The following is a 137,397-nucleotide window of genomic DNA, read 5'->3' as shown; positions in this document are numbered from 1 at the left end:
ACTCAGGGCAGAAGGAAGCAACACCTGGAATGGGTCTTAGAGAATGCATAGAAGTTATCTAGACCAGAGGAATGTAAGAGGGCATTCTAGGCAGGGATGAAAACATGCAAAGCCATGAAGTTTAGTTGGGATAAAGATAAGCTATTTTGAATTCAAAAAGTCATTGTTGGCCGGGCACGGTGGCTCACGCCTATAATCCTAGCACTTTGGGAGGCCAAGGCGGGCAGATCACGAGGTCAAGAGATCAAGATCATCCTGGCCAACATGGTGAAATCCCATATCTACTAAAAATACAAAAATTAGCTGGGCATGGTGGCAGGCACCTGTAGTCCCAGCTACTCAAGAGGCTGAGGCAGGAGAATCACTTGAACTCATGAGGCAGAGGTTGCAGTGAGCTGAGATCACCCCACTGTGCTCCAGCCTGGTGACAGAGTGAGACTCCATCTCAAAAAAAAAAAAAAAAAAAAGTCATTGCTCCATCAAAGGACGCAATCAACAGAGTAAAAAGGCAATCCACAGAATGGAAGAAAATATTTGCAAATTACATATCTGATAAGGGGTTAATGTCCAGAATATATAAAAAATTCCTGCAATTCAACAACAACAAAAGCCCCAAACAATTCAATTAAAAATGAGTAAAGGACTTAAATAGACATTTCTCCAAAGAAGATATACAAATGACCAATAAGCACATGAAAAGATGGTCAACATCACTAATCATTAGGGAGATCCAAATCAAAACCACAATATCACCTCATACCAATTAGGGTGGCTACCATTAAAAAAAAAAAAGGGGGGGCCAGGTATGGTGGCTGAGGCCTGTAATACCAGCACTTTGGGAGGCCACAGTGGGTGGGTTGCCTGAGGTCAGGAGTTCAAGACCAGCCTGGCCAATGCAGTGAAACCCCGTCTCTACTAAAAATACAAAAAATTAGCTGGGCATGGTGGCAGGCACCTGTAGTCCCAGCTACTCGGGAGGCTGAGGTAGGAGAATTACTCGAACCAGGGAGGCGGAGGTTGCAGTGAGCCGAAATCACACCATTGCACTCTAGCCTGAGCAACAAGAGCAAAACTCTGTATTAAAAAAAACAAAAACAAAAAAAAACCAAGGCCAGGCACAGTGGCTCATGCCTGTAATTCCAGCACTTTGGGAGGCCAAGGTGGGTGGATCACCTGAGGTCAGGAGTTTGAGACAAGCCTGACCAATATGGTGAAACTCTGTCTCTACTAAAAATACAAAAATTAGCTGGGCATGGTGGCGTGCGCCTGTAGTCCCAGCTACTCGGGAGGCTGAGACAGGAGAATTGCTTGAACCCGGGAGGCCGAGGTTGCAGTGAGCCAAGATCATGCCACTGCACACCAGCCTGGGCAACAAGAGCGAGACTCCAGCTCAAAAAATAAATAAATAAATAATAATAGTAATAATAATTAATAGATGGCATAGATGTGGAGAAAGTGGAATCCTTGTGAAGTCTTAATGAGAACGTAAGATGGTATAGCCATTATGGAAAACACTATGACAGTTCCTCAAAACACTAAAAATAGCATTAAAATATAATCTAGAAATTCCACTTCTGTGTGTATACCCAAAATAACTGAGAGCTGAGTCTCATGTTGATAGCAACAGTATTCACAATACCAAAAGATGGAAGCAATCCAGGTGTCCATCAACGGATAAATGGAAAAACAAAATATGGTATAACCATACAATGGAATATTATTCAGCCTTAAAAAGGAAGGAAATTCTGACACATACTACAATATGGATGAATCTGGACATTATGCTAAGTAAAATAAATCAGGCACAAAAGACAAAAACTGTATGATTCCACTTATATAAGGCACCTCGAATAGTCAAATTCACAGAGACAGAAAGTAGTATGGTGGTTTATAAGGACCAGAGGGACAGGTGAATGGGGAGTTGTTGTGTAATGGGTACAGAGCTCCAGTTTTTCAGAATGAAAAGAGCTCTGGAGGTTAGTTGCACAATAATGTCAACATACTTGTCACCACTGAACTGCACATTAAACATGATTAAGATGGTAAATTTTATGTTTTGTGTGTTTAACCACAATTTTAAAAAACATTCTGAGAAAATTAGAGAAATTTGATATGGACAGGATTTTACTGCTAATTTTTTAGGTATGACAATGGCACTGTGGTTATATTGAACAATGCCCTTATTCCTAGGAGATGTGTGCTGAAACTCAAGGTTGAAGTATAACTTATTTTGAAATGCTTGGATGGAAGAATGAGTGCTTGCATAATAACATAAAGGCAAACTGGCAAAATGGCAACAATGGATGTCAGGCAGTGGATGTATAGTGTTCATTGTACTATTGTTTCCATATTGAGAAAACTTTAATATTGAAATTTTATAAAATATAAATTTTATATAATTTTATAGAATATATTAACTAATTTCAATATTGAAATTTTCTCAATATTGAGAAAATAAAACCAAACCACCATATGTGCCAAAAAAAAAAAAAAAAGATGTTTCAATATGAGTCAACTCTGGGTGTCTGCCCCCTCCAAAAAAAGTTAGCAAAACAAAACATGAAAGTAACCATGGGCTGTATTACTAGAAATATAATGTTTTATTTTTTATTTTTTAATTTTTTTTTTGAGACAGAGTCTCACTCTGTTGCCTCAGCTGGAGTGTAGTGGTGCAATCTCGGCTCACTGTAACCTGTGCCTCCCAGGTTTAAACGATTCTCATGCCTCAGCTTCCTGAGTAGCTGGGATTACAGGTGCATGCCATAGCACCCGGCTAATTTTTGTATTTTTAGTAGAGATGAGGTTTCATCATGTTGGCCAGGCTGGTGTCGAACTCCTGACCTCAAGTGATCCACCCGCCTCAGCCTCCCAAAGTGTGGAATTACAGGTGTGAGCCACTGAGCCCAACCGCTAGAGATATAATATTTTAGTATGAGCATGGACAGGTTACTTATCCTCTGTAAGTGTCAATTCTTTTGGATGTAAATGGGTATTATAATAATACTTTGCTTCTTGGGGTTATGGCAAAAAGTAAATATGGTTAGCCTTGTCATTTAAATCTTGAAGATCTTTACTTTATCTGAAGAGAGAAAACAAAAAAAGTGAATAGATTTGCTGTATCTGTCAGCTATAATATCATACTATCTATGCGAAGTGTTGGATCTGTCTCATCTTTACCGTCATATTCATTCATTTATCTTTTCAACAGTTCATATATACTTACAAGATATAATTTTCCTAGATACTAAGGATACAGAAACGAATAGATGTATAAACAGGTGAAAACAGCAACGTGCTATGTGCCCAGCAGTGGGCTGACCATGGCACAGGGAGAGCAAACAAGGAGAGAGTTTCACTCTGTCTAGGTATAGCGGGGAAGGCTTCTGCAAGAAAGTGACATTTGAACTGCATCTGGGATGATAAAGATTTTCTAGACAGAGAATGAGTAGAAGATCATTCGGACAAATGAAAGGACTTATTAAAAATCAAGACAGAAAGAGTGCCACTTTTGTTTTTGTTGTTTTGTTTTTGAGACAGAATCTTGCTCTGTCACCCAAGCTGGAGTGCAGTGGCGCAATCTCAGCCCACTGCAAGTTCTACCTCCCAGGTTCAAGTGATTCTCCTGCCTTAGCCTCCCGAGTAACTGGGATTACACGTGCATGCCACCACACCCGGCTAATTTTTCTATTTTTAGTAGAGACGGGGTTTCACCATGTTGACCAGGCTGGTCTTGAACTCCTGACCTCAGGGGATCCGCCTGCCTCGGCCTCCCAAAGTGCTGGGATTACAGGTGTGAGCCACCGTGTCTGGCCAAGAGTGCCGTGTTTTAGAGGGACAAGTAACCAGGTAAGACTGAATCTCAAGGAAATATGAAAAGCCAGAAACATTAGGAACATGTGTCACAGTTCTTAAAGGAGAGAATTACTTAAGCACCAACCTTCTATTTATCTTCTTTTTCCCATTTTCAGAGCCTGTCTCCTAAAACCCAGTATCTTTTTGTTCTTAGAATTTTCTCTCCTCGCAGGTATCCTTGCATTTTAAGAGGATTTGTAGATTTCAGATTTTTTGACCCCACACAGTACGTCCTACCTGCCCACTCTGCCCTTTAATAGGCTTATCTTGGCTCTCTCGCCATGACACTCCCTGAAAGCTTGTCATGTGTGGAGAGCTCTCGGTTTCCTCTGATATCGCCTCCAGCTAATTGAAATTCCGTGGGCCTCCATTTCTGTAGCTAACAATCAGGGCTGATGATGGGAGAGGCGAAAGTGAAAGTGCAGGAGACTCATGAGGCTTTAACTTGGTCTTATAAAAAGAAACTGTAAATCCCACCCCACCCCCTTATACTCTCACTGTCGTCTAATGATTTTTACTGATTCTCGGCAAAAATTGATATTCCCCTTGGTCAGGGGGCTGAGTGACTATCTGCAAAGTAAGTGAAATATTGCAGATTTGGAGTCCCTTAGCTTGTGAAAATTACCAAGACCCATTATTTCAGCCTGGTTGTCTCCAGGCCGGCTCCAACACATGAAAAAAGAACTGGTAAGGTGCCTGGATCCTGCCTCCCCATAAACTATTTAATCTGTTTGACACCTCTTGCTGGTAAAAGCTCAGGTAAAGACATACTGAAGTTGGACGAGAGCTAGGATCTCTAAATATGTTGAAAATGTTATCTGTTCTTTCTCAAATATGTCGCTCCCATTCAGGTATTTGCTCTGTGATAGCCTTTTACCTTGGGAGCCACTGAGGCTCTGTGCCTTGTATTTCAAAACTGATAAGGAAAGGCAAGATCCTCCCACGTTGTTTCCTCAGAGCACTTGATGAGGATGGGCCATATGTGATGTGGACCGCGTGGCCTCACTACCAGTGGCTCACCCACCTCCCCCTTCTTGTGCATGCCTTGCTCATCCAGAGAGCAGAAGGTAATGGGAAGGAGAAAATAAATGGGCTTTCTCCGAGGGTCTCACACAGGCACTCCAGTGATCTCCTTATCTGCAGACTTGGCAAATTCTTTACAACATCTGATCAAGGAAGGGCTTTTTTGATGTTTCTGCATGTTCTCGATTTACTGCCCTGCTACTGGGATATGACGAGATGCCCGTATCAGGAGCCCCTCAGAGCTTTACAGATAGGCTGCAAAGTCTGCATATTTTTAAATAAACAGCAAGCTAGTCTGGGAATGTGGCTTCTTTGGGGCTAAAGCAACATTTGCATAAAGCAGAAGAGCAGATGCCAGACCCAAGTGATCTACTGCCCCTAATCTGGCTCTGTGTCCCTTTCCTCTCCCCTGCCTGCCTCTCCCCACCATGTTAATTCTGCTGTCAGGACCCTCTACAGATTCCCCAGAACCTGGGCTGAGTTATAGGATGGGAAGCTGCTTGTGGTCTCCAGGTTTCTGCCTTCCATCTGCCTTGCAGCTGGCTCTGCAGTCCGATGGGAGATGCACAGGTGAAAGGAGTTGGAGATTTGGACTTTTGATCTGCTTATTCCCCAAAGTCTTCAAAGCTCTGACCCATGTGTCTACCATGATGGGGTTTTTAACAAGGTAGGGGAGGAAGCGATGTGCAGGGAGGCTGATTTATGTGAGGGCAGGAAACTGGGCAATGCTGTGGTCTCTAATCATGACTTCCACTATCTGTATAGTCATAGCATTCCATGCCCATCGGAAGGATTTAGAAAGAGATGTCCTTAAAGAAAATGCTTCTCAGCCGGGCACGGTGGTTCATGCCTGTAATCCCAGCACTTCGGGAGGCCATGGCGGGCAGATCACGAGGTCAGGAGATAGAGACCATCCTGGCTAACAAGGTGAAACCCCGTCTCTACTAAAAACGCAAAAAGTAGCCGGGCATGGTGGCGGGCGCCTGTAATCCTAGCTACTCAGGAGGCTGAGGCAGGAGAATGGCGTGAACCCAGGAGGCGGAGCTTGCAGTGAGTCGAGATCCTGCCACTGCACTCCAACCTGGGCAACAGAGCGAGACTCCATCTCAAAAAAAAAACAAAAAACAAAAAAGAAAATGCTTCTCAAATTAATTTTAATAACCCCCTTCTCATTTTCCCAGGCTTGCTGTAGTATACAAACTGGAGCGCTTCAACTGCAAGATCAGTCACGTTCAAACAATATATTTCCAAACATGGAGAAGACCACCCCAAGCAGAAGATCCCTAAAGCAAAACTACCCATCACAGCCAAGCCATAGACCATTAGAGGTTTTCGCAAAATCTGTGAGTCAGTGTCTGACTTGGACCCTATTTGCAGTGATTCTAATTCTTTTTTTTTTTTTTTTTTTTTTTTTTTGAGACGGAGTCTTGCTGTGTCCCCCAGGCTGGAGTGCAGGATCTCGGCTCACTGCAAGCTCCGCCTCCCGGATTCACGCCATTCTCCTGCCTCAGCCTCCTGAGTAGCTGGGACTACAGGCGCCCACTACGGCGCCCGGCTAATTTTTTGTATTTTTAGTAGAGACGGTGTTTCACCGTGGTCTCGATCTCCTGACCTTGTGATCCGCCCGCCTCGGCCTCCCAAAGTGCTAGGGGTTACACAGACAGGGGTATTCTCTTGCTGAACCTAATGGTCTTGGCTATTTGGGTAGTCTGCTTGATTTTTCTTTTCCAAAAGGAAAAAGAGGAGAGAGTGACCTAAGACCCTAAACAAGGCTTGATGATCTGATACTTAAGGGTGGTGTTGAGGAGTAGGAAGAAAGAGAGGCCATCATCCTAAATGTACTGCATATTCAACATATGTAAATTTATATAAATTCTTGAGGACCAGAGGCAGAAAAAGAAAATTATATGTTGCTTTTCAGATATATGATCTTGAATACATTACTTATTTTCTCCAAGCCTTGGGCTCTTCATATGTAAAGTGAGAATAATGATCATACTAACCTCCCAGAGATGTAGTGAGAAATAAGGGCTAATAGCAAAGTGCTAGATAAATGTCAATAACAATAATGACAACAAAGCTAATAACAGCTGCCACCAAGGAGGAAGGTGGGGATACAGTATCATGAAAGAAATAGTCAGGCATCATAACTCATGTCTGTAATTCCAGTGACTCAGGAGGCTGCGGCTGGAGGATCGCTTGAGCTGAGGAGTTCCAGACCAGCCTGGGCAACTTAGTGAGGCTCTGTCTCTAAAAAAAATGAAATAAATTCATCAACCATGGTGATGCACACCTGTAGTCCCAGCTACTTGGGAGGCTGACTTGTGAGGATCTCTTGAGATCTCTTGAGCCCAGGAGTTTGAGGCTGCAGTGAGCTATGATGGCATCACCACACCCCAGCATGGGCAAAAGAGAGAGACCCTGTCTCTAAAAAAGAAAAGAAAAGAGACAGAGAAGAAAGAAAGAGAGAGAGGAAGAAGGAAGGAAGGGAGGAAGGAAGGAAGGAAGGAAGGAAGGAAGGAAGGAAGGAAGGAAGGAAGGAAGGAAGGAAGGGCCGGCAGGAGGGAGGAAAGGAGAGAGAGAGGGAGGAAGGAAGGAAGGAATTACCTGAACAGCAATGATAAAGAGGAATGGAAATGGTTAGCTTCCCTAGCCTAGGTCATCTGCACTTCCTTCCCTTGAGATAACAGGGCCTCTCCTTCTCACCTATCCACATTGTTTCTCTGCACTAACGCTCCTTTCCCTCCTCATAAATTACAGATTCTGCTCAGCAAATATTTGCTCCCCACAAATGGCTGCTGATGTGGCAGCTCCCTTCCTGAGCTTGGAGATTTGTATGGATTAAGGTATCAGTGACTGATGCAGCCCCAGAGGTCAAGTAGATGGACACAATTTGCAGGAGAAAGAGAATTCCTCTCATTTCTCACTCCCAGTCTGCGCCATAGTCCTTCCCTGCCCAGGCTATCCTGCTTATGTCAATAGAAATACAGTGCTAGCTCAAGGGATATGGTATTTCCATTGTATTAGAATTTATCTGATTATACAATATTTTCTGTTCCGTTCTGGATACCTCATTTTATAGAATATATTAACTAAGGAAGGAAAAACAGTGGGGAAAGATCTGGAAATCAGGTCTCAGGAGGAACAAATGAAGAAATCGAGAATACATATTGCTCAACAGAGGGAAAGACCTATGGGCACACATGACAGCTCTCTTCAAATATTTGGAGGGGTAGCCTATGGAAGAGGAATTAAGAGTTATTGTGTTGGCTCCAGAGGGCAACAAAGAAGTAGAATCAATGGGTGTAAGTGCCAAGAAGGTAAACTCCCATTCCATATAAAGAACCATTTTATATCATTTACAGCAGCCTAGCATTATGGGAGTCTTCCTTATAAATAGTGATCTTGGTCAGGCACAGTGGCTCACGCTTGTAATCCCAGCACTTTGGGAGGCTAAGGAGGGTGGATCACTTGAGGTCAGGAGTTCGAGACCAGCCTGGCCAACATGATGAAATCCCGTCTCTACTAAGAAATATAAAAATTAGCCAGGCATGGTGGCGGGTGCCTGTAATCTCAGCTACTTGGGAGGCTGAGGCAGGGAGAATTGCTTGAACCCAGGAGGCGGAGGTTGCAGTGAGTTGAGATTGTGCCACTGCACTCCAGCGTGAGTAACAGAGCGAGACTCCGTCTCAAAAAAAAGAAAACAAACAAACAAACAAAAAAACAAAAATCCACCATCTCAGTCTTTTTGTTTTTTGAGACAAGGTCTCACTCTGTTGCCCAGGCTGGAGTGCAGTGGCGCTATCTTGGCTCACTGCAGACTGCCTCCTGGGCTCAAGCGATAGTCCACATCAGCCTCCTGAGGAGTTGAGCTACAGGTATGCACTACCGTGCCTGGCTAATTTGGTTAATTTTTTTAATAGAGGCAGTCTCCCTATGTTGCTCAGGCTGGTCTTGAGCTCCTGGGCTCAAGGGATCCTCCCACCTCGGCTTCCAAAAGTGTTGGGTTTACAAGTGTGAGCCACCGCAACCAGCCTCCGTCTGAGTTTTAAAGCCTGCCTCAATTGAAAGGAGAGGATGGAAGAGGGCTCCTCTAGGTTTCCACATGACCTATGACAAGAATCTGAGTTATTTCTCAGGGACTGGGCAAACATTTACACTTGTCACCAAAAACAAAACTGAGAATTAAACTTAAAGGTTCTGGGAAGGATAAAAAGAGGGAACTGGGTATTTTCTTGTTTACTAAGGGAGGAATCTGACATTGACAGGAACTCAGCACCTGCCCAATGCAGAGGATGTACTGAACAAGAGGTTTATGGTATCCATTAAATTAAATGGAAACCTAGGGCACTGTTTTTGTCCGGAGATTTGTGTACAAGAGGACTAGAGGAAGAGAAAGAATAAAGGAAAATCTGCATTGAATTTTTTTCCAGTCTCCCATATTCCTTTGATTTTGAAAAAATAAAGAGGTCAGATGTGGCTCATGTCTGTAATGCCAGCACTTGGGGAGGCCAAAACGGGAGGATCACTTGAGCCCAGGAGTTCAAGACCAGCCTAAGCAACATAGTGAGAGCCCATGTCCAAAAAAAGTAGAAAAAAATTACCCGAATGTGGTGGTGCATGCCTGTAGTCCCAGCAACTTGGGAGGCTGAGGTAGGAGGATTAGCTTGAGCCCAGGAGGTCAAGGCTGAGGTTGAGGCTCAAATAGAAACTCCAGAGAGTGAAAGAGAAAGAGACTGTTTTCTCATAAGTACAATACTTGTCTCCCTCACCAGCTTTCTCTGGCTATGCGGAAACCAGGTCTGCAAAGCTGTGTACAAGGTCAATTTGTTTTCTGGCTGAGAACACAAGGAATAATGCTTGTGTTTTGTTTGTTTGTTTGTTTGTTTGTTTGTTTGTTTGTTTTTGAGATGGAGTCTCGCTCTGTTGCCCATGCTGGAGTGCAGGGGTGTGATCTCAGCTCATGGCAACTTTCGCCTCCCAGGTTAAAGCAACTCTCCCTGCCTCAGCCTCCCAAGTAGCTGGGATTACAGGTGTGCACCACCACGCTCAGCTAAGTTTTGTATTTTTAGTAGAGACAGGGTTTCACCATGTTAGCCAGGCTGGTCTCAAACTCCTGACCTCAGATGATCCACCTACCTCGGCCTCCCAAACTGCTGGGATTACAAGCATGAGCCACTGTGCCTGGCAACAATGCTTATTTACAGATAGGTCTGCAAATGTGTAAGGGAGGCCAGCAAGTCTGCAGCAATGTGTCCAGGTGTGGATTTCAATGGTTTTTCAATGAGTTTAAAATGTTTGCACTGTAGGTGGGAACCTGCAAGCACTCAGAGTCTTTCAAATTCTTTTTTTGCAATTCCCCATTTCCAACATCCAGATTACTGGATTTGAGTGTTCTGAATGGGGACCCCATGCTGGATTCAGGCCTTGCCCCATCCCAGCCCACCCATCCTCCAGGGGCGCCTTCCTGCTTTGCTCAGACTCTTTCTAGTCTAGGGTCTCTCCTGCCCTGCTCAAGTGTGGAGATTGAAAATTGAGTTTTGGGGCTGGGCACAGTGGCTCATGCCTGTAATCCCAGCACTTTGGGAGGCTGAGACAGGTGGATCACTTGAGGCCAGGAGCTCGAGACTAGCCTGGACATCATGGTGAAACCCTGTCTCTACTAAAAAATTACAAAAATTTGCCAGGTGTGGTAGCTCACAACTGTGGTCCCAGCTACTCAGGAAGCTGAGGCAAGAGAATCTCCTGGACCCAGGAGGCGGAGGTTGCGGTGAGATGGGATGGTGCCACTGCACTCCAGCCTGGGAGACAGAGCAAGATTCTGTCTCAAAAAAAAAAAAAAAAAAAAGCTGGGCACAGTGTCTCACGCCTGTAATCCCAGCATTTTGGAAGGCCGAGGCAGGTGGATCACAAGGCCAGGAGTTCAAGACTAGCCAGACCAAGATGGCGAAACCCCATCTCTACTAAAAATACAAAAATTAGTTGGCCGTGGTGGTGGGCGCCTGTAATCCCAGCTACTCAGGAGGCTGAGGCAGAGAATCGCTTGAACCCGGGAAGTGGAGGTTGCAGTGAGCTGATATCGCACCACTGCACTCCAGCCTGGGCGACACAGCGGGGCTCCATATAAAAAAAAAAAAAAAAAAAAAAAAGGGAGTTTTGGAAGAAGACTGAGTGTGAATAGGAGAGATAGTGGAGTAACTGGAGGTGATAGAAGAGAGGAAGTTCCAGGCCTGAGAACATGAGGTAGCTCTTCCTGCCATCTATCTGCCAGCTGTGCTTCCAGGAAGATACACCTCAAAGGCGTGCCCCTGCAAAGCTTGTTGTATACATTTTGCTTCTTCAGACTTTCCGGTCTGAAATGAGGAATCAAAGAACTCTGGCCAAAATTGTTAGATCCATGCCCTGGACTCTTGAACTTTCATTTTCCTCCAAGTGCTGCTGAGAAATTCCCTCTCCTAGCTTCGTTCTCCCTAGGGAGGGTCCTAATGTAGAAATCTAACCCCAGGGTGGAACAGGCAGGTGATCTTTGTTTTCTTTTTTTTTTTGAGACAGAGTTTCACTCTTGTTGCCCAGGGTGGAGTGCAATGAATGGCACGATCTTGGCTCACCACAACCTCTGCCTCCTGGATTCAAGCGATTCTCCTGCCTCAGCCTCCTGAGTATGCGCCGCCACGTCCGGCTAATTTTTGTATTTTAATTAGAGGTGGGGTTTCTCCATGTTGGTCAGGCTGGTCTTGAACTCCCAACCTCAGGTGATCTGCCCGCCTCAGCCTTCCAAAGTGTTGGGATTACAGGCATGAGCTACCACGCCCAACCAGGTGACCTTCTTTTTTCTCCTGTTCCTTGCCAGTTTTCTCTTTCCCTCTGCCTGACTCAAGTCAGGTTCCAGATCCTGTTCCTGTGGCATCAGGATGCATGTGTGTAGATCCATGTGTGGAGGAAGGAAGCAAGAAGACATCATCAATTCCCAAGAAGTTCCACTGATGGTAACCGACCATGCCAGACTGATCTTCCCAAGGGCTCTGTGAAGCTTCCAACAGGTGGCCATCCTTGCCCTTGAGTTCCAGTAATGCTGTCCCCTTTCTGATCCCAAAAAACCTGAACCCACACCCCTGTGTGAATTCACCTTACTCGCCCTAGAAGGGAGAAGACAACCCAAATGCTTTTGGAAAAGATGAAACCAAATCTTGGTACAGTGGTGCAGAAGGGAATCTGACACTAGCTTCTGTGGGAAGTTGGAAGATGGGAAGTAAGGTTTGAGACAGGCCCACTTCTCTTGGGTGTCCCTGCAGGAGGTCTTCTCTGTCCATTTTCTACCAATAGAAACATCCAGCTGGTCCTTCAAATCCTTTACATTTCCAAAGTTGAGTCTTTTCTTGGGTTTACACTTGCTAAAGTAAAGGAAGCCCAAACAAAACAAAAGAACAAACAAAAACTCTGTGGGAGAACCCTTAGATCAGACTCGCCCTAAAGCTATCCTGTGAATGCTTTGTCATTTGCCTGAGATAAATACCTCCAACAGAAGGGAGGGAGAAAGAAAATGCCTCCCAAATCCTCATCCATCTCTAATCCTGTCTGAAATATCTTCATATTAACATATACACTATGATAGTACTATTAGACTAATCAAACATCTAAAGCTAACATAATTTCTTCACTTATTTTTTATTTATTTATTTTTTTTGAGACGGAGTCTCACTCTGTCACCCAGGCTGGAGTGCAGTGATCTCGGCTCACTGCAACCTCCACCTTGCTGGTTCAAGTAATTCCTCTGCCTCAGCCTCGTGAGTAACTGGGATTACAGGCGCATGCCATCATGTCCAGCTAATTTTTTTTTTTTTTTTTTGTATTTGTAGTAGAGACGGGGTTTCACCATGTTGGCTAGACAGGTCTCAAACTCCTGACCTCAAGCAATTCGCCCGCCTTGGCCTCCCAGAGTGCTGGGATTACAGGCGTGAGCCACTGTGCCCAGCATAACATCATTTCAGAACACCATTTTTGGGGTGCCTGTCTTCTAGGCAGAATAATTTTGCTTCAATATTCGTTTATTTAACAGATATTTACTGAGCATCTACTATATTCCAGGCATTGTTATAGGCACTAGAAATGGAACAAGGAAGAAAACAGACAGAAATCCCTGCTTAACCAGGTGCAGTAGGCACACACCTATACAGTCCCAGCTACTCAGGAGGCTGAGGCCAGAGGATGGCTTGAGCCCAGGAGTTCAAGTCCAGCCTGGACAATATAGCAAGACTTTGTTTCTAAGGAAAAAAAAAAAAAAGCCCTGTCTTCATGGATCTTACATTCTAGAATGTTAGGAGGTAAGAGATCAGTTTTCGTATGTGTTGCTGAGAACACAAGTGTCACTTCTTTATTGTATTGGCTCTTTTAGTGTCTTTGGAAAGAGTTCAGACTGTTACAAATTTACCGAGTTCCTCTACCATAAACCATGGTTTATAATATTGCACTAATGACACACAGCTATGTGAAGCCTTTATACTCCTGGATCATGTCCCCAACCCGACAGTTCCATTTTAGCCAATCTCCATGCACTCTTCCCCCAAAAGATAATCATTTGCGAGCCTTCTCTTCTTCTAGAGGCCCAGGCTGCTGGTCCAGTAAGGGTGGAGAGACCAGGGCATGACCCCACAACTGACTAGTACCCTTCCCCCGCGCTTCTGGCCTCAGCAGTCCCCAGGATAGGCGGCTCTGTCAGGGCTGGGGAGTGGGGGGCTGCAAGCCATTGCAGGGCTGAACTCTCCATGAACCAGGAAGGGAGGGGGTGGGGGCAACAGAGCAGAGCCAACGGGAGTAGGCTGGGGAGGCAGGCTTCTGGACAAACCTCTCTGGCTGAGTAAATATTGAGCTGCCTCATCTCCAAGGTGGGGGTTGAAATGGAGCTGTCAGGCCAGAGTAAACTGAAGGGAGCTTCAGGCCACTAAGGAGCAGAGGGCGCATGTTTGGTGCAGCTCCCTCCCTGCTCGGTTCCCCTCCAGGCAGAAAGGGCTGCAGGGCTCGAAACTGTCTGGACTCAGGCCAGCGATCTGGAGCGGCAGAAGGAAAGGGGTGATTTTAATTAGCTCTAACTAGGCCAGTAAAATATATCCAACAGGGTGCTTCTCCACCCAACCCTCCCACTCCCATCTCCCACCAAGTTTACACTCTTTCTTACCTAAGTCTTCATCCACCCTCAAAGGAAAGAATGAGTCCAGCTGCGTGGGATAATTTAACTTATATTAAAAACTGGGAAAATAGGCCCAGAGAGGTTAAGTGACTTACCCAAGGACACAAGGAAGGGTCTTAGTAGACTAAACTCAGGTCTCCTGACTTCCTACAAAAGTCTTTCTTCTCTGAAGCATCTGATCCAGTCCTTTCCTGATGAAGAGAATAACAGTGGATGAGGGCCAGGAGGTCAGCCTTGGAGCTGAATCCTGCAGCTACTTGAGCCTCCATGTTCTCCCAGGAATGGACATTAAGTATTTTACATCTCCAACTTTTGTCCCACCCAGGATACACTCTGATTATAGGAAGCATTTTGAGAGCCACGGAAATAGCAAAAGCTGAAGCCTCTGGAATACTCTGGTTGAGTCATGCAAGGAAGTCAGAACCAGGACTGAGTCACAGAGGAAAAAATCTGGTACAACTGCAGGGGCCACCAATCTCGTGGACTACAATGAGAATATCCTCCCCAAGTTATTCAATGAGGCTGTCCTGTCAAGGACATCCCTCGTTATAATACTGTACTTAACTGTAAGCCTGTAAAGCCTGTATTCCATGGACTCTTCTGAACCCTTTGGTTCATAATTCTTTTACTGTCTAGAAGCAAATCCCAAGCTTATGGTGCTGGCTGGGTCTGCTGGTGCAGTGCAGGGGCGCCAAGGCTGGACAACATCTGCTTTCATCATGCCAAGACCAAGAATAACTCAGTGTAAGAAAGTAATAGGAAAATGTCCTATGTGACTATGTAAAACAGGAAGCCTCCACTGAACACTCACCATACACCAGGCTGTGTTCTAAGCATCTCTCACGTCTCTCACATATATCGTTTATTATTCAATATCTTTCATTATATATCTGAAGAAACTGAAGCACAGGGAAACTGAATAACTCACATGAAGGGACCATTTTGAACACTAAGTTATACTCCAGAACCCTTGCTCTCCACCGCTCTAAGTCAGGGAATTGAAGTTCCTGCCTTCCAGACTTCTTATCCATCTTCCATAATGGAGAAGAGAGGGACTAAGTGTGAGAGGCCAGGATAACTTTCCTCTTTGACAGGTGGGTAGGCTGAGAACAGAACAAAAAGGTGTCTCAGCCAAATGCACCTTCAGTGTTCTCAGCTGCTAAGAAGGGAATCCCTTCAATTTGTCTCTAGCTCCATACACCTATCAGGGATCAAATAAGCTATGAATGTGAGAAGTGGGCATAGTCAAGATAATCTCTGGAATACATTGGGGACTACAGAAGGGAAGATCACAGTCCCTTTTAATATGATAATACTTTGTTATTGCTCACATTTGTTTATGTGGGACCATTCCAAGCGTTTTACACATATTAACTCATTAAATCCCAACATCAACCCCACGAAACAGGTACTGTCATTATCCCTATTTTGTAGATAATGAAACTGGGCACAGGGAATTAGGCAACTTGCCCAAGGCCACAGGGCTAGTGAGAGGCAGGGCTTGGATTTGAACCCAGATATCCTAGGCATTTCCCCCAACTCTTTGGTGCTGCTCTCTGGCTCATTTTGATCTCCCTTGTGTCATCTGGAGAGATTCCTCCAAGCCTCCCATCCACACTCTCTTCTAAACACCATCCCCACCAACTCCTTCCCAGCAGCCCAGTGCTATCTGCACAAGGAATGCTCACAACAAAGAAACCTGCATTGGCCGGGCAGGCACAGTGGCTCACACCTGTAATCCCAGCACTTTGGGAGGCGGAGGCGGGCAGATCACCTGAGGTCAGGAGTTCGAGACCAGCCTGACCAACATGGAGAAACCCCATCTCTACTAAAAATACAAAATTAGCCGGTCGTGGTGGCGCATGCCTGTAATCCCAGCTATTCCTACTCGGGAGATTGAGGCAGGAGAATCGCTTGAACCCGGGAGGCCAAGGTTGCAATGAGACAAGATCACACAGCCTGGTCCATAAGAGGCAAACTCCATCTCAAAAAAAAAAAAGAAAAAGAAAAAGAAAAAAAAGAAACCTACATTAACAGTTAGAAGAGCTTCAGGGTTGGCCGGGCGCAGTGGCTCACGCCTGTAATCCCAGCACTTTGGGAGGCCAAGGTGGGCGGATCACCTGAGGTCGCGAGTTCAAGACCAGCCTGACCAACATGGAGAAACCCTGTCTCTACTAAAAATACAAAAATTAGCCGGGCATGATGGCGCATGCCTGTAATCCCAGCTACTCGGGTAGGCTGAGGCAGAAGAATCGCTTGAACCTGGGAAGTAGAGGTTGTGGTGAGCCAAGGTCACGCCATTGTACTCCACCCTGGGCAACAAGAGCTAAACTCCGTCTCAAAAAAAAAAAAAAAAGAAGAGCTTCAGGGTTTTCAAAATCTTTTTTTTCCTCTCTCTCTTGTTCAGGAGATCAAAGGGCCTCACATTGGGAGAACAAATGCTGAGGGAAAAGGCAAAGGAAAGAGGAAAAGTTCACACTTGGGCTGAGAAACAGATGGTGCAGAGGGTTGGGTGGAGTGAAGACTTAACTGGCCCCCCACGTGATGCCCGGGTTTGTGGCGAGTGGGGGGCTCCTCAGAAATCTTGACAAACTTTCAACCAGCCTAGAGAATTCTCCCTCCTGTGAAGAATGAAGACTAGGCAAGCATGGTGGCTCATGTCTGTCATTCCAGTGTTAATGCCTTGGAAGGCCAAAGTGGGAAGATTCCTTAAACCCAGGAGTTCAAGACCAGCCTGAACAACATAGCGAGACCCCCATCTCTTAAATTAAATTTTTAAAAAAGACAGTCAATACTCAAAAAACTCAAGATTTTTATTTTCAAACTGGAGATATTTTTTGACATTTGGGAAGTGGAGATGTGGGTGGAGAGCTTTCAAATTTTGCAAAAAAAAAAAAAAAATTACTTTCAGACTTCCTAGTAAATGTAATACCCTCCCTCCCAGAGCTATTAAAAAAACGGCAATCTGAAAGGCATGAAGAATTCTATGAGTGAAGCAATTTGGCATCTATTCTGGAAAGTTTAACAATGAAGGGCTGGGCACCGTGGCTCCCAGCACTTTAGGAGGCCAAGGTGGGCAGATTGCTTGAGCTCAGGAGTTCAAGACCAGCCTGGGCAACATGGCGAAATCCCGTCTCTACAACAAAGAGATACAAAAGCTAACCAGGCATGGTGGCATGTGCCTGTGGTCCCAGCTACTTGGGAGGCTGAGGTGGGAGGATCACTTGAGCCCAAGAGGTCAAAGCTGCAGCAAGTTGAGATCAAGCCACTGCACTCCAGTCTGGGAGACAGAGGGAGACCCTGTCTCAAAAAAAAAAAAAAAAAAGAAGAAGACTATCAATTTATCTCAATGGGAGCAAAATGTTTTTGTTACTTTACTGTTCTCTCCTTTGTCCTAATGTCTCCCATGTAGGCCTGTATAGGGCCTCAGATTGGAAGTGGGATTCAAGTAGGAGAGTGCAAGTAGGAGAGAGGAACAGGTCAGGATCTCTGCATGGAAGGAGGTAGAAGGCTTACATTCACTGGATATTATTTTGAGCCTGCCCTTGTGAACAGAGAATTGATTTGCCCCTCACCCTTCCCTGGGGGAATCTGGTGGCTCCCCTCTGCTATGACCAAAAATCAAATGGGCCAGCAGCCTTCTTCTTTCCTCCTGGCCCCTTCATCAATCCTCCTCAAGGACCTGTCGACCCATCTGAGGCCCTGCTCCACCATACTCATGGTTCTGCTTTACTCTCACCACCGCACCTTCCTCCTCCTGCTTTCTTGCCCACTTGTCCAAAGTTTGGAGGATCCACAAATACACAACCCAGAAAGCTTGAGTGGCTCACACTGAATGTCTCCAAGCAAGGGAGTTTTGTTTCCACCGACACTCATTCTCTCCCCTCTGTCAAGGTGACCCCTTTGGGGAAGCCAAGCTTGGTGGCAATTTCAATTAAATGCGGAAAAGCAGTTGATATAATTTTTTTTTTTTTTTTTTTTTGACAAAGGGTAAGACATCAGCCTTTGGGAAAGCTAGGCTTCCTCTTGCAACACACTTCTCTTCCTCTCCGGCTGGGCTGCACAATTATTGATAGCGTTGCCTCTCATGTAATGGCACCAATTTCATTAGGAATCAAATGCTCAGCGTTTCTCACGTACGCTTTTAGTCCTTTGGCTGCCTCTTTTCCCTCGAAAGACCAAGAATTAAATAGATCAGATGGTATGGAGAAGACACCCCGCCTTGGTCTGGCCCGCCTCCATCCTGGCCCCTGGGCATCTGGGTTCCCGGGGTAACCGGAATCAAACCAGGGCCGGATCCCCGAGGCCCGCGGCATCTCGACGGCTCAGCGGGGCCAGTGAGCGATCGAGGTTTGTTGGCCGCCGCGGAGCTTCCTGAGCCCCGGCCCCCCGCCTCCGCCGACCAAAGGTTTGCCAGTAGGACCCGCCCGGAGACAATAGCTGCCCCCGCGGGCGCGCTGTCGGCTTGTTTGGAAAGTCCAGGGACGCTTCGAGGTAAAAAGGTCAGTCCGGGATCCCGGGTTACCTCGGCCTCCTCCGCCCGCCGTCAGGCCCCCGACCATCCTTGGACTCCCCCAGCCCCCGACGTCTTCCTCCCTCTCTCGATCTCGGGCTCCCCTTCCCCGCCCCGCACACTGCCCCCCACTAGGCCCCTTCGCGGCCACCTCCTTCCTGCCGTCCAGCGCCCGGAGACCAAGGGCTTTCACCTTGAGCCCAGGCGGAAAGGCCTTGCGAAGGCTGGCCGGCTGCGGCCGGACTCAGGCAGCCACCCCTGACGTCCCCGCGGAGTGGCTGGGTGGAGGGGTGCTGGGCTGGAGTGGGAGTGGGGGTGTTAAGCTGTGTGCTAATTTGGAGTTTGTTAGCGACCCCCTCTGGGGTCTAAGCCAGGCCTGGCTCTGGGCAGGAGGGAGGGAGTTGAGGGGGAAGGGAAGGGGTAGAGTTCGCGTCGCCTTCCCCCACACTTCCTCCTCTTTTTACACCCTCTTTTTGTCCTCTCCAAACAGATGTTTCTCTTCTTTCCCGTCTTCCTCTCAAGACCCTCGGGGCTGGCCCGGAGCGGGGGCTCACGCTTGTAATCCCAGCACTTTGGGAGGCGGAGGCGGGTGGATCACTTGAGCCCCGGAGTTGGAGACCATCCTGGGCGAAATGGCAAAACCCCGTCTCTACAAAAATACAAAAATTAGCCGGGAATGGTGGTGTGCACCTGTGGTCCCAGCTACTCTGGAGACTGAGGTGGAGAATCGCTTGAACCTGAGAGGCAGAGGTTGCAGTGAACGGAGATTATGCCACTGTACTCCAGCCTGAGCAACAGAGCCAGACCCTGTCTCAAAAAACAAACAAACAAAAAACGAACAACAACAACAACAAAAACAAAACACAAACCCAAAAAACAAAATACAAACAAAGAACTACACTCCAGCCTGAGCGACAGAGTCAGACCCTGTCTCAAAAAAAAAAAAGAAAAGAAAAAGAAAAATCTCTGGGAATTGCATTCATCCCACTTCTTCCATGCTTTTCTGGATTCTTGCAATAACCAAGGGACTGACAACTGTAAAGCCTGAGTGCCTGGGACCCAATTCTGCTTAGGCCACACCCAGTAAGTCCTTCTCTTTATCCAGCTGAGATCTTAAAGCTCAGTTCATTCCAGCCCAACCAGCCAATGGCCACTCTTTCTTCACCTCTTCTCCACGGTGGACAGAGTATGAAGCCTCCTCTACCCCTGAATGGAGAAACAGAAGCAGGCAGGAAGAAGGGAAAACACAGACTTTATTGAAATGAGGTAGTTGCAGGTACAAAGCGAACCCCGGCTCACTTGGGGCTCAGGTTTCCAGAAACTTAGATGGCTCCTCCTCTTTCTCCAAGGTTCAGATAAATCCTTGCAGCTGTTGGGAGCCCTCACTGTGCCTGGCTCTCCCTGGGCTGCCCCCAGGGGTAGGGGTGGAGATGGGGAAGAGGGTCCTGGGTTTTCCAGGAGGCAATAAATAGGGGAGGAGCTAGTGGGGGCGTGCCTGTACCTTCCTGGTTGTGGCTTGCTGGGGGCAGGACTTGCACAGTGTTCCAGAAGTCTCTGGAATACCAAGTTCCAAAACACTTTGGTAACATAGTGATGAGGTCGCTGGTGTGAGGAGGCAGGTCTCAGAAAACAACCTCTGGAGGCTGCATTAGTGCAATATAAATGTGCCAGGAGAGGGCTAATAGGGTTAGATGGGGGCGGGGGCTTTTTGGTCTGTCACAAGGCAGCTGGTGCTATTGTAAGGTCTGTGGTGACTGGATTAAGCATTGATAATAATATGGCTGCACCCAAACACTTCCCACACAAGAAAATTTAGGGTTCTGTCTCAGGCCTAGAATGGGGGAGTTAGGATAAGAGTGCGTGAGGAGACTCCTCAAAGCTCGGAAGGCACTGAACTGAATAAACAGAAGTTGGAAGGGAAAGGAGAATGAATCCAGGAGGATGAGGCTGGCCCCCACCCCCACCTCATGTTGACACTGAGTTGATCCCCAGATCAAAGGCAGAAGCCCTTCCCTCTACCTTTGACAGGTTCCATGCCTCCCAGGCCTCTGGTCGTGTAGGGCCCCCAGTCACCCAGGTCTGAGAAAAATGTTTCCCCATCCCCCCTCCTACTCCCAGGCAGCTCTAAACTGGCATTTCAGCCCTAGAGAGGATCCCCAGGCCAGTGAAGCCCAGGCCTGGGGTTGGGGAGAGCCTGGGATAGGGCTGGACTGGGGCGCTCCAGTGCCTGGAAGCCCCATTGGTGGCTAGGTTCAGTTCAGGAGGTGACAGAGCTGGGTGAGGCTTCTGGGGAGGTGCATGTTGACTGGTCTGAGGCATCTCCAGCCGCCTCCTTGGGGCAGCCTGGTGGGGCTGGGGGCACCCGACCTCCCTCTCGCTCGCGCTTCTTCTGCTTCATTCGTCGGTTCTGGAACCAAATCTTGACCTGCGTTTCATTGAGCTCCAGGGTGGCTGCGATCTCCACCCTCCGGGCCCGGCTCAGGTACTTGTTGAAATGGAACTCCTTTTCCAGTTCTGTCAGCTGCCTTGTGGTGAAGTTGGTGCGGAGGCCACTGGGTGAGCCCAGGCCGGGCTCTGACACCTTCCCTAGGGGCGGGGCAGGGAGAAAGCCCAGGTCAATTCTCTCACCTCTCCCTCCTTCCCCTTCCTTCCTCCCGGGGCTGGCTCTGGACCTCCATTCACCATTCTGCCCAAGTACAGTTGTCAAAGTTCCCAGGGACCCAGGTACCCCCATGGTGATCATCAAGTCCAGAGCAGCCTTCCCCATACTTCCATCCCCCGATGCACACCAGGTCCTGGGCCTGTGCTGGGTGCACAGATCAGGAAGTGGGGTGTATATGGAAACTTACTCCTGGGGTGACCGGTTACATACTGGGTGAGGAGACCTCACCTGACCTGAGACATGGGTTGTGCTCTTACCTGTGTCTACCAGCGCCGCTGAAAGAGAAGAACCCAGCCCAGGCCCAGGACATGTCACTGCAGGGGAAGCAGAGATACTTTGGGCCCCGGAGAAGGGGTGGCCACATCTGAGCCCTACCTGTCTTGGGTGGGTTTCTCTTAACCTTCATCCAGTCGAAGGTCCGGGCCGTGGGGGTGTTAGGTTCTGAAGGGCAGGGCGCTTCCTTGTCCTCGGAGAGGAGATCAGCATAGGCCGGCGCAAAGCTCGAGGTCTGCTCGTTCCCATAAGGGGGATGCTGCGGAGGATATGGCCCCGGACCGGCTCCACCTGCTCCGTAGCCATCGGACAAGCCCCCTAGCTGGGCCCCGTAGCTGGTGGGATGAAAATAGCCTCCATCTCCTTCTGATTGACCCAGAGGGTAGTACTGAGAAGGCCCATAGCTGGGGCTGCAGGCGGCTGGGGCATACCCCGAGGGCGCGGAGCTGGGGAAGGGTACCCCCAGGGCTGAAGGCGGCTGCTGGGCGGGATAGCCGGAGTTCTGCTGAAACGCGGGGCTGGACAGCCCCCCACCGTAGCGGCCCTCGCTTGCATAGCTGTCAACCGCCTGAGTCGAGCTTGGGGGAAAGGAGGTTGGGGCGCTGTGGGCGCTGTAGGCGCTGGGTCCCCGGTTACAGAGTGTGTACTCTAAGAAGGAGTTCATCCTATTATAGTCCATGCGTCAAGGCCACAGGAGGGTCGGCCCGTTTGGGGGAGACACCCTCTTGCCCTACAACCTTTCGGCAGTATGTCACAGCGCTGGGGCTCGAATCCATGGCCTGGCCCGCTCGCCTGGGCCAGCGCTTCCCTAGGAAGGGGGTAGGGAGTGGGGGTGAGGGGGCACATGTGATCTCTCCCAGGCCAATGGGCTAAGCGGGCCAGAGTTTGGCAGCCCCAGCGCCCATCCATCACCCCCCAAGCATTAGCATGACAAAGACACTTCAATCACCCTCAGCCCATCCATCTGAGAGCGACATGGAAGCGTCAAAAACATCTTTCTTCAAAGACTTTTGGAAAGAAGGGACTAGAGGGAGGGGGGAAAAAGTTAGGAGAATATTCAAGACTTTCCTTCCCTCCCAACCCCCAAGGCCTTCAATAGGCTCCTGGGTTATTAGATTGGGACAAATTCAAGCCAGCTGCCCCTCACTCTTCCTACCCCTCAAAGAAATCTTCCCCCCAAGTCTGTGGACCCGGAGGTGGGGAATCCAGCTTCCTTACTTTGCCCAGAACTCCCGAACCATGTTCCTTTCTTCCAATTTGTCTTAGGGTGATGAGCTAGGACAGCCGGGTGAGGTATGTTATCTTGGGCCAAATGGATTACTGTGTGGTAGGGCGGTTGGGGGAGGTGGTGCAAAAACACCTACGGGTGTGGGGCAGGATCTAGAATCTAGAGGAAGAATTCATGAAGCTGGGGTGGGAAAATGGCATTTCAGGGAGCAAGGCAGGACTACAGAAATGTGGAGAAAAGGATGAGAAATGCCCCATCTTCCCTCTCTCTCTCTTTGCATAAATGTTCTGTCCTCATTCACACATCCATTTCTCTCCCTCAACCTCTCTTTATATTCTCTCTGTCTCAATCCATCTCTCTGTTCGTCCATCTTTCTCCATATTTATATTCGTTTCCTACCTATCCATCAACTCATCTCTCTAGATGTATTTATCCTCTCTCTAGCCATCCATAGCTGTAGCTAGCTCACTCACTCAGACTTAAATAACTCCCTATATCTCTCTAGAGAGCCACAATAAGCACAGCCAGGTGATGTTTACAGGGAGGTGAAGAGGAGGGGAATTTTTTATTCTCTTCTTGAAGTGTTTAAAACTAGTAGAGACCTGTAATCTCCTGGTTCCCTCCTACCTGTCTCTCCTTCACCACCCTCCATCTCCTTCCAAAAAAAAAAAAAATTCCAAACCTCAGATGCATAAATTTAATACCAGTTAAATCTTAAAGATTACTCCAGATTTCAGTGATTTTTCTAGAATTGATAAAGGGAGTTTGGTTAGAGAGTGGAGAATCAGGGTGGAGGCCCCGTGGCTCTGAATTCTAAGACTCCGGAGTGAGGAGTGGCATCTCGCCCCTTTTTGTTCTGTGTGGCTGTTGTGGAGGGACACGGGATGTGTCTTCTTCACTTTCTCAGACTCCAAACCCAGATGGGACTAGAAGAGAAGCCCTTAGGTAGAGCCCATTGATTCTCCTCCTCCAGGCAACTCGAGGGCAAGAGTTTGGCGCAATCCAACACCCACGCTCATTTGTAACCTGTCAGGGTGTCTGCCTGGTCGGAGGCCTGGGGCCGAAGCTAGGGCAAGTCCAGGAGGGCAAGAGTTCAGGGAGTGATCTCTGTAAACAATGAAGCTCAGGAGAGGAAAGGGAAGCAGGTGGGACAGGTTTAGGGAGGACCCTCAAAACTTCTCAGGTTTCCACACTCCAAAAAGGGTAGGATGAATATTCCTTCCTCTGCAAGGGACCCCAAAGTTGTCCCCCTCAGTCTGTGTCTTGCCCCTCCATCTTTGTCTCCCATTCCCTCTTGTTTTGCTTGACCTTGCCATAGCTGCCTCTCCTGCTTTCTGCTCTATACCACCAGCATCACACTGCCTTTCTCTTCTCTAGTAATTGTGGGCCTAGCCCAACTCTGTTTTTTTCGGGGAAAGGGTTTTGTTTTGTTTTTGTTTTTTGAGATGGGGTCTCACTCTGTCATCTAGATTGGAGTGCAGTGGCGTGATCTCCGCTTACTGCAACCTCTCTGCCTCCCAGGTTCAAGCAATCCTCTCACCTCAGCCTCCCAAGTAGCTGGGACCACAGTCATGCACCACTGGGCCTGACTAATTTTTGTGTGTGTGTGTGTTTTTAGTAGAGACAGGGTTTCGCCATGTTGGCCAGGCTGGTCTTGAACCCCTGGCTTCAATTATCTGCCTGCTTTGGCCTCCCAAAGTGCTAGGATTGCAGGCCTAAGCTGCTGCACCTGGCCTTCACCCCCAACTCTGAAAGAGCTCAAAGCATTTCACAGAACCCCTGTCTCCTTTCCCTGATCATGTGTACTCTGCTTCAGACCCTGCTTCAAGCTGAGGGGGAGGGGGACCAGCTGGTAACTTCTTTAAGAGATGCAATGGGGGAGAGAGAGAATGTTCACTTGCCAAGGGAATGAGGGCAGACAAAAGAAAGGAAAATTGAGATGGGAGGAGGTGACCTGCAGAGGAATTGAAGAGAAAGAGATTATTGAGGTGAGAGCAAGCTTATTTCTTTCTATTTTACTTTTTTGGGGAGAAGATTTGCAGATGCTTCATCCTTTCATTTTAACATGTCTTCCACAGACACTAAGAATAACTTGTCTGGAGGAAACTAGGATTTGTCTTCTGACCCCAAATTTGAACTAGGCCTATATCTGATCTCGCTGCCCTGCTTCTGACAGACTTAAGACTTCTTCACCTTCCACCTTTTCCTCATCCCAGGGAGAACCTTCTCACCCCATCCTTTGCCTTCGTAATTAAGGGAACAATTTGAGGTCTAAAGGAAGAAGTGAATTTCAAATCAGTTTAATAAAACATCACAAATCTGTCTGGGAATTGAGGAATACATTCCCTCTATAACAGCTGAAGTCAAAGACTGAGGCAAGTCAGCTGGGCGCAATGACTTGCACATTTAATCCCAGCATTTTGGAAGGCCAAGGCGAGAGGATCACTTGAGCCCAGAACTTCGAGACCAGCCTGGTCAAGATGGTGAGACCACATCTCTACAAAAATAAAGAAATTTAAAAATTAACTGGGTGTGGTGTTGCCTCCACGAAGTCCCAGCTGCTCAGAAGGGAAGATTGCTTGAGCCCCGGAGTTCAAGGCTGCAATGAGCTATGACCACACCACTGCACTCTAGCCTGGGTGACAAAGACCCTGTCTCTATTTAAAAAAAGGAAAAAAAAAAAGTGCCTCGAGTTATACTGTCAGTTGCAGTGATTGCCTCAGCTTTCCAAATTTACTATGCTCCCCAATTCATCCCTGAGTCATGCCACCTTCTCTTGTGTTAGCAGGGACATTAAAACTTCCCAAAATTCCTGCTGGTTCTCCCAGCCCCAGCAGAAAGGACTGGGAGAACCAAGTAACTTTGATCCCTAGGTTCCCAATCTCCTCCTCCTCCCTAAAAGAAGCTTCGCTGACTGGAATAATCTATGGCCCATAGGATTTTTGGTTGACCAAATTAAACTCACCAGAGAGTGTCTGGGTGGACCAAACACCAAATGAAATAAAGTTGATGTCCTAGTTTGTATGATCTGCTTGTGCATAAAAGACAGCAAGGAGAACATAGACATGTTTGGAATTGAAGTTATCTTTCATAGTTTTCTCTCCTTATCACACTGAGAATGCGGTCAAGGAAACCATTCTAACCAGAATGGGGATATATTAGAAGTTTAACCTTAGATTCTGGTCCTTTCTGTGGAGGAAGCTGCTTCAGCTGGGGGCTTGGCAGGAGCAATCTAAATTCTTTCATTAGATCTTAAATGTCTCTATCTGCTCTCTCCAGCCCAAATCTTGGGAGGCCAAACCCAAGATCAAAGGTTGGGGCTAGGCCGGCGCGGTGGCTCACGCCTGTAATCCCAGCACTTTGGGAGGCCAAGACGGGCGGATCACCTGAGGTCGGGAGTTTGTAGACCAGCCTGACCAACATGGTGAAACCCCATCTCTACTAAAAAATACAAAAATTAGCCAGGCATAGTGGCAGGCACCTGTAATCCCAGCTACTTAAGAGGCTGAGGCAGGAGAATCGCTTGAACCCGGGAGGCAGAGGTTGCAGTGAGCCGAGATCGCGCCATTGCACTCCAGCCTGGGTGACAGAGTGAGACTCCGTCGCAAATTAAAAAAAAAAAAAAAAAAAAAAAAAAAAAGGTTGGGGCTTAGGAGGAAAAAAAATATTAATAATTTTTTTCCTTTTTTTTTTTTTTTTTTTTCCAGGCAGGGTTTCGCTCTGTTACCCAGGCTAGAGTGCAATGGTGCAATCACGGCTCCCTGCAGCTTTGACCTCCTGGGCTCAAGCGATCCTCCCACCTCAGCCTCCTGAGTAGGTAGGACTACAAGCATGCACCACCACAAGTTTTTCACTATGAGATGATTTGTTTTTGTTGCTGTTAGGGAAAGGACGTTCCTTTTAATTCAAGCTAATTAAACTGTCATAAATCTGGTTGAGAACCTTAGACTGTAGGTAGTACATATTGTAATGGGATTAGTGCTAGCTGTGGAGCCAGAATAGTTGGGTTCAAGTCCTTGCTTGGCCATCTGTTTTTGTTTTTTTTTTTTGATACAGGGTCTCACTTTGTCACCTAGGCTGGAGTGCAGTGGTGCAATCTTGGCTCACTGCAACCTCTGCCTCCCAGGCCCAAGCAATCCTCCCACGTCAACCTCCCAAGTAGCTGGGATCACAGGTGTATGCCAACATACCCAGCTAATTTTTTGTATTTTTGGTAGAGATGGGGTTTTGCCATGTGGCACAGGCTGGTCTCGAACTCCCGAGCTTGGGCAATTCACCCACCTCAGCCTCCCAAAGTGTGGGATTACAGGCGTGAGTCACTGTGCCTGGCCTTTGCTTGGCCATTTCTTAGCATTGTGACACTAGACAAGTTTCTTGATTTCTATGAGTCTCAGCCTTGGAAAAAAAGAATGGGTTTAATACTACTTATCTTGCTGCCTTGTTAGTAGGATTAAAGCAAACAAGAAAATACGAACCATAGGGAACTCTCTAAATGTATGACATCAACTTTAAATCACATTCTGAAATGATATGAGTCAGTCTGCTTTTAATGTAACTAGCATAGGCCGGGCACAGTGGCTCACGCCTGTAATTCCAGCACTTTGGGAGGCCGAGGTGGCCGGATCACGAGATCAGGAGATCGAGACCATCCTAGCTAACCCGGTGAAACCCATCTCTACCAAAAACAAAAAATTAGCCGGGCGTTGTGGCAGGTGCCTGTAGTCCCAGCTACTTGGCAGGAGAATGGAGTGAACCCGGGAGGCAGAGGTTGCAGTGAGTCAAGATTGAGATTGCACCACTGCACTCCAGCCTGGGCAACAGATAGAGGCTCCGTCTCAAAAAAAAAAAAAAAAAAAAAGTAAAAAAAAAAAAAATATATATATATATGTATATATAACTAGCATATTAAAATATGGAAATATGTAGGCTAGGTGCAGTGGCTCACGCCTGTAATCCCAGCACTTTGGGAGGCGGAGGCAGGCAAATCACCAGAGGTCAGGGGTTCAAGACCAGCCTGGCCAACGTGGTTAAATCCTGTCTCTACTAAAAATACAAAAATTAGCCGGGCGTGGTGGCACACACCTGTGGTCTCAGTTACTCGGGAGGCTGAGGTAGGAGAATTGCTTGAACCTGGGAGGCGGAGGCTGCAGTGAGCCGAGATTACGCCATTGCACTCCAGTCTGGGTGACAGAGTGAGACTCTGTCTCAAAAAATAGATAGATAGATAGATAGATAGATAGATAGATAGATAGATAGATAGACAGATAGACAGACGTGATAGGAGAATAGCATTTAGGCTATATTTTCATGTAACAAAGCATCATATATTATACAATATAATATGTACTTTATCATATGCAAATTTCATTGAGAATTGAGAAGATTGGCTCTGTTTAGGCAAACGATTTTGTTTCTTGAAAACCAAAGCCTAATATTTTATACCTATAAAGAATCCAAATTATTAAAATTGCAACAGAAAGGCTTGTGGTTGGATATTAGAAAGAACTTCTTGATTTTCCAAATGCTGGGGAAAAGTTTTCTAGGGAGGATGTTGTCTCTTCTTCCTTAAGGGATTTAGCTTGGAAACTGTCCATCCTGGAGGGGACCTGACTTCTGGAATCTAGACAGATCAGCAAGATGTAAACTTCCATCTGGAGCCAATAACTGGGGGCATGACTAAATAATGATTGGGATCTTTCTAAAAGGAAAGGTTAGAGTGACATGAAGGATTAAAATAATTTTCTACTTAATCGAGTGTATCTAAATGCAATAGTTTTTTTGGCCAAAATATCTGCTTTGGAAATCTTAGCCAAATACTGATCAAGCTGAATTTGGGTCTGAATGACTATACAGATTGTGATTTTTCTGCAGTTGTTTCGAGGGAGAGAAAGTTTTAAGAGGGCTCCTTTACTATTCATTCTCTCCTCTGAAGAGGAAGATCTCTTTCCAGCACTAAATATCTAGCTTACCCCTCAGTGTACATAGAGGGATGGCTGGGAGGAGAGAAGAGGGATAGGCAGAGCTAGGGTGGAGAGGTCAGTGGAGGATCTGGGCTATAATTACCCTCAGCAGGCAGAGGATGAAGTGGGGCCCTACAGGCCACCTTCTGCAAAGTGAGGACTGAGAGCACATCCCAAGAAGATCTGCAGTGGGGCCAGCAAGTGCTTGTCAGAGACTTGAGTGAAAGATGGGTAGGTGAATTCAGCAGTGCTCTTTAGGGAGTCTCAGAAATTGTGCCTATGCTCTGATGCCCCAGCAACAAGATTAAACATAACTAAAAGGGACTGTTAAAGTCTAGAACATCATGTCAAAAAAGAAGTTTGGTGGCTCTTTTTATATGAAATGGCTTACTTAAAAAAACAAACAAAAAAAACCAAAAAACAAAAAGAGTAAACATGACCAAATGTTGGGGGAGGTGGCAGAGGATGAAAGTCAGAGGAAAACTTGGCTAGGATACTTTTTAATACTCATATTTATCGAATACCGGGCACCTGGCAGACAACACCACACCCAATTACCTGCTTGTTGAAAAGATTTCACTCTCTACTCATTTAAATAAAGGTAAATGCATGATTATTGGTGTAAAGATACTAATTAAAATTTATTGACCAGGCACAGTGGCTCACGCCTGTAATCCTAGCACTTTGGGAGGCTGAGGCACGAGGATCACTTGAGCCAGGAGTTCAAGACCAACCTGGGCAATACAGTGCGATATCGTCTCCACAGAATATTTTAAAATTAGCTGTAAAAAATAAATAAATAAAAGGCCAGAGGAGGTGGCTCATGCCTGTAATCCCAGCACTTTGGGAGGCCAAGGCGGGCGGATCACTTGAGGTCAGGAGTTCAACGCCAGCCTAGCCAACATGGTGAAACTCCATCTCTACTAAAAATATAAAAATTAGCCAGATGTGGTGGCAGGTGCCTGTAGTCCCAGCTACTTGGGAGGCTGATTTAGGAGAATCACTTGAACCCAGAAGGTGGAGGTTGCAGTGAGCCGAGATCCTGCCACTGCACTTCAGCCTGGGTGACAGAGTAAGACTCCATTTCAAAAATAAATAAATAAATAGGCGGCCTGGCGCGGTAGCTCATGCCTGTAATCCCAGCACTTTGGAAGGCCAAGGCAGGCAGATCACCTGAGGTCAGGAGTTTGAGGCCAGCCTGGCCAACATAGCGAAACCCTGTCTCTACTAAAACTACAAAAATTAGCCGGGCATGGTGGCAGGTGCCTGTAATCCAAGCTACTCAGGAAGGTGAAGCAGGAGAATTGCTTGAACCCAGGAGGCAGAGGTTGAAGCGAGCTGAGATTGCGCCACTGCACTCCAACCTGGGCAATAAGAGTGAGACTCTGTCAAAAAAAAATAAATAAATAATTAGCCAAACGTGGTGGCTCGCACCTGTAGTCCTAGTTACTCAGGTGGCTGAGATGGGAGGACCACGTGAGCCTAGGAGGTTGAGGCTGCAGTGAGCTGTGACTGCACCACTCCACTCCAGCCTGGGTGACAAAGTGAGACCTTATCTCAAAAAATAAAAGAAAATTTGTTAAAATTGCCCCCACCAGATTCATGTGGGGTAGGTCATTGTCGAACACCAAGAATTACTTAAGAGCACAAGACATCAGCCATAATAAACAGTTAATACATTGTTTGTGAAGACTAAATAATATATACTAAAGAATATACATATATATTAATGTAGAGTACATTAGAGGCATTTAATTCTTCCATTTATTTCACAGATAGAGAAACTGAGGTCCAGAAAGGGGAAGAGACTTGCTCAGACATAAGTTAACTTTTTTTTTTTTAATGACTCAGGGTTATCATGATTGCAAGTAATTCCTCAGTCTAATGGTCCTTTGCTTTCACTGTAATATTAATGAGACATGCTTCTTGAAAGAATGATTCACTAAGAGCAGGGCAGACTGACCAGCAGCTTTCCGGGCTGCACTGAAACCTTCCCACTCCAACCACAGCGAATTTATAACCACTCTGTGCTACAGATCACTCACAATTGGTCCTGACCCAAGAGGAACCCTGCCCCAGTCAGGATGGAATAAGTGAGTGCAGCCACTTGGAGCTGCCCTCTAATCTGCCACCACCACTGGGGTCTGCTGCCCTATCTGGGAACCACCCCTCTTCCTCTTACTTCTCCATGGCCAACTGGGAAAACGTAAGCTAAAAAGGATGACCCCAGCCATGAAAGAAGGAAAAGAAGTTAATCTGGAAAACAGGGATCCTGAATTGCAATCCTTTATGAATCCCAAATTGCCAGGCATTCCCTTGAATCTGAATTGGGTGGGGAAACTGAAACTGGGAGTCACTTTCTTCTGCAAATGCATTGCCTCTTTGTTCTGTTGTGGTATCATCAGAGATGGTGAGTTTCATAAATTTGGAAAGGAGAGAGCCAGCAACCTTGTGTGTTTCCCGTAAAAAGAGTTTCAACTCCTCTCCAATAATCAGCCAAAGGCAATACCTGGACTAAGAACTCTCACCCCTAGCATATCCAAAACCTGAATCTAAACAGGTACATTGAGCCTTTTGTTGGCTCCCTACTACTTTGGCAGGAAGGAATCAGGACTGATGCAGGCCCAGGCAGGAACAAAGATTCCCTGCCATTTGAGCTACTGGTTTGGGTTAGGAGAATTGGAAGCCAGGGGCCAGGTAAAGTGAGTCAAAAATTCTGAAGCATGGAGGAAGGCAGAAAGCAAGGTGGCACTATGATCTAGCAGTACTTCTCAAATTTTAAGTGTATATAAATCACTTGGGGAGCTGCTAAACTGCAAATTCTGATTCAGTAGGTCTGATGCAGGGGCCTAAGATTCTGTATTTCTAAGTAGCTCACAGGTAGTGCTGATCCTGCTGGTCCATAGAGCAGCCAGGCTCCAGAGAACTGGTGCATCAGATGCCCTTGAGTGCTGCAAACCGTGATGGGGGATAGAAATTATCTCCTGCAGCGCCAACTCTGCATTTTTTTTGGCACTGAGGAAGGGTGCTCTCCTTTTGACCAAAGAAACTGGAAGGTAGGCCATTAGCAAGATCCTTCTGATATTCTTGATCTTTGTAACAACCTGCTATAGCTAGCTGCAAGAGCATTTTTAATTAGACCAAATTATCTAGTTTGACTGTCCATAGAAATCAAAGCCCCAGCTGAAATATCTGTTCATTTTGCTAGTGTAGAGATGGCTTGTGTGCTGTGATTTTTAAGATGTTAAACACTGCCTGTGGGCATATTTTATGGAGAAATAAACACGCAGCCCAATGAGATGTATAGCGTTGTTTTAATATATTGTATATTCACTTATTTATGGGGAAAATAAACACACAAGCCAATAAGCTGTGCATTATTACTTTAATATATTGAATTTATTTCATACCTATATGTTTTATGAGGGAAAATAAACTAAGATACACGCTATTATTATAACACATCTAATTGTTCTATATTAATTTATTTATGAGAGAAATAAGTGCAATTTAACATGATGTAAGATTATTTAATGCACGAGATGAAATCTGTATTAAGACAGTTTAAGGGATTAAGTTCCAGCTAACTAAGATGTGTGTACTTCCCACAATGAGGGATCCATTTAAAACTATGCAAAGGGCCTGTCTAGTCCTCTGTGTCACAACCTATGTTGGCTCCTGGCTTATCCTGACAATTGCTGCCTCTGGGTGCCTGGTACTCTAAATCCTGGTCCTGTTGGTCCAGGGGAAAGTCTGGAGGCCCAGGAAATAAACTGCTTTTTGAGAAGGGCAACATCTGCCGGGGAGATAGCCCCGCAGTGTCTGTTTCTGAGCGGGAGAAATATTAAAGAAACCTAAGGAGAATGGATGGCTTTCCGGAGCCCTTTAAATCTCCACCTTCCCAGAACAAACCAGGAGGCAGATGGGGGAGATCGATCCTTGCTTCCCGCTTACCAGGTTTACAAGGAACCAGGCAGGCTGTGGTGGGGGATAGACAGGACATGGTGTTGATATGGAAAATGAAGTTGTTGGTCAAGACAGGTGGGTCTGCATTTAGAGAAAGCTCTGGCCTGGCTTCAAATCCCGCAGCGAAGGATCAAAAGTCAGACCGGATGAGGCACACCCAGGCCCGCAGACCCGCCGCTCTCCTTCCCTTCCCTTCCCTTCCCACCCGGACTCTCCTTCCATCTCGCGTCCTCAGCGTCCGTTGAGCTCACTTTAAAAATAAAAAAAAATCAAACAAACAAAAACTAAGGTGGGGCTCCCAGGCTCCCCTTCTTCCCTGGCCTCTGGAAAATCCGGCTGGGAGGACGCGGGGGCGGGGGCAGATCCCGGCTGGGCCGGCGCCTCCCGCAGCGGCTGTCATGGCCGCCACAGCCTCTTCCCTCGCGCCCCCCCGCCCGCCGCCCGGCCCCAGCGCCATTTTGAGCATCGTCTTTGCTTCCCTGTCTCAGTCCCGCTCTCCTCGCTCCTCCTTCTCTCCCTGCACGTCCAGCGCCTGGCGACGCTGCCGGGCCTCCCTGGGCTTCTCGCCCGGCTGCTTCTCGGATGGTCCCCCAAAGCCCAGAAGCCCCCGAGTCCATGGGTGTCCCGGCAGCGCCACATTTCTCAGCTGGCCTCTTTTCTTGCCCACTTGGAAGCAGTTACCATCCCTGGGTGCGGGGCCCTGCTTCCCGAGAAAATCCCCGACTCCACTCCACTCCTTGGAGAGCCACCTACAACTCCCAAAGAGGCCCGGCTCAAGCCCCAGGCCTCTCGTCCCTAGGCTTCTTGAGTTCAGAAAAAGGCCCTACACCGGCTTCGGTCATAAGAAGCAAGAAGTCTAAGGAAGCCCTTGGATTCTTCCCAATTCCAGGAAACTTCTGCCCCCGCCACGACCCCCAAAAGCCTGTCCCCAGGCTTCCTCTCCTTGCACCCTCCACTGTTCGCTGTATACTTTCTCCCTCCACCTGCCCACCTTTATTTCTAAGCAGAGGCCCCAGGACCACCCGCTCAGGACCAGAGGCCCTCTGCTGAGGGGCAGGGAGGTGACCGAGCTTCCTGCAAACTCCCGACTCTTGCCGGAGCCGTGGGCGAAGCGGCCATCAATCGGGTCACCTTTGTACCACCCGGACTTCGCCGGCCCAGGAGGCTTTGCTGCCATATGGGCCGCTGAACCGAATCAACTTCACACAGGTGCTGGAGGGGTAAGGACCGGCCTTGGGGCCGCGGGGAAAGAGGTTAAGTCCCAACACAAACACTCGTTTTCGTATTATAAAGACATTTATTTAATCTATGAAAATAATGTACAATAAATACTTTCCCCTTTTCCTATTATTAAAGAATTTTAATAAATAATCTACAGTCTAAAACATAAAAAAGAGGAAAATAAGTCCCTCTAGTTATTTTTAAGAAAGTCCCCTTAGAGTTTAATTATTCCTGAGATTTCACTGGAAGGAGTCTACCAAACGGAATTTTTCTGTGTGAATTTTAAAAGATGCCCGAGTGCCCAATATTTTAGAAGAAAAAAGGGAGTGGATTAAACGCTAATTCAGTAATACCTGAATTTTAGCAAAACACATAAGTCTATGCGACTGGGGGTGGGAGAGGCTCGATTTTTCCAGTAGATGACCAAGGAGCGCGGGGGTGGAAAGGACCGGGAGGAGGAAACGGGTTAGGGAAACTGCAGGTCGATGGCACAGAGCGTGCTGGTGAAGAAGTCCAGCTCTTCCTCGGAAAAGGGGACGGGGCTGTCGAGAGAACCCTGCAGGCTAGGGGAGAGGCCTCCGGATAGCTGGAGACAGGAGTCGGCCGCGAAGAAGTTAAGGTCGGGAAGGAAAGGCGAATCCTGGCGCTCCGGGAAGACATCTTCTGGCAATGGTCCCGGCTCTGGCCCGCCCGCCCCGCGCAGCGCGCAGCCAGGGCTCGGCGCGCCCGCGCCCTCTAAGCCACCGGCTAAAGGCCGGGGGTCCGCGGCGCTTAAGGACCCCGGCACCACCTCCGGCGGGTGAGAGCAGGCTTCCCACGCCGCCCGCGAGGCGGAGGGGCCGCCCGGGCTGACCGCCGGCTCCTTGACAGGGTCGCCGGTGTCCTCCAGGGCGCCCGGGCAGGCAGGCTCCCCATCCGGCGGCTCTCGGTGCTGCGTCTGCCGCTTGTGCTTCATGCGCCGGTTCTGGAACCAGACTTTGACCTGCCTTTCGGTGAGATCCAGCAAGGCTGCGATCTCGACGCGGCGTGGCCGGCACAGGTACTTATTAAAGTGGAATTCCTTCTCCAGTTCCAGCAGCTGCGTGTTGGTGTAAGCCGTGCGCAGCCTGCGCGCCCCGCCGCCACCAGCCTCCGGCAGTCCCAGGCCATCTGCAGGGAAAACAAGCTGGGCGTCAAAGCGGGCAGTGTACTCAGCCCAACCTTAGTTCGGACTAACCCATCCGCCAAAATCAGTATCACCTCTCCCCTTCCTCGCCACCCCACCCCCGCCCCCACCCCACAGCGGCTCGCTTTCACTGCTTTTGGGTTTTCTTCTCTCCCTCCCTAGTCGACAGCCCCGGCCCAGGTCACGGCAAAGCATTCAGAGCCGCCCACGGGCCACGCAGGGGGCGGAGAGCCGCTCCCTTCGACGCCGAAACCTCAGATCCCCCCTCCCAAGCCCTCCCAGTGGACCCCTCAATTCGGAACTTTCCAACTCAACCGGAGCGAGGGTCATAAAGATTGTTCTTCACCCCTCTTCCTCCCTAACTCTGAATTCTTCCTCTTCTCCTAGAGTTGGGGCAGAAAGGACCGAATCTTTTTCTGCTTCTAGAGTCTATCCCAGCAACAACATATTCATTCCCCTACACAGATACGGATGAAAACCTCAATCAAATCATTTTCTTCTAGCAGAAAAAAGGTGTTTCCCCAACCAGCTTTCAAAATCAGCTGTAGGGAGAGACAGAGAGAGAGGGGAAAAAAAAAAAAAAAAAAAGACGCTGGCAGCGGCCAGGCCTGTCCCCCAGTGGGATATTCTTCTTCCCCATCCCGGGAATGGACGGGGTAAGGAACCCCAACAGGCTTGCCACCTTTTTTTTTTTAACCTCCTTCCACTGCTTTTTCTCCCCCTCTTGTAGGGTGCCCCTCACCCCACCCCCACCACGCTTACCGACCTGCAGGCGATCCGACCCCGGAGGCCGGGACAGCGGAGGCGGCCGGGGAAGGAGACGTGGCGGATTGGCTGGGTTTCTTGGCGGATTTCTTCTCTTTCATCCAAGGGAACTCGGGGGCCGGGGGGGCAGCGGGGAGCGGCGGCGGTGGCGGCGGCAGAGCAGGCCCATCTTCGGCTGGCTTTTGGCTCCTGGGTCTCTGAAGGGTGGAGGCACCGGGCTGGAGGCTGGGGAAGGTTTGCTCGAAAGGAGGAGGAGGAGGAATTAATGTCGACTCCTTGATTGATGAAGTTTGAAATGTCTCCAAGACAGCGGGGAAGGAAGTCAGACACTCGGCGAGCGATGGCTGGCTGTTTATAAACCCAATCTCCCTCTCAAATTCAAAATTCATGGCTTTCAATGGTGGGGGAGGGGGCTGCTGGGGGGGGCGTCAGGAGGGAGGATCGGAAGGGACCCCCCCTCCTGCCCCCCCCCAGATTTATGTAATGGAGCGATTTTGGGAGGGGGAGATTTCGGTCTCTCTTTTTTTTTTTTTAATTTTGGGCCTTTATATTTGTATATTGCTGATAAATACAAGCGTATGGGGACTCTCGCTATTAAACCCAGGACTCCGGCGAAATTACAGGGAATTCGTGGTCACGGGACCGGCCTCCGCCAATCGCTCGTCTGGGCCTGGTGGAAAACAGAGAGCATTATTTGCTTTAATTGATTCAAAAACACCAGAGGACCATGACCTGGACACCATGAGCCCCCATTCCTACACCAGTGCTTCACACGCTCTCTCCCCAGTGCCTCCCTTTCTCCAGAAAACCTAGAGAAACCACTTCCTCATCCCTTTCGGAGGTTAGAAGGTTTCAGAAGCTTGGAAAAGAAGAGACTCTAAGGGAGAAACCTTCCTCTTTTCCAAATGTTTTAATAGAGTAAATTAAGGCTTTCCTTTCGTGGCTTACGTGGCCAGCAGCATCCTCTTCCCTTCTCCCCTTCCCCAAGAAAAGATGAGTGAGGATCCCTGCGTTGGAGGAAGAGGGAGTCGAAAGAGGCTTCCACTCTTTGAAAAAGGTCAGTGTTAAGGTGCAAATAAGAAAGAGATTTATAATCATCAGCACCACTATCCCCATGTTAACCCTCCAAAAGCAACAGTTAAATCTTGGGAAATGGACAGGAACTCCCAGGCGGACACATAAGAGTGAGATGGAGCATGAGGGGCATTTTTGGGCCTCTGGCCTCCATCGCTGTGTGGCCTGGGTTCTCATCTCTGCCCAGTGTTTGCAGCACTGCCTCTTCCCCTTATGTCCCCCTGCTTTCCTCACTTTCAGGCATCCATGCTTCTCTGTGACACCTCCCTCCCCCCGAAAACAAGCAGAGTCTAAGATATGTATGTACCCACTCAAGCCTCAAGCTCATATCTGTATCCATATCCAGGGACATGAACAAGAACTCAGGTAGCCACTGATTTAACTTAGAGCACTCTCAAAGTTCAGATCAGCGTATGTGTGTGCATGAATGTGGTGGGGAGCTTTTCCCCTAGGACAAAGAGACTTTCCCTCCCATTTTTGCCATTGTGCTAGTTTAAAAAAAAAAAAAATCCCTGACAAGGAAGAATTCCCTGAAAATGGTGCGGGTGGAAATAATGACCACTGAGATGATATTCCATTTCTGGCTCCTGAGGGGAAATGCTTTTAAAATTTATTTTATTTTGAGGAGACCAAGATAGTCTGAAGTTCAGAGTGTTGTAATTTACTATAGAAAGAGGGCACAAGACTCTAAGCCCCAAGCAATTGGTGGGAAACTAGGCCTCAAAGCAGAAAATGAAAAGTCGATCTGGGGGAAGATTTTTAAATAAGTGGGTCAGAGGGACGGAGAGGAGATGAGGCGATCAATCTTAGCCCCCTGACAGCTCCCTCCGATTGCATCAAAGAATTTGGCTCTTTGGGAAAGCAGAGGGAACAGCCAAAATTTCACATCTCTTAAAAAGGCCTGGGGGTGGGGGTGGGGGTGGGGGTGCAAAAGAGAAAGGTGATTCTGGGAGAGCTGGGAAACAGATGGGAAATGGGGACAGAGGGAAAGCGCTAAGTTGGGTGGAAAGTTTGCCTGGAGAACTCCCACGGCTCTGGCCTCCCCTCCCCCTCCTCTCTCTCTCTGCAGCCCAGCCAGGAGAAGGCTGGTTAGCAGAGAAATGGCAACTGAGCCCGGAGCTGGAACTAGAAACTTTCTGTCAATGTAACATCTGCGTGGGTGGTGGTGAGTATTTAAAAAGAAGAGCAGAGAAGTCTGAGTAGAAGCATGAGGGTGGGGGAGCGGAGGATGAAGAAAGGGGAGTTGGAGGTGGGGGCTGCAGGGACCGGGGAGGCATGCTCTGGAGGGCTGAGAACAGAGAGAGCTACTCTGACCTGGGCAAAGTGGCCAGCAACAGTAGTGTGCAACTCGGCTCCAAATAAAACAATTATTGCCGTTTAGAGGTGTGGATGGGGCATAGAAGAATCCAAATAGTAAGCAGCGTCTGGAAGTCATGCAGGGAGGCCTGAGAGTGGATTCTCCCTCTGGCCATCCCCTTGAACACCTCTGAAAGTTTAGCAACAGCTTCTCCAGCTGGCTGAAGGATCCAGAGCTTATCTTGGGCAACTCGGGCAGAGACTGTCCCTGCAGGAAATACAGCTCTCTCTAACCCTTACTGACAGATTTTATGGCCAGATTAGCAAACAGCGGAAAACTTGGGTGTTAAAAGGGGCCAAGAGAACCCTCCTTCTCAGAGACATCTCTCCCCCGCCCCCCTGTCCTGCTGTGAATTTTACAGCAAGGATATTTTACCCTCGTCTTTGGCTGCTTTAGCTGAGCGCCTGGAATCTTCCAAAGAGAAGGATAGGGAACACCAAGCCAAGTTGGTTCTTATTTTTCTTGTTTGCAATTCCAGCTCCGAGCCAAAGCTCTGTTTTTCAAACTTAAGCTAAATTCTCTTTCTTGGCCTCTTTCCTGCTAGATAAATAAGCAACCCAACCCACCCCCAGAATCAAACATGGTGCTTCATCTAGTTATATCATTCAGAAAATGTTATTCAGGGAAGAAGAGAGAAAGAGAAAGAAAGAAAAACCCTTGAGCGTTATTTGATCCCAATCAAACTTTGCACGCTCTTATGCCTTTAAATTATAGCCTGACCCAATGCTAAATTGCTTGCTGCTTGGATGAGCCGAGCCCAGTTAAAATCCTACTTGGTGGTGGGGAAGGGGGAGGGTGTAGAATTCAGGTTGCTTTTTTATTGTTATTTATTGTTGCATAAAGACTATAATTACTAACCTTGGACTGCCAGGATGCAACATAAAAATGAAAATCAGCCCTCGCTTTAAGGCAGGGCCTGGAACGATTCTCACTCCCCCACCATGACTACCACCAAATATATGCTCCTAATTAAGCAATGCAGGCACATCGCTTACAATTAGAATTATGCAGCTCTTCAGCAAGCAGCCATCGCTTCTCTTTCAACGAATTAGCTCCATATTTCAGCCGCCCTGTCTTCTCGCTCTTATCGGCTCCAGCGACTCGGCGGTGACATTTCATCTTTGACAGACCCTCTCTATTCTCACTCCAATGTGATAAAACTTTTATGGAACCACGACTAAGAAATGAAGTTTTCCCAAGGATGGTGGAAACAGAGCCGCACTTTAGCCTGGGGACCGTCTTATTTATGCTTAGATCCAATAGTTTCTCCCACCCTCCTCTCCCCTTTCTCTGGCAGGGGAAATCAAACGTGCTTCCCCTCCCTCCACCTCGAGTTTTATTTAGTGATTTAATTTTACTTAGTTTTAAAGTTTGACCTGAGAAGTCTAGGCCTCAGATTTTTTTTTTTTTAGATTAATCATTTTTCTTTGTTTTCATTTTAGACCCAATGGTGGTTGGGCTTCGGGTCATGTGACATCTTCTTTGTAGCTCCGGAAGAGGATTGCGAAGAAGTTTAGGTTTCGTGGAAGAAACCGTAATCTGCCAGATTTTCTTGTTGGTAGTGGGAAGGGGTGGGGGGTGGTGCATGGAGGTTGTGGCCAAAGGCACTAACACACGAAAGGTCAATGAATGAAAAACCTAGAGGCATAGAGGCCAAACAGAAAACCTACAGACAGCACCCAAGAGTCCCCCTTACTTCTCCCAACTTGTCACTTAAACCACAGCTAAAGAAGTTGGCAAAATGTTACAGGCTCTTATGAGTGAGAAAATGGTATTTAAACTTAAGACATATCAAGGGGGAGACCGGAACCTGGGCAGTGGACAAAAAGGCCAGGGGTCTTCAATGTCCTTGTCCTTCTTCCCTTGGGGGAAATTTGGCAGTCAACAGCCTTGCTCTGCTATCTAAATTGGACCACCAGGACAAGATAAAATTGATAACACAAAGTTTATTCAAGAATTGTTTGACAGACAACCCTTTTAGGTAAGGAAAAAAGTAACTACTGAAGAACAAAGAAAGTTCCAAGAGGGAATTAACTCTAGTTCTACAAATTCAGGACTATACAGTGACAATCAGGAGCTGAGTTCATGCCTTTTAGAACTAATTACAATTGCTCATAAGTACGAGTTTAACATAAATCTACAGCTCTTTTCTAGAGTACAATAGTAACTAAAATAGCTGGTTTTACATGACAGGAAACACAATGTCCTTTGTAACAAGTAAATACTAAAAAAGTACAATTTTTTCCTTTTTTTCCCTCATATAAATACATAATGTAGGGGGATAAATAATACAAAAAAGAAAATATTTTAACAGGCTATTAACCAATAAATATATATGAAAATGTTCACTAGAACACACGCTTCTTTGAGCAATGCTGGACTTCTGCAGGCCCAGACATCTCTCACAGTTGTTTTTACATCCATTAAAATGTAAACTCTAAGTGCAACAAAAGTGTCCTGTCAGGAGGCTGAGCAAGGCACGCAGGCCCTGCCCAGCCCCTGCCTGGGACAGACAGTTTGTTCAAATATACCCTGTTTTCACGTTAAGTCAAGAGAGCAACAGAAGAAAAGTATAGAACCTCGTGTCACCAACTGCTTTCTGTGGAGAGAGGGGGATGGAGCTGGAGCTGAGATGGAGGCAGCAGAATGGGCAAACCTTCAGTCCTAACAACCTGCCTGCCCTAGCCTACACACTTTTCCTTAAAAGAAAAAAATATATAATTTATAATATAGGCAGCTCTTTCTGGATCTCTCACCATCCCTGAGCCCTCTAAAAACTGTAATTGATGGGGGTGGGATGTATAGATATCAATGTCCTAGAGCAGAAAAACCTGGGGCCAGAAATGGAGGGGGTAGATACCTCAATAAACTTCAAATAAATGGGAACAAATTTGAGGTTTTGGGAAAGTTGGAAGGGAACGTGCTTTGTGCCCTTTGGGTTTGAAATGTGTTTTCTTGTTTTTTAAAGGATAACTGAAAAAAATCAAGATTTGGGGGGAATTACCTACAAAAATGTAAGGTAAGTCCGTTGGTTGGTGATGGCCTAGCCATCTCGTCTGGTTTGTAAAATGTGCTTCTCTGCCTCATCCTATCTCGTCTTCCTCTACCCCACTCCAGGGCGTGGAATTCCAACTTGGTAGTGCTGGAGCCCTGGGGTTGACGGGGTCATCTCCAATCTGCTGTGGATTCCTTTCCGTTGGGTTGGCAGGCAGATGGAACAAGAGGTGGACTTAAAAAGCAATCTCTCAGGCCAGGGGGAGGGGAAGGAGCTCCAGGCCCGTTTTGACCAGGAAGTCTAGCTACCACCTCTCTGGTCCCTTTTTCAGACCTCCAAACTGCCCCCCAGAGCTCCACAGTCTCCCTCTTCTTCCCCATCTCCTAACCCTCGTCCGCCTTTTCCCATCACAGGTGTGTTAATTTGGGCGCTTCTTGGATTCTACCCTGAGGAGGAGGCGCGTGGTGAGAGGAGAGGTCTGTGTAGGTGGGGTGGGGGTCGCAGGGTCCGTGGTGCTGGCTGGGCGCCATAGGGGGCGCCCCGTTGTAGTCCAGGTTCCCGGAAGGATGATGGGAAAGGTGGTTGAGGCCATAGAGGGAGGGGCCGGCAGGGGGCGGCAGCGGATCCGCGTAGCCGCCCCCGCCCACATACACCGGACTGCCCTGCATGGTGGGCGTCCCGTAGGCGCCCCCGTTGGCTTGGAGGACGTGCGGCTCATACTCGGGCGCCGGGGTCGGAGGGTACTTCTGCGGGGCGCCGCAGCTTTTGAGAGGGGGCTGGTAGTTGGAGGGCAGCGCGTAGGCATTCTGGTGGGCTTTACTGAAGGCGGGTGGGGACGGGCTCTCGTAGCTGGGGGTCATGGAGTGTAAGGCGTTCATGAAGCCGGCCGTGGACTGCATGGGCTGCGGGGGACTGCCGGCTGGAGATGGGCCCCCTGACGACGAGGCCAGTCCCTTGGCCTTCTGGTCCTTCTTGTACTTCATGCGCCGGTTCTGGAACCAGATCTTGATCTGCCGCTCGCTGAGGTTCAGCAGGTTGGCCATCTCCACACGGCGAGGCCGGCACAGGTAGCGGTTAAAATGGAACTCCTTCTCCAGCTCCACCAGCTGCGCGCTCGTGTATGCCGTCCGCGCCCGCTTGGACGCCGCCGACCCCGGGGGGCTCTTGTCCCCTCCCCCGCCGCCGCCACCGCCCCCGCTGCCACCACTGCCGCCGCCGCCGCCGCCACCGCCGCCGCCGCCACCACCACAGCCCTCTGCTGGATTCGAGGGGGAGGGGTGGGAAGGGGAGAAAATGAAATAAAAGATAATTACTGAACACGCCGAAATTGAATGCATCGTTTCTTAATAAATCCAGGCCTGGACTCGGAGCCCCCGCCGCCCTCCCCTTCGCGTCCCCGCCTCCTCCTCACTCCCCCACCCCACCGCCCGTCGCATTAGCGGACACTCTATAATAGTGGCATTTATTAAGAGACCTGTTCTCCTTTCGCTGCCCCAGCTTATGAAAATTTGATCATGTCACGCAGACAGAGCCGCATGGCCATTTATTTAGGGCTGGATTTTCGCGTGCGTGCTTTCTCCCCTCTATCCCCAATTCCAGGTCAGGGAAGACATTTCCCCTCCCTGCCCACCCCGTCCTGAGGACAGGATGGGAGACTGAGGAGAACCCTCGGGGTAATCTGGACACTCGTGGGCAAGAAGTGTCGCACGAAGAGGCTGCCGTGCCTGGAGGCCGGGACCCTGGGCCGTCCGAGCGATTGTGATTAATACCCACAGTAATCATACTTAATAATAATCAATCCTTGACGACTCTGCATCCTCCTGGCAGCGCCTCGTCTTGGCTCTGTGGCCTTGGGAAGGGCTTTGAGGCCATGGACCTGGCCTTCTGGAGCTTTCAGAAGCTCTGGTGGAGGGCGGCTAGAGGGAGGAGGGTGTTGGCGGGGTAAAGGGTCATTAGGGGGTGGGGGTATCAAAAATGTACCCGCCAGCCACCTAATATTGTTCCCAGGCAGTCTCTTGGGCGCCTAGGGGCTGGATGCTAGAATAACAGTGACATTCCTGGCTCGGACAAAAGCTGAGGACAAGGAAGGCAGAGAACTGGTACCTGTGCCGGGGGAGCTGTTTTTCAGCTTGGACGTTTGCCTCGACTCTTTCATCCAGGGGAATATCTGTTTGGTGAGGGTGGAGTTGGTGCCGGGACCGCACTTTGGGGGACCACTTTTGCTGGGCCCGCCCCCATTACTGCTGTTGCTAGTGGCACTGGTAGGTGCGGCACTGGGCGGGGGTGAGCCGGGCGGGGCGGGCAGGGGCTCCGGGGCCAGACACGGCCTCATGCAGCTGCCGTTGAGCTCCTTGCTCTTGGCATGTGGGGCACCGTTGCCCAGGGACTGCAGCGAGCATGCTGAGCGCTGGTAGTCGCCCTCCAGGTGCGTAGCGGCCTGAAATGGGGGTTGGGGGGGGCCGTCGAAGCCGAAGCCATTGCTGCCAGGGTACGAGGAATACCCTCCGAAGAGAGCAGCCGCAGCGTTGTCGTAGTAGGTGGCTTTCTGCATCGCTGGGTGAGGCCTGGGCAGTGGGTGGCAACTTGGAAAGGCCTGATACCCTCAGGACCGGACATTGGCAACCCTGGGGGTCACGTGACACGCCGGACCCCCCCCCAACCTCCTCCCCTCTCTGCCCCCCTCCTCCGGGGTCTGTTCCAAGCGGCTGACCTGCGGGGCGAGAGAAGAGACACAAGGCGGAGAAGAGGACTGGGGCTCGAATCCATCTTAGGAACTGAAAAGGGAACTGACATCAATAGGGTTTTTTCTTCTCCCCTCCCCAACATCTCCAAAGCAGATGCCGAGGAAAAAAAGCCCACCAGTTTTCATTTCCACTAAAAAAATAAACAAATAAATACTATATGCCTTTCAAGACTGCCTAGATGTAGAATCTATGGCAAAGGCCATTGCTTCTCTCCTGCCTGTGCACTAACCCCTCACCTCCCCTAGTTCCTCTCTCCCTCTCTCTCCTCCCCAACTCTGGGATAGGATGGCTCAAGGGAGGGGACCCTAGGAGACTCCAAAATAAAAGCATCATCAACACCCTCCTCTGAGCCCAGAGGCTTCTGTGCTTCCAGCCTTTGCCTCCTTCCAAGTCGGTTTAGGTCTCTTGCCCAAGCAAAGTCTAGCCTGAAGGGAAACCAAAGGATCTTCTGAAAAGACATGCAGGAGAAGCAAGTTCGTCAGAGAAGCGTCTCTTGTGAGGTGTCCTCTCCACTTCCCACCACTCCCCCACCAGGAAGACAACAACAGCCTGACCTAGATACCTCCTGAGGATTTTTAACCTCAAGAGTCAGCTGAACTGAGACTCATCTGTCCATGGCTCTGCTGCAGGTACCACCACCTCCGGCTCCTGTCTTTGCTCAGCCAAACCTGGGATTGGGCAGCCAATGGCCCTGTGGGGCCCCCAAATGGAGCAGGATTGTTTCAATTTCCTGGGCCATGCCAGTTGGTGCTGTGACCATTTGGCCCAGGTCTCTCCCTGGACCTCTCTTTTTTTTTTTCCATGAGACTTAATTTTTCCCACCCTTTCCTTCACAGTCTGTTTTCTTTGATTTTCCCCAAAGAAAATAAGAAACAAGAAGTTACAACTGCTAGACTTTTCTACTGAGACAGGGAAAGTGCTTTCCAAAAGAGAAAGTTATTCCCGAGAAAAATAATCAACAAAGCAATTTTAACAATATTATTCTCTGGGTTAGAAACAGAGGTATTCCTGTTGACTGAGGTTCCCTGAGGCTAATAATAATAATAATAATAACTATTTTAATACAGCCTTTTAAAAGTGTGCCAGAAAAATAAAGATTCAAACTAACATAGGATTTTGTGTATTTGTTCTGAAACTTCTGACTACATTTTTTTTTCCTCTCTCTCTCCCAACTCTTCACCACCACTTTTCATAAAACCTCCATACTGCCATGTGTGTTTGGAAAACTTTATCTCATTCAGCCTAGCTGGTCAACTCCAAATAAAACTAAACATAGGAAAACAAAATAAAAGAAGTGCAGGTGAAGAAAGTCCCTCCCTCACATAAATCCCCTTCTTCATGGCACAGATTTATACTCAAAAAGGAATCAGTGTAACCCTGAGTTCCGATTGGTTTCTGGAAATACACATGGGTCTGCAAAGCAGCAGGTCCTTCAAGGGAGAACCAGAGTTCAATTGACCAGGCTGACCCAATCCCTTTATTATTATTACCATTAGCCTCTGCTGATTTAACCAAAATTAGCTTCCGAGCAGCCCTGGCTGAAGGGGGAATTAATTAACAGGCATTAGTTGTGGTTGTTATTAATAGAGAAGAGAATGAAATAAAAACGTAGGAGGGGGTTGGCTGGCTGGGCCCTGGCTTTATTTAGTCTAAATGATTGTTACAGTAATAATAATGATGATGATGATGATGATGATAGTAATAATAATAAAACAATAATTTAACTAGACGCCTGGGGCCGAAATTCCTGTCGCTCCCCTTGCAATAAACCCCAAACCATCGCCAGACGGAGGCCACTGTGGAAAGCGAAGGAGCCAGAGACGCGATAGGAAAGAATGGAGACTCCGCCGGTGGTGCAGACAGGGCTGGGAAGGTTTGTGCACCCGGGTAGTCCCTGGCTGCTGCTGCCAGGCTGCCTCGGCCGGTCGCTGCTGCCGCGGCGGCTGGCGACGACCTACCAGCCACCTATGATGGCCCAAGGAGGGGAAGAAGAGCAAGCGATCAGGACACCAAAACGGTTATCGGAGACAGGTTCCCAGCACACCAGCCGGCCGAGGGCCGAGCCCCGCGGGCGGCAGCAAGTTTGGGAGCCGGAGGTAACCGAATTAAAAAGCGCCTTACAAACTCCGCTTCGGGACTTGGCTCAGCAGGGCTCCGGGTTGGAGGGCGCCGAGGCCTGGCGGACGGGACAGTGGGAAGAGGGAAAGGTGCCGAGGGGACCCGAGATCTGGGATCCAGAACAAGAGGGGGTGGGGAACAGCTCTACCAAGCCAAACAGATCTATTTCCCTTGCCTCCATGTTGGAAAAATTCTGGTTCCATATGGCTCCTCGGGAGGGAGGGAGGGAGGGAGGGAGACGGTGGCTGCCGGCTTCCCCCCAGGGTCTCGCTGGAGAAGGGAGATGAGCCCCCCCCAAGAACCCCACCTTGCCAAGCACACCCCAGGGACTGCCAGGAGACTAACAATAGCTGGGGAAGCCCCGAGAGAGGGGATAGGCCATCTTCCAGGACTTAAAAAAATTAATGGGAGGAAGAAAAATAAAATAACAAGAAAGGAAGAGAGAGAAAGGTTGAGACTTTCTTAGCAGCCGGGGAGAAAATTCAGCCCTGGATCTGGCTGCTGAAAGAAAAGAGAGGAGAAAAGAGGAGAGAAGCAGGAAGAGAGAGGGGAGAGAGGGAGAGAGAGAGAGAGAGGGAGAGAGAGGGAGGGAGGGAGGGAGGGAGAGAGAGAGAGAGAGTCGCTGCGTGGAAGGAAGCTTAAAGCTTGTGAACTCTTCTTGAACCGAGATTGGAGTCATATGGGCCATAAATCATTGAGACATACTCTCCGCCATTCACAAACTGATAGCCTATTTCAGTCCAGCTTACCTTAGCCACCGACGAGGGGAGAACAGGCAGACATAATATATATTCACATCGAGCCCCAGCGCGAGCGGCAGGCGAGAAATCTCCCCTCCTTGAAGGCAAAGGAAAAAAAGCCCACTGTTTAAAGCTGCGTCGCCCCCCGCCCCCCCGCCCCGCAAAGCCACCCCGGCTGGGGAGCCCGAGGGGCAGACCGGCCAGAGGAGCCGCGCGGCGTCCGCTTCAATTCACTCGGCTTAGGAGCAGGGGTGCGCAGGAGGGAGGGGGTGGGGGAGCGGGAAAAAAAAATAGAAGACCGAAAGGTGCCGGGCAGCTCAGCTCGCCAGAATCCAGCTCCGGGCTCCAGCAGGGCTAAGCCGCCACAGTGTGGTTGCCCTATAAGACTGGTACGCCCTACTCTCCGTAACAATGGCCTCTGCTTTTGCACAGGGAAAAAAAACCACACAGACACACACACACACACTCACTCACTCACACACAAGCTCACATACCCCCCCACCTCTCCCCCTTTAGCAAGCTTAGATGCCTGATAAGGAGGGAAGGTGATGGTGCTGATGGCAAAGGGGAAATTTTAAAATACCCCGCTCCCCAAAAAAAGAGTGAGAAGGAAAGAAGGGAGGGTTTGTTTTTTTTTTCTTAAGAACGGGTAAAAATTTAAATCTAGATTGGGGGGACAGGGAGGAAGAGGTGAGCAAAGGCAAGGAAGGGCGGTGAAGTTCACAGCTCCCCCCATACCCCACTGGTGAACCATTATGCTAATTTGAGAAGTAGCATTTGGAGGCTGAGTCAAAGACAGGCCTCGCCCGGGGTGGGGGGGTGAGGGTGCCGGGTGCCCCTCTGCACTCATTCGCAATTGGAAGACCAGGACTTTTTTAGAAAGTAGTTTCACTCCTCAGGGACTGGTGGCTGGGTCTCCAACCCTCACACCCTGGCTCCCTCCTTCTGAGTCTCCAGCCCCGTCTTCTTCCCTCCACTACACCCTCTCTATTCCTCCCAAATCTCCCCCCAATCTCCAGGCCCAGTCACTAACCGAGGGAGAGGGAAAGACCAGACCTTTTAAAACAACAACAACAACAACAACAACACCCCTCCCCCTTTTTCTTTTTGAGAACAGACAACAAGCGGTGAGTGATGATTTTAAAAACCCAGAACATCTTGCAGGGGGAGGAGGGTTGAGAAAAGGGTGACAAAAGGAGAACTCTGTGTTTTAGCTTGAGCTCCAGACTGGCTGGCAGTAGACAGGCTGAAAGAACTTTACGGAGAAGTTTCTGTTAGGATTCTCACCTCCGGATAGGCAGAAGGAGCTAAGAGGTGATAAGGACATTTGTACTTCTGAGAAGAACTAGCAGGGTGGCTTAATTTTAAATGCACTGGCAGAAGAGATGGAAGATGGTTATTATTATTATTATTCAGAACAACCCTGTTTGTTTCTCTCTGCCCTGCAAGATTTATGACTCTTGGCACAAGTGAGGAAGGCCACAAAAGCTAAAGTTTTCTTAGGGTGTGTTTGAGCAGGGCAGGAAAAGGCAAGGAGGAGGCCTGTAGGAGGAAGACAGGAGCCAAAAATGTAGGTGTCTGCAGATTTGGGACAGGGGGTGGGGAATAGTCATTCTGGAGGAAGGAAAAGACAAAAAGAGCACCAGGACATTTCCCAAAGCAGGAGTGTTTGCAACTCTACCTAACTGCTGACTCGGAGCTAGGGGATGAAATAGAAAGCTGACCCTCTTCTCTAAAGGCAGCTTGGAAAACTGGTTCTCTTAACTTCGTGTAAGGCACTACCCTGTGATTTCCTGGTTAGAATACTTAGCTTTTGCCTTCTCCCATCTGGATGCACCAGGAGAGGGAACGGGACTGGGGACAACAAAGGTGAGAGTTGACTTCCAGCTATTGTGTCCCCTCCAGCATAGGCTGGCAGTATCTGGCAAAGCTTCCCTCATTCCCTCTCTCTCCCCACTCACAGGCTGTACTTTGGGATGAGATAGGGAGTGGCCCCTGGCCTCCAGGCCCTACTTCTTCTGGGCAAGGCTAAGTCAGGCCAGGTGATTTGGAGCAGCTGGTTTCCGGGGACCCTGATAAACTGGGGGTACCTGTGGCCTTCCTGCCCTCCAGCAACAGGAACCACTTGCAGAGCCTCAGAATGTAATGTCCTGAGGACCCCATCTCCTACCTAGAAAGTTGATGGCTGGGGGGAAGCACGGGTTGGGGGACTTCAGGATGGAGGGTGGGAACTATTTTTCTGTGTTTATTAGTAGCTATTATTCTGTGTTTATTAGTATTTTTCTGTGTATATTAGTAGTATCAAGAAAAGAAAACATCCAAGTCAGACCTAGACTTGGGGCTCAAGCCAGCCTGGACCCCCAAACAGACCTGTTAGGGGTGCCTGAGTATATGGCTGCAAAATGTCTGTCCTGATATCTCTACACTAGATAGAGATACACAGGTCAGACCCCATGTAACTTTGAGCCTGGTGGGTCGGTAACTCAGGCCAGAGAGGTTGCCAGAAGCTTAAAGAAACCAGTACCTTTGAGTTTTTTTCTATCAATCCCCCAAATTTAAAAAAAGCCAAGAATGTACCTCAAAACTCCACTGTCCTAGCTGTTACTATCATTGGGTTAGAGAAGGTCATTGTAAAACAGAGAAGAGGAGAACTTCATCGCTTTTGGGACTGCGCAGCTTTGCCTCTAGGAATAATACGAGAGTCCAGAAGGCACCCAGCCAGCCCCGGGCCGGCTGCGGGAGAAGCAGGCCGGAGCTGAGCTGGGGATGGAGGAGTGTTCCAGAGACAACGGCAGACCCCTCCCTTCCTCAAGCCTCCTCAACCCTTTGTGGTCCCTCGGGCTACAGAAGGCAGTGGGGCATAGTGGGGTGGGAGTGAAAAAGAGGACGGAGAAGCAAGAAAACGAACCTGGAGAAAATCTCAGAGGACATACACCCCCAAATGCGGTAGGAGATGGAGTGGGGGCTTCTTAATTCTGGAGCACAGCGCCCATTTGGAATGCTTGGGAGGCAGTTAGATCCCAGTTTAGTTTCTGTCTTGCCTTTTTTCTTCCTTTCTCAGAGGTCTCTGGCCAGCAGGCGGGCTGCCCTCTGATTAGGGCTGGGAGGCTGGAGGACGGAGGGTGGAACGGGCACCCCTGAGGGCCCGCGTTTGGACTGAGGTGTTGCTGCTGGCCAGGGGTTTTTCAAACTTCAGGGGACAAAGGCTGGTAGTGAGGAGTTTGGGCAAGGAACTTGGGGTGGGGGAGGCCAGAGCAGTCTGAGGGGAGACTTTGGGGTCTGGGAAAAGAGAAGCAGGAGAAAGGCTTATCATCCCAGAGAGTGAAGCCATGATTTCGGAGCAGACTGGAAATACAGAAGAGGGAACAATTTCTTCTTGGATTTGGGAGGGAAACCTGGGAAACTTTGTGTGTGTGCCCATGTGTGTGTGGGGGGTGTGTGTGTGTGTGTGTGAGAGAGAGAGAGAGAGACAGAGAGAGAGAGACAGAGAGAGAGAGAAAGGAGGAGAAAGAGAAATTGAAAAAGAGAAAAATTGAGTAAGAGACAGAGACACTAGCCTAAACTAATGAAGTAAAAAAAATAATAATAAGGGTAAAGATTAGAGAAAATGCCCTTCTTCACAGACATCCTTTCCTCTTCCATTCCGTTTCTTCAGAGCCAGAGCACTCGCTCTGGCACTTCTCTCCCCCACCCTACTGGGTAACCAGTATCAGGCAACGGGAGCACTTTAAACCTTCTGGAGCAATCAAGGGCTACCCGCCCTTATAGACCTCAACGGGATCGCGCCTGTTTCTCTCTTCCCCCAGAAATGCATCAACTAGCAAACAAAAATTCTCTCAATAAGGGCATACTGGTTGGCTCTTTTAAAACTGATTTCTGATCTCAGACTTGGGGCAGTCAAGGATCCTGCTCCTGACTCAATCAGCACAAAATTTGCCTAGCCCACTGGCTAGCTGGGGAGCTAGGACCTGGGAGCCTGGGTTCTCAGATGTTTAGCGATGTGTTTCTTCCTGGCCCTGTCTGAGTTCCCGGTCCCACACTGTTTTCCAGCTTCACTGCCCAACTTTGTAGCCCTAGCAGAGGGGTGTAAAGTTCACACACTCACCCGAATCTCCATTTTCCCTTAAGTATTAATAAAGATTTCAAAGCTGGGGGTTGTAAAGTGGGAATTGCTAATGAAGAAGGCTCTTGGCATTTGGATCCCCATCTCCAGCTCTCCAATAAGCCAGAGCAGGAGGGAACAAAGGGGCACCCAGAAGGGAGAAGAGGAGGCCCGCATAGACCCTGCTCAGCAATAGTGGGGATCAAAAGAAGAAAAAGGTCGCTGCAGTGGATGAAGGAAAATCCAAGCTGTACATTTTCCCCACCCCATGTGTGGGGGCACTGCCCTCTCCCCAGCCGAGCCTGTGAAGGGGTGGTAGGACAAAAAGGGCAGCCACAAGGGTCTGCGAAGTCCACTCAATGACCATGGAGTCATGCTGAGTGGATGGCGTTGCTGCCAGCGAGTTGGGAGCCTCAGGCAGGTGGGCTCCTTGGTGATGATAGATCCCAATTTGAATCAGCGCTCCCACCTCATCTAGAAGCTCAGCCTTAGCCTGGCAAACCCCACCCCCAGCAAGTGTTGAGACAAAGGTGGGCAGAGCAGAGAAGGCAGAGGAAGGGAGGCTGCAAATCCTGGGCAGCTTGGGGGCTGCAGAGGGTGCTGGGAAAGGGAGGCAGAAGCAGGAAAAGAGGAACAGGCCCAGTCCCTGAGGCTGAGCGGGCCTCTCCTGACAGACTGGATGTTTCTCTCCCGGTGACCTCTGTTTAGCAGACAATAACTCAGTGGATTAATGACCAATCAGCGAAAGGCGTTCCGAATTGCCTCCAAATATAAAACTCCGAAGTCAGAATGGGACAGGGCCAGAGTCTGGGCCTGCTAGTCCTTTTGTTTTTTCTCTCTCTCAAATTAGTGTTTTGGGCTAGGCTTTAGGAAGTGGATTATCTGCCCAGTGTCTGAGATTTCCAGAGCCCCAAAGATGAGGTTGTTTCCCATCTCTTCCCATCTCCTTCCCTCCTCCCCCAGAATTCATATTCCAAACCATACTTCCCAAGGCAGCCTGGAAACCTCCCCTCCCCTCCCCTGCTAGCCTCTTCACATCCCTGATCCTGCAAGAAACTTCCTTGCTCACAACCATGCAACTGAGAAGCCACCACTCCTTTGGAACTGGGGGAGGAGCTGGAAAATAAAAGCAAGTATAGCGTGGGGGTCTTCCACCTTGCAGGCTCTGTCCTGGCTACCCTAGAGGAGACCCAGTAGAGTGCTGTGGCACCCTGTGTGTGCCTCCTCCCAAGAAGCGAGGGCTCAAAGGCCCAGGGTTGGGGTGAGCCTGAGAAGGGGGGCACCTGCTGTCACAGAATCTAAACTCTGAAACCACTGTTCAGTCCCTGGGCTGGGGTAGGGGGCACCTTAAAAACCTACTGTGTTGGGAGGCCGAGGCGGGCAGATCACCTGAGGTTGGGAGTTGGAGACCAGCCTGACCAATATGGAGAAACCCTGTCTCTACTAAAAATACAAAATTAGCCGGGTGTCGTGGCACATGCCTGTAATCCCAGCTACTCAGGAGGCTGAGGCAGGAGAATCGCTTGAATCAGGGAGGCGGAGGTTGCGGTGAGTGGAGATCACACCATTGCACTCCAGCCTGGGCAACAAGAGCAAAACTCCATCTCAAACACACACACACACACACACACACACACACACACACACACAACGAAAGCCTTAGCCCAGTGCCTGGCAGGGAAAGGGTCTTGCTCAGTAAGGTCCAGCCCTTCTTTCCTTAGTCCCTCTCCAAATGTCAATCTCAACCCAACCCAGCTAGCTGGCCCCTCTCCACTGCCTTCTAGTTCCACCGCTCTCCTCGGGGCTACTTCTCAGCTGAGAATAAAGGCACCTTCAAAAGGAGGAACAGTCCAGATTCCAGTGGATTTCCTAGAGCCAGACTGAGTAAGCATACACTGCTCTGGGTATATGTAAACTCTGAATATTGCAAATAAACATGCAGTAACTTCTATACCCAGATGCCCACAGAGCTCCAGGACACACAAGGGAGTGCCTCCCATGTACTGTCCTGCTGAGGATGGGTACACACAGAGCTACCCAATTTCAGAACAGGAGAGAAATCAGGAAGTGTCCAGTCCAACTCTTGCCATTGTTACAGATCAGGAAACTGAGGCCCAGAGCAAGGAAGTGATTTGTCTGGAGTTATACTTGGGATAGGCTTGGGAGTTGGAAGGCTTGAATTACAGATGTTCCAGCTTGGCTGTGTGACATGAGGCAGGGCACTCCTTGGGCCTCAGTGTCCCCTTCCGTAAAGCACAGGCATGTATATGGAGGGAAGGGGTTTAGCTAAAAGATCTCTAAGATCTCTTTTTGGACTGAATGTTAGTGATTCTTCATGTGCTGATGTAAAAGTGTGTGCCAATAAGAAGTAATAAACTGAATTCAGACAATAACCGGCACCATCGTGACCAGATTCGTGGTATTTCCCTTGGGGTTTAAATGCTTACCACTGAGCACCAACCTGGTGCCTGACCCTCCCTTGCCCCATAGAGGCTCATGCACTGGGTTTTACTGCTCTTCTGTGTGTAGGGTGGGTTGTTTTCTACCCTCATTACCAAACCAAAAGTGCTATTTTTAGACACTGCAACTTAAGCAGTAAATAATTAATTTGTCTAATTAAAGGAGGAAGGTTTCAACCTGGCAATTTTTAACCAGGCATCAATGCACCCATTGTACCAGTCGAGCCTTCTCACCCAACCCCCTCCCTGCCCATACACCTACCAGCCTCCCCAGTTGCCTTCCCCTCAGTTGGAGACCAGCATTCCCCCAGATGGCGAGCAGGGTCCACAGGGCCAGACTGTGTCCCTCATGACAAAGTTCCGCGCTCTGGTGTGCTTCCCCATAGAAATAGGTCTGCCAGCAGCTGCACCTCAAAGCTTGCTTTCCCTACCCCCAAAGCTGTGCTGGGCTCCAGGTCTCTGCTCTCTGCTCTTGGGAAATGTGTAATCTACCTCCCCAGCTCAAGATGCCCCAACAATGCAGCGAGTTTGCATTTCAAGAAACTCCCATTAATATCAATTTACTTCACTGAAACCTCGGGTTCTTCATCAAGTTGATGATTTATGATAAAATCAATTAAATTACGGCCACTTAGGGCCCAGCCGCTTCCTCTCAGATTTCATTGGTGCGGGGCCCAAGTGTCTGGTGGAAAAATGCAAGTTTAGCTGGAGGCGAGGAAAGATAATTCTGCGGCTGAGAAAATTTAATGCAAAACAATTTCCAGGCAAAGTTGGGCGTCTGGACAGAAATGCAAGAGCCACTAGTTGGCCTGCGGAAATTACTATCTGGGGGTCAAAATGTTTTTCTCCCCACCCCCATCATCCTGCGTGGCTCCCTTACTCTGTTCGTCTTTGTATTCACTTGCTCCCCACTCCCAAACAGAGATTTTGGGAGAATTTGAGTAGTAATGGTGGGACACAAGGCTGCCAAGGTCCAGCCTCAAACCACGCATCTCCCTGATCTTCCCTACCACACCAAGCCTTTTCTCCTTTTGACCTCCCCTCCTGAACCAACCATACTCATTAATTCCTTGGCTTCCCACCACAAAGTTAAAAATTCAAAGTGAAGATGAGGTTGGGTGGGCAGAAGGCACAGGAGGCATACAGGGAAAGGGTAGAGGGGCAGGGGCCAGGAGGCCAGGCCAAGTGGGCTCTGCTGCATGTGGCTGCGGGAAGAAAAAAGCAGGAAAGAGCACTACTACGCGAAGAGGACAAGGGGCAATGTGTCTACAGCTACCCCATCCCAGAGTTCCAGAACCAGAGAACATGGGGTCTCTATCCTGGCTCCCAGTCTCCCAGCTCACAAAGTGATTCCGCAAACCCATCCGCAAAGCCCCACCTGGAGTACATACAGCTCCCAATGTGCAGATGCACTCACACAGTACACAAGCATACCTACCCGTGTGCCTGCTTTGCATACACCCACCACACCGTGCGCCTGCAAACGGACAGTTCCCACTATCCTCCCTCATCTGGGAAAATAAATCCCAGTGTGTCAGGCTGGCATCGCTTCCCACTCCAAGGAGAGGGGCTTCTCTGGGCTCTGCTCTGTTTGGTTTTTGGTTTCCAGAGCAGGCAGCAGTAAACACAGCTTCTCTGAAGCCATAAATCACCCCCTTTGCTATCTTCTGGGCTTGACACTCAGCCTCAGTGCAATCCCTTGTAGTTTTGGCTTCAAATAACCCGCTAGGTGCTAAAGGGTTGGGCAATGGTGGCAGCTGGGTTGTGGAAGCTGACCCAGTGGTCGCTCCCCAACCCCACTGCCCCTAGCAGATGCCCCTCACATTTCCCTCAGTACCCACAGCTCCCAACTGCCCTGAAAAACCCTCCTGGGCCTCAACACCCTTCCTGAGCGGGAGAGCTCTCCGATCCCCTAACACGATCATGTCCACACGCCCACCCAAACAGCTCCACATTCCTCCACACTCGTCCTCCACCCCAGGTCCCTCTACCCCCTCGAAGCCCCCACCCTGCCTCTCAAAGTTGCTCTCATCTTCATGTTCAAGTCGGATCCCAGCCTGTCCCAGGAGAGAGGCCTGGGGGCGGGCGTCTCAGCCACCCACCTCTGCACCCCCGCCAGTACCCGAGCGCCCCGGCTCCGCACCCCACACTTACCTGTGCGGTCTTCCGCTAGGGCGCGGGCAGCGGCGGGCAGCCGGGCGCTGGGTGCACGCGGGGGCCGACTGCCAGGCCCCGGACCCTCGGCCCCGGCTGGGGCTCCGCCGCCGCAGCCAGCCGCATCCTAGTCGCTCAACCCCCAGCAACCCCCGAGCGTCCCGCCGAGCTGGGGGAGAGGCCCGGATGCGCTCGCCCCCACCCCGCCCCCGCCCCCGCCCCCGCCCCCGGCTTTGTTCAGCCTCCAGGGCCCCAGGAGCGCGCGGATCTGGCACTCCGGGCGCCGCAGGCGCCGGTTTCCTGAGAAGCTCCCACTCCGCCCGGGCCGCGCGGGGCTGCGGGAACCCGGGCCCGTCTGGCACCGAGCTGGGCTCGGGATTTGAGAGCGGACCAAGTTGCCAGGCGAGAGGAGCGGCGACTGACAGGGGAACGGCGAGGCGTGGGGAGCGCCGGGGGCGCCATGGCGGAAGGCGGGCACACGGGCGGCTCTTCAATGTCACCAGCGAAATGGGTTCCATATGTCCGACCCGGCAGAGAAGGGAGGGGAAGGGAGAGAGTTCTGGGCAGGACAGGAGTGGGGACAGGAAGGGGGGCAATGGAGGCAACAGAGCAATGGCGAGGGGCCAATGGGAAGGATCAGAGGGGCGAGAAACGTTTGCATCTCCCTTTTTCCCTCGAGTTTTCTAAAGCTGCTTAGGCTGGTAGGAACTTACTTTCCCTTTTTCCTTTTCTTGTTCTTTCCTGTAAGGTGGGGGAGGAAGGAGATTAGTAGGGGAAGCATCCGCTTGTTAAGGCTGGGAGTTTGAGGGAGATGTGGAATGGAGGTGAAAGTTCTTAGGCGGCTGGAAGATCAACAACTTCTCCAGGTCCCTAGAGAAAAAAGAGACCAAACCCACAAAGGGGAAGAAAAGCCAAGAAAGGATTGCAGGGTCCAGGTGTCAACGACTGGTCCCAACTCCCCCACCCCCATGATGAAATTCTGTTTGGGGAGGTCCCAATGATTAAGTTACTGATGCTGGCGATGGTGGTGGAGGCTGAAGTGTCCTGGTCATCTTGGCCATTCCCTGGCACTTCAGATCCTGCCACAGCTGCCTCACACCTGATTTAGCACCCCCAAGGGCCTACTCTAGAGTTAGTTGTTTCTGAGATGGCCTGGGCTTTGGGCAGCTTCCTGTAAAGAAGGCTACTAGGGACCAGGGAGCCTGGAGGAGCTTCCTTCTGTGCCTGCTCCCCAAGGTCTTTGGGCTCTTTATCTGTGTTGGGTCTCTCTGTCTTTTCTAACCATCTCTGTTGTCTCGGTTCCTTTCTCACAGCCCCTTTGTCTTTTTCAAACTCTGTCTCTCTCAGTGTCTTTAGTGAATTTGAATTGAGCCTTGCAAAGGATTTAGGAGTGTCTCCAGAAATCACTTCTGGGCTCACTCATTAGGTTGAGTCTCTTCTTCCCTTTCCTCTGTGGGGGAACCCACCCTCTGTCCAGAGAAATTATCTTCTAGAGAGAAGAGGACAAAGGGAGTAGTTTCCTTGCCACTTCCCTTCTCACTTAACTGTGTGTGTGCGTCCCCTTGTGAGTTGTGGGGCTCCTTGCTCCAGGACAGCCTCCCTTCCCCTCTGACTGGCCTTTGTTTCCACTCTCCCTGTCATCCCCTCCTTGGGCTCAGCCTTGACTTTCCACCCCAGAAAGGGATCCTGCTGCTTGTTCTCTCTCTGGGTCCCTCTCTTCCTCTTCTCACTCTTCATCTTTCTATACAATTCCTCTGGTCACTAAAGCAAGCGTTAGCAGCCTGGCTTCTTAAAGGCACAAAGATAAATACTGCAATTATATAGAGAGGATACCAGCAGAGAATTACCGGAGAAGACAGAGTCAGCGGCTTTCCCAGAGCTCTGTCTCCCAGATGCATTCTACCCCAACCCCTGAACAACACAAAAGCAAATCAATGGGGTGGAGGGTGCAGGACTTGTAAGAGACAGGGTGCTTCATAGCTAAATGAAGCAAATGTACATATAAACAACAAAATCCTTTCAAACTTGCTGATTTGGGGTAGGCCCACATGCCTGGATGGAAGGCATTGGGCATCACATGAGGGGATTTACCAGAAAATGGTGGCAAGGGATGGTGCCCTTGCTTTGTCTCCTGGGGAAGAGTCTGTGCGTGTCGGGGAAAGGGGGGGGAGGGGGTATCAGTGTCATCTCCCCTTCTCTGGGCCAGAGGAGACAAAGACCTGAAGAGGGCTGAAAGAATAAAGAGGAAAAGCTGCTGGAGTGGGGGGGTGGTTGGTCAGACTTCCACGTCACAGGCAAAGGTAGCAGCAGGAGGGGAGATGGAAAAGGGTTGGGGAGGAGGAGTTGCAAACGCAGGCAGGGGGAAGGGGGCCTGTGGGACTGGCTCTCCACGCTAGTTATGGGCTGGCCCGAAGAGCAGATCTTTCCCATCTTTCAAAGCATGCTGAATTCAGAAGCTAATACAAATGATTCTACCCTCTTCCTTCTCTTTCATGTTCCTCCTCCTCCCCATGGACGAGGTGATCCTTCCCTGCTCTCTCAAAAACTCCAAGACTTTGCCCTAATTGTGGACCACCAGTTTGAGGGAGAACTCACCCTCTTCACAGTTCCACCACCCCACACTTTCCAGGTGAGGGAGAAGTAGAAATGCTTGCCTCCCACACTGAATGTATGAGGGATTCTCCAACACTCAAGGAGTGGGTGGGGAATGAGACTGAAAGGTTTGGAACCCCTATGCCCCAGGTCTCTGTGCTGCCTCTGCCAGCCCTTCCCACCTCCTCACAATCTTCAGTGCTGTCAAAGCTGCCCCTGAATCCAGACTTTCCCCAGTTCCTTTTATCCAGGTCAGGCAGTGCCTCTACCTATCCCAGCCTTGGGTCCTGGCCTTCTCTTTCTCCTCAAACCCTTTTCAACAGAGACTCCCGAATTGGGAGGCTTCACCCACCACCCATTGAGAATCCCTTGTTAACATGGATGAGACTCAGTGTGTTAACTCCCTTGTTAACATGGATGAGACTTGGAGGAGAGTGTGGGAGCGAGCTCCTGGATGCTGCGGGGACTGGGGCCTGAGCTGCCACTCCACGTAGCTAGCGGATGCCATGAATAATTAACACCTGGGTGCGGCGTTGCTCTAACTTCCCTGCTCAAAGGTTTACACTAGCAGGCAGAGTTAAATATCACAGATAATTGTGGCTATAAAGTCAGTTGGCCTGGCTCCAGTCAGGGAATGAGCGGCCAACAGCTGGGACTGGAGTTGGCGAAGGCTCTGGCCCTCTGCACTTCATCCATCACAACTTTGGGGCACAGTGTAGAACATTCCCCAAAGCCACCTCTGGCTTTGCTCTTGACCAGCAGCCTCTCCCCTAGTAGGAAGGAACTGTGACCTCCACATGAAATTATAGGGGAAAGTTAACAGCTCTTCCCCTCCCTCTCCAATCTGCACCCCGTTTGCTCCCTTTTTGGATGGGGACTTAGTTAAAAGAACACACTCGACATCCTCCAACACTCCAACTTTCTGGGACCACCTGATTCCTAGAACATTTCTAGAAAAACTTCGGAGAACTTCTCCCCACTTTAGCCCCAAACACAGAGTCCCTCACTGCCGAGGAAACTTTTCTTTGTTTCAGCAGGTCAAAGGAAGGCTCCTGGGGTATGAATTCATTTCCTTGTTTTGTTAGCCAGGAGGGTGGGGAGCCAAAGCGTTCAGCTTCTCCCCCTGCCCTTCACCCTCTGCTTGCCTCCATTGTCTCCCCCAATTTGGGTAACTCCTTTTCCACCTTCAACCACCCCCCAGACACATCAGTCCTATAAATTAAGCTTTAATAATGTAACGGAACCCCTCCCATCCCTTTCCAATCGCGCAGAACTTTGATTTGGTCTCCATTGATCACAAAAATCTTTGCCTTCAACTCCAGTAATTTCTTTCTCCACTTCCACCTCTCTTACTCTTAAGGCTCCTTCTGCCTTCAGAGTTGGATTTGTTCACCCAGGGCTGGAGTTGGAGAAGCCAAACTCCTGGAGGGGAGCTGCTAAAAAATAGAGCTCTGTCTGCTGCTGCAGGAATGTTGGCTCTATCAGGCTCACAAATATAATTTTTATATTAGACTGTGGTCTTTGACTGGGTTTGTATGCCAATGAGGCATTTCTGGTTTACCAAATTTATACAAATCTCGCTTTAATTGATAATCACAGATGCTGTAATTTAAGACCTCCAGCTATAGAGCTTTCATATTAACTGCTGATATATTACTGTAAATCGTCTGAAATAACCAACTCCTGGGAGCGGAGCAGAGCAGAGAGGGAGGAAGTGCCTCCGAGAGCGACTCTCTCCCGGCTGGCCGCAGAAACAGCCCAGCTTCCACATCATTTTCCGTGAAAAATGATTTATCGAAGACATGGCCATAAACAACACAACTCGCTCACAAACACACACAGACGCACGCGCGCACACACACGCACACACACACACAATGGCTGGCATGCCGGCTGAGAAGCTGACACCCATATTGCTATAAATCAAGAAAAAGGTTGGAGGAGAGAGTGAGAGGGAGGGAGGGAGGGAGAGAGAGGGAGAGAGAGAGGGAGAGAGAGAGAGAAAGAGAGAGAGACAGAGAGAGAGAGAAAAGAAGAATATTCCTAAAATCTCTATGCAATGCCTCAATGGGTATAAACACACAGAGCACCGTGTGAAGAGAAATGGCAGGAAATGAAGATGGCTATTTGTCACATTTTACGACAATAACATTAATAACAAACAATAAATTTACATGGACATATAAGACGCGGTAGGTAGTGAGAAATCCCTTCTACTTACAATACCCCAGCCCGCGGTGTGGCTCCGGCTGCGGGGCTGTTTTATTGCTGTCTCCCTTTCTTTTTCTCTCTCTCTCCCTCTCTCTCCCCCTCTCTCTTTTTTTTTCTCGGGGTACAGGCTTGTTTTTCAAAGGACAGTTGAATTGCACGTCAGAAACAGGGAGACCGAGCCTGTGATTTTCCTGACGAATACATATCTATTCTGCAACCTCGGCATTAATTATTTAATGAATCACGTGACCGGGAGGGGGAAGGGGGTCTTTCGATTTCAGGCTCAAAGGACCACTATGACCTTCCCCTTCAGGAGGAGAAATTTTCCTGCAAAATAAGTTCCCCCCGAACCCACCAATGGAACAGTAGTGAGGTCTCCGTCTGTCTCCCACACTCACATCCATACCTACTACATCTGCAGCTCCTTAACCCCTCTGGACACACACTTACCCACAGCCCACCTCTCCTCTCTCCCTTCTCCTCTTGCTTCTGCTTAGTTCGTGGAGGTGCAGAAATAGTCTGCAGGGGCGTCTGGGGGGTGGGGGTGGGGTGGGCACAGAGCCCTTCTCCAAGCCCCTGGATTTCTCAGCTTCCAGTTCTTCTCTCTGCATCCTTTAGGATTAAGATTTCCTCCCCAGCTGCATTTTCTCCCCCACTCCTGGGGGTATTTATTTGAGTGGGACTTCCTAAATAATGGACAAAATTTCTGAAGGAGCCACTTTGAAAATAAACACTTCATAAGTCCGTGGTATAAGTGGATAAAGAATGGGACTTCTGGCTTTATTCTCATTTTGATCTTTTCTGGTACCTTTTGAAGGGGCAAAAAAGGGACAGGGTGAAGAGATTACTCTGGAGCTTTTAGAGTTGAGAATAACCACAAGGGGGACTTTTTTTCCCTCTTGTGTTGTTACTACTATAGGAAACCAAATGTGACTGACCGTTTGAAAATAGATTCTAGAGACAAAGACTGGGACTAAGGTTTCTACACAAAAGAATCGGACTGTCAGCCTCTCCCTACCTATGTCACACCCTGTCTCATTTCCCCCCGCTTCCCAAACCTACCAGTGAAGACAGCTGGAGATTTGAACAGGAGAGGAGGGAAAAGAGACGAAAAGCTTTGAAGTCAGCCTGGCAGCCCCAGGATCCCTATTTCCCAGGTGTTAGCACCCCGAGCTTCCAATCAACAAACAATGGAGGCTGATCAATGGGAAAAAGATGGGGAACGGCTGTGCCTGTTAAAGGGTTAAATATCAGGGACTATCTATTCCCTAGGCCTAAAGAGAGAGACACACAGACCCCTTCACCTCAAATATAAACAAAATAAAACAAGAACAATCCCCCACCCAAACTTGACCAGTTACTTGCAACTAGAATCAGAGTTCTCGGCCGGGGCATGGGGTGGGGGTGGGGATGCAAAGGGAAGCAGAAAAGACATTCCTGAAGAAGCCGCAGCCTTATCTGTCCTCAGCAGCTCTCAAGGCAGCCAGGACCACAGCCTCCAGGGCAGGCGGGGAATCCAGGAAGAATGAGCTTTAGGGTAGGGGAGCAGGGATCTGAGGGGCCTCCCCCAGCTTGTTTGAAGGGGTCTAAACCAAAAGCAACTCAGTGGAGAGAAGGTTGAGGACCCGGTTGTCTTAACAAACCCCAAAGAAACAGCCACCCCGGTCTCAGCCTCGGAGGTTCCAGCTACAGTGGCAGCTGCACAGCTTCTGCCCCAGCCAAAAGCACTGGAATCTGCTCTGGCCTCATGGGGTGGGGGCGCCGGCCAGGCCTGGACTCTGTAGGGGAGGTGGTCAGCTTTGATTGTCCAGATACAAAACACAGACTGGTATTGAATTCAGCCTGATCCCGACGTGGGCCCTGCTCCCGGCTCCAGCGAGGGCAACTCCCTGAAAGGTTCTGGCCACAAATCCATTAAAAATGGTCCTCCAAAGAAAAACACTCTGCTAAAGTCTAAAATAAAAATAGAGAGCAGAGAGAGAGAGGAGAGAGAAATGCTGGATGTGGGAAGAGAGCAATCTCTAAAACGGAGAAATAATTTTTAAGGACAAGAAAAAGAACAGCAAAATGACACGAAGGCACGCCGGCAGGTTCTGTTAAAATGACCACACTCTTTTTGGATCCTGGGAATGTCCACGTTCAAATAAACAAGCGCCTGATCGCGAGCCGAGCACTTTCTTGCTGCCGATAAAGTGAACGTTTACACTGTGAGAAAGGCGAGATTGATTTACGAATCTGAACGCGCCAGTTTTATGGCTGATCACAAATCCGTCAGCGCTCAACTCACGCTGGGAAACTTCCCAACTCCGTTTTCCAACCAGACCCCCTCCCCAGCCGCCACTTCCCAGGGAGACCCACCGCCAGTGCTGGGGCCGCCTCCGAGGGCTCTGGCAGGACTGGGCAACCCCCTCTGCCCAGGACAAGCGGGTGGAAGTAGGAGAGAGAATGGGGAGGGCCGAGGGAACTGGGGAGAAAGAGGGAAAGAAATCAGAAAGTTGGGAGAACTGGAGTGGCACTAGGATTGTCTGGAGTGAAGGAAATGGGAGATCTGGCAGTTCTCCTTCGTGAACCCCAGCTTTCTCTGACTATGGTCTCTCTCGTTTTCCCTTTGATGGGCCCTAATCCTCACACTGCAGAAAGCAGTTTGTAAAGTCCCTGGCGACTAGGTCTTTGTCACTTGAGCCTATAGAGGGCCCACAACTGGCTATCTGCCCTTATAGGTAATGAATGCACATCTCCCTGAGCCCCAAATATTTTTAGTCCAGGAGCAGCCTAGCTTGCTTTGTGCTCATCCTCTTTCCTTCCTGAGGCCTCCAGCCCCTCTACTTATGCCACCCAGGGATAAAGGAGAGACTATCAACCACTCCAGCTATTTATTGCCTGAAATAGAGTCCCCAAATTTCAAGAAACCATTTACAAAATGCAAACCAACAACCCACATATCCCAGCAAGGTTCTGTCTCTTCTAGTCTTAACTGAAGGGGAACATTTCATCCTCCCAGCCAGCGTCTGTCTGTGTCTGTCTCTCTTTCTCTTTGTCTCTGTCTCTCCCCAAGAGGGTGGCTGCTGGTATGGATTTTTAAGATACAGCAAACAGAAAACAGTTTTTGGAAAGGCTCTATGTTCAGGGCTCACTGTTTGACAAATCCTCCACCTATTTCTTAAAAGTTTCTGGAAACTTTGGCTAAGCTGGGACAGCAGGCCCTGGAAAGTACTCAGAATAGTCTGCACTGATCCTCCTCCCATTTCCCTTGCTCCTCTGGTGGGTGAGGCACTCCAAGGGCTTTTTTTGGTTATTGGGGAGATTAAGAATTAGGGGAAAGAGGTAAAGGTGATTGTAGAAATAGCTTCCTAAACAAAGGAACTTCAGAAAATGGGTTGATAGGCTGTGGATTTGGATGTCAGCCCTCAGAGAGATGACAGCCTGTGAAGCAATGTTCATGGCAGAAGCCCTTTCTCTTCGCAGCTCAGGAGTTTATTCCTCTGGCCCTCTGAAGCCTTGTGGATTAGGCCCCTCCAACCTCTCATATCTTCTCCCTTTGTCTTTCTTCCCTCAGTTCAGTTCCCTCCAAGTGAAACAGTAAAGAGATGAACTGGACCTTGGAGTGGTGCCGGGAGGATGGCTGGAGTCTGGACTGCTGAAGGTGCTGTGTACAGAGAGACAGATAAGCACCCTACTTTCCTACCCCGACTGGACCCTTGGGCTAAAAATCTTTATGTCTTTTCCCCCAGTGGACAGTAATAGAAAAATAATCCAAAAGTTTCAAAATCGCAAAGATGGGTTTGGGGCCTAGAGGGGTTGGAGAAGATGGGACATATGATGGGCCAAGGACCTCTCCCTGCAGAGGTGTGACTCTCCCTCCTGGGCAGGAGGCAAAAGCCAACACAATGTCCAGTCTCAGCGAGGTCAAGGGGCTTCCGAGGTCATTTTGTGGTTCTAATACTGAGCTAATCGCCTAGAAAACGTGGCCTCTCCATGAACTCTCTCTCCTGCCAGCCTCCCGCCTCCAAACCCTAAGTGAGGCCTCAGGGAAAAAGGGCCAACACATTCAGGTCGGCTGCAGAGCCCACTGACTCCCTCAGCCTAAGAAACAGGGCTGCAGAGGAGAGAACAGAGACCTCAAATTAGGAGAGCAAAGGGAAACCAAACCAACATTGCTGCTTCAGGAAGAAGGCTGGGGGGACAGAGCAGAAGAGAAATATTTCTGCATCAGTGCACCTCGCCTGTGAACTGAGCAGTTTCCTGCTCCAGAGAGTAGCACGTATTTGTCTAGAATCCCAAGCTAGACACAAGAAGAAAAACAAGAACATATATCCATTTATACCCGCTCCAAAGCTGGAACATTCCATTCAAGCACTGGATTTGATTTTTCCAGGAGGCAGCAGTGACAGCATCGCACCGGTAAACAGGCATAGGGGACACCAGTCCCCAGTGTAGACAAGCAGAGTCACAGGAACACACCGACCACATGTGGACCTCACTAGACACACCCATGCACACATGCTGGAGCTCGCTGTGCCTGCCTGCATTTTCCAAAACCAGAAAAGCGCTTCTGAACTGCCTCACAGAACAACCTTCTTCTCTGGGGTTTTTCATGGGTCCTGACACCTCAGTCCCAACCAATTCAAACACTCTCCAGGTGTTGAGGCCCCTCTCTCTCTCCCTCTGACCCAAGCATCAGTCATCATAAAAGGGAGCAAACCTGCCCAAGCATCCACCGTAAAAACCCAGTCAAGAGAGTTAAAAAACAAAAAGGAGGAGGCGAGAGAGTGTTTCTTCTTTCACTTGTGAAAAGAGCTCATAAAACGATCAAAACACGCCAGCCTGGGCCAGGGCTTTGTTACCTTTGCGCCTCTCGCCTCCTCTCCTCCGAACTCCGCCGATCCCATTCATGACGAAGGGCTTCTTCCAAACTGAGAGAAAAAAGTTTTCAACTTTATGGTTCCAAATTTTTTCTCCCTTGCAGATCCGGGAGAGACGGCTAACACTTTTTTCCCCCAACAGCCGGTCTGAGGAGATTTGCTGTTGAATAATAACAAAGGAGAGAGGATACGTATTTAAAGAAAAGAAGTGATTAATGGTTTTCTGTATAATTCTCACATTTTTCTTAGCTCTTGTCTACACAGAATGGCTGTGAACTTTAAGCTCCATAGAAATCTTTTTTTTTAAATTCTATTCATACCTTCCAAAGAGCAGCTTTGATTTGGTTCTTTAGAGACATTCCTTGGGGGGGCATATACTTTTTTAAGAACTATTTTCCCCCTCAACTCGGGGCTTTGGCATCCCCTTGCAGCTAAAACACCACACCGCAATCCGACCGAAATAAAGCTCGCCCCTCTCATCCTCCAGGTCCACGACGATTTTTTATGAGTCTCCCAGCAGCATTTAAACGGACAGTTCAGCAGCCCTTTCGCGGCTGGGGACACCGGCCTGCCGGTTCCCCCTGCCCTACCCAGCCTCCAACTACCAGAGCTGCAAGCTAGAGGAATGCAAAATAAATAACAATAAAATGCGCGGGCCGGGGGGGTTGGTTCTTTTTATTTTCTGAAAGGAAATGGGACTGAAAAAACGACTTTTAATTGTATATGCTCTCCCGAGCCCCGAGCTTTTTGGAGGTGGGGTGGTTGCACCCTGGACGACCAATGGACCAGAGACCCTGAGGCTGGAGCTCCCAGACCTCAGAACTTCTAAGCAGTGCTGCACAAAAGCAATTCCAGCCTGACAGAACTTCTGAGGGTCACCTGCACCCCTTTCCCCTACCCCCACTCCATTCTAGGGGTGACTGGGACCTCAGAGACAGAAAGCTATTTGGTCCCCAGTCATACTTTCGATACTTTCTATGAGAAAGAAAATGAAAATTAATACTGGAGCAAGGCTTCACAAAAGAGGCCATTTGTCTTCTTGATTATCTATTTGCTTGTCAGAGTTTGAGCTATGGCACTGGCTAGCTCCTTTGTAATATAAAAATACTCTGAAAACCTGCAAACACCCAGAAACATCTGTGCAAAAAATTAGACTCATTAAAGCCTTAAACACCTCAGAGGAAAGCGATACCTTCTTATGCTGCGAGGAAAGAGGCCAGCCTCATGGAGTCCTCTCTCGGAACTTTAATAACCAAAGAGCCGTCTGTCTAGAAGGAGACAGCTTAACCGCATTTTATTTGCTTATGACAAATAAATCACGATATGAAAGGCTTTGCCATACTTAAGCCTCTTGTGTCCTACAATGAAACATTTTCCCCCATTAGGGACTGGAATCAGCCCTCCCAGTCCTTTCAATCCATTTTTGGACTGAAGGGAAAAAATTAAAAGCCCCAAAACAAAACACACCCACCCTAAAAGGAAAACAAACCAACCACCACAATTTGGAGTCCTCTGAGATAAAAATTCCCATCAGACTCTTTGACAAAAAATCTTCAACCACACACAATGTGAGGCTGAACCCACTAGGGTGCTTAAAATATACACTGGGTGGCATTTGTCCATATCTTTACGCCAATGTTTCAACAAAAACACGCTATGCTGGTCACAAGAAACCAAACATTTATTTCTATTGTCACTCTGTACAGCACACAGATATTCACAAGTAGGAAGGGTTCTAAACTCAAGCAGCCCCAGAGGTAGGAAAGGGCCTGGTTTTGGAATGTCAGAAAGAGAAAAGGAGAGAGGACGCACATGACACAAAAAAATAGTAATAATAATATTATCAATACTAATAATAAACGATGCAACATGATAAACTATGGGAGAGGGCTCTGCAACATCCTCCTCCCAGACTGGGAGGGGCACATTTTATTTCCTAGTTTCACATTCATTTTCAGTCTAGGAGAGAGGCCTCTGCTGTACAACTCTGGACTGGCAGAGTAGTGCCCAGCTCCCAGAACTCAACTGGCCCCTCACCCTGCCAGGCATGGCTTGGCTTGGCCTTCCAGAGGAAGGCCCTCCCGGGTCTCTGAGTCTCTCTTTTTCCTTGGACTCAATTTCCCTCCTCACTCCTGAGTTGTCAAGGCCACCCGCTCCCCTACTTGCTCCCCTCCTCTGTTCCCCACCCCCCAACCCCACGGTGGAAGTGGGTGAGCAGTCACTCTGGCCCTCCGTGAACGGGCACGGAAGATGAGGGAGAGTGTGTGTGCGTTTGTTACCGTGGCCAAAACACTGCACTATCTGGCAGTCAGAGGGTGCTTTCGCTGGGTATCGGGAGTGGGGGACAAAGAAAGGAAATCCAGGCTGTCTTCCAGCAACGGCAGCAGCAGAGGCGGAGGCGGCCGAGCCGGGCCTCATTTGTTAGCGGGTGTCGAGGTAATGGTCGCCACCGAGGCCCGTCCTCTCCTCGGCAGAGTAAACAAGACAGATGGGCCTGGGCCTGGCGTGATTAAAGATGAAACGTGGATCCATCTTCGCCAAAGCTGAAAACGAGGAGCTGCAGCCTCCTCCTATTTCTCTTTCTGTTTTTTTCTTCTTCCTTCTTCTTTTTCTTTTTTCTTTTTTTTTTCTTTTTAAGGAAGAAAGCAAGAGATTTGAATCTTGCTTCTGGGGGGGGCCTCCCCGTGGCCCTCTATTGTCATTTCTATAAATAAAGCTTCCCCTCCCCCTCTTCTGCGTTTATTCGCATATAAAGTGTGGGGGAGGGCAGATAGATTTTTCCGGGGCCCAGGCCCCAGGGCCCCCTCCTGTCCCCCCACCCCATCCCCTGCACTCACTGCCCACCCCCACCCCGAGGTTCGTGGCTCCCGCGTGCAGGGGCACTAGAGCGCGGGGGGTCCTCCATTGGGCCGGCCAGGGGTCCCTCCGGCTGAGCCTGCCGCACCACCCGAGCGGATCTTGGTGTTGGGCAACTTGTGGTCTTTTTTCCACTTCATGCGCCGGTTCTGGAACCAGATCTTGATCTGGCGCTCGGAGAGGCAGAGCGCGTGGGCGATCTCCACCCTCCGGCGCCGTGTCAGGTAGCGGTTGTAGTGAAATTCCTTCTCCAGCTCCAAGACCTGCTGGCGAGTGTAGGCGGTCCGAGAGCGCTTGGGCTCCCCGCCGGCGTAATTGGGGTTTACTGGACACACACGGAGAGAGGGAGAAAGAGAAAGTTTTATTGCCCCCGAAAGGAAGAGCCCTTTCTTCCAGCGAACACAGTGTTTCCCTCCCTCCCTCTCCCGACACCTCTTCTTCCTTCCGAGGGAGAGGGGGAAAAACGAAAAGGGAAGAATGCAAGACCCAAGAATGAGAGAGACCTCCAAGTTTTGGAGAGCTGTGCTGTGTCCTTGTTGTTTGGGTGTCTGGTGGGGAGGGGGGACATGTGAGAACTCCCCCAAGGTTTTAATTGCTCCTCTCTCTCCCTCAGCTTGGGGCCCCCAGAATGGGAGAATAAGGGGGTGGAAGAGGGAGGGGAGGTTTCCCTAAACCTTTCCTCTGTTTAGTTCCCACCCTTGCTGCTCAGATTCCAAGCAGTGCCTGCCCCTACTGAAAACTTTTACCTACTTCTCCAGCCAAGGAGTCAGACTGGAAGAAAGGAAAAAATAAATACTGGGAGTTGACTCAACTCTACTTAAATACGGATTACCTCCTCCTCCTTCTCCTCCTCCATCTCCTACACCCCTCCCCAACTTCCAACTTCACTGAGACTGTATCTCCCTGGCGAAAAAGTCGCTGGTGAGAATGGTGAAGAGGATGGGGAACCTACTTCAAAGGCTCAGGGCCCACCAGGCCATAAAAATTTATGGGGGATGTAATTATGTGGCTCTGAAAACAGGCGACCGTAAATCTCTGGCAATGGCGAGTTTATAGCGGGGACAATTGGCTTCCCCAGCTCACTCCCCCACCCATGCCTCCGAGGTCCCTTTGGTGTAAAGCTCCAGGGGTGGGAGGGGGAAAGGGTGCCCACGCACTCACCCGTGCTCACGTGAACTTTGCGCATCCAGGGGTAGACGACTGGCTCTTTGCACGCGGAGTGGGACGGGCTGGGGTGCAGGGGGTTCTGGGCGCAGGGAGGCGGCGGGGGGCTGCTGCTGACCGCCTCGCAGCGCTGGCCGGGCTCCGGGAGGAGGGCCCCGGCGGGTGGCGGCGCAGGAGCCCGAGGGGACAGCCCGGGCGGTGGCGGGGGCGGCGGGGGTGGTGGCGGAGGCGGCGGGGGCCCAGGGTCCCGGCAGGCCGCATAGCGCTGCACGGTGCACGCCGCGCGCCGCCCGAAGCCCGCCTCCGGCTGGAAGCTGCTCTCTCGCCTCTGGCCGCCGGCGTAGTACCCGGGCGAGTGGTCGCTGGGTAGGTAATCGCTCTGTGAATATTCCTCGCATGGAGGGAACTTGGGGTCGACATAGTTTGAGTTGATCAAAAAAGAACTCATAGCCATTAATTTCTGGGAATTGCCCACAAAATATACTAAAATTTATTCCGACCCCTGACTCGTTTTCCTGTTTCCGAAAGCCCTCCTACTTACTGTCAAGTGAACAAAGTTAGGCGCCCACGTGATCCTCCGAGCCAATGGCCGACCCGCCTGCGATTCCCGGATAAGGAAATCTGCTCACCCGGACCCCACTCCAGCCACAGAGGTTTATTTCCCCTTCTTCTCTTCCCCCTCCCCACCCACCCACCCAACACCAGGATTTACATAGGGCTCCTGCGGGGCGACCCCCTCCTTGCCTCGCTCTCTCTGGGATCAGAGAGAGGGAGAGAGCGCGCGCAGGTTGCGACTGGAGGGCCTGTTGGGGCGCTAGGCAGAGCGCAAACCCTAGATCCCTTAAGAAGTTGGGGCTCCTGGTGTAGCTCCTCCTGTTCTGCCTCACCTCTGCCCAGCATTCTCTACCTTCCATAGGCCCCAGTCTCCTCCCCTCGGCAGGAGGGAGCCCTAGCACCCTGCGTCTCTATGGGGAGTTAGGTTACTGGCGGGCTGGGGGCTCCGTCTCGAAAGGGGAACCCATACGGGGGCCAGAGCATAGAGCTTAGGGCTTTTCTCTGCAGCCGGATGGGGAGGAGTAGGGGTGAGAGAGGAGGCGTCCAGAGCTAGAGGGCGGGTGCGCAGAGGGACTTGTCAGAGATGAATGGAACCGCGGGCGGATCGATAGGAAATTCATGCACTAATTCGGGGAGACCTCGCCTTCCAAATCGCATTTAGCTGCGCAGTTAGCTAGACTGTATCAGTCAGTCCGTCTGTCCCCCTTCTCCTATCCACTCCTTCCTTTAATCCACGCGGCTCAAGCCCGGAGAAACGAATTGGTTTCCCACACTATGGATAGAGCGCTGGGGTAAAAAACCTGCAACTTTTGAGAGCAGAATTGATTAGCAATTTGCTAATTCCATAACCACCCGAGCAATACTAACCATGGGTCCGAGACGTTCTAATTGTTGCTAATGCCGCCGCCTCCGCGGCGAATAGAAATCTCACATCCCTGTGATACTGGGAATACAGCCCTAGAGGTTGTATTATGTGTGTACCCCCACACATAATAACACCCCTTGGTAATCGAGTATTTCCAGGTCATCTTGTTCTGAACTGAAACAGAAAGGCGACCTCAGCATCCGTTTGTTAAGCAAATTTCCTTTGCCTTCTTCGCACACCGAAGACGAGTCATTTTTTTCGAAATTTCCAATAAAGCCTCCCTGAGCCCAGAATGGAAAGTGGGTGCGTTTGGGACGAGAATATAAATTTAAAACTTCAACAACAATAACATTAACCTCTTAAAGAGAGGTGGAAAAGGACCAAGGCTCCCAGGGGCAGGCGTGGGGAGAGTTCAGGTAGATGATTTCTCCATCTCTAACCAGTTGAAGGAGGAAAAGAAAGAGGAATAAAGAGGAAGGAGTCTTCGTGTGGCCAGTCACCAGATTGTCCTTATTCAGAAAAATAATACATATATGTATATATTTTTTTCTTCTGGAAAAATACGAGCGGAGTGTTTATGTCAACTACATATTCCCCTAGATACGAATTTGTGACCACAAAATTCCTTACACAAATTCGGATCTACAGGGTATATACAGAAGACAGACAGATCTTCTTGGCCCAGAAATTTTCCAGTTCTCCTACTTTCCGCGCCTTCTTCGTTTGGGGTGTGGTTTGAGTGCTTTGGTTTTATTTCGTTTTGTTCTAGTTTTGAGCGCTGGGAACAGAAAAAGGCACTGCGAGTCGGTTCTTGGGATTACAAGGTTTTCAATTCTCTTCTATTAGAATTACAAGTAGCCAGTTCGGAAAGGGACGGGAACCTTGCCGCCCCCGCCGCCGCCGTGCAACTCTCGGTGGCGCATGAATTATGAGATGTAAACATTAGCTAAGCACAAAAGGAGGAAGGGTCATTCTGAGGCTGCCGCGAAGTCAGATTCAAGCCTTTCTGGGTGCCTTCGCGCCCCTCCCCTCCCCCCAGGACTTTTTTTTTTTTTTTTTTTTTTTTTTTTTTAGAAAAAACAAAACTCCAATCGGCTCCTCCCTGCCCCTCCAAGCCTTTAGTTTGTGATCAAACGAGTATCTAGATATTTTCCAAAGCGCCTCTCAGCGAAGGGAGGAGGAAGAGGCGGCTGGGTGTGAAGGAGGTGTAATAAAAGTCCTTTTGGAAAAATTCAGTGGTAAAAAGAGAGAGAAACAGCTGTAAAGAAAAATGCTGGGAGACCAAGCAGATGGGGCCCCGATATTTGATGACGGGCAATTCCGTTTACAACCTGAGAAAAGATCAAAGGCGTTTCATTTCCGAATGAAGGGCAATGAGGAACCATAAAAGATGCAGCCAGATGATATAGGGTCCCTCCCAGCCTCTCACACATCCTGGGAGCCAGGAGAGGGGGTCTATCCTGGGGAGGTGTGGGAGGAACCCCATTTCCCCAGCTTCCTAGCCCCAGGCGGGTCCTTTCCTTCTAAACACATACGAACTCGCTTAGCCACCTGCTTGGGTTGGTAGTGGTAGGACCAAAATGGGCATCTGGGGTTTCGGAACCAACTTTCTGAGGCTCCCAGAAGTCGTGAATTTACTAAGCTGAGAGTCTGGGGATTGGGCTGGAGGGAACTGAGACTGTGAAAGCTGTGACAGAGTAAGGGAAAATGTGCATAGAAAAAGCCTCCACCCCACCCAGACTCCCTACTCAACTCCCTAGGTCTGAGAAATATTTGCATCTCTAGTGAGGAAGTCAAAATAATATCAATTTCATTAACAAATACAGGAACAACACAAAAACAACCCTCTAACTGCAAAACTCCGGAGATCTCTGCCTATCCCCAGTCCTGGGACCTTGCAGGTGGGTAGGAGGAGAGTTCCCATCTGCCCACAACTAGGTCCAGAGACCCTCTGATTTTCTTTTCATCTTAAATCTAGAAATTGCCAATGTTGGCCTCTGGGCCTGATTTCTAACATCAACATTCTCCCAGACAGGCTGAACTCACACATATTTGGGAGAAAAAAGCAAACTATTATTACACTACTGTTGTCTTTGCCAAGAGAAGGTCCAATAGGTAATCTCAGACCCCCATCTGGGCAGTCAGGGAGACTAGAGTCTGGCCCAGGGCCCACAGACAAAATGCGCTGCTAGGATCCCCACCAGCTCCCTAGCGTCAACCAGGGACCTTTTACAAATCTTGTCAAAGGCCACTTAGGGTCTCCAGGACCCACTCCAACCGTCCAGGCCCCTCCCCCACCCCATACCTCCTGTCCTTCTCAACTCGACAGCTCTCGGAAACCCTTCCAACCCGTCGGCATTTCGGACGTTTGGGAGGGCCGCTGGGCCGGCTGCCGGGCCTCTCTGCTGCTCTACACTTCACAAGGGATGCGGCCCAGGTGCCCCAGCACCCCAAGAGAGAGGAACAGGGGGCAGAGCCACCGCGGGTTTGGGTATCCTTGATACTGGCGCCCGAGAGCAAAGATTTTTCTCCTCTGTGCGCTGGAAGCCGCCACCTGCCAATCCCACCAAGGCGCCGCACCCCCCACACCCCTCTAGCCGCCCGAGACAGAGAACAGGGTTTATGGGCGACTCCCAGGACGGGTTTCATCGGAGCGGGAGGCTGTCTCTCCCCTCCACCGCCCAGAAGGATACGAACAGCAACACGCATAATAATAAAATAAGAGCAGGGGCTGCGCGCTATCGGAGCCACCTCCCCTGCGCTCCCGGGTCTTTCCGCGGCTTCCCGACCGCCTTCTCCTGGCAGCCACAGGTTGCTAGCATGACCTCGCGCCGCCCAGCCACCCTCCGCCGTCCGGGCGTGTCCAGCCCGCGAGGAATCACCTTTTGTCGGAGGGGAGAAGGGACTCAGCGAGGGAGTGAAACCGAAGGCCCGAGCGGAGGCGAGTCCCCAGCCGGCCTGCGCATCGGCTGCGGCGGCGCGGAGGAAAGGCCCAGAGCGGGCGAGGGCGAGGGTACTCACCGGGAGGCTCCCCAGCCCCGCCGGCCGCCGAGCCGCCCGCGGACGCGCTGGGCAACAGCTGAGCTCGCTCCTGTCCACTATTGTGTGTCCGGAAAACCGGACCGCGGCGGCGGGCAGAGCCACGGGCTCCCTCAGAAGCCGGAACATGACTTTTTTTTTTTTTTTTTTTTTTTGGTGTGTTTTTGTTTTGGAAGCGCAAGTTTTCGTATTAATCTCATACTTTGGCAGTCTTTGTTAAACAGGCGCGTCACGAGGCTCTCAAACATTTTAATAATTTTTAGACGCCGTGACCTGCGGTTCACCCCTCTCCCGGCCTCCCCCACCAGCAGGCAGTTACTATAATACGCTCGCGCAGTTCGCTGGGTCATATTGAATTTTGCGTAGGTCATTACTTGGGAGAAAAATGACAGAGCAGAAATTTGATTCAGCTCATCCTCTCCAGCTCGACTTTTTGCCAGAGTCTTCTCTTCTCTTCACCCAACCCCCACCCCAAAAAAGTCCCATTCGGATAAGAGTCAGTCGGCCACGCCCCTGTTTTGACTTTCCATCATTCCCATATTTTTGTCAGCTCTGGTTCCAGAGAGAGTGTGGGGTTTCACGTGGGATCCTTTTGAGGCCTGAGAAGGAGGCTGGCACGGGGAAAACTGAAAGTGTGGCTTTGGGCATCTGGGCCCCAGAGAGCAGGCCTGAGCAAGAGGCCCCTTCCCTGAACCTTACCCCTAAATGCCTGTATGGCTAGGGCCCGAATCCCCACTCCATTGCACACTCCATCTGCTTTGTTGGCTCCCCTAAGTGTCAGAGATACCCTCATTTCTACAAAAGCTTTGGAAGCTCCAGGGCCTAGAAATGACCACTCCACCTCTTGGGGCCAAGATTTTGGTCCACACAACCCAGCAGTTTGGAGGAAGCTAGAACCCTGAGAGACGTGCTGGGCTGGGCTGGTCAAAGCTGGGGACATAACTTTCAGAGCTTTAACTGTCCTTTAAATACAAAACAATAGCTTCCCCCTCCCCCCAAATAATTGTTCTCATCAATACAGTAACACTTTTGCCTACCCCCATCAACCACACAAGGAGGTTCAGGAGCAGATTAAGAAGGCATTTAAAACAGTGAGATTTTCTTGGGTTTGTCTCTCCAGGATTAGAATCTGGTGGATTGCCTACAACACACTTCTCCCATTCTCCAGCCTCCTAGGGACCTGCAGAGGTGAGTCAGGTGACTCCCCTTCCTCCCAGTTCAAGTCTACAGACTGAGACAGGGCTCCAGCCTAGTTGGTCGGGTGGTAGCCTCCTAGTAGGGAGAGGTCAAGAAAGAACTCCCCAAGGCACCCAGCTTGGTCTAGAATGGCAGAGGCCACTTCTTCCCCATCCTAGGTCCCTCTAGCCCAGGACCTTGGGCTGCTCCAGTCTATACCGAAATTTGCTAACGTTCCGTCCTGGAACAGAAGGAGATGGATTCTTCAGTTCAGGCTTTGACATCTGTCTCTTCAGGACTCCAGGAATTCCCTCCTGGTCTGACACTGCAGAGAAACTCGCCTAAGGACTAAGCAGAAATAGGGACCTACACCCAATTGGTTTAGTCAAAACCCTGGGTTAAATCTATTTGAAATTTGATATTAAACCTTTGTCTCGTCTGGCCATGTTTCAAAAAGGAATCTTTACAGAAACTCTCAGGTTATCTTCATCCTAGAAGGAAAAACGCCCACAGTGTACCTCCTATAGTAAACGCTTGGAAGAGAACATAATGACATCTCATAATACAACAGTCATTTAAAGACCCAAAATAGGCATATGCCCCAGTGTTATAATTACTGAGTCTCTCTAGGCATTTACTTATGAGCTAAGCTCAATGCATGGATTCAAAGTTCATTTCAGGTTGCCTGTTTCAACTCCAGTAAAAAAGATCTCTGTGAGGCCATTTGGTACTTTTCCTTTGCATTTCTCCTCCCTCATCCAAATAGGAAGAGAAGGAGTCAAGATAAACACAAAAATGGAGGCTTGGGAGAGAGTGAGAGAATTAACAAGCTAATCTTTCAATAGGTAAGTTCTTAAACTGCAGCAATTTGGAGAGACAAATGAGAGTTTGGAAAGGCTCCAGTGTTGGCCCATGCTCATGGACCCTACCTTCCTGACACAGCCTGGGGGTTAAGGGTGCTGGAAAACAGGCCTGCCTCTCCCAGGGTTGGGGGATTGAAAGAGTCAGTAGTTTGACCCCTTTAGGGCAAGCAGGGTGAATTGATGTTGGTGAAAATCAAACCTTCACATTGGAAGTATTCTTTGGCCCTGCCAGAAGTCCTACAAAGATGTGGGGGTAATTTAATTGAATTTCTAAAATGTGTGTGGCTAGGAAGGTTTAATTAAATTTAATATGGTGACTCAAAGATTATCTTTGGAAGAGAAGATTGCTCAGAGGGTTCACCACACCCTAAGCGCTGTCTTTTCTACAACTCACCACCACCACCAGTCTCACCCTTTTTGGAGAAGGGATTTTTCCTTCCTCAGTTTCCCCTCCCCAGATATCTGTCTCTTCGCTGCCCAATTCTGCTCCCCCACTTCTGCAACCCACAAATCTTCCTTACCTCCAGCATCCCTGGCTCCCTGGTCCGTCTTCACACACATACAGCCCCCTCCCCCACCGCTCCACCCCACCCCCGCCCCAGTCGCCTCCGCCGCGCTCGCTCACGCATGGTGTAAACTTTTGACCCTCCAACTTTGCGACCCCTCCGGCAATAACACTGGCCTCACCACCCAGGGTCTCATTCTGCTATGCCGGCCGGCCGCAGAAACCCCAGGGCAAAACGCTCTCCTTACCCCTCCCCCTTTCGCCAATGTCCCCACTCCCCCAGGGCCTTAGACCTGGGCAAGATGAGTCTTTTGACTATTAAATAACTCCTTGGAAAAAGACGCGGAACCCACTTCACGCATTTTCAACGGTCTCTTCTATTGGGATGCCTGGAAGGGCTTTTGACCACTCACCCTTCTTCATTTTTGACCCCCAAGTGGGGCAGAGGTTGCTGGAGGAAGAGACCTATGGTGAGCAGTAGAATGGGCTGACCTGGAGAAGGGCATTTTTGGGGTGAAGGGTGGAAAGAGCTTGGAGCAGGGGCTCCTCGGGAGCAGAGGGGGCCACTGTGCTCACAGGGCTGGAGGGAGAGCTCAGTGTCCCAACAATGCGGGGCCCAGTGCCACCTTGCGCGGCCGTTCGCTGGCGCCTCGGAGGCCCCAGCCCGGCTGTGAACTTGGTCTAAGGCGGACTCTACTGGCAGCTCCGGGATGTTACAGCCTCTGCCTCTAGTCCAGAGCAGCGGCCGTGAGGACAACCCGCGCGCTTTCGGTTTCCCTTCTGCCCAAATATCGCCTCCCAGACCACCACCTCTCACTGGGAAGGATTTCCTTTCTCCTTCCTTAGGATCCTTTGGGATTCAGAAAACAGAAAAGAAAACGAATTAGAGATGCACGCACCTAAGGACAAACCTGCAGAAGCCCCGAAATAGGGTATCCTCCATGATGCCTCCAAATCCCCCAAGAGGCGACGCCCCACACAGGTTGGCACTTTCCCTCCACTTCTCCCCTAAGTGTGTCTTTCCCAACTGGCCTGGGTCATCTTTTGGTACGGCAAAATGGTCTGGGGCCTGCGAGGTACCTTTCCTCCCTGGATGCATTCAGCCCTACCCCACTGGGCTCCGAGGTCAGGGATCGCTGTGACCAAAACCAGCCTCTGTGGTCCGAAGCCGCAAGGCTCAGCCCGGATCCACTCGGGGAGAGGCAGGCCAGAGGGCGGCCTTGCAGCCTGGGAACCGTTTCCAGGGAGCAGAAGCTAAAGGATACTGCAGAGAGTGCATTTTTCTCTCCAAGAGGAACTTTAGGGGGAGAAGAGACAAGAGAGGAGACGCCTAAATCACCGAGAAAAGGAAAAAGGAGGGAAGAGAAACGTTAAAACTTGGGGAAAAGGTGCTTTTTGGGATCCGACAGGTTTCCGAATTGCCGGAAGTCCAATCCTCTCCAGGCTCCCAAATTTCCCCTCTTCCTCTTGGAGCCTGCAATCAGTAAATTCGACAAAAGAAAGAACGAAAGATCCGCCTAAACCTGCCGGCGTGCCCCCACCCCAGGTCTGCAGCGGTGGAGGTGCTGCGGCGGTGTGGCCGGCGGCGCGTAATGTATGCTGCAGCGGCTCGGAGCCCCACGTAGGCCGGCGTTGCTGCCCCCGTCTGCTGACCTCTGCATGATCCCGGACTCTATGAATTATTGATGAGATATGAGCGTTGATTTCCCCTTTCAGGATGCAAACTCCATTATATTGTTAAAATGGCGATTTAATCGTTGAGAATAGCTTTGGTGTGGGTTTTTTCCCCCAACTCATTTGCGCCTCCTTCCTTTTCATTTAACTCTCTTAATTAAATCCTTTAACAGATTTTAATCACTTTTTGGAAGGAGGGGTAGGAGAAAGGAGAAGGCCATAAGACCATCACTACCAACAACAAGGGGACGCTAAAGCAAAATAAAACAAACCAAAGTCAAAAACTATCATAAGCCTCTACCTTTGAGAAGTTGAAAGGAAGGTGAAGAGAGGGAGGTTAACCCCTCTAGAAAGGATGCTCGTTAACCTCTGCTGGAGACAGACCTTTAGAGGGCTGGGGAAACCCACCAGAGACAAGGAAGAGTGGGGTGGGGCCTGCAGGAACGACCTGAGGGGTATTTAATCCACTCCTGCCCCGCCCCCACAACCATCACTACCATGAGACTTGTGTGTGAAGTTGACTGTAGAGACTAAGTCATTCTTGCCCTCGCTGAGAACTCCAGGGGCCTCAAGCCTGGGGAGGGCCACAGGATTCATGTGGAGAGGGTCCTCCAATCTCAACCTCAGAGTCACTTAGGGAGAAATATCCAGTCTGCTTCAGGAACCCCCATTTCTCCCTTCCCCTCCCCAAACAGCTCGGTTTCCAGGCGGTGTTAATTAATATGGATGTGTAACCACGCTGCAGCAATCGATAAATCTCACTGTGGGCAGATCTCAGCCTCAAAATCCGATTACTCTGAGAAACTCCAAAAATGGGGAGGGTTATCAGTATCCCCTCCCTTAAAAGAGAGGAGCTCATTCTTACTAGCCCTGTCTTCCAAGATTGACCAGGTTGGTCCCCCAAGCTGAGAAGTCCATGCTGGGGAGACTAGTCCTGGGAAGGGACTGAGTTTGGGGGGTTGTGCTGAGCTTCTGTCTTCTCCATTGCTCTGAATCCTTGGTATGCAAATCCCAGGGATAAAGGAACCAGTCAAGGAAAGGAGCTTCCTCTTGGATATTCCCATTCTGCTCACCAGCCCTCAGAGAATAACTTCTCACAGCCAGGGAAGGGTTAAGTGTCCCTGCCACAGTTATGGAGAGGAAGCCGATGAAATATGGGCAATTGGAACTCCAGGCCCGGCTGGCTTTCCTGTTTACACTTCTTTATACTTCCTCCCACCCATTGGCCTCAGAGAAACAAAACAAATAACCAAATAAAACAAAACAAAAAAAAATCCAAATTGAATTGTCCACTGAGTGGTGGCCAGGCTGGCCTCAAAGGGAAAAGAGAAACTGCAGCCTTAATCTCCAGCTGTCACCTCCTGGGGCCTGCCCCAGGTTGAAGATTTGGCCAGAGGGTATCGGCCTGGCTTGTAGCTCAAGAGGCTGAAGCCCGGACTGGCAGAGAGAAAAAGCGGGTGGGAGAGGAGGGAGAGCAAAGCTCTGGAGAGAGTAGAGCTGCTTTCTTAGAGGGAGATAGCCTGAGGAGGGCAGGAGGAGATGACAGAGGTCTGGGGCAGAGGAGAGAGTTCTTGGCACCAGAAATCCCTTCACACTTCTCATTGCCTCCCCCAACTTGTCCTGGTTGGGGTTCAGACCAGACTGGGGTTCAGCTTAGGGAGCCTGAAGTGGAGAATAGGAAAGCCCAGCCTAGGCATCTTCTCCAGGACCCGCTTAGAGCTGGAGGAGACCCTTCAAGGGTTTGGTCACTGAGGTGGAACTGGCACCCCAAGTTGCTCTTTGCCATCCTGCAAAATCCAGCCAGATATACTTAGTAGATGTCAGAGCCTGCAGAACTGACATGAGAGGGGGCGAAGAAACAATTTTTCAGCAGCAGGCCTTGCTATCTGGGGTTTTAGCTTCCAGGAGGGCTTTAAGAAAGGGAAGTATATTAGAGTGAAGCCAGGGGCACAGTAGGAATGGGGTTCCCCTGGAGACCCAGGTCAGACTCTCCCTTGCGGAACTCTTTCTCTGCATGTCTGTCAACTCCGCTGCCTTGTACAGTGGAAGACTGTGGAAGCTGTGCCTCTGGCACTTCTTTATATTTTCAATGGTTCTGGGGATCCTTTGGGAGTCGACCTGTGTCTCCTTTCTAAGGGATACAAATGCCCTCATCATTCTTGGGATGATGTTTCTTCAAACCAGGGTGACTCTGCTTTTAAAGCCTGTTAAGGATCTCCTGTAAGTCAGGCTTGGGCAGTGGATAGAGAGCTCAGGGAATAGAGAGTGGCTTCAGGAGAAAGAGGAGAGGGGGAGAATTCCAATGTCCCTTAATGGGAAAAAGGGAGTCTTATGACCCCATCCTTGTCCCAAAGATCAGAAGCCCCTCGAGGTGCCACATATCCAATCCCAGAAACTACCTATGGCAGTTGGTGAGGTGAATCAAGGGATGGCAGGCTGGTGAAAGCAGGAGTGACAGGGTAGTTAGCCCCATAGGTCTTAAATTGGAGGGGGATCAATTTGGTGGGGAAGAGGCCTCTGACTTTTAGAAGGGTGACTTTTCCCTAGAAAATAACAGAACCCCTGGGGATCAAATCCTGAAGTCTCTCTGGTTTATGGTGCCACAAAACAAAGGGGCCTTTGAGGGTGTGCCCGTAAGAGAAGAGGGAAAAAGAGCACCTTTCCTATTTTCTCTTCCAGCTCCTGAATCTATTTCCTCCTGACAGTTGAGGGATTTGTATTCTTGAGCTAATTTTATTTATGGAGGGCATGCCAGAGTTCTACTTAAACACCTAACACCTCTAGGCAAGAGAAGAAGCTCTTCCCTTCCCCCACTCCTGGTTCAGGAATTAGGTTTTGAACTGGGGGGATTGCCCACTCTGTCCGCTCCCTAGTCTGACTTCAGGATCCTACTTTGAGCCAAGGAGAAAGATTAGCTTGAGACCAACAGGCTGAAGGTGGAAGCAAAAGCAGCGCTGTGCTCCCCATCCCAGAGAAGCCTGATGAAGCCAAAGATAACTGGAGGGACCCCTTTTTATGGGCTTCAAAGATCTGAAAGCCAGAGAGCACCCCAGAGCAAGGCAGCCCACAGCAGCCACCTACCCGGTGCTTTTTCTCAGCTCACATGTATCTGGATAAAAGTGCCCAGAGGTGCACCCCCCTACACTTCTGACAAATGAATGTCATAAAGTTTCTTTACTGAGGGTGGGGAAATAGCTGTCTGAAGATATCCAGCAGTGAAGTGGCCCCCCACAACGGCCCCTTCTTTCAGCAATACACACCCCTCTTTCTTGGTCCCTAAATTTCCACTGGCACTGAGGGAGCATGAATCCCCCACACAAACCCTTTTCCCCACAAAGTCAGACACTCCTGCTAGTAAAAATCAGGCACCCCCGACCCATGAGGCCTTATGAAACTGAAAGCACTCATTTCAGGCACACAGTCCCTTAGAACTGGGTGCATAAAACAGGCTAAATTTCCCCCACATCACCCCACAGCCCCAGCTGGAAACAAGTTTTCTTCCCCCAGTCCCAAGTCCCAGAATTGCAAGGGGTAAAAGCGAAAGCTGAAAGCGACTTACTGTGGGAATGCTGGCCTGGGCCGCTGCTGCCTTCTGGGCTGGTCCGGCTGCTCCAGGCTGGAAGAGTGCTCACCTACTTCTGCCCCCTTCCCCATCACAGCGAGCAGTTAAAGTGTCACTTAACATTCTGGAGAATGTGAAATATACTGCGCGGTGTCAACTCCCCAAAACCATAAAACTAACTTTATGGACCTCACGTGACTTTCTCGAGCCAGTGAGGGGTATCTGTCTGACTTCTCGGCGATTTTTACGATCTAACTTCGAGATAAAACCCCTATCCATTTGACATCTAAATGTCATAGCGACTTTTGGGATAGTTTGCTATCGACAAAGGGGGACAAAGTCAAGGGGTGAAGGGAAAGGAGGGCCAAGTAGAGCCTCCACGACCCTCGGCTGCCTCCTCACCAGCTCCCCCTCCCCCCAAGTCCAGTAAGAAGTTGGGCCAAGCTGGAAGGGATTGACCGGGTAAGTGTCCAGACTTGACTCTTGCGATCAGGGTGGAGGCTGACTTGGATGGAGGTGGACTGGGCCCTGGCCCTGGGCCAGGCTGAAGTGGGAACCAGGGGTCTTTCTGAAAGGACTCTAACTCCTAATCAAGAGGGAAGATCAGTTGGACCCTTGGAGAGAAGGAGCCCTTGATAAGGGTAGGGAAGGCTGAGGATGAGAGAAATCCTTTGAAATCCAACTGATTTTTTTTTTTTTTTTTTTGCTTTAGTTGGTGGCAGAGCTGAATTGGGACTTGGAGTAGGAGACAGGGGGCTGGGCAGGCCTCTACCACTCCCAAAAGGCTAGGAGCCTCCTGCTGAGGACTTAGGCCCAAATTACTTTCCCAGAAGAGTTTTCCAGAGGCTTCCTTGACCAGCTAATGGAAGACCAGGATGGAGTCTAGTTCAGCCTTTCCCCTGCCCCAGCCCCACATGGGGTTTCTGGGCCTTGGAGTTCCCCAGGCACAAAGGTCTGTTCTCTAGCCCAGGTACTGTTGACCAAGCCAGGGACTTACATGGCTGAGAAGAGCTGTTGGGGAGCAGCCTACTTTTTCTTCCCTGCACCCCAGATCTATTGAGAATGGTGCAGGGTGTGCCTGGGATGGAAGAGGCAGACCCCTCGGAGAAAAGACAAGTGGAAGGGCAATGGAGTGGGGGAAACATTTATTTGACTTCCAGGAAAGCTACAAACAAATACCAAAAGCGAATCACTGAGACAGGCCCCGCAAAGACAGATTTCACACGTAGCACAGCATCCACTCGCTCACTACAAATGGTCTTGGAAGCAAAATGGGTAAGGGAGAGATGGGTCTGACCCAGACTATCCCCATATTTACAAGCTTTGGGCCCTCTAGCCAGACCCATAGATTCACAGAGAAATACACAAGACATTTTGCACTGAGGATCATTTTTGTTTCCGTATACTCCCAGACCAGGCCTTGCGGGGCCTACTCAGGCAGCAGGAACTTAAATCTCACTATCTTCTTTCTTTCTTCTCAATATCATCCCTTTGGTCCTCCCTAGCCCCTTCCCACCCTAGGACCAAGCCCCTAGGAGACTTGGGCCTGGGGAGTGGAGAGAGAGGAGGAGGAGGATGAAAAGAGACTCCATCTCCGAGGCCAGCTCAGCTTGGCCCCACTGCGGCACTACCCCACCTCAACTGCTGCCCCTTACAGAAGTTTCCAGCTGAAACTCAAAATACAGCGATCATCTTTTTATAAATAAGTTAGAACACAGATGGGGAGGGGAGAGTTCACATTAAACATGCGAATTTCTTTTTTTTTTTTTTTTTTTTTTCCTGGGGGAAGGACTGCAATCACAGACACAAACATTCAGAAACGCTGGCGGATTTGGGGCAAGCAGAAGGGAGTTGGGAGCATGGAAGGAAAATAATAATTATTATTATTAACAATAATAACAAGATAACCAGTCCAGGAGAGAGGGCGCCACAGGAAGACCTAAGACCAAACGAAATATCGTAACACAAGGCCGGGGCGAGGCAGGCTTGTGGGAACCGGTCCCCAGCGGGCGGCGGCAGCGCGGGGAGGATTGGAGGGGCCAGGGCTGGGGGTGGCATGGGCTCTTGGGCCGCTGGGCTCCTCTGGGCGGGCTCAGGGCTGGAAGGCGCTGCCGGCTGTAGCCAGGCTCATACTTTTCAGTTTGTTGTCCTTCTTCCACTTCATGCGCCGGTTCTGGAACCAGATCTTGATCTGGCGCTCGGACAGGCAGAGTGCGTGGGCGATCTCGATGCGCCGTCGCCGGGTCAGGTAGCGGTTGAAGTGGAACTCCTTTTCCAGCTCCAGGGTCTGGTAGCGGGTATACGCGGTCCGGGCCCTTTTCCCGTCCGGCCCGGTCATATCTGGAGCAGACAGAGGAAAGCCGCAAGGCAACGTTATTCCGGTTAAGGGAGGGGGCACTGGGTGGGAGGGGGCGGGGGAGCAGGACCCAGGCGTCCGGGCACCCAGCTCACCACAGCTCCAATCTTCTCTACTCCAGATGCCCACATTCAAGCTCGATTTCTGCACCCCTTTCTCCTGCATCCCCCACTTCTGCCGGCAGCTAGTGCGCCCGGCTTTGTCTTTTGCTCGCTCCTAGTGCCTCACCCTTGGCTGGGCTCAGGCGGCCGCTCGCCCCGGGAGGGAGGAGAGCGGTTGCACTTTTGCCCTGGAAAGCTCCTTTTACTGCTCACCCCTTCTTTGCTAGCGGTAGTCTCAAAATTTCAGGGGTAAGCAGGACCCTTCCCCACATTACGTGAACCCCATCCTTTATTCTAAAGCTGGTACAGCTGCGCTAATAAAAACCTAAGCCGAAGCTGAAACAAATTATTAAAAATACCCCCCTCTAACAGAGAGACCCTGTTTGGCTCTGTCTACCAAGCTATGAGGCCCCTCTTAGAGACTTCTCCCCCTTGGAAAAATGAATCTATATTTAGGGTAAAGCCAAGCTCTCCTTGTTCCCCCCATCCCACCCCAAAACGCAGAGAAGGAAAGCTGAGAATACAAAAAAGAGAGAGAATTACCATGGCTGATGTGAAGCTTCCTCATCCAGGGGAATATCTGCGGAGTCTGCCCCTCGGGCGCGGCTGTGGAGGTGGCCATGGGCTCTGGCTGCGCCCGAGCTAGGCTGGGGCTGCTTAGCTGGCTCGCCGCTTCCTCAGGCTCCGAGGACGCACTGGCCTCGTCTATTTCGGTGAAATTGGCGCTGGAACTGGCTGGGGTCGCCTGGTCGGAGGGGGACGAAGCAGAGGGCTTGGCGCCGTGGCTGTCGCCGTTGGTGCAGGGCAGGGACTCGGGCGAGGACAGGGAGCAGCTCGAAGCCGCTTGCCTGAAGCGGGGCTCCTGGGCGGGCGCGGGGAAGGCGCGCGAGCTCTCGCCCACCGCCCCAAAGTGGCTGGAGGAGGCCGAGGAGCGGTTGACGCTGAGGTCCATCCCATTGTAATTGTAGCCGTAAGAGCCGGTGTGCATGGCAGCGGGATCCCTGTAAGAGCCGCTCAGAGAGCTGCCACTGCCATAATTTAGCAACTGATAGTCCGGGCCATTTGGATAACGCCCCGAGAAGGAGTTTACAAAGTACGAGCTCATTTGGGTGATTTTGGAGGGCTTGATTTGTGGATCGTGGTCGTTATAACCCTGTGCTTCACGATTTATGATGTATTAATGAATTATAGCGATGCACTGTACTTCGTTTTGCTATGTATGCGGCCAAATATGGGGGGGGTTGGAAGGGGGGTGGGGGGGCGTTAGGGAATCACGTGCTTTTGTTGACCAGTCGTAAATTCTCGCTGATGACCTCAAGAGGTAATTCATGCTCTATGGTTACAAATAATGACGATCCGAGAATCGTTAGGGCCGATTCAATGCGAGCCTCCGAGAGAGGGGGAAAAAGGAGAAGGGGGAGAAACAGGGAGAAGGTTGGCGTTGGCCTCTGAGCAGAGCGCGCCACCTCCCGGCGATCGATGGGAGCGCGAGCGGGAGACCGCCATGGCGGCAGCGGCTGCCTTCCTGCCGGCTCCCTGCAGCCGCCGGGAGAGAAAGAAACCCGGCCAAGGCTCAGCTACAGGGTTGAGCCTTTTCGAGCAGGGGTTGGGCTTTTTACCCACTTTCTTGTGGGTGGGGTTAGCCCCTCTATTTGGTTCCTTCTCCCTACATCATCATTGTCGTTATTATTTTAACTTTGGATGAGAAGATCAAAGATTGAGTTGCTTTTCCCTTTCTCGGGCTTTGCAAGTCTCCGAGTTGGAGGCGGAAATGGGGGAAGGGTTGGAAGTTGTGTGTGAAAAACAATTATTGCAACGGGTTTTCCCCGGGAGCTTAGCCCTGCCTGCATGCTGGTGGGGCTGCTGTTGCCGGTCCCCAGCGCCCAGGCCGAGCCGGCAGGACTGGGCGGGAGGCTTGAAAGACAAGCAGGAGAAGCGCTCACTTCTCCTGGGCCACTTGGAAGTTCGAAATCCCCTTCCTGACCTCCTTGGTGGTCCTTAACCCAGGCGTGGGAAGTGACAGAGCAGGACAGGGACCCCAGAAGCCGAACACAGCTGGGGCTAAGTGGCCTAGTTGCCGAAAAGACCGCAGCGGCCACCGCGTCTGCTGCTTGGGTTTGAGTAGTAACATGTGTCTGAGAGTTTGTAAAGCGGAGCCCCTTCCCCTCGTCCTACACTATTGCATTCGGAGGCCCCACTCCAGGCCCCTCACTCGCAGCTGGGCAGTTTGAGAATTTGCCTGGTGTCAGCCGCCTTCCCGGAAAAGGGGTTCCAAGGACCCGCATGCTTTGCTGAGCACCCTGGGCGGCCAGAGACCGCCCGCAGCTGGTACCCTATTAGAAGGGGATTATTTTCTTTAAAAATAATAAAGGAAGCCAGAGGGCGGAGGAATAAAGGAAAACAGTGGTCGCAACTTGCCCTCTGGGTGCCGGTGCAAGCAGAGAGAGAATGGGCCATTCCCGGTTGAGAGGATGACACTAAATGCCCCATCACCTGGCCTCCTGCCCTGGGGTCTCCAAGGAGCAAGGGAAAGTTGTGCCCTTCGGCCTGTGCCTGGCTGGTGGCTTTACATTCCCCTGCTTGAGGCTGATCTCCTACTTGAGGCTGACCTCCTATTTGAGGTGGGAAGGGGCACCTGGAGCCTTCAGCTACAGGGCGAGAGATACCCAGTGGCCCCGTTTTTTAGTCTCCGGAGCCACAGGCCAGGAGCGGAGGGCCTTGCAAGGCTGGCGAAAAAACCTGGCCATGTGGACGGGCCAAAGGCCAGGGGTCTCTGCGAAGGTGAGCACAGAAAAGTGCTGCAGAGGCCCCCAGACTCGATGGCTCCGTCTCCGCAAGAGAGCTTTAGGGGCCTCAGTGGCTCCCTTAGTGCTGTGGACACAGGAGGAGAGGCTAGAGAATGAGAGGGAAACAGCCCCTCTCCATCCCCCAAGTCTGCACGGGGAGAGGCGGCTGTGAGCCTCAGCACCAGGGAAACGCAGCGCTGGGGCCTAGGCAGGACTGATCGCTCCAGCCTTTATCTCAGCTGTAACTTCCCAGTCGAACAGGGCTCGCTTCAGCGGGCCAGGGCTCTCGCTTTTGCTGAAGAATTCTGGCTCAAGACAGATGGAGAGGCTGGGGGTTGAGGGGAGAGTGAAAAACGGCAGGGGAGGATCGGAGGTGACCCAGCGTCGAGTTTTCACATCTTTATTATTGTTATTATTATTATTATCATCATCATCGAAGTATTTCACGTCCCGAGCTAAGACAAGACTACAAACACAACACATAGAAAATTAATAAAATAGAACTTTGTTTTCTTCTGAGGCTCCTCTTCTTACTTCTAGGTAGTATGTGCTCCTTCCAGTGGCTTTGGGGAGGGGGTGGGAGAGACGACAGGTCTGGGATCAGGGAGTCTTCAAGGCCTCCGCTGAGGGGACAGCGAATCTACCATTGAACCGTGCATGGGGGACATGGACGAAATGAGACGCGACAGGGACAAGAGCATTTTGCTCTGCTTCCAGGAAACATCAAGTGAGTCCGCTCCTCAGTTCTCACCAGGAAGCCTGATCAGGCTGAGGCGAGTTCCTCGGGAAGGAAGGGCGCGCGGGGTGCTGGGTGGGCTCGAGTAGTGAGGCCTCAGAGCACCCACCGGGAGCTGTGCGGGCGGGGGCGTCCAGGAGAGAGCTGGGCCTCGCCTGTCGTGCGCTGGAGAGCAGGTCTCCTGGCTCCCCCACCCGAGAGCCTTCCTTCCCGGGTCTCTCCGACCCCCTCGGCTCCCCACAGGCCTTTCCCCTCGCGTCCTCCCTCCCTTTCCAGCACCTTCACTCGGCCGGTTTTTCTTCCTCCTCCTCGGCACTGAGCTGAGACGCGCTGAGCAGTTTGCTCTCCTTTTTCCACTTCATGCGTCGGTTCTGGAACCATATCTTGATCTGCCGCTCAGTCAGGCACAGGGCGTGCGCGATCTCGATGCGCCGCCGCCGCGTCAGGTAGCGATTGTAGTGAAACTCCTTCTCCAGCTCCAGCGTCTGGTAACGCGTGTATGTCTGGCGGCCTCGCCGGCCACTGGGCCCAAAGGAGGAACCTGTTACGCAGAGTGGAGATGCTGAGGCCTGGGGTCACCGGGCCCAGGGCCCCCTCCCCTAGTCGACCCTCGAACACAGACTCCAGCCAGTACAGGGATACCCTCCACTCTGCCGGTTCCCTTCCCCCCTTTCGCACTCCTCCAGCGCCCCCTCCAGATTCCCTCCTGGTCTCCTAGGCCTGTGCCGTCAGTCTAGATGGGGGAGGGGAGGAGCAGTTTGAACTCCCACCTGAGCCTGGGGGGAGGGGCTGGTCAGGTGTGTCTCTTCCTAGTTGCATCTTGTCTTTCCCTCGCTTTCCATCCATCTTTCTCCCCAACCCCCATTCCGCCAACCCAGTGATAAATCCAGGCCCTTAATCCGTAATGACGTAGATCGATCTATAGTCCACATTAACGGCTCCTCACTTTCGAGTCCGGCTAATGGACATCAGTTGGGACTTAAGGCCAACAAATAATCCAACCTGAGACCCCGCGCCTGTTTCTTCCTCTCTCGCTCCGCCTGCTCCCTCTCTCTTCCTTCCCCTTATTCCTCCTCCCTCCTCTGATTACCACTCCTTTCCTGGTGCCTCATCTTGCCCCAGCCCCCCACCCTCAGGGAAACACAGTCCCAGTCAGACTCAACTCTTCCTCTTCAGCGTCACCTCCTACCCCCTTGCATGACGCACTCCGTTTTTAATGGAGCCGTCTTTGGTTGGGGAACCCTACCAGGGCTGGGAGACGGGGGCTGGGGGCGCAAAGTAAAGCCAAGCCCGTGATTGCGGGCCCCTGCTCCCTTTCCTGTCCTGGAACCCCGGCTCTGGCCAGGGGCCCCAGGAGAGCACACTCGCTCCTCATTACTCCCAGTGCGGCTGAGACTTTGCAAACTTTGTAACTCCTGCCTAATAGGAGACACAGCGAGAGATCCCGGGCAGGCACCCAATCTTCTTCTATCTTCTAACTGAGATGCCCACCCAGCACCCTGTGGGAGATTGGGGCAGGGGGCGCTCACTAGTTCTGTGTCCCGGGGTGGGGGCCCAGGGGAGTCAGGGCTACGGCGACGGGAAGTCTCACTCACTGTTGCACGAATTCATCCGCTGCATCCACGGATAGACCGGAGTGGAGCACTTCTGCTCTTCTGTCTCGCCGAACACGCTCTTGTCCTGCGCGCAGTCCGACTTCCGCGGCTCGGGGTGGAACGGGGGCGGCTCTTCGGCGCCCGAGAGTGCGCAGGCCGACTCCTTCTCGCGGTAGAAGGCCGGCGCCGGCCCGTAGTCGCAGGGCGCCGCTCGGCCGTAGCCACCGCCCGCCGGCGGGTAATAGGAGGAAGTGGCAAAGCCCTTGTCCTGGCCCGGCCCTGGCCCATAGGGCGCGGGGTAATGCCTCAGCGGGTCCGCATAGCCCGACGAGTAGAGCGGTAGCTGGCCCAGGAAGGACTCCTGCCCGCTGGCCAGAGTGACGGGGAAGGTGGAGTTCACGAAATAGGAACTCATTGGGAGGGGAGGCGCGCGCGGCCGCTGCTGCTCCGCCGGGTTTATGATTTGTTGTGTTTTATAGTCCGAGCGCCGCGCCTATTAGTAGTATATCCGAGATTGGGTTTTAGCTGAGGGGGGATGGCGAGGTGCCAGTGAGGGCCAGAAGGAAATACAACCATCTGATCCAACACTGACCAATGGCAGAGGCAGGAATTGTCAAATAGCACCCAGGAGGAGCGCAGCCCGCACGAGGGACCCGCGCACAAACCTATCAACCTTTTTTTTCCTCCTTCTCCTTCGCCTTTCTCTCTCTCTCTCCCCAACAACACAGCGCGTCCTGTTCCACCTACGTAGGATCTGTGAAACAGGCTCTGTGCCTTTGAGGGAGGAGGGAGCGTTTAGATTGAGACCACCCCACTCCTGGGTGATTAAATAAATATATCTCTCCCCCACCCCACGCAGGATTGGAAAAAGTTAATTGTGTTTTCAGAAAAGTTAACCCCTGCGTTGCTTGGGCCCCTTCTCTCCAGGGAGGGGTGGGTACATGTCTCCGAATCTCCTTGAGAGAGAACTAAAGAAGAAGATTTGTTTCCAGGGTTTTGTGTCGGTAGAAGGTGAGAAGAGTTCTCCGCTAAGACAAGCAAAGAAGAAACACCCTCCTCCCCAGGTTTTGAACATCGTTCTTCCTGTTTATCAGATCTGATCTCTCTCCTCCAAGCCTCGGGTTATTGTTCCTGCTTCTCCACAACCCTTCTGTTCTGAGGGGGCAGGCCAGATCCCACTGCCTAAAAGACCCAGAAGAGGAGGAGCTGGCAGGAGGGACTGAGCCCAAGCTTCCCCTTCTGGCTCTGTGGCTAGACTAGGAGCTTCTTGGAAGGTGGCGATGGGGGCGGCTACCCAAAACATTCTGCCTGGTTCTTGTATGCAGCTTCTCACTCTTGGCAGGGGAAGGGGCACTGGGGAAAGCGACTAACTCTCTCCTCACTTGGCGATATGGAGTGAAGGAGTGAGGGGTATCCCTCAGCCTAGGCGGCTTTATTTGTCTGATCTCTATCCTGCCTGCAACCCTCACACCGGTACCCTCTGCAATCCCAAAAGACTTAAGAATAGCCTGGGCTATAGGATTTTCAGGAATCAAGTATGTCCCTATAAATCTGGGCACAAGGAAGAAATCATTCTTCTTCCAGTTGTGGGCTTCAAACCCTCCTGATAGTTGAGGCAGTCAGAGACCACTGGGAAGAAAGGCACCCTCACTCTTCTTCCAAGTCTCTGTAGAAGCTGCCAGTTCTTTTTGAAATTAATTTTTTCCCAAGACTTGGTTTTTGCTTTAGTTTGATAGGGAGAGAAGGGCATTTGCGTTCTCTTGGGGACTCAGCAGGCAGCTTCCAGCCATCAGCCAGCATTCCCTCTCCCTTCTGTCTGTGTCTCAGCATCGCTACAATTCCCTCCCACACCCCATGTTCATATCATCAGCTTTGCTGCCTTACAAATTTGGGTGTGTGAGAGAATGCATATCTCTGGCTCTTTCATCCAAGGAAAATGAGCATTGAGCCCAGACTGGGAGACAGGGCCACAGAGCATTTCCAACATTCTAATATGCATACACAGGCCACATAGTGAAGGGTGACAACCTTCACACCTGGGGACAAGAAGGGGCCAGGGCATGGAACAAAGTCAGATGTCAGGCCAGGCTGACCCTCCTCTGCCTTGTCCTTCCTTTGAGCTCCTTTTTCTGGCCAAGTTCTCCACACTGAAGATGGAACAAGACACTAGGGAAGGTGGTAGAGGACTGAGCTTAGATGACCAAGGGTGGGAACTTATTTGGTTGCAACATGGTCTCCAAGGCTCTCTGAACTCAGGGCAACTTCTAGGCTGTACCTTAATGGCAAAATGGCCATCCCTGGATGTCCCTCCAATCTCTTCCTAACCTGACTCTATGGGAGTTTTTGATAAGCATTTAAGAAAACAAATTTAAACCCCCTGATCATGAAGAAGGATAAATATTCCAAACCTAGCTACGGTTGGGCTCGCTTCTAGAGAGGACTAGGGGCCATTTGAACAGGGGGGGAAAAAGTGGGAGAGAGGGCTTGCATGCACCTCCCTCCCTGCTGCTGAGGCTGAGCCCTGGGCCTCAGCCTTCCGTGCCTCCTCCCGGCCCAACAATGTCCCCATCCTAGCACTAAATAGTGTGATTTTCTCAGTGGAGTCTGAACAAAATAAGATCTGGTGAGGAAGGGAGCATTTCCCTGTGTCAGAAGCGGAAAATAATTGCCCTATCTTTAGAATCACAGCCCCCAAATTTACCTCACCTCTGCAGGTTGCTTGTCTGGAGATGGAGCCACTACGGGCAGGGCCTGGGCGCCTGGAGTCGGGCATGAAAGGAAATAGCGCCTCATCGCTCTTATCTAAGCCCAGAGGTATTTATGAGCGTTTATTCGTCTGATCCGTTTGTTTGGGAAAAAGAGCAGGCGAGCAGGGCGGGCCAGAGACCGACTCCTTTCTGGAGCCAGATCCCTACGAATCTGTCTGTGGTTCGGTCCACCGCCCTCTGTCTGTCTCCATGGGGGAATATGTAAATACACAGCGGGCTCAGCCATCCGCCAGTCTGGGGTGTCTCTCCCTGCCTCAACGAGGAAGTGTGTGTTCAGAGAGATGGATAGAAGTGTGTACCAATTCTTGAGTACATAACAGAGGGATTGCACAGATACCCCACAGGCAGGATTTATAATTGTAATTTTCTATGCTGTGAGTCTGCAGTCCTGTGGGCAAGCTAACACATTCCAGCTCCCAGGAAAATGTTTCCTAAGTTGTGTTCAGTTCAAGAGAAAAACTCTTGATAGGTAACCTCAGGAGGGATATTTGCCTCTATGTGTGTGTGTGTGTGTGTGTGTGTGTGTGTGTGTGTGTGGTGTGTGGGGGGTGCTGAGACATTGTCCAGGCTTCTGATTTCCTCTAAGCTATAAGGCCCTCTCCCTCAGCTCTTTGGGGGTGATGAGCACCTTCCCCCACTACTCCCAACTTTGGCTGGGGTGGGGTGGAATGAAAATAATTCAACTCAATTCTCACCCTGGACTCTGTTTCTCTGGGTTTGGGGAACATAAATAAATGTTCCCAGGGGTACTGAGTGATCACTCCCATAGGTTGAGGAAGGCTCTTTAGATGAGACACTTTGCCCTAAAATTGGTCCGTCCAAATCAAAGTACAAAGACTTCATTTTCATTATGCAAACGAGCGGCATCCTCTTTGATCTTCAGGGGGAGTGAGCAGTAGCGCTGAGCCCATTCTCCCGGTTTCCTACCCGCACCCAGGGCGCAACCTAAAGGCCCTGAAGTGTTTCAGTACCATGTACCAGCTTGACTTCTCTACATGTCTTTTGGATTGTCCAAAAGTAAAACAATCTCCGAGGGGCCAAGGACCTTCTAGGGCTGGCTCCGCGGGGGCCTCCTATAGAGCACCTCGCTGAGCCGGGCCATATAGCCACCAGAAAGTCACTCTCGCTGCAGAAAAGCTGAAAAGAGCTGCTCCAGAGGCGCCAAAAGCGGGTGGGGGCCGCAGCCACAGTGTTTGTCCCCAGCACCACCAGGCACCTTAACCTCATCAGCTCCTCTAGCCCTGGGCCAGACTCTGAGAACACCTTGATCTGACTGGCACCGCAGGCAATTTCCTGGAACCCCACCCCCACCCAGGAATGGGACCACAGCACCTTTAAAGGAACTGCCAGAGCTTCCTCCTACGGCTTGAAAGCCCAAGCTAATCAGTAACCCGTGAGACAGGGGCCAATATTCAAACGCTGCAGCAGAGGCGCATAGCCTAGCCCTGGCCAGCCCCTCTTGGGAAGGTGGTCGAGTTAAGCTGGTGTGAAGGGTCCAACAGGAACAGAAATTACGACGATGTGGTTCCTTAATGATTTGGCCCCAGTCCACTACCAAATTTTTCCCAAATCATATTTAGGTCGGCTTCGCTTGAAAAGATCGAGAATGGGGGAGGGGATTGACACTCACTTGCAGACATCAACAGTTTCCAGAAAACTCCGTTCAATTCCTTCACCACGAACCCACCAACCAAGGAACTGGCAAGACCCTCCAGCCAACCAGGAGAACACAGACCCGGTTTGTCTTTTGACAACCGAGTGGAACTGCCGAGGCCGGCGCCTGCCCTGCGGGTCCCCTCCCTTGGCAGAGAAGAAAACCAAATAAACCTTGAACAGCCTTGGCTTCGGGTGTCTCAAGCTGCCTCATCCTCTCCCGCGCCTTGGTGGGGTGGGGGTGGGGTGGGGATGGCGGTGGGGGTCTTGTCCCTCATCCCTCTACTCTTTGATTCAGGGCCCCTGCCCGCTGGAAGCAGAATTAGACATTCTAAAATATGCCCTAGAGGAAGCCGCTTCCCCTGCCAGCCGCCAGGTTTGGGGCTGGGATGGGCGGAGACTGGAGGAGTGGGAAATTGGGGATGATGGGTGGAGGAGAGACTTCTCTAACCCACACCGGGGAACCAAGATCCAGCTGAGAGCGTCGGCGTGGGCCCGAAATCCCCCGAATCCCGTGGACCCTGCGCGACCGGGTCTCCAGGCGTTGGGGGCACCGCTGGACAGTGTCGCGGGGCTTGCGGCGCCTAAGCCGCTTGTCTCCGAACGGACGGTAGATGGCAGCAAACCGCATAATTTGGGTCACAGCGCACTGTCTAAGGGAGGATTTATAACCCTCCAAGACTACAGGAGAAAAAGACCTTTAGTATGGGTGGGTTTGGGAAATTTTTCCCTTGAGAATAGGCCCCGAGTGCCGTGGGTGCTGGCGGAGAACTCTCGCTACGAAGCCCAGCGGTCCCTCCGGGCTCTCAGGCTGGGCCTGAACCTAGGGCATCTACCTGGGGCCACAGAGCTGCCTCTTTCGTGCCACAAGTGGCCGCGTCGTCCCTCTCCTAGCTTAGGACTGGGATAATAAATATATCCCCACTTCCAAAACGCCCCAGACCCTATAACTCCGGGGCAACCAGAGGCCCGAGGCTGAAAGCCCTGCATCTGGTCTTAAGAAAGAGAAAAGCAATTACATGTTCATGCACACCTAACTAAAAATCACAATCTCTCCTGCCCTGCACAGCCAATATCATTTATCTCTTGGCTGGAAGCTTCCCCAGAAACTCCCTTACCTCATTTTAAAGTACTTGCCTCAAGGCTGGCACCTACTTCCACCCCACCAGCCACTTTAGGAATCTCTGTCTCCTGCCCAATGGGTCTCTGCCCTCCCCACCCTCTAGAAGGCCTGACTGAGGGATAAAATTGGACACCCGAGGGACGGGACTGTCTGAGCTCAGTGCCAGTTAGCTTTTCAGTTTAGACGCCGCTAGGTCCCATAATCGGATTTTCTTTTTATTTTCTTCTTTCATTTCTTTCTTTTTTATTTTTATTTACAAGCCTAAAACAAAAATGCACTTAACGGCTTCTTCACAATCACCACGTCTGGACCCAGGAAAGTTTGAAATGTTATCATATCAGACATACACATGGCAATTTTTTCCTCCATCAAAATCCACACGTCCCATACCAATACAACGCAAGTAATAGAATCAATATCGTGCAGAAACCAACAGCTGTAACCTACCGCATTAAAACCACAAAACTGTCTCCCTGCAGAGCGAGGCTCCCTCCTGCGGGAGTGGCGAGATACTTGGGCATTCTCAGGCAGGCTTCCTGGTGGGTGTGTGTGGGGGGGGTCTCTCTCATTTTTGGTGTCTCCACCCACAGCCCTTTAATTTCAAAAATGTCTCCGAAGGGAGATAGTGAACATTTCTCTGTGAATTGTCTTTTCTGTGTTTCTCTAGCCGTTTCCTCTCCCTCGCCGGCCTCGGCGGAGATTCCAGGCCCTATAGAGACCAGGACGTCCCTTAACGCCACCGCCCCACATGCCAATGCTTCTGGGAACCCAGCGATATCCGCACCAGGCAAGATAACTGCGCGGAGGCAATAGCCAGAGGCTGGGACAAGGGAGGGATGGCAGGAGGGGGAGGGGGCAAGCCCACGGGGGCCATAACCACTGGCTTCTTTAGGTGCCACTGAAGTCCAGATACCCCCCCCCCCATCCTCTCTTTCGCTGCCCCCTTGCTTGAGTCTCTCCTCCAAGCTTAAGAAGGCGACTTAGAGCTGATCTCCTGGCCCTCTTTTGATTCCTCTTCCCGCTTTTCCTGCCTTGGCTCCCCCTCCAGGAAGCAGCCACCCCTCTCTCCACCACCGAATTTCCTGGGAAGCTTTTCCCTGCAGCGCCCAGAGATGGGGTTCAGCCCCGTCTTGGAGCGGGGGAGGAGGGAGAAAAACCCAAGCCCCACCCCCCCACACACAAAAGCGATGCAAAAGAACAAGAAAATTGTAGAATCTCCCTTACCTTTGCAGACCTTGGGATTTTTTTTCCCCTCCGGATTGAAAGGAATGGGTAGGGAGGAAAGGAGTATTCAGTTTCTTCTTCAGCTTCCAGATAATATTGTCCCAACGTGAGAGCCGTTGCTTCCCCTTCTCTGACTTGGGAGAGAGGGTGTTTCATTTTTCTGACATTTGCATAGAAAACGGAGTAAGTTCTGGCTTTGAAAAATAGTATCGGGCTGCGGTCCTGGGCAGATTGTCCATTTACCTTCCATGGTGACTAAAATCCCAGATCAGTGAGAAAATTAACTTAGGAATCAAAATTATTTTTGGTTCTCTCTTTGTGTAATTCCCACCCCTCCTTCTCTCCCTCTCCCTCTTGCGCGCTCTCTCTCTCTTTTCTCCTCACCCCCCTCTCTCGTCCTCTCTCTCTTTTGCTGTATCGAGCTGATACTGAAGTATAAAAATATCAAGAGGCTGGAGCCCTGAAGGACGACAGTGCTCCGACCTAGGTGTGGTGTCCAAAAGAATGCTGCATTATAACCACCAGGGAAATGATAAAAAGTTCATGTTCACGATCGCCCGGCCACATGACCGGCGCCGGCCAATCGCTGGATTCAACCACTCATAAACTTCTATCACAAAGTTGTAAATTTTCATAAAACAACAAGGAATTTATTGCATTTCTTCATGGCTGCTCCACCAGCAACCCTTTTCTCGGTCGCCATCTTCTTTTCTTCTCCTTCTCTCTTTTTGGGGAAACCCCAATCTGAGAAGGGGTGAGATTTGGGGGGGGCAGGGAATCAGAGTGGAGAAGCCATAACCGTACAGCTGGGAAGGGGGTTCTTTTCAGAACCTCCCTATTTTCCACAGAAGCTCTGCTCGCTCTTCGAGTAAAAGTCTACCCCAAATCCTCTGCATAGGGACTGTTCTGAGACAATTTTGGGGTGAGGCAGGAGCAGGAGCCGGTGCCTAGAGTAGACACCTTCATAAGGGCAAAATGAAAGCTTCAGTGTCCCCTTTCCCCCTCTGAACTGGCCCCCTCGTTGCTAGCCCTGTAGATGGCAGGACCCCCACCTGTGAGGTTTGCGGCATTGCAGGCATGGGGGCCTTAAATCCCCTAGGGCTTAGTGTTTGCCCCAGAAGGAGAAGTGGCCTGGATGGGGGCCAAGGCAGATAGTCAGATTCTCGCCTCCGCAACCCAGAAACTGGGGGAGGGTAAACCCGGATCCTGGCTTCTCCCGCCCAAATGCAGCCAAGTCCAGCTTCCCTTTGACAGCCCATGCGCTCTCCAGGGTGTTACGTGGTCATTAATGGGGGAAACCGCAGGTTTAGAAGCATTTTACACACAAATTCAAATTAAACAGATTATCCTAAAACCAACTCCCCTCCCTTTTTCTGTCCAAAGTCTGTTTAAATTTAAACAATCCAGGGTTTATAATCGAATAAATGCTAAAAATCATTTCAGCGGGTCTGGCTGCATAGACACCATCCTCTAAGTTTTGGTCCTGCAATCAGCGGGTGTTTGGAAGCAAAAAACAAAATAAAAATTCAGCCCGGGTTTCTCAGGTCCCCTGAAATAACCCCGTCTTTCAAGTTGACCTACCAATGCCCAAACTGAGGAAACGAAATAACCTCTCCCCACATGTTTTTCCCCCTCTCTCTATGTGCTGCGGAGATGGTTCCAGGCTGCTAGCGGCGGCTCAGAGAGCGGGCGGAGAGGCGCGGAGGAAGCCCCGGGCGTGGCGCGGCCAGGCTCCGAGAGCGGCCGGGATGCGGCCACACCAGCCTGGTAAACTCGCACTGCTCAGGATCTTGCTCCCGGACTCATTCCCTTCCCCACCCCCCATTTTAAAGTTTCATTTCGGTCGTCTGTGTCAATTTAGAACGAGATAAATTAAGACAAAGGAAAGTAAAATAAATCGAAATAAAATAAAAGAATAGCTCTTGCCGAAAATGTTTGCCGTGCAAGCAAGAAGCTGTGAGCGCCCTAGCTGGAGGCTGCTCTGCACCGACTGAGAGGCCTCTACTCCAGGGCCTGGCCTCTGCCCAACGCCACCCAAGAAGCCAGAGTGGATTTGGGTGTTCGTTTTCCCTTTCTTTCCACTCTTCCTTCATATGGGGCCTAGCAGCTTGGATTTCAGCTCCGTCTTTGTGCCTGGGCTGCAGCCCAGATCCAGGTCCTGCAGCCTGGTTTCCAGGCCTGAATGAGGAAGCGGGTTTGTGAAATTGTGAGGTTTTTGTTTTGTTGTTTTGTGAGCGTGTGTGACTAAGCATGTGGGCTCCTGAATGCGTTTACTTGGGGGCAAATGTGAATCTGTGTTTATAAGCCAATGTGTGAATGTACGTTGGTATCAATGTGTCTGCGATTGTGAATGTTTACTGGTGAGCGTGTGGGAACATGAATGCATATGTTCTGGGCGTGGATTTGGTGTTATGTGAATGCCTGTATGTTTATTTGTTAACATATGGATAGGAGTGTTTGTGACTGTGACAGTGTGTATCTGATGTCAGCCTGTAACACATGTGACAGTGCATCATATAAGTCAATATGTGTAAAAGCGTGTAAAGGGAATGCATGAGTGCAATATCGGGGTTCACTAGTTGGCAGCCCCCCAGGGCAGGAGGCACCACCAAGAAAAAGAACAAACTCAGCACAGAAATGAACCTGCATCAGAAGTCAGAGCCAAGGGGCTCTGGGAAGCTTACTCATCGCTAACGCTGAGCCCCTTCCCAGCTTTAGGAAGACACAGAAAATAAGGCATCTGTTTATTTTTAATTGGGTTTTATTTTTCCATCCTTTAGATACACATAGAATGTAAAAGGGAGCACAGGGCCGAGGGATGGGGAGCAAGGAGCAGCAGCCAGGCGCTTGGGGAACACGCGAGTGGTAGGTTTTGGGGCTCCCTAAGGCCCCTTGGTGCCACTACTGGGAAGGCGGAGGCTCAGGAGGGCAGGCAACCACAGGGTTAGTCCAGACCCACAGTCCACAATGACAGCATTAAAGAGGGCTTACAAAACAGCAAGATTTTACAAAGACCTTACAATAGCAACATAGAAAAGGGGAGGTAAATTCCAGAAAGCTACAGAACAGGTAGATAATGTCCTTCTCATATTGTACAAAAAAACCAAACCTGACAGACTTTCCTATAGGTAGTATTTTTTCAGTGTTGAAAAACCAAAATTTCACCTTTCTCCTTAAAAAATGTTTTTTAACTCCTTTCATTTAAATAGTTTGTTTTTTTTTTTTTAAACTTCCCTATTTGATTTGAGTTTCCTGATTCAGCTCCCAGAGCTGGGCTTCTATTCCTCTCCCTTTCTCATGTCTCTTCCTCTGCCCTTTCTCCGTCCCTCACTCTTCCTCTTCCTCCTCTGCTTCAGCCTTGTCCTGGCTGGTGGTCCCGGGACCAGCGGTCTTGTTCTCCTTTTTCCACTTCATGCGCCGGTTCTGAAACCAAATCTTGATCTGTCTTTCCGTGAGGCAGAGCGCGTGCGCGATCTCGATGCGCCGCCGCCGAGTCAGGTAGCGATTGTAGTGAAATTCTTTCTCCAGCTCCAGGGTCTGGTAGCGGGTGTAGGTCTGGCGGCCTCGTTTGCGGTCAGTTCCTGTGCACAGCATTTAGAGGAAAATCAGTGAGTAAAATCAGTGAGTACGGAAAACGCCAAGATAGTGCCCACCTCTCTTTTAGACCCTGTATGTGATTTGAAGTCGATGGGTGAAGAAGTCCATTTTCCCACTAAACCAGATTCTGGCTTTCCATACCCCAACCCTTACTCCAGCTGCAGTTTCCCCTAATTGCAGAATTTTCTACAGGCTTCTCAAGGCAAACATTCCCATTTTCCATCCAAGAAGTCTTTTTCAGCCTGGAGCTTCTGAACCCAGGAAAGTAACCTGCTGGCTCTTAAACAGCTCTGCTCCTAAGGGGTGCAAGTGGGATGAGGGGAGGTTAAATCTCCTTTCACTCTCTGGGATCAAGGACCCTAAACCCCCTCTTTTGAATGCTGATCTGATGGTCTTTCAAGTAGAGACCAACAGAAACCATGCAAGTGACCCTGGAGTGGGGTGCCAGGCCTGGCTTGAGAGCATTTCCCAAGAAGAAAAGGAGACAAAGGGGCCCCAAAGGCCCAGTCTCCCCAACTCATCCCCAGCATGTTGTGGAATGAGAAGGTAAGAATTTGCAGATTTCCTTGGAGCAAACAGTTGGTCTGACAGCAGTGACCCTCTGATGATTCTTTTCCAGTGAGTGGCTAAGCTTCAGCCAGGGCCAGGCTGTCCTGCTTGCCTGCTTGCCTAGACAGCCCAGCTCTTTAAAGCAATCTTTGGGCCTCCAGGAAGGCACAGGGGAAGAGGAGAGACAGTAGCCTGGGATAGGATGGAACATGGAGTATCTGGGTGGTGGGGCTGAAGGGTAGAGGGGAACTTCTGCCTTAGGCCCAGAACCCTGAGGAGACTGAAAGAGGTGCTGATGTCAGCCCTCCTGGGAAGGAGTCAGGGGAGGAGGGGCTAGGGGACCTAGTTTCAAGTCAGATAAAAGCCAAGCTGAAATGCTTATGAGCAGAAAAAGTGGGGCTTTGATAAATCAACTGGAAAGGCAGTTAAACTATGGAGCAGGTAAAGGGGTCTATAACCACCAATACTGATGGTGTGAGAGCCGGGCTCCTTCTGGCCCCTGATCATCACTGGGTTGTGTGCCTCTGACCATGAGTCTTGGGTCTTCTGGACTTTGGGGCTAGCTCCCACGTTCATCTGCTTTGAAACAGTGCAGAAAAGAATGTCTGGGTCAGACTTGGCAGGGACCCTATGGAACCTCAGCCTCTTGGGGTTCCTGTAGCAGCTGGCTGGGTGAACTGCACTCCCTAAGTTTTTATTTGGCTCCAGGGAGTCCTAGCCCCTCCCCCAAGAAGAGAGCCACTTATCTGGATTGACACCTCCAAACTTGGCCAGTTCTTTAGGGGTTCCTAGGAGCCCTAGGAAGAGCACCTGAGGAAACCAGCTGCACTCCCATGAAGCCTCTGCCCCTTTCTAGCTCTCCTGTTCCACTCCCCCACCCAAGTTCACTGGGATCAGGAGGCTCATCTCCCTCGGCCTCAGCCCCCTCCCTCCACCTGCCTCTCTAGCTCTGTGTCCCTGGCTGGGTCCTTTTCTCCTCCCGCCAGGCCTCTAGAGCCCACCTCTAATTGTCCTGATGGGAATAATGGGGGAGCGGGGTTGGCTGGAAAGGAAGGGGGAGGGGAGAATTGCTTAGCGCTATGGCCCCCTCCCCCATACCTTATCAGAGCTGGGGCAGTGGGACACACCCAGGGCTGAGATCCTTAGCTGGGAAGGGGGGAGAAGGGGGGAGACCCTAATAGCTATTCTCTGCAAACACCGGCCTTCCTCCGCAAGACAAACGGCCTCGTCTCTAGCCCGTGCCGGCGCTGCTGATAAATATTTAAAGCTAAAAGGCCGAGAGGAAGGGTGGGGGCGGGCTGGGGGCTCGCAGCGCCGTGGTGTCGGCGAAGAGAGATCCGCCGGGAAGCAGAGCAAGCCTGAGAACACCGAGCAAATATGGGGGCGGGGACGGCCTGCTGGGTTGCGGCCCAGTGGGTGCAGCCTTCCAGGCCGACCTCCGGCTGGGGAGCACTCTGGACGCGGAAAGGGGCGCCCTGCCGGGAAGGGGGCGCCTTCCGGGTAATGTGCCCCGGCCCCTGGGGCTCGGGACAGCTCGGTGCGCGGCGTTACCTGAGCTTCGCATCCAGGGGTAGATCCGGAAGTTACTCTCGGCCGCCAGGTCCGAGTCCCTCTGCTCCTTGGCGCCCACCGCCTTGGCGGAGTCGCCGGGACACACCCCGGAGAGGTTCTGCTCAAAGGGCGCGCAGTGCATGTTGAAGGAACTCGGCTCGAGCCCGTAGCCGGCCGCGTAGACGCCGGCCGCGCTCTGGCCCGCCATGCCCCCCCCGCCGGGGTACAAGCCCTGCATCGAGGCGGCGAAGGAAGCGCCCGAACCCGCTCCATAGCCCGGGCGCTGGGGGTTGGAAGCAAACGCACAAGAAGTTTGTTCGGGGAAGGCTCCGGTAGCAAAAACCGAACTTGAGGCTGGATATTTAGAAAATAAAGCATTCGCATAATACAATGAACTCATAATTTGGCCGGATGATTTGTAGGCAGGGACGTTTTAGTGTCGGTTTTACGAGATTCCTTGATATATTACAGAATTAGAGTCCAGATTTACACCAAAAAGGACCCCCTTTTTCCTCTCCGGACCACGTGACCCCCGCCCACGTGACGTCCCCTCCGCCAATGGCCGGGCCGCCTCCCCACGGCTCCCGGTAATACGGAAAAAATTGTGTGGCGTTGGATTTATAAAATATGATCAATAATGAATGGGATAGCCGAACCCTGTGGATTGGGGCTAGGGGCTCAAGGGCCGCTGCCGACTCCCGCGGGCTGGAGGCAGCTTGCAGGCGAGATTTGGGGAGGAAGAGATTGAGTGGAAGGGAAAATAACCTCGGGGCGATCCGTGTTGTCACCCCCCCCCCCCACCCATCCTCTTCAGCCCGTTACCGAGCGAGAGACAAATGCAGGGATTGAATTCGTGCAACTGGGTGGGTGGGTGCTTGGGGCAGGTCTGTTCTTTATTAATCAGGGCCAATTGTGCACGGCAAGGCCTTTTGAGGAAGTTGGTCCGGTTCTCCCAAGACGAGGAATGAGGCGAGCCTGGCTCACGGCTCTGTCTCTCTTGGTGCCCCAGATATGCGGGCGGAGATGGAGCAAGGCTTCCTAGGTGCTCCTAGGGCACAGGATCCAGCCCACCGGCCTTGAACGCTGCAGTTTCTGGTGACAAAAAAAAAAAAAAAAGGTTTGAAAGTAAAAGAAAGAAAGGGGTTGGGTGGGTGGGGAGAGAAAGGAAGGGTGGAGGGTAGTCCGGGCGCGCTGCTCTCCCGGTTCCCGGAGGCGGATGCCTCCGTGGAGCGTGACTACCAGAGAAGCAGAGGCAGCCAAGGAAGGAAGGCAGCCAGCCATGGCCTCAGAACAGAGAGAAGGTGGCCAAGTCCCAGAGAGGGAGAGGCAGGAAAAAAGCGGTCTCCCTTCTTCTGCTCCCCCAACAACAAGAGTCCAAGAGGAAAAAAAAGTATGCTCAGCAGGCCTGCACTCCTCCTTTATGCCTGCCACCCCCCCACCTCGCCCCCCCACCCCCGAAACACACACACTCGGGAGGACACACAGCAAAACAAAGAGGGAGGTGGCGGGGGACACAGCCACCAGCCCAGCCGCATGTCTCCAGCGTGGCCTGGGCGCCCTGGTCTCCCGGGCAGGGCAGCCTCGGAACGCGAGAGGAGGGGGTTTCTCTTGGCTCCCCTCCCTCGTTTTTCTCTCCTCCAATCAGGCGCAGCCGCCTCCTTCACCCGCAGCGCCCCTGGGCCGAAGGACTCGCACCACCTGCCTCCAGCCCCCGCCCCCTCCTCTCTGCGGCCTAGCCTCAGCAGGCGCAGGAGCCCTGTGACAGGCTCCCCACAGGTTCTGCAAGGCACCCGGGAGCAAATGAGGAGCTCTGGCCGGGCCAGTCTCGGGTTCTCGCTTGTAAACTTTATTGTAACTCTTCCGCCCTTTTCAGGCGCAGACAACAGAACAAAGTATAGAGGAACAACAAAATATATAATTAGCCCTCCCTCCCCCCCATAAAGCAATTCACGGATACAGGATACATTCTCTTCACAGTAAACCTAAGAACACTTGTAACAATTGCCCACAGCGCGCATGCTAACTAAAGTAACCTCTTTTGAGAAACACTTAAGACAAAATTGTCAAACCAAAGGGGGTGGGTGGAGAGGAAAAGAGAGAAGCCAGAGAGAAAGCCAGCAAGCTGGGGGGTGCAGCGAGGAGAGAGGATTGGGAGGGGAAATGAGGACGCAGCGAGAGAGAGAGAGAGAGAGAGAGAGAGAGAGAGAGAGAGAGAAGGGAGACAGAAAGAATTACGGCGTGAATAGGCAGTTTCATGTTGTTGGGAGAACTTAGCAGAAATCGGTACCTCGGTCATTACAAAGAAGCACGTTCAAAGGAAAAAAAGACCATTGCACAAGGAGGCTTTTTACATGGGGTGGGGAGGGGCATGGGGGGCTCAGCCGGGCCTTGGCCGCTCAGCCTCACAAGGCGAGGGAGTCCTTGCTTAAATCCTTTTCTTTCCCCCCCGGCCCCCAAGAGAAGGGAAGGAGATCCACGGTAGTTCACACACAGAAGCTATTACGAGATACTACCACTAGCGGGGACTAGCGCGGCGGGGGACGCTGCGGTGGGAGGCCCGGCTCCTGGCCCCGCTAGCGGGGCGAGAGCTCTCTCGGGCAGGGGCGCGCGGCGGCGGCGCGGCCGGGACCCGCGGACGTGCGGGCGGCCGCGGCCCTGGCAGTCCCAGCTGGAGCCTACTTCTTGTCCCCCTTCTGCGCGTCGCCCTCGTCCGCCGCCTCTGGGGCCCGCTCCAGCTTCTGTTTCTCCAGCTCCTCCTGCTCGCATTTGCTACTGGGGAACTTGTCTTTGTTGTTCTCTTTTTTCCACTTCATCCTCCGGTTCTGGAACCAGATTTTGACCTGTCTCTCTGTCAGTCCCAGCGCGTGCGATACCTCGATTCGCCGCTTGCGAGTCAGATAGGGATTAAATAGGAACTCCTTCTCCAGCTCCAGGGTCTGGTAGCGGCTGTAGGTCTGTCGGCCTCGCCTGCGTCCGGCGGCTGCTGGGAATGGGGGAAAGAGCGAGACAGAGGGGAGGGAGGGTGGGGGAGGGGGCAGAGACGGAGAAGGTTGGAAGATTCGTGAACCAGCCTAGGAGACCATTATAATAAGGGCAGGGGACCGTCTACCCCGTGCGGGGGCGGGGGGGCGCGAGAAGGCCGCGGTCAGCGGAGGAGGAGGGGCGAGGGGGATCAGACACCAGTGAATCTAAGGGAGCCAGAAAGGGGAGCCCCCTCCCCTGGTAACCAGCACCAGAGTTGGGTAGGAGGTGGTTCAGATCTATTAAAAGTGCCATAAACTTTAGGAGGAAGGATGTGAAGGAGGGGGGAAAATAAGAATAAAAAAGCCGGGTGGGGACGAATGAACCCACCTTGAAAATTCCCCAGAGCCTCTGCCCCAGAAGAAAAGTTTCTTCAGGGTAATTAAACTATAAAGCAATTGAGAAGTGCAAAAGTTGAGCGCCCCCACTCCCACCACCCTCTCTTCACTACCCCCCATAAAACAGTAAACGGGGGGAAAAAAAAGGAGAGGAAGAAGAAGAAAAGTAAGGCAGGGTGAGGGGTTTATAGATTCAGGAAATGTTTCTAAGCGACCCCCTTCAAGGGAAAGAAAAAAGAAAGAAAGAAGAAAGAAAGGGAAAAAGCGGCAGGCGATCGGAACGGAGCCGGCAAGTCTTCCAGAAGCTGGAGGAAATGCGCCCTGGCCTGCCCGGCCCCCTGCCCGGCCTTGGGCCCTCCCGGCCCCCTCCTGCCCCTGCCGGCCCCGAGGCGAGCTCACCTTGCGGGCGCATCCAGGGGAAGAGCTGTGTGGGCGACGGACTCTGCTCGGAGCCCTCGGCCTCCTCGCCCAGGCCGCTGGCGGCGGCAAGCTTGCAGTCTGCGTACTGCACCAGGTCTGGATCCTGCGCACCGAATAGGCTCTGGCGTTGCAGCGGGTCGTAGCCGTAGAAATTGCCGGGGTCCCCGTGGCACGCCACGGCGCACGGGTTCTGCTGGTAGGGAGCCGTGGACAGCGACGACGGCCCGTGGTAGAACTCCTGGATTTGCGAAGGGTGCTGGAAGCTGCCGCCGCTGCTGGGACCGTACACCACGGTGGGTCGGCCGCCCAAGTCCTGGGCGAAGCCGCAGTCATAATAATTGGGGCGCAGGGACTCCCCGGTTTTGTATTTGGAGAACAGTGAGTTGACGAAATAAGAGCTCATTTTATTGAATTTTGAGGCGGCGGCGGCGGCGGAGGCTGTAGTTGGGGGCTGTTGGGGAGGGGGTGGGGAGGGGGAAAGGGAGGGAGAGAGAAAAAAAAACGCGGATTCGCCGGCTTCTAGTCACCCTCGCCAGGAAAGGAGAGGGAAAGAGAGGAGGAAAAAAAAGAAAAGAAAAGAAAGAAAAGGCGAAGAAGATCTCGAAGTCGCCACACTTTTTGTGATTTCCAGGAATAGAAAAGGACAGAGAAGCCTCCAAAAGTCTAAGCTTGCATGGCAGCCGCGGCTCGCTCGCCCTCCCCCCACCCCCCACCCCCCAAACAAAAATATACCGCCACTTAAAGAGGTCCTCGCTTTACATTTCGAAGAAGGGATGCCAGTTCATAAACAGTTTTCGGTGATTTACTTCCCTGCAAATGAGTTGTTTCATATTTTGCACTGTCTTTTCATGATCATTTGCATCCATTAGAGACCCCGCATCCTATTGGCTTCTTCGTACTCCTCCCGGACAGAACGCAGAGCGAGGGTGAGAGCGAGAGAGAGCGAGCGAGAGAGAGAGCTAGAGCGAGAGAGCGCCAGGGAGTGAGGAGAGAGCGGAAAAAAAAAAGGAGGGGAAGAAAAAAACACCCAGGGAGAGAGAAGGGGAGAGGGGGAGAGAGAGGGGGAGAGGGAGAGAGGGTGAGAGAGAATGAATACGGATTAAATCTGTTTAACTACCTACATTAATGAGATATCTCTCGCCTCACAACAAATCAAATACCTTCGCAGACCACCCCCAAAGACTGATGTGGGGGAGTCACGGAAAAAAACACGCACACACACATACACAACGCGCCAGGCGTAGGCACGCTGTTAATTTCGCGATTTTAACGAGGCAATTGGAGTCTTTCTAAATGTCAGGGTCGCTTCGGAAAAATGTAAAAGAACACGGTTTAATTGCGCCGAGTTTTAAAAGGTCCTATAAATGTAATTGGTATTTTAATACAAGTTATCAAATCATACAGCTTCCTCTCCTAAACATATTTTCAAACAAACGAGGTAGTCATATTTAAAGCTTTAATGATCAATTTCCTTATTATTGATAAAGGTTTAACTATCGTGTGGAGGGAATTGGCTGGGTAACCGGCCCCCCAAAAAACGGCTGTAAACTCTTTAACAAACTATAAAACGCAATAAAGCCGGAGTCTGTTGTTGTTTATGCCGCAGCGCATAAAAGCTGTTAGCATTTTACGAGTTCTTTCCTCTACAGCTATAAAACTGCAGCTTCGATCGCCCCCGCCGCCCGACTGCAGCACGGTGGGGGTGACGAAGCCGAAATGAGAATGATTATGGGGATTTTTTCCGGCACAAACGGTGACTTTTCTGAGATTTTCATCTCCTTCCGTCCTGGCAAGCACCTGCCCCCACCCCTTCTCTGGAGCCCCCAAAAGGTCCCCTCTCTGCCCTGCCCTCTCTGCCCTGCCCTGGCCAGTCACAAAACTTCCTCTCATTAAACAAATAAGCAAAGATTTTCTGTGAAACAGGGATCTGGGAGATCTTAAGAAGGGAACGGGAGGGAAGAAGAAACTTTCTGGTTAATGAGCAGTGGTTGAAGCACAGAGCAAAGTTCGAGCTGCCACTGCCGATTCTGCAGGTTTGTGCAATCTCTGCTTGCTGAAAAGGGGGTCTCCCGAAGGCCCTTCAGCCCAGTCAGCACTTTTGAGGGCAGACTTTGCATGAGGGGAGAGAGCCTGATGCCATCAGAGGGATGAAGCCCCACTGGGCTACCCCACAACTGCACCTCAGGACCCAGTAGCCAAGCCCAATTATTAGCAGCTCCCAACCTTCTCAGGCCGACCCCCACACCTTCTGCAGTGCCCTAGGGTGAGAGGGCACCACTGAGCCCATCAACGCATCAAAAGGAAAGAAGGTTCGGTATCAGACCCTGGCACCTGGCCTTGGTGTCTGCTGTCCTATGCTCTCAGCCGCCCTAGGCAGTGCCTGCAGTGTATGTGTTTGGGAGGCATCTATTAGTCCTCAGTGTCCCCAAGACCTTTTGAGCCAGTCACCACTTAAACTGACTTCGGTGTGGGATTCAGATAGAGTAAGGTTTCTAAGTCCCCCATTTTCTCTCCTTTCCCCTTGGGGAGCCTCTGGTTAAACCTGGCTCTCCCTGCAGACCTGGGGACCAGAGGCCTGAACACGGAAAGCTGGAACAAGCTGACTGGGTGTCACACTCTGTGGCCACTGCATTCCCTGCCTACCGGGCCTCACGATGATGGTGGCCAGGCTTTAGAAGGCCTCAGTCTGAGGGTCAGAACCAATAGCCTCCTGTAGCAGCAGATTGGTAAGGGAGAGGAAGGAGAGAAAGAGAGAAAATTTTGAGCAACAGAAGTGGAGGCTTTACAAATACATTCAATCCATTGTTTATTCAGGAAACAGTGGTTTGTTTTTCGACGGGCACCTTTTGGGGACCCCATACACCCCAACATTTGTCAAAATGAAACTCACGTTTCCAAAGGGAACCTTACCAGTGAGGTCATTTAGTTCTTCAAAAGTGAACCCAGAGAATGAGAGAGGGGCTAGAAGGGGGAGAGAGGTAAAGGAAAGGAGGAGGGGAGAGAACCAGGGCTTTGAATTTTCAGCGCCTGGCTGAGGGGACCGTGAGGCAACGGAGGGCCGAGTTAAGTTGTTGCCGAAGCAAACATTTTTATCAAGTGCAGAGGATTTTATGGTCATTATTTGAAAACTCACCGGCGAGGTACAAATTCAATGGCTTGTTCTAAATCATCTCTACACCGTGCCAGAAATTCCTGATGGAAGGAAAATGTTTCTATTATGGAGGGGGGGGGGACCAGAAAGAGCGAGGAGACAATTTATAAACACCCAGCGGAGGGCAGATTTATTAGAGAAATTCAAGTTGAGGAGAAACTCCGCTTACCTCCTTACACTGAGTCCTGGTTGGGGACAGGAGATGTTGCAGCTGGGGTGATTTTGAAGGGGAGGGTGTATCTATTGCTGGCGCAGGTTTGTCGGATGGAAGGCAGGGATCCGGCGGGGCCGGGAGGACATAGGAGATTTGGAATGCAAGGGGCTGTGGACAGTCACCAGGGTGCGGGTCTCAAAATGAAAGTGCCCGGAGTCCAGACCTCCAGCTGCTCAATGAGGAAAGGACCGGCGCCCCCAGGTTTGCCTGCGGCCAGGGCCAAGGCGCGCGGAAGCCGCAACTCTCACCTGGAAGCCGAGGAACCCAGGGAGAACCGAGCTCCAGCGTCCTGACGCCGCGCCCGCCTTCGCGCCCATGGGAAAACGCGCATTCTTTGGGGCCGCGCAATGCATCCAGAGGCGATATCCGAGCTTTCCCGCACCCCGCTGCCCTGGGGAGCCCCTGCCCCGTGCCTAGATCGCCCTGCGCGAGCCCAGCCCAGCCCCGGACTCATACAAAGGCACCAGAGCTTGCGCCCGTGCGAAGCCGCCCTGCCGGCTCCGAGCACCTCCGAATCCCCACAAAAGCTATGGCTCCATTCCCCCACACAAATTGGGGGGTCTCGGGCTGGCTTATGCGATTGATTTTCTCTCTAGCTGGTGGGCAGCCCGCCTCAGGGCAGCTTCCTCTCCATCCTACCTTCTTTTGCCGACTCGCCCCTCTCACCTGACCTGCTCACCCGCATCCAAGGACATTCCTTTCGCCTCCCTTCACGGAAAATCTCGTTATTTCGAATCAATTCTCCTTTTGGATTTGGACCCATTATTCCTATTATTACTATTATTCCCCGTTTTCACGCATTTGTTGCCCCACGGAACACAGCAACTGGGTGAGAAGCACTGAGCCCTCCTCGTGGGGAAAATTCAGAAATTGACCATTTGAGAAGATGGGGAACACTACTATAACTGAAATCTATAAAGTGGGGGTAAGGCCATAAAGAGCCCTATTTTTTTTATTGGGGGCAAATTATTCATGACTTTTGGTAGCACTCAGTTCCTGGATTCAGGGCCGACCAAGGCGCGGTGCGGGGCGCAGACATCCTGAGCCGCCGCTCCCGGGAGTTTCACGTGGAGCAAGGGTGCCATCTAGCGGCTCCTTTGCGAAAAGGCGCCGCAGCCACCGGCTCCGCCAGTTTTCTGGGAGAGTAGCCACAGAAGCGGCCAGCAGGAAAAACTTTCATAACTAGCAGGAAAAGGGGAGGGATAGGTAGCGGGCGTCGGGATCAGGAAACGGTGCATGAAATTGTGTAGATAAGCTAAAAAACAGAAAAAAAAAAAAAAGAAAAAACACCACAGAGGAGGAAAACAAAAGAAGCCCTAAGCTTTTTTCTTTCTACGTACACCTTCCACCCCTGTCCCTAATTTCTAGCGGAGACCACAAACCAGTGCGCCCTTTGTGGCCTATAAAAAGGGGGACCGCGCACTTTTCAAACTTCACACGACTGTTTCAAATCCTGAGGAGAAACAATTGGGCTTTTTGTCGTCGGGGGAGAGGAGGCCTGACAGGATGGGACGAGACTGTAAAAGAATCAAGAGGCTGCCCGCGCCCAGACGTCTGGACCCGCCGGACCTGCGTGTGTGTGTGTGTGTGTGTGTGCGCGCGCAGGAGACTCCTCGTCTCGGACGCCTGATTTTGGAGGGGGTGTGAAGAACAAAGACAAGAGTCCCAATTGCAATCTCTGAAGCGTTTGAGACAACAGAGTGTTCTTCCCCGGCTTCTCTCCTCTCCCTCTCCGACCCCAGCCCCCTCATCCCCCGCCCCGGAAACCCGGAGTCCCGCGTTCTGGGCGTGTGAGGGTGAAGGCTGCCGGAGCGCGGCTCTCCCATTCCCCCGCCCGGCCGGCAGCCCCGGCCCAGCTGCGGCTCTCTCAGCTCCGGAAAGTTTCCCCTCGCTGTTTGCTTTGCTGCTGTTTAGTTTCTTAACCTTCAGAAATTTATACGCTATAAACTTTTATAGCGGTCATATTCTTTTATTGCTGCGCACACGGCATTGAATTCCTCTCCCGGCTTCTCTCTGCCTCGCACTCTGGCGGTCTCCCTCTCTGAATCTCTCTTTTATGACAACTGATTTCCCCATCTCCAGCTTCCGAGCCTCCGCATCTTCGCCTTTGTTTGTCTTTAAAGAAGCAGCCCTGGGCTGGGGACCCAGACGCTGCTGGCAGAGGCCCCTCCAAGCGCCCTCGCCCCTACCACGCAGCACTGCCCTCTGTTCCCCTCTGTTCCCGCCTCGCTGAGCGTTTGCTTTAGGCAGAAACCGACGTTCTGTGTTTGCTGTCAGCACTGGCTGGGCCTGGGTAGCCCAGGATGGGGCAGGAGCCTGGTCTACACCCGCAGTAAAGTCAGGTTCATTTTGTATCCCCAGTGAAACCCTCCTTGGAGGGTGCCTGTCCGGGCCTGCCTGACGCCGAGTTCCGCTTTCTCCTGCCTCCTGCCCTCACCCGGATCAGTTTGTCCTTTCGTTGGAGGAGGGTAGGCCTGGCCTTTTCACTTGCAGGCTCCCTTCACTTGGGCCATGCTTTGTTCCCAACTCTACCCCAACCCGCAGGGTCTCCGCGGGCCGCAGTGTTGTCGGCTTGAGTTGGGGAGAGGCTCCTGCGGAAGGCCGGCTCGGGAGCGCCGGCCCGGCCGAAGTGGAATCCCAAGGCCTGGATGAGAAGCGCAGGCTGCCCAAAACTGCGGTCTTCATGAGAGGCTCTGGCAAAATCCCTCAGTCTGAGAGGGACAAAAAGGTGCCTCTTGAAACTGAGTTTAATTCTGGGGTCCTTTTGGGAGGTGAATTTTTCTATTAACACATTTCTACTTCACACTCAATGCCCTCTCCACCCTTTGCAGAGGTGCTTACCCAGGTCTCAGCCCCTACCAACCCAACCCAGCTCAGACCAAGGCTGCTACCCTGTGGCTCAAACTGGAGCCTCCAACCCCAGCTGGAGGCCGAGAACACTAAGGGGTTGGCTCCCTTTGAATGGAAGGAAGGAGATTCCAGCCCTCTGGAGGCCTCTGTCTAGACCTAGGCACCCTGCTGCAGGGAAGAACAGAGGGAAATTACTGTGTTCCTCCCTTGCATCATATTTTAAAGTGGCCAAACTAAGGTGACATTCTCAGGAGCTGCAGGAAGACCTACCTTCCCTCCTATTTTCAAGTCAGTGAGGAGGTCTCAGGACCTCATTGCTCTCCAGACCCTGTCCCCTCTCCAGACAACCCACATTTCCTTCCCCACCACCTCCAGTTTTCCAGTTCTCCTGTTGGAAGGCTCTGGATCAGTTTAACCAGTAGTCTTGGGACCTGAGGTCTGGGACTGGCTCTCAGCTCCACCTCTAGAGAGCTCTGCAGGGGACCTTGCCCTGCAGGGTCTAAGGAGAAACCTCCTGAACTCAGCTATCTTTTGTTGTTGTTTTTTTTTCAAGCCTTTCTCCTGACAACTGGGATCTCTACCTATGGTCAGGCCCAGAGAGCCAACACAGAATAAGACACAGGAGAGATTTATTTTCTATAGTGATATATATTTTTTGTTCTTTTTCTTTTTTTCTTCCAAAACAAACAATTAGAGCTCTAGGCCCCTACCCCTCCCCACTCCCACCCAGAACCCTCCCATATAATCGACAACTGAAAACAGGCGAGACAATCACCCCCAAAGAAATCACGAAACACAAGCACAATTTCACGACAGCCACCGACAAAGCAAAAAACTTCTACTGGAATGTCCCCTTGCAGGATCAGGAGAAGCAGGAGCAAGAGTCTACGAATTGAAGGGGATTGAGAAGTAGGGGAGCAGGGGGAGGAGGGGAAGCAGAGAGTAAGCTTCCATCTGATGCTTAGGTGCGATTTTGCCTCTTTCCTTTGCACGCGGGACTGTTCCCCAGAAGCGCGCGCACGCACCAGCCGCGCAGATCGGCATCCAGGCCCATGAAGCAGGAGGCAAAGCCCGGCCCTGAGGCCGGTCTCCTTTAGCGCTGGGGCTGCAGCCACCAGGCCCGGGGCTCCTCCGCGTGGGTCGAGAAGCCGACTGGATTCGGAGGAACGCGTAGAGCTTTGAGCGCTGGGGCCATTGCTCCTCCCTGTCCCAGACCACTTGTCCCGGAAGGGAGCTTGGGAATCGATTCACAATAAATTTTCATTCGGACTCTCCTGGCCTGGCTTTCCTGTCTACAGTGGGGTTTGACCTAGCGGGGAATGGAGGGTGGAGGGGGTTTTCTACAAGGGGCGGCTTTACTCGCGGGTGCAAAGTGGATTCGAGAGTTGATTTCAGAGCTAGGGAGGATGCGGAAGAATGCAGGGCCGGTGGAGAGTAAGAGAAGCTACAGTCTGTCAAGTGGTGCACAGATGAACAGGAGGACAACATTGTCAAGGCTCTACGACCCACAGTTTGACCTTCTTTTGTTGGAAGGAGAGGGAAACATCATGCAGAATTACACATTTCCTGCAACAAAATGTACATGTTGGTGGGAGGTGGCGAGTAGCTCCACCTAAGATACCTTCATAAAACCAAGTGCTGCCTTTTCTTGTACTTTCTAGCCCACCAGCTTGGGGGCTAGGTTTGCCCCATCTTCCCCATGGCCCTTGGCCTGAGAATAGTTGGCAACTCCATGGGGATGGTATGGCAATGCTGCAGCCTTTGGGCTGCAACACCTCACTCAGGAGTCTGCCTCTAGACATCTCCCCAGTGGGTATTTGCATCAGGGATAGAATCCGGGCTTGCCTGATGATCTGAGGGCTGTTTTGCCAAATTTGGTGTGCGATGGTCTGCATCTGGAGCGTCATTTCACTTGACTGAAGGGTGGTTGTGAGCTTGCCCCATTATTACTGTGTGGGTGTCTGCTGAGCTGTGTGGAGTTGGAGTGTCCCTGGGTGACTTTTGGGTGGGTGTAGAGAAGAAACAGGCAAGCTGGAAGTGAGGGGCTAGGACTTCCCAGAAAAATTACAGGGCATACTAGGAGCTTGACTAGGGTCTCTCTTTCCTTGTGGCCAATCACATTCTTAGGAACCAGCTACTTCTATCTTCTAAATCAACAAAACTTTCTCCTGACACCCAGGGAGAAGAGAGAGACAGGTAAGGGCAAAGGAAAGGAGAGAGGCTCTAGGTGCAGATAAAGGACTTAGAAGAGAGACTCCCTTCCCCATTCACTTGTATACATCCCAGACAACACTGGTTTTGCAGTCGTCACATAAATAAGAGTGAGATGGGGAAGAGCTGGGGAGGACTGGGGGTAATCTTTAATCTTTACTCTTTGCCCTGCTCCTTATTCATTTTCTTCATTTTCATCCGCCGGTTCTGAAACCAGATTTTGACTTGTCTCTCACTCAGATTGAGGAGTCTGGCCACTTCGTGCCTACGGTCCCTGGTGAGGTACATATTGAACAGAAACTCCTTCTCTAGCTCCAGCGTCTGGTATTTGGTGTAGGGACAGCGCTTTTTCCGGGAGGAGCGAGCGTGCAGCCAGTTGGCGGAGGGGTTGGCTGAAAGAGAAGCAGCGATAGAATCAAAGGAAGGAAAGGGGTTGAAGGGCCCCAGACCAAGAGGGCACACCCTTGGTCTCCACTCCCCATCTTGCATTGGAGAAGAGGCCACCTGGGCCTTCAAGTTCTCAGGAAGGGTGTCACAGATGGGCCAGCCACTGCTATAGACACCTCCAGGTGAGAAGCTGTGTGGAAAGGATGGAGCCAAACGTAGGCCCAGGCTTCTTCAACATTTCCAAAGCTCTGCCTACATCAAGTTCCCTCTCAATTTTTCTCCACTTGGGTCCAAACTGCTTAGGACTCAGGTCAGAGTTCAGCATGGTTGAAGCCCCACCAGCAGCACCCCCAGGCTGGCTAGGGGTGGGTAGCTGACTTGAAGGGTCCTGGCTCTAGGAGGTGAGAGGAGGATTTGGGTGGGGAAGTGAGATGTCTGTTCAGTTACCACATTTGGGGTGTCACTTCACCCCAAGAGACCTTTCAGCCCTTCAGTCTAGTCCCAGTACACCCTGCCTTGATCACAAACTTGTGACTCTAGACCACATGGCAGCAGGCATGTGTGTCTGTGTAGAAATCTCCCCCTCTGTTACCACCACACACCACAAATATGGGTCTGCACTTAGAGCCACAAACAGGCAGCACACTCCAATTCACACGCAACGCAATTGCAACCATTTATCAACTCCAGCCTATGGACAGGGGAGCGCCGGGGGCTCACAGATAACTTATGGTTGCAATAGTCTCTCTCCTTTTCAGCTCCTGCTCAGCTCACAGTTTGGCTAACACAAGTTCAGGGAAATTGGGGAGTAAAATTGCTCCAGTCCCAAGGTGGGGAGCCAGGGGTGATGTGGAGGTAAAAGGAAGCCCTTCACAGCACACCTAGCCTTAACTGGTCCTATGTGGGGGCTGGAGGGGAGAAGAGGGTAACTGAGTGGAAGAGAGGAAACAAAAATATATACAGGCTTCTCTTCTTCTTACCCTCTCTCCCCCTGCTCTGGAACTCAAAAAAGTTGCCAAATAAAGCTAAGCCAATTAAAAATAATAGCCACCAGCTACTAGCTTCCTTCTCCCCAAGTGAAAAACACTGGATTTTTTTTATATATAAAAAATTTGGTTCATCCTACACTAAGTACCCTGTCTTACCAATTTGCAGTGCTATTTCCTTAATGTGATTGCCTGGGATGGGACCCGCAGCCGCATTAAATATGAAAGAGGGAAAAAACTGTTAATAATTGATTCTAGCCAAATGGCTGCCTTGCAATAATGGGCTTTTCAGGGAGAGTTTGAGGTTTTAGGGTGGGGGGTCGGTTTGGGAGTGTGCGGGGAGAGTTGGGGAAGAATGTCTTCCCCAAATGCCAGCTCTTAGGATTCCACCTGGCGGGTTGGAGGTGACAGGACCCTGCAGGGAATGGAGCAGCTCTTTACTCTCCAGCAGGCAAGGATGGACTAAAGAGCCCTGGGGCCACTCCGTCAATGGGAAACCTAGCAGGGCAAGGAGAGACGAAAAAATCCCTACTTCCCAAAAAGAGTAAGAAACGAGGACTTGATTCACCAGCCTGCGAGTCATTGTTTGGGGCTGAGTTCCCTTGCCGAAGGGCCCTTCTCAACCTTAAAAATAAGTAATAGGAGAACCCTCTCTTCTCACCTAGTAGTACCTCCTGGAAATCAGCCAGACTTGGCGTTCTGACTGGGGTGCTTTTCAGGAGTGGGAGGTGATGGGAAACTACCCATAAACGGTAAAGTTCTCCGCCTCTCTGCAACCCTCTCTTCCCCCGACCCCTCCTCTCCCCGGGATGTCCCGATATTCGGAAGCGATTCCCCGACTCCCCAAGAGGCGGACAGCCCGGGCTGGGGCTAGGGAGCCCCGCAGAGAGCAGCGGGGTAGGGGGAGGACCGCAGAAAAGGAAGCGGCAGCCCCGGCGAAGATGCCGAGGAGGAGAGGGGCCACCAGAGGGAAGGCTCCCGGGGAGGGGCCGGCACATCCGGGGAGGGGGCTCAGTCACCGCGTCCTGGGCTTCCCCCGCCCCTCCCGGCGCCGGTTGCGGACTCTGCGCGGCTACAGCACGAGATCTGCTAGGAACAATTCTCCGCCAAGCTGTTGCATCGCAAATAAAATCCTAATGAGCCCCCTCCCCCTTCCCCTTGGCCGGCTTTTACGGTCTGCGCGTGGAGCGGGGAGCTCTGCCAGCCGCACGGTCCCGGGAAGCCCAGTGCGCTCCGGCCCTTGCCCTCGCCGGCTCTCCGTCTCCCTGGCCGCTGGCCCCCGGCCCCACCAGCTCCTCTCCGGGCCGTCGCCGGTCTCTGGCCGGGCTTTCAGCTGGGGCCTCCGGGAGACAGGGGAAAAGAGGGCCGAGAGAGCTGCAAGTCGATCCCAGAGCCCCTGTTCCCCGCACGACTTGAAGAAGTGGGGGCAGCGCTCCTCTGGCGGCCTCAGTCTCCCCTTCCAGAGCACGCAGCTTTCCCCCTTCCCTCCGACTCTCCTTCCTCTCCCCTCCTCCCGGCCCGCTCTCCGGCCACCGCCGCAGTTTCCCTTCACATTGTCGGCAGTTTATTGCCTTTCCCCTCCCCGCCCCCTCCTGGCCTTCGGCCTGGGTATTTCCTCACTTTTTATAACTTACTTTGATCCGGCCTCTCTTTGTCCTCGCTTCCTTCGCAAATTTTATTGTCCCCGTAGCCGGGTCTTTGATTAGACAGCACGGCCTCCCTGCCCGCCGAAGTTTCCAAACTGTACTCGGGCGTGCCCTGTTTAAGCAGCTCCCCAGGCGCGCCCAGCAGCGGCTCCGCCTTCACCGCCGCCTGGCCCTGCCCCGGGGCCGCTTCGCCGCGCGGCGCCGGCTCCAGCCAGGTGCGGAGGTACCTGCTCTCGGCCGGCGGGACGCCCTGGGGCTGGATGTAAGGGTGGTAGACGGACGGCAGGCTCCCGGATGCGTGCGGGCTCAGCGGCGCCCAGGAGGCGCCGAACACCGGCGCTTTGGGCTGGAAGCTGCACGAGGGGAACTCCAGGTGCTCCGCGTGGCCCGGCTGCCGCGGGCTCGCGTACTGGCCAGAAGGAAACTTGGCTGGAGGCGCGTCCTCACTCTCGTGACTTATGATCGAGTCGACATAATAGCTGCTAAGCGTCCCAGAAATGGACATTCTCAGACATTATCCGGGCGCTCGCAGGGGGAAGGGAAGCGCTCGCGCGGCGGCGCCCAAGCAGGGAGAGGTGGCACCCGGACCGGTGTGAGGGCTTTCGGACGCGACCCCCCCAGCCCCCCACCCTCCCACCCCCACCCCCTGCTCAACTTCTCAGCCAACAAAGTACAGTGGAGCAGCCAGGCTCAGCGCTCCTTGCAAAATGATTGGTCAAAGTTTTTCCGACTGCCTGATAAAGCGTCAGCTCCGACATAAATCAATCGGGCGAGGAGGCTGCGCTCTCGCTGTCATCCGTCCGCACCGCATTCCATATCGAGGATGGATTGTTTTATGCTGATGCAATGTGCTATCACGTCAGGGCTCCGGCGGCCACGTAACCTCAGCCTGAGCTGCCGGCTGCCCGGTCCCCCCTCCCGCTGCAGGAAGGGGGGCAGTTCTCGACATGGGGCGGCGGGGGCGGAGGAGAGGCGGAGGGAAGCGGCGGGCTGCCTCGGGAGGGACGCAGGCTGTGGAGCCCTCTCCCCAGGCGGGTCGGGGAGGGAGGGAGAGCAAGGGCGGAGGGAGGGAGAGAGCCCCAGCCCGGGGAGCAGCCACAGAGGCCCGAGACGATACTGGAAGAGGAGGTGGTCCTGTCCCCCCCAACACACACCTCCACCTCCACACCACAGGCCCTCATTTCCTCTTCTCTGTCCCCTTGACAGAAGATGTTTATTAAACAACAGCAGCAGCAGCAGCAATCCACAGGAGATGAAGTAAAAGGATGAGGGGAAAAGTTGGGGATTTTAAGACGTTGTCCGCTTTGGAGGGGGCTCTCTGTGCACTATTTGTAGAGATTTACATGACTGGGAGCTTCCCTGGACCCCTCAGTAGCTGAGGGAGGAGGAGAGAGGTGAATAAAACGGCTGAGTGTCCAAGAATCCACTACTTGTCCTGAAATTAGAAACTGCTTGAGGTTAAAGGGATCCATCAGGCCCCGGAAACGTGAGCCTAGGAAAGAGTTTAATACAAGGAACCAGAGCGCCTTTACATTTATTGGGCCTTTCTGAATCTGGCCACAAGGATGGATTTAAGATGGTGGTGGTGAGGTGGGGGCGGCGGGGGGGGGGGGAATTGCCATTTCTCCTTTTCTCCACTGAATAACTGAATAACCACCCAGGCCCCTAAAATTGCCCTGATGAAGGAGCTGAATAGCAGAAAGGGTTAAGGACACTTCCCTGAGGTGTCACCAGAGTAGCGGCCTGGGAAAGGATCCCCAGTCAGCAAGGGAAGGGGTCCCAAGTTATCTCCCCTTCCATCCAAAGAGGAAGGAGCCTGGGCTGAGTTTTCAGCCCTCCTGTATCACTCCTCTCACCCAGGGCTCCTGCTCTGGAGACTTCCAAACACCGATATAGGGGCCAGTGTGGACAGGGAGCCCATGGTCAGTCTCTTCCCCTCGCCGCCTTACCCCCTGCAGACTGCCTCACTGGAACTTCCAAATAGCCCTTTTTATATATATCTACTCTGTGGCCCTGGGCAGGGACCCCCGGGGCCCACCGACTGGCTTCCTCGCTCCTCTGGCAGCCCCTGCTCCTCAGCTTCTGCCCTGGTTGCAGTCACCTCTCCTGGCACTTGCGGAGGTGTGACCCTTGGACAGACCCAGTTCTCCTGGGGTTGGGCTCAGGGGTAGATTGGGAAGGATTTCTCCGCAACTCTCTGACTCTGCATCCTAATAAGGTAGGCTGCCCTCAGTCTGGTCCTTTTAGCAAAAGTGGGGCCTCTCTAACTTGAGTCCGTATCTTTTTGGCCACCTACCCCTCTGCCTTGTAGAAGGCTGTGGATCACCTCCCACACAGGCACACACTCCCACCCGCTTTTCTTTCCAAATGAAGCCATCTCGTGTCGTTACATGTGAAATACGAGGGTGAAGCGCCATATTTCTTCACATTATGGCGATTTCAAAATGATTTTTTAAAGATCAATGCCGGGGCCCAGCCGGTCCCCTCCTTTCCCACCCCTGCTCTCCGAGGGTGACAGCCCGGCAGATCCGTAACCAAACAGCATGAAGATCTGCCTTTTCCATAGGACCCAAGTGGGGAAACAAAAATCCGATGCAAATTCTTCCAAGTAGCTGTTGGACGTTTGGGAAAGTCGAGGGAGCTCCCCGGACTCACCAGCGAAAAAGCTGGGCGCTGAGCGAATGAATCACAGTTAAGGCAAAGCACCTGTTCTCAATTTGCCAGCCCTATGAAGTCTGCTGTTGGCTTTACCTGTCATAAATATACTCTTCAAGAAAAAAGATTCCCTCCCCCGCCATAAATAATGGCTTTATGAAGCATGGCGGGCTGAGTATATGATTTCTGTAGTATATAAATTAGGGCCTAAAAGGACATGTGTACTATGGACTGGGGAGTTTTTATTTATGGAAAAGTCAGTGCTGGGCTGTCCGTAAGACCCAAGCAAAGCAGGCACTGGGCTCTGACTGCCGTCTTCCTGGTTCCCCTTCCTTCCCCTGCCCTGACTTTGCAGCTGCCTCTCTGCAACGAGAGGAGTCAAGAGGGTCACTCAGTTTAGGGAAGAAGTTAGAGGAAGAAGAACATTTGGGCTGATGGCTTGTGTTCTCCAAGGGTGAATTCTCCCAGCAGACAAGATTTGGGTTTGTGGGTTGCTATCTGCCTGAGGAGTTGCCCTTTATTCCCTGGTGGCTCCTGAGTGCTGGGTGAGGAGGGGACTCAGGCCTCTTTTCTGAGATCGGAACTTAGCCTTTGCTCACGAAGAAGCTGGAGAGTGGAGACAATTTTAAAATGACAGGTTTTGGAGGTCTTGGTCTTCTCAAGGAGCAATGACTCCAGAGGAAAGAGAATGAACTGGCCCCTAAGCCCTGTAGTCTGCATCCCAGCTCTTTGCCCTCCAGGTAAATGCGCCAAGCAAGGAGTCCTACCCCAGCCAAGCTTTCTAGAAAGCACTGCTGCTCCAAACTGTAGTTCAACTCCAGCTCGGGCAAATGATTAAAGGGTCAGCTGAGAGCCTGTGGACTCCCTCCCACCAAAAAAGTCTTGTTTTCTCCCCAGACAATGGTACTCACTATGAAAGAGGACAGCAAACAGGATTGTGGCCCCTGGAGCCCAGCTTCTAAAGACACTTAATAGAGGGGTTGCTTCAGTGGGGGTCACTTTATCCTAAGAGAGTGAAACTGCTCCATACCCCACCCCCAATCCTAAACAGAAAGAAGGAAAACCCTGCCTTCCCTTGCAGCCTTTTGCCATTCCCTGCACTGGAGCTTCGCCTGAACACAGCTGGGGCCAGTAGCTGGTAGCTTGGAGAAGGGCAAGCAGGAAAAAGCGGCAGCTCCCGGCCACACTGGGGCCCAGAGAAGCCAACAGCGAGGCCGAGGTTTGAAGAGCAGAGGCCAACCAGCCGGTGAGTGCCTGTGCTGTGGGGGTGACTTTTGGAAGGGTCCTTTTCAGTAAGAAGAGAGATAAAAGCTAGAGGAAGGGAAGGAAATGGGAGAAGAAAGAAAAACAGTAAGTGAGAATGGGGAAAAATAGTTTGTTTTTAATTAATAAGCTTAGCTGAAATATATGCATGTTTTATGTAAATAGGTGTGTGTGTCCTATATGTATATTTCAAATCAATATTTCTGTACGGGAAACCCAGTGTGCAAATGCACTGTGCTCTATACTGTGTATAGAATATGTAATAAATAAATCTGCCCAGCTATGAAACTTGATGTGCTTGGGTATTCGTGTATGCAGGTAACCCCTGTGAGTGATGGAGGTTTAAGATTCTGCTCATGTAAGAAGATCAGTTGCCCAAAAGCTTGTGTGTACATTTTTATAACCATCACACACCTATGGAAAAGCAAAAGCTTGGGTATTTGTGTACTTGAATTATGGCTATAAAATACTAGCTAATTCGGATGTCGCACTTGAAAATCTGTCCCTTGACTTGATATTCAAGCAAAATATACAGCGTATCCTCAAACAAATGCATATGACTTAACACTAGATAGATTCTACGACAACTTCTTTCCAAAATGTTTCTCTGGAAGGTAAAAGAAATGCTTCCTATTGGCCCAGAAGAGGTTATGAAATTTTGTGACTTCTTTGTTGGACCATAAAATCCTTTACTGTGCTTCTTACCCAAGACCACAGGGACAATGTGCATTGTGTGATGCTTATTTCATGATAGCAATGGGTGCGGGGGTGGAGGCACAGTTACTTACAAGCACATGTGTCTCACAGAATTATGAAGCAGCAGTGGACAGAGATGAGCCAAGTGTGAAAGTGACTGTGGAGGTCAAGCAAAAGCACTGCTGTGTACAACAAAATTAGAAAACTCCCCAAATCTATGTCCTCAAGCACCAGAGGTATTTTTTCTGTCTCCAGATCACAGTCCAGACCCACTCTGGGAAAGAGTGAGGCATGAGGACACTTGTCCCAGTGGGAAAGGGCACAAGATCCCAGAATCCTCACCCTTTGCGCAAAACGGCCTCCAAAACAGGTATCACATTGAATCTGCACACTCAGGTGCAAACCTCGGTGCTTCCATACCCCCCAAGTGGGGATCTTAATAGTGAAGTAACGAAATCTTCTGCCAAACCTCCCTCCCAGGATGTCAGAGGTGAAAGGAAGGACTGAGAGGTCAGTGGCTCAAGCCGACCTCAGGAATCTTCTTACCAACTCTCAGCCATCAAGGATATCCAAGGCGGTGGGGGTGGCTGACTCCTTGGGAGGGGGCATCCAGGAGGCCAAACGGGGTGGGCGGCAGGCAGGCGGAAAGGAGGCGAGCAGGTAGAAGGTTATTACGAAATTGCTTCCATAAAACCTGTGGCTGTTGTAAAACTCTGCTTTCCAAAGACTTTATTTCCTCCTTTCTCTCTAACATTCCCCTTTTTTCTTTTTACAGCACTTTTCCTGGGAGGGGGTGGCCAAGGGACGCCAGGGATAGAAGACAGTCAGGCTCTGAGTGACTGGGCAGGTTTGTGAGAGGCCCAGGGAGAAGTGAGATAAGGCTGCAGGGACGTGCCAGGCCATCTCCACCCAGACCAGAGGATGAGAAACTGTCAAGGGACAGAGTTGTTGGCCTTTGCTTATCAGGACAGTGGGTTGAAGGTTGCATTTCCCCTAGGCTAGGGGTGGGTCTCCCTAATGCCCCTCTGCTCTAGCAGAAGCCCCTGGCCCTCCAAGTCAGCCTGGCGCCAAAGCCCCATCCGGTCCGGCCTCTTTCCTGGGCCCTTTTGCACATTTCCTCTGCCTCAAGCAGGCGGGCTGGGGGGTGGGGGAGTTTGGAAACAAAAGTTAGCTTATGCTTTGGAAAGTCCCCCTTCTTCCACCAGCACTTCTAGTTATTCCTTTCCTGGCCACAGGACCAGCAGCCTTAAGAGGACCGAGGTCAGAGAGGGTATCACAGTCTCACCCTGTCCAACCCCTGGTTCCATCCTTTGTCACTGCATCAGTTGGGGTTGAATTGTCCAACAACCTGGGCTCCCCATTAGCTTGCAAGTCAGGCCCCTCTCCAAGGGGGTGGCACTCAAGACCTATGTGTACCCCCAGCCCAGCCCAAGGCCAGAGGGAAGCTCTGGCTACTGGGGTGGGTGGTGAGGAAAAAGTCAACTGAGGGATTAGGAAAGGAAGGACTTTTTTGACCTATTTCTGTAGGTCCGGTCCCATAGGGGGCCTTCGACAGGACCCTAAGGGCTTCAGACTAAGAGTGCAAGAGTTCTAGATGTTTCCCTTTCAGAATGAGACCTACTAAGCCCTCTTCAAGGACCTGAAGCTTCCCGCTGAGGTGGAGCACCAACCCCCAAAGAGTTACAAAAACCTCAAGAACCCCCCTGTGTTTCTTTTGAAATCAAATATTTGTGAAGTTGGGGAGACTTTCTCTGGAAAGTTTTGGATGTAGGTGAGAGCTCAGAGACCCTAAGGCTGGAAGCTTGGAGCTCTGACTGCCATCTTTGGGTTGGGCTGAACAGCTCAACAGGGCCAGGGGGGTGCCTTGGGAGAGTTGACTGCTCCTTATCCCCCTTTCCCTCCTAACACACACACACACACACACACACACACTTCCCAGATCTTTTCTGGGAAACATCCTTGTTGCTCCTGGATGAAGGACCTCAAACCTCTTCCCCATTTTGCAAGGTTGATCCTCCAGTCCTGATTCTGCTCCCCTCCCCCCACTCCTCCAGCTAAGCGAGGAGCAGTAACTGCCGTGAATCGGGTGGTTTAATGTTGTTGTGTTCAGAAACCCAGGCCCAACAACATGAAACTACCTAATTCACTCAGCAGTTCCAGTTCAAGCTCTGGGTCAAGGGCTCACTGGGGGCAAACCTTGTGGCCATTTTTTGTGGGCCAAAAAGCGGCTTAACTTAATTTTCCTCCACCTCTTCCCCAAGAGAAGAACCCAGTTGCTACTAAACAACACGTCGGAAGAACTGAACCCAGGACTGTAGGCAAAACCATTTTGTAGCTAGTCCTGACAGCTCAGATTGCAGAGACATTTACTCCCTTCCAGGAGCCCTGGCCAGAGAAGACCTTAGGCACAGGCACAAGCCTGGGCAGGGCCTCTTTGATATACCTGCTCAGTCTCTCTCAGCCCAGCTGGAGGTCTCCACAGATAAAAAGAATTCTCAACTTCAAACCGATACAAAGGTGCATCTACACTCAGCACCCCGCTAGCCCCTGTATTTCAACTCACCCAGCTTCCCAGTGTAGCTCTGAGAGGCCAGATCTTCAAGTCCTACACATCCTCCAGCTTTGAGACTGGGGCGCAGACAAGAGAGTGGGGCAAAAGAGCGCCGAGAAAGTGCCAGAGAGAAAGGTGGAAAAGCAGAGTGTCAGAAAGTATCGGGAATTCTAGGAACAAACAGAGGAAGAATGGGATTTGGAGGGGAAAGCTGGTTGATCTGAACAGTTGCTGTGAAGGCACCCTGCCCAAAATGTCCCAGGGTCCTGGCTCTGCAGAGGCCGCGCTGCTCCAGGTAAGACAATTCATTCCGAATCTTCGCAGAATAAGGACTAAGAGGCTAAGGACTGTGATTGGGGCGCAGAGAACAAATTTGCTTCCTCCTTCCTGACCTTGGGTCTGGGTCCTTGGCCCCCTAACGTGCCGGCTCCTCACCCGTGCCTCTCCAGACACCCGCCTGGTCACAGGTACTCACGCCCACACCCGCACCCATCCCAGAACCGCGGCTATGCAGGCCGAGGGCGGCGGCGGACTTACCTGGGCGGCGGCGGTGCCGGCCGTGCACCGCCGTCGGAAGGTGCGGAGCCAGCGGCCGCGGCCCAGTCCAGGCTCCCGCCCGCCCTCGCCCCGAAGCGAGGGTCCGAGTGGCCACGTGTCCGGCAGGGAAGTCCGAGGTAGCGAGGGAGTCCGCCTGGCCGCCCGCTCCCCCTCCCGGGTATAAATCTTGGGGACCGGAAATACAATAAAACTTCACCGTGTTGATGAACTTCAAACGGTTTACATCCCCTCCTGTCCTGAAAAGAAAGACGTCCGGGGGCGGATTAAAAGGAAGGGGAAACAAATTTACGAGCGGCAGAAGCACCCGCCTCGGCCCCTTTCTTTGCCCTCACACTTTGTCCGCGTGGAGAGAAGCAGCCCCGGCCCCCGGGCCTTGGCCTCCGCCGAACCGGCCGCCAGGCGCGCTCTTCTTTCGGAGGAGTCCGCGCTGACCCAGCCCGCGCGGGGCAGAGACTGGAAGCCGCCGCCTACACGGAAAATCCACAGAACCCCGCGCACACCCTACGATCCGCTCGGCTCGCCGGGCTTGGGATGAGGTTCCCCGCTCCTCGCCAAAGCAGAGCTGGGCTCCCTGGCGCTTCCTTGTGAAAGCCCAGGCTCTCCCAACCACGCCCGGTGGCCTCCATTTTTTGCATCTTTCCGCTGAAAGCGGGTTTTTTCTTTTCTTTCTTTTGTTTTTTTTTTTTTTTTTTTTAGACAGAGTCGCGGTGTGTCACCCAGGTTGGGGTGCAGTGGCAGGATCTCGGCTCACTGCAACCTTCGCCTCCCGGGTTCAAGCGATTCTCCTGCCTCAGCCTCCCAAGTAGCTGGAACTACAGGCGCCCGCCACCACGCCCTGCTAATTTTTGTATTTTTAGTACAGACGGGGTTTCACGATATTGGCCAGGCTGATCTCGAACTCCTGACCTCGTGATCCACCCTCCTTGGCCTCCCAAAGTGCTGGGATTACAGGCGTAAGCCACAGCGCCCAGCCCAAGGGTTTTTTGTTTTTGTTTTTTGTTTAACTTTACTTTTATCTTTCCTTTTCCGTTTCTAGCGACCAGACCTTTGCCCAGCCCTGCCCGTTTATTGCCGGGTACTTGCTGGAAGGGGGCAGAAGATAAGACTCCGGGTGACTCCCAAGGCCTGAAGGGGGCTGAGTGGGCCGGGGGCTCCCAGAGGATAAACCCAGGGGTCGGTCGGTCTTCCTCGGGGTGGAAGGGAGAGCCACTCTGCGTGGCGGAGCTCCACCACCATCTCCTCATCTCTTTAAAGCCTCAAAATCAAATAAAACCACTACTACCCAGGCCTCAAGTTTCCATAGTTTTTGCCTACTCTGAACCATTTACTTTGTTCAAAACTTCGTGGAATCCAAATTCTCTACTAGGCCTCCGAACCAAAATGAAGGAAAATCCCTTTTCATCTTGGGCTTCAGAGAACTGGGAGCAAAGTGATTGACGTCCTGCTCCTTTTGTCTGCTCCAGGGGCCTGGTTAGGTGCCTTTCTGGATGGGAGAGCAAAAGGTTCTCCATCCTGCCTCACAGTTATTCACCCCAAAACACCGCGAGTTCAGTTTTGAGACACAATGGATGGCTAAGATTAGCTCAGGCTGAGGCAGAGTGTTCAGGTACGGGAGTGAGGTCCAGCTGCAGGCCCAGGAGGGGGTTTAGTGCACTGAAGGCATCCACCTTCCCATAGATACACACATAGATAACCCCACTCCCCAACCCCAAGAAAAGGCACCAAAGTGCTGCTGGATGTTTTAAAAATCCGATAAAAAAAAAAAGAAAAAGAAAAAAAAAAGAAACAGGCAGGGAAAATACTAGGCAGTACAGGTTTTGAATTTTCTGAAGGGCTAACTCTGCTGCAGGCAATCCCACTCTGCCCCAGCTCTCCAGAGGTGGGTGGTGGTTTGGGGGCAGTGCCCTCTGGCCCCTTCCCAGCACCAAGAGGGAGGAAGTGGGGAGCTCTTTAACTGCTGGAGGACAGTAAGTATCTTATTTCTGGCCAATATTCATATTCCAGGATTTGCATGGGGAGGCCCCTCCAACCTCTCTCATTTGCTCTTTATCATGTTATATTTTTATTCAAAATACTGAGATGGCAGCTACTGGCTGTCACTCCTTCTATCAGGATTTCCCTCTGGGAGGAGGGCTGGACTGAGGGGCCAGCAGTTTCCAGACCATTCAAGAGTGTTATTACCCATCCCCTACCAGGCACCTGGTGGGGGCCGGTCGGTGTGCTGGTTCCCAGCCTGTTGCTGGCCTGGGTCGCTGTGGCTCCCTGGCTGAGAAAAGGAGATGGAAATCTTTTATAGTCTTAGACTCTTAGGAAAAACTGAAGAGACTATAGCCCTATGATGATGCACCTGCACACCCATATGTTTTGCATACATTTCCAGGGGGTTTGTGGCTTCCTCCTACCCCCATCCCAAGAACCCAGGCCATGGATTCCAGTTAAAAAAAATAAAATTCTCTGTATGGTGCCAAAGGACACCCCAAAGCCATTCCCACAGATACCAGCTGTGTCTTTCCGAGGGCTCCCCAAAGGAGAAGTCAACTTTCAGAAGCTCAGCACGGACACCCATGGCCGGGGTGCTGGTGCCGCTCATACACTAACTAGCTGAGATGATGGTCACTCAGTGAGTAAAGGCCAGTTAGGCAACATTTCTTTTCACCCCCAAACGTTTTCCAAACATTTTTCCAAAAGCATGTTGATCTCCAAATTAAGAAAATTGATGGCCACGCTGGAGGGTTTAGAGGTAGCTTCTCCCCACTCCCTTTCTTCCTTGAAGATAAAGCAGAGTTCTAGCATAACTGGAGGGGTGCTGGACAATTTGGATGGTGAGAGAAGGCAGTGTAGACACAGACGCAGAACACAAGATCCTTAAAAATTGAGACCCTCTTCCATTTTGTGAGAGTCACAAGAATAAATATTTCTGGGACTTCCTGGCCCGTCTCCCTTCACGGGGTTCATTACGGGGCGGGGAGGGAGGAGACAGTCTCGGAGAAGTCAGAGGTGCCAGAAGCCGAGTTCCTAGACCCCAGCTGGATTTTTTTTTTTTTTTTTTTTTTTTCCTACTTCTGGCGGCGGGCGGCTGGGGAAACAGCTCTTGTGGTCTCCCGGCGGGTGAGGCCGAGAGAGAAACCGACCTCTAGGCGGCGCCCTGGCGTTGAGTCCGCGCTGAACAAGATTCTCGCCCAGCTCTGCGTCCCGCGCCGGGTGAAGGGGCCTGTTCCCGCAGGCGCTCGGGGCTCGGCCTGGAGCTGGCCGCCGGCATGTCGCCTTTGGCGCCCTCTGCCAACCAAGAGAAACACGGTTAAATGAGTGTGCTGGGACAGAAATCCACAGCTAATCAAGGCCCCATCCGCCCCCACCCCCTGGCCCTTACCTTCTAACCCCATCTCCTACGCTAGGGAGCCTTCCACAGCCTGAATCTCCTTTGATCTCCCCAGCAGCAGGCTAGAGGGCAGCGCCAGCATCTTTAACCCCCTCCCCCAGCTTGCAAAAGAAGACACTGAGGTCCGAAGGAATTAAGTGATTAGCCCAAGATCAGAGCAGCTATTAAAAGTGGTGAAGCAGGGCTGGAGGAGGAGCCCTCTATTCCAAGGGTAATGTTCTTTATCCGAAATTACCATAACCATTCACCCCCTCAAAACGTGTCTTTCTTGTAAGCAAAATTCATCTCCAGAAAGGCAGCTTTTTGGTGTTTTCTATGTTGGACGTTTGGCGTTTCTTGAGTTTCAAATTTGTGGAGGCCCATGAGAAAACTGGAGGCGGACATAGGGACAGCTGGGCCAGGATTCAGAGCCAGGACAAATCCAGTCCCCTCTCTTCCAATAAATGCTAACTCCTCACTTATGACCTCCCTGGCTGCACAACCCTGGCCAAGTGCCTTAGGCCCCGAGGTGCCCAGATTAAGACCTACTGGACAGGGAAGTTGAGAAGTGCGAACACTTTGTGAAAGAGGCTCCACAACTAAGAGAAGCTGCCAGCAACAGGACTGCTCCTCAGCCCTCAAACCAGGGGTGTTAGGGCCAGTCAGGCCACTCTCCTACTTGACCCAAATAGAGCCTCTTTGTTAAATTCTTGTGGAGCAAGGAAAGAGAGGTCTTATTCTGGAATGAGCCCCTCAGAGACGTCCAGGGCCTAGGAAGAGCAGGATAGGAGAAACCAGGGTCCCTCTTCCCCTTCCCCTGTGGCAGAGATGCCATTTTATACTGCAGAGCCCTCTGAGAGACATTTCTGCAGTTATTCCTAAAACAGAGGCGCCAGAGAATCACCTGCGGAGGAAGAAGGGAAGAAGAGGAGGGACAGGCTGCTGGGACCAGGCAGCAAAGGACAGGCACCTACTATGGGCCAGACTACGATGGGGTGCCTGCTGGGATCTGCAGTCCCACAAGAGGTGCATTTCCCAGCCGGGCACGAGCTCTTGAGGATGCCTAATTACCCAGCGCACATCTGGAGCAGCTGCGCCCTCGGACACATTATTTCGCTCCAACCCCTATTTTCATTCCGGAGGTTGAGTCATAAAAGACTCTAGAGGCAGAATAAAGTCAGGTCTGTGTGTGTCAGCATTCCTGTGTGTGAGTGTGTGTGTGAATATGTGCACGTCGTCCGGGGCGACGTCTGTGCATCTCACTGTGATTGCCCAATGGATTCGCTAAAGTTAAGGGGAAAAAAATGGAGCAACATCAGGCGAATTCAACTGCGAACATACTGTCAGCCTCATTATCCGCCCATTTCAAGGGAAAGCATTTGGGTCTTGGAATTAGCCAGTTAATTGCCTCACTTCTTTGTTCACTTTAGGGCAGGAGAAACTATCTGCATCCTATTAAAGCATTCTATATTTCAAAACTTTAAGATCTCCTCATTCTCAATGTTCTTTATTTCTATATTTATAACACTTGAGCACTCAGATCTGCCCGTATCTCTCTCTCTCTCTCTCTCTCACATACACACACACACACACACACACACACACACACGTGTTTCATGCTTGAAAAGTAACTCTTAGTTTCTGCATCTGTAAAATCTGGTATCTTAACTCTTAAAGTTAATGTAAGGATTAATTAATGTACTATGATTTACTATGTGTCTAGCATTTAGCACAATACCTGGTGCACAGGCTGCATTTAGTAAACAGTAACTACTAATAACAAGGAGGAGAAAGAAGAGAAAAGAGGAGGGGGAAAATGGGAATGGGGGTGAGTGGCAAGGAGGAAATCTGCTTTGTTCACAGAGAGCCGGCCTAGGACGGAGAGTGTGTGTCTCAGCTGTATATGTATAATGTATTCTTTTGACTTAGAGCAATGTCTATAAAAGTGAGGCCCCTTGGACCCCTTGACCTGTAACTACCTCTTCAATAAGGTACAGAGAATTGGGGCAATTATCTGGCTCATTTCAGGTTCAAACTCCCTTTAGCCTGAAGTATCTGGATCTCATGGGAGAAAGGTCTGAGAAGTGGTGACTTGTATTCCTTTGACTTTTCAAGGAGTTCTTTCCCTTTGCGGTGGTGAGCACGGTCCTGCCTTAGAAAATGGGTAGACAAGAAATAGGGGGCCAGGAAGCTGGAATTAAACAGAACATCTGAGAAATGCTTGACAAAAACCAGGTCTTACCCACTTCCTGGGTACCCAGGAGGCGGCCCTGAAGTTCTCTATGCACTCGCCCCAGAGGACCACCGCCCCACCGAAAGAAGTCACAGGCTTTTGCCTGCTGGGGACTTTCATTCCACATTCAGCAATCATTTCCTGAGCACCTACTGTGCCCAGCACTGGGCTGAGCTCTGGAGCTTCAGCAGGGCTGCACCCTACCAGTTGGCAGTGCTGATGTGGCAGCCAGCAAGAGGTCTTGGCTCCTAGAAACAAGTCCAGGACACAAGAAAGGGGACAAGCCTGCTGGGCAAAAACTTCTGGCCAATAGCAGCACTGCCTTTTCAGGGCCAAAGTCCTAATGCAGGGGCGGAGCCAGAAGGTCGGGAGCACCCCCTTCCAATTGTCTATCAGAAAATGGCCAACTCCACGGTGCAGGGCCCAGTGCAGGGAGGGGTGGGGCAGGCAAAGAGATGGCTAGAGGCTCCTGACCCTCAGTCGGAAGTTTCTGAGAACACCAATTAGCTTTCTTTAATTAGTAAAGTAAGGAGCCAATGAGCATATATTTCTTCTGCTCTGATTAAAAGCATTTAGGTCAGGTTTTCACAGCCAGGATTATCCAGTTTAAGCTGTCCCAAGAAGAGAATTGTTTATTTTTTTCTTTGTATTTTCAGGCAGGGGTCTGAATACTATTAGCCAGCCATTGGTTTCTTGTCACAGCCTCGAACTGCTGGGCAGGTGGGTGGTGGTTGTACAGCGCAGAGAGTGGCAACTAGAAATGAGTTGGAGTCTTTCCTGTGCCAAGTCACATTTGTTTGAAATATATAGACAATTGAGGAGCAGCCAGGAGGGCTTGGGTTTGGAGTATAAGTATGTTTGGACGGGGAGGGTACAATTAGCCAGATAATTTCCAGTTATCCTAATTTGTCTTAACATAGTCCTCGAAAAATGAAGTTTATTTACTTCCCAGACCCCAAAGAAGCCTGATTTTTCTCCTGGGAGATTTAGCTTGGTCAATTCACACAGGTGGGGAGATGGCCAGGAAACTTAATAGGCTGGGGAAGAACAGCTAAGTCCTTCTTTACACTCTGTGTCTAAACAGGCCACAACCCATGAGGCTGGGCATAATTAGGAGGTCCCCCAGGATAGTCAGGGGTCACATGCTGTTTATCTCTTACAAACAAGATTACTAAAATATTAGGGAGCAAATCCTTCCCCTTTAAGTCCAGCATTTGGTATTCCCCAGCCTCTAACCTTGGCTAAATCAGCCCCAAGTAGAGCCAGGGTCCCTGAGGAAAAGTAATAAGTGAGTCAATAAGGGACACAAAGGAACATTCTATTGCCCAATCCCCATTTGCTTGACTTACAGACAGTTTTAGTTAGGAGGCTGTTTCCAGATAGTCTTCCCTTTCAGGAGTTCTGGTATGGTTTTAAGTTCCTGGGAAGCTGCTTAAGCCTGATTTCCTTCCATTGCACTTCCAACTGCTGGCCAGTGCAAGATCAGCTTTCCCCAGCAAAGCTCTTCCCACGTTCTCAGGCTCCCAGCTGCTGAGAAGGAAAGACTGACTCCCGCTGGGAAGGAAAGACTGACTCCCACTGGGAGACCAGACCCTACAGGTAATGGTGGGGAGAGGACACTGCCACCGGACTGTTTTTAAAGGTGAAGGTTGACCTGGCAAAATGGAGATGTCAGCCAAGAGAAAGGGTGAAGAGCTACGTAAACTGGCTATATTTGGCCTCCGCATTTCCCAGACACCAGCTCCTTTGATCTATCCAAATTGTAGTTCTTAACTTGGTGTCTGAGGAGACTGAAACTCTCTGAAATTGTGGGATTTGGTGAGTACTACATAAGTGCATTTTTTTTTTCTCGGTAGAGGGAAATCAATATTGTTCATCAAAATTTAAATTATCTTATCAGGGAGCGGCCCCCCAAAATGTTAAGAACCTCTCATCCGCTAATCTTATACAACCAACTAAAAACGTAATGCAAAGGGAGGCGTTGTAATAGACTTGGGTATCTGACAAGACAAATTAAAAGGACAGACAATTTCTTGTTCCACAAGGTTGAATAGACACTGTCACCTGGACTTCCTGGAACACCAGGCACCAGGTCACAGGTGCTGGGGACTCTTGGACTGAGACCAGGCAGGCCACAACACCCAGTCACTACCTCCTCCGTATTTGCCTTTTCAGACAAGGAGTATGCAAGGTCTCTGTGTCTCTAATCAAAGTGATATGGAGCTTTTATCCACTGGGGCCTGGACCTTCCGCCATTTGCCACCTTGTCCAAAGCCATCTCATACCGAAAGAGAATTGAACGTTTCAGGAAACACCTCCCCTGTGCAAATGCCCTTCTCTTGGGGAATGGGTATAGTGTCCAAATCTCCAACTCCCATCATTTCCAACCAGCCCTGAGGAACTGTCTGAGACCCCGGAGCCCAGAGACCATCAGCGGGAGCCAACAGCCATGACCTTTGAGTTTTCTTGGCCGCTGGGCCACAAAAAGGGTGCAAGAGACAGCTGGACAGGTAGACAGAAGTAGGCACAAAGAAAGGGGCCCTGGACGGCTGTCAGAGAAAAGACGGAGAATGACAGACAGAAGTGAAGTAACTGGACTGGAGGCGGGAACTGGAGCGCAGCAGGCAGGTGGAGTGGCCAAAACCCGCGTGCTAAGAAGAGTCCAGAGGGGCGGCAGAGGCGGCCAGGCGCGTCTCCGTTCCCCATCTTTACGCTGGGGTTAATGACCTCCTCAGCGCCCCCTCGTCCCAAACCACCCAATTACAACTCCTCAGGCTCCTTAATGCTCTGATTAATTGGCTGGTTCGGGCGGATGGAGGTGCTCCTCTGCTGGGGACCTGGCGGGGTTTCGCTAGATCATTTGTTAATTGTGGGAAGGAAGGTCGCATTCGGGGAGAGGAAATCCAGGGCTGGAAAAGTGGGTGAGCGGCGCTGGCACAGGCGGCCAGGAGGGAGCAGATGAACTGTTCGTTAGGAGCAGCGAGGTAGTCGGGAGCGCTGAGATTCAGAGACCAGGACCCACTCCCTCTCTGAGCAGCAAATCGGGAAGAAGATGCTCATTCGGTAAGGGCGAGGGAGCCCTGCAAGGCGCCCCACCCCGGGCTCGGTCTATCCGCGCGCCAAGATCCCGCTTGGGGCGAGGCGCTGGGTCAGCGTTTAGAGCCACTCCCTGCGCTGGTGGCTGGACATAGCCTCCCTATCACACCTCATCTTCCCCCTTCCCCGACGGCGGAGGTTGTGAATCTACAGGCCCTTGACGTTGAGGCGTCGGAGGGCGCACCTTTGTAATTGTGGCCTCACTTCGCCCCTTAAGTACCGCTTCCGGGCGCCGAGGCTGGATATGAAAGCCCGGTTCCTAATCCTCTGCTTTGGCCCCCTCCTCCGGACTGCCGGGACTCCAACCTAGGCCCTCCCCAGTTTCCATCACTACGGCGCCAACCCGCGGCTGGGCTGTCTGCGAGAGGGAGCTGAAGGTGCGCGGAATCCCGAGGTGCTGCTGACCCTCCTCTCAACGCTGACTCTGCGGCTCCCGCCCGGCCATCTCCCTATGGGGCAGACTTCCTGTTCTCCCGCTCACAGCAGGGAGGCAGTAGCGGAGCCGGTCAGCAGCTTGCACGGAGTTCTTCACTCTGCGCCCAGCCCCGGGACACAGGTGCAGATCGCCAGCGGAGCACTGCGGAGTGCTCGCCGTCGTGCACTAGGGAATCCTAGACGGAGGACTTGGTCCATTCCACGCAGTCCCAGGCAGGTCCGCAGCGGAGGGACTCAGCGGTCTCCAACCCCTGGTCACGACTTCCGCGACCCTCCACCCCCCGAAGAGACCTGGTCCCGTGGAGCTGTCCCCCTAGGAGCCGCAGCGGGAATAGCAAGGCAAAGGGGACCACTCAGCCCCCAGGAGGAGCCCAGAAGCGAGAAGGTTGCTGCGGGGAGCCTCTGGTTCCCTCTGGTTCACCTTGGAGCCCAGGAGCTCCCTGGACCAAGGAGTGAACAGACCTGAGGAAGAGGTAAGAGGAGGTTTAACGAGTAAAAATTTGGACTGTCTCCTCTTATACTGCTTTAAAGCATGAGGAATTTGGGCACTGACTTCTCTCTCCTTAAAGGAGTTTCTGGCGTTCTGGCCAGTCCTTGCGTGTCTGCACCCAGCGCCGTCAACAATTTAAGGAGGAACTTTTCTGGGTGGTCGAGGCTTGAGAGTTCATAGTTATCTTTTAAAAAGTCATTACTGTTACTTAATATCTAGGTTATTTTGGACTAAGCCCCCACCTTCGCTCCAGCCGAAATTCGGCCTTTAACAGTACTAGAGAGTGCTTCAAAAGAGGAGGGCTGTGGAAGAAGCGATTCAGACGGCCCCAAGAGGGGTGATGGGAAAGAGTGGGGGCTTTGGCTTTAATGATCTCTGCAAGTTAAAGGCCATTATTCCTATAACTGCAGCTGGGGAAAGGGCAGAGGAGGCAAGGATGGAAAGTGGGCTGAGGGTGGCCACTTTGGCATCTTCTTGAGAAAGGAGGCATTTGAATTCCCGGCCCAACTAAAAGCTCTGAGATGCTTTTGCCCTTTGCTTTACAGACAGTGGTGCCAAAGAAACACTGCCACCAGGGTGTTTTTAAAGGTGCAGGTTGACCTGGTAAGCACTGAGATCAGCTAAAGGAAAAAAAAAGTAAAGACCCACATTTGGTCTCAACATTTTCCAGACACAAACTTCTCTGATTAATCCAAATAGTTCTCAACCTGAAGTTCAAGGAATTTGAAATCCTCTGAAATTGTGGGATTTCACAGTTCTACAAGAAAGTCAGCTGTCACTTTCTGAGAGCCCTGGGAGGGGAAGGACGCAAGAGGAGGTACATGAGGAAAGGAGGTGAGAGGCCCCAGATCTAGCTCTCTAGACATTGAGCGCTGGACCCCCAAGCTCTGAAACTCAAGCTGACCCCATCTACACATTGCCAAACTGAGTGGAAAGTTGCAAGGCAGCCAAGGAGATAAATTGTATTTACCGCTTTAAGGATGAGTTTGGGTGTCTAAGCAGATTATAAATCTGGGTGTTTCCAGTATTTGTTTCTTTCTTTCAACTATGCCTGAGTTTTGGCCCAGAGTAGTTTCTGGGGCCTTTGGGGCAGTTAGGCAAGAGAGGGACTCAGACCTCCAATTCCTTGATCTTGCCTTTACTTGGTGAAGAGCCCAAGGTTCCCCACTGGCAGGCAGGGTCAGAACCAAGTCGGCCCTAGGTCAGCCCTCAAGACTCCTTTCTCTGAGACCAGGCCTCTGGCCAAACTGCAGACTCCTTCCACACCTGGCCACTGGAATAATGATGGCATTTTTGTCTTCTCCCATTTTTGAAAACTGCAGAAGCCCCAAATCCTTAGTCCCTCTTGAGGAAGGAGGTACCATTCGATCTTGGGGTGCTGGTGGGGGATTGTAGAATCAAATATCCTCTAAGCCTGTGAGGACAAGGTCTGCTAGGATGACTTGGTGTCAATTACAGTTCTGATTGCTGCCTGGATAGGTCAAATATTCCCTCCTTTCCCTCCTCATTCCTTCTGTTCAAGCCCAGAAAATTCACAGATTTTCTGTTTGGAGAGAGAGAAAAAAATGGGCAAAACCTGGGAGTAAAAGGAAGATGAGGGAGAAGAAAACAAGGGAGAGGAATCAATAGACTAAAATAACTCTCCAACCCAACAGCACTTTAAGCTTGACTTTTAATCTGGCCAGAAACAAAAAGAAGTTGGAGGCAGGGTGGGTAGGATGTGAAGTTCCCAGCCCCACAGATTCTCCTGTCCTCATGGGCTTGGTGCCTTCCCAGGTGGTGAGAACCATGTCTGTTGTGGGGGTGGGAGGGATGTCCTGGGTCTTTCAAGTTGCAGTGTGGAGAGTAAGGCCCTTTCTAAGGGTCTCTGAGGACTCCCACAACACCTTGCTTGAACTAGCAAAGCTTTTCTTTGTATTTCTTCTGGGGCAGTGTGTATGTGTATGCCTGTGTAGGGTGGTGTTCTAAACCACGGCAGAAGGTGAGCAATTCTCCTGGTGAGCCAAGGGCTATATGTTTGGGGTGGCGGAGGCTTCATCCTTTCTGAACTGGGGAAATGGGGACTTGGAGCCAAGTGCCCCAGACTTTAGGGAAAGCGAGGAGCTGCAGCTCCAAAAGGGGATTTTGAGGGAAGATCATGTCAGGAAAGGCTCCCCCGACTTGCTTCCTCAAAGGATTAGGGAAGTGCACTGAGAAAAGAGAACTCAAGTCCTCTCCATTAGGCGTCTTTGTGCTTCCATTTGTACTGGAAAGCACAGTCCTGGGCAGTCAGTTGCACATTCCGCCTCTGGTATGTGGAATATGTGAAATATACCAAGCAATGGTCTACTTTGGGAGGGAGGAGGCATATAGATGAAAATATGAATTTCCCTTCTACTGCCTTTATTATTGAGCACAATTGGGAGCACATAATTTCATGTCTCTTTCGCATGTCTGTATAAATCCTTAATCTTTAAACGGTGGTTAACTACTCCGAGAGGCACAGTTGCTGTCATATAAGATTCCTAGCCGACTCCTGCGGGTTACTAATTCCTCCCAGACTCCACAATACCCACGATGCACGATGCACACCCCTTTATGCTTGCTTTTCTCTACATGCCTTTTCAAAGGCGAATAATTTTTGTATTGACCCATGAGTCAGTCCATACAGTTTGAAATCCTTTGGATGCCCTCTGCCCACTCCCATAAACAACAGGCCCCTCCACAAAAATGCATATGCCCTGTTTTTGTGAGTGTGAGTTTCAAATAAGATGGCGGCTCCTGGCATTCCTTAGATTCAGATACACGGTCTCTCAGGCAGGAGGCTGCTCACAGTCCAGAGGGGAAGGAAACCTATGCGGCCCCCAAAAGCCAAAGCAAGAGACTCCCCCAAGTATTCTGCCCCTTCCACGCTAGGAGGCAGCTAGAGAGACAGCGCGCGGGAGAGCTGATTCTGCACCTTGGGGACCTGGGGGCTTCTGTCTAGACTAAGAGTTCCAGGCCAATTTCTAATTTCCATTAGGAAAAGTGGCCCTTCTTCCTTCCCAAGCGATTCCTCATCCCCAAGGCTGCTCAGGGTGGCTGGCCCATGCCTCTCTCATCCGCCTAGAATCGGGGGTTGTGAGCAGGCGGCCCAGGACGCAGGGCCTCAGGCTGGGCGGGGCACTGAGCACCCGGCTCTGGGGAGCCAGGGTTTCCGGTAGAACGAGGGGAGGCAACCCTTTTCCCCATACACAAACCTTCTCTTGGAGAGGTAGGGTCGGGTGCGAGCGGATGGGAAGGCCAAGGCGTTTCGGGTGCGCCCCGAGCCCCACCCGGGGAACTGCCTCGGTCTGGAGATC

General features: G+C 51.2%; 9 protein-coding genes and 1 long non-coding RNA gene across 17 annotated transcripts; 1 reads left to right on the top strand and 9 right to left on the bottom strand.

The window, feature by feature from the left end:
- Positions 1-19,808: 19,808 nt before the first annotated feature.
- HOXB1 (homeobox B1) lies at positions 19,809-22,273 on the bottom strand. Its single transcript, XM_025362892.1, has 2 exons — positions 21,610-22,273; positions 19,809-21,158 (listed from the first exon to the last, which is right to left on the bottom strand). Exons 1-2 carry the CDS (start codon positions 22,184-22,186, stop codon positions 20,830-20,832), a joined length of 906 nt encoding a protein of 301 aa, XP_025218677.1. The 5' UTR covers positions 22,187-22,273; the 3' UTR covers positions 19,809-20,829.
- An 11,670-nt stretch (positions 22,274-33,943) lies between these two features.
- On the bottom strand, positions 33,944-36,322 carry HOXB2 (homeobox B2). The gene is made up of 2 exons (XM_025362367.1): positions 35,814-36,322; positions 33,944-35,031 (listed from the first exon to the last, which is right to left on the bottom strand). The coding sequence occupies exons 1-2, from the start codon at positions 36,199-36,201 to the stop codon at positions 34,349-34,351; spliced, it is 1,071 nt and encodes a 356-aa protein (XP_025218152.1). The 5' UTR covers positions 36,202-36,322; the 3' UTR covers positions 33,944-34,348.
- A 3,847-nt stretch (positions 36,323-40,169) lies between these two features.
- HOXB3 (homeobox B3) lies at positions 40,170-81,624 on the bottom strand. Of its 5 annotated transcripts, none has more exons than XM_025361822.1 (5): positions 81,477-81,624; positions 65,203-65,380; positions 46,850-46,937; positions 43,342-43,948; positions 40,170-42,496 (listed from the first exon to the last, which is right to left on the bottom strand). In XM_025361822.1, the coding sequence occupies exons 4-5, from the start codon at positions 43,787-43,789 to the stop codon at positions 41,646-41,648; spliced, it is 1,299 nt and encodes a 432-aa protein (XP_025217607.1). In that variant the 5' UTR covers positions 43,790-43,948; positions 46,850-46,937; positions 65,203-65,380; positions 81,477-81,624; the 3' UTR covers positions 40,170-41,645. The 5 variants fall into 5 exon arrangements, with proteins under 5 accessions (XP_025217607.1, XP_025217608.1, XP_025217606.1 ...); XM_025361823.1 differs by lacking the exon at positions 81,477-81,624 and adding an exon at positions 73,682-74,021 and having other exon boundaries at positions 43,342-43,675; XM_025361821.1 differs by lacking the exon at positions 65,203-65,380 and having other exon boundaries at positions 43,342-43,675; positions 81,477-81,593.
- On the bottom strand, positions 66,878-69,756 carry HOXB4 (homeobox B4). Its single transcript, XM_025361829.1, has 2 exons — positions 69,238-69,756; positions 66,878-68,401 (listed from the first exon to the last, which is right to left on the bottom strand). The coding sequence occupies exons 1-2, from the start codon at positions 69,692-69,694 to the stop codon at positions 68,103-68,105; spliced, it is 756 nt and encodes a 251-aa protein (XP_025217614.1). The 5' UTR covers positions 69,695-69,756; the 3' UTR covers positions 66,878-68,102.
- A 93-nt stretch (positions 81,625-81,717) lies between the features above and the next one.
- LOC112609279 lies at positions 81,718-93,668 on the top strand. Of its 3 annotated transcripts, none has more exons than XR_003116181.1 (3): positions 81,718-81,941; positions 91,768-91,867; positions 93,402-93,668. It is a non-coding gene; the product is annotated as an uncharacterized LOC112609279 (long non-coding RNA). The 3 variants fall into 3 exon arrangements; XR_003116180.1 differs by lacking the exon at positions 81,718-81,941 and adding an exon at positions 83,655-83,727; XR_003116179.1 differs by lacking the exon at positions 81,718-81,941 and adding an exon at positions 87,284-87,449.
- HOXB5 (homeobox B5) lies at positions 82,608-85,337 on the bottom strand. The gene is made up of 2 exons (XM_025361828.1): positions 84,480-85,337; positions 82,608-83,819 (listed from the first exon to the last, which is right to left on the bottom strand). The coding sequence occupies exons 1-2, from the start codon at positions 85,039-85,041 to the stop codon at positions 83,572-83,574; spliced, it is 810 nt and encodes a 269-aa protein (XP_025217613.1). The 5' UTR covers positions 85,042-85,337; the 3' UTR covers positions 82,608-83,571.
- On the bottom strand, positions 87,093-96,336 carry HOXB6 (homeobox B6). Of its 2 annotated transcripts, XM_025361827.1 has the most exons (4): positions 96,206-96,310; positions 95,822-95,955; positions 89,054-89,546; positions 87,093-87,999 (listed from the first exon to the last, which is right to left on the bottom strand). In XM_025361827.1, exons 3-4 carry the CDS (start codon positions 89,466-89,468, stop codon positions 87,740-87,742), a joined length of 675 nt encoding a protein of 224 aa, XP_025217612.1. In that variant the 5' UTR covers positions 89,469-89,546; positions 95,822-95,955; positions 96,206-96,310; the 3' UTR covers positions 87,093-87,739. The 2 variants fall into 2 exon arrangements, with proteins under 2 accessions (XP_025217612.1, XP_025217611.1); XM_025361826.1 differs by having other exon boundaries at positions 89,054-89,578; positions 95,822-96,336.
- Positions 96,337-98,564: 2,228 nt separating this feature from the next.
- Positions 98,565-102,027, bottom strand: HOXB7 (homeobox B7). The gene is made up of 2 exons (XM_025362537.1): positions 101,519-102,027; positions 98,565-99,402 (listed from the first exon to the last, which is right to left on the bottom strand). Exons 1-2 carry the CDS (start codon positions 101,916-101,918, stop codon positions 99,149-99,151), a joined length of 654 nt encoding a protein of 217 aa, XP_025218322.1. The 5' UTR covers positions 101,919-102,027; the 3' UTR covers positions 98,565-99,148.
- A 1,316-nt stretch (positions 102,028-103,343) lies between these two features.
- On the bottom strand, positions 103,344-106,286 carry HOXB8 (homeobox B8). The gene is made up of 2 exons (XM_025362536.1): positions 105,277-106,286; positions 103,344-104,501 (listed from the first exon to the last, which is right to left on the bottom strand). The coding sequence occupies exons 1-2, from the start codon at positions 105,698-105,700 to the stop codon at positions 104,194-104,196; spliced, it is 732 nt and encodes a 243-aa protein (XP_025218321.1). The 5' UTR covers positions 105,701-106,286; the 3' UTR covers positions 103,344-104,193.
- Positions 106,287-112,140: 5,854 nt separating this feature from the next.
- Positions 112,141-117,449, bottom strand: HOXB9 (homeobox B9). Its single transcript, XM_025362535.1, has 2 exons — positions 116,731-117,449; positions 112,141-114,115 (listed from the first exon to the last, which is right to left on the bottom strand). The coding sequence occupies exons 1-2, from the start codon at positions 117,245-117,247 to the stop codon at positions 113,880-113,882; spliced, it is 753 nt and encodes a 250-aa protein (XP_025218320.1). The 5' UTR covers positions 117,248-117,449; the 3' UTR covers positions 112,141-113,879.
- Positions 117,450-137,397: the final 19,948 nt, after the last annotated feature.

The sequence above is a fragment of the Theropithecus gelada genome, chromosome 16, assembly GCF_003255815.1.
Source record: "Theropithecus gelada isolate Dixy chromosome 16, Tgel_1.0, whole genome shotgun sequence".
NCBI classification, from domain to species: domain Eukaryota; kingdom Metazoa; phylum Chordata; class Mammalia; order Primates; family Cercopithecidae; genus Theropithecus; species Theropithecus gelada.
The sequence above is the reverse complement of the archived record's forward strand: the minus strand, read 5'-3'. Positions and strand labels throughout refer to the sequence as shown.

Coding starts and splice junctions, on each gene's coding strand:
- HOXB1 (XM_025362892.1), bottom strand. CDS start 22,186: ATGGACTATAATAGGATGAACTCCTTCTTAGAGTACACACTCTGTAAC. Junction 21,159..21,609: donor GAGAAACCCACCCAAGACAG/GTAGGGCTCAGA, acceptor CCCCGCCCCTAG/GGAAGGTGTCAGAGCCCGGC.
- HOXB2 (XM_025362367.1), bottom strand. CDS start 36,201: ATGAATTTTGAATTTGAGAGGGAGATTGGGTTTATAAACAGCCAGCCA. Junction 35,032..35,813: donor CGGGGTCGGATCGCCTGCAG/GTCGGTAAGCGT, acceptor TTTTCCCTGCAG/ATGGCCTGGGACTGCCGGAG.
- HOXB4 (XM_025361829.1), bottom strand. CDS start 69,694: ATGGCTATGAGTTCTTTTTTGATCAACTCAAACTATGTCGACCCCAAG. Junction 68,402..69,237: donor CAAAGTTCACGTGAGCACGG/GTGAGTGCGTGG, acceptor GTGTGTGTCCAG/TAAACCCCAATTACGCCGGC.
- HOXB3 (XM_025361820.1), bottom strand. CDS start 81,571: ATGGGGAAGGGGGCAGAAGTAGGTGAGCACTCTTCCAGCCTGGAGCAG. Junction 43,803..81,476: donor CCCAGGCCAGCATTCCCACA/GTAAGTCGCTTT, acceptor CCCACTGCCCAG/GCCTCACCCAGCGATGCAGA. Junction 42,497..43,341: donor AAACAGCTCCCCCGGCACAG/GTACCAGTTCTC, acceptor CCTCGAATCCAG/CAGAGGGCTGTGGTGGTGGC.
- HOXB5 (XM_025361828.1), bottom strand. CDS start 85,041: ATGAGCTCGTACTTTGTAAACTCCTTCTCGGGGCGTTATCCAAATGGC. Junction 83,820..84,479: donor GAAGCTTCACATCAGCCATG/GTAATTCTCTCT, acceptor TGTCTGCTCCAG/ATATGACCGGGCCGGACGGG.
- HOXB6 (XM_025361826.1), bottom strand. CDS start 89,468: ATGAGTTCCTATTTCGTGAACTCCACCTTCCCCGTCACTCTGGCCAGC. Junction 88,000..89,053: donor GCGGATGAATTCGTGCAACA/GTGAGTGAGACT, acceptor TCTGCGTAACAG/GTTCCTCCTTTGGGCCCAGT.
- HOXB7 (XM_025362537.1), bottom strand. CDS start 101,918: ATGAGTTCATTGTATTATGCGAATGCTTTATTTTCTAAATATCCAGCC. Junction 99,403..101,518: donor CCCCTGGATGCGAAGCTCAG/GTAACGCCGCGC, acceptor TGCTGTGCACAG/GAACTGACCGCAAACGAGGC.
- HOXB8 (XM_025362536.1), bottom strand. CDS start 105,700: ATGAGCTCTTATTTCGTCAACTCACTGTTCTCCAAATACAAAACCGGG. Junction 104,502..105,276: donor CCCCTGGATGCGCCCGCAAG/GTGAGCTCGCCT, acceptor CCCCATTCCCAG/CAGCCGCCGGACGCAGGCGA.
- HOXB9 (XM_025362535.1), bottom strand. CDS start 117,247: ATGTCCATTTCTGGGACGCTTAGCAGCTATTATGTCGACTCGATCATA. Junction 114,116..116,730: donor CAAAGAGAGGCCGGATCAAA/GTAAGTTATAAA, acceptor CTTCTCTTTCAG/CCAACCCCTCCGCCAACTGG.